This window comes from Erythrolamprus reginae, chromosome 1 (genome assembly GCF_031021105.1).
Source record: "Erythrolamprus reginae isolate rEryReg1 chromosome 1, rEryReg1.hap1, whole genome shotgun sequence".
NCBI lineage: Eukaryota > Metazoa > Chordata > Lepidosauria > Squamata > Dipsadidae > Erythrolamprus > Erythrolamprus reginae.
Genome location: NC_091950.1, coordinates 402,274,015 through 402,418,193, shown reverse-complemented (window position 1 = coordinate 402,418,193; position 144,179 = coordinate 402,274,015). Strand labels below are relative to the sequence as shown.

Below are 144,179 nucleotides of genomic sequence, written 5' to 3'. Positions count from 1 at the left end.
ACTGACAACGAGTCAGTCGAGGTGACTGGGGCACGTACTTGTCCACCTGTCTGGGAAGAGTTTGATCTGGTGACACCTGATGAAGTGGACAAGGCCATCGGAGCTGTGAGTTCCGCCACCTGTTTACTGGATCCGTGTCCCTCCTGGTTGGTTTCGGCCAGCAGGGAGGTGACACGGAGCTGGGCCCAGGAGATTACCAACGCTTCCTTGGGGAGGGGAGTTTTTCCATCACTCTATAAAGAAGCGCTTGTGCGCCCCCTCCTCAAGAAGCCCTCCCTGGACCCAGCCGTACTTAACAACTACCGTCCAGTCTCCAACCTTCCCTTTATGGGGAAGGTTGTCGAGAAGGTGGTGGCACTCCAGCTCCAGCGGTCCTTGGAAGAAGCCGATTATCTAGGTCCCCAGCAGTCGGGTTTCAGGGCCGGTTACAGCACGGAAACCGCTTTGGTCGCGTTGATGGATGATCTCTGGCGGGCCCGGGACAGGGGTTTATCCTCTGTCCTGGTGCTCCTTGACCTCTCAGCGGCTTTCGATACCATCGACCATGGTATCCTTCTGCACCGGCTGGAGGGGCTGGGAGTGGGAGGCACTGTCCTTCAGTGGTTCTCCTCCTACCTCTCTGGCCGGTCGCAGTCGGTGTTAGTGGGGGGCCAGAGGTCGACTCCTGGGTTTCTCCCTTGTGGGGTGCCTCAGGGGTCGGTCCTCTCCCCCCTACTATTCAACATCTACATGAAACCGCTGGGCGAGATCATCCAAGGACATGGGGTGAGGTGTCATCAATATGCTGATGATACCCAGCTTTACATCTCCACCCCATGCCCAGTCAACGAAGCGGCGGAAGTGATGTGCCGGTGCCTGGAGGCTGTTGGGGCCTGGATGGGTGTCAACAGACTCAAGCTCAACCCGGATAAGATGGAGTGGCTGTGGGTTCTGCCTCCCAAGGACAATCCCATCTGTCCGTCCATCTCCCTGGGGGGGGAATTATTGACCCCCTCAGAGAGGGTCCGCAACTTGGGCGTCCTCCTCGATCCACAGCTCACATTAGAACAACATCTTTCAGCTGTGGCGAGGGGGGCGTTTGCCCAGGTTCGCCTGGTGCACCAGTTGCGGCCCTATCTGGACCGGGACTCATTGCTCACAGTCACTCATGCCCTCATCACCTCGAGGTTCGACTACTGTAATGCTCTCTACATGGGGCTACCTTTGAAAAGTGTTCGGAAACTTCAGATCGTGCAAAATGCAGCTGCGAGAGCAGTCATGGGCCTACCTAGGTATGCCCATGTTTCACCATCACTCCGCAGTCTGCATTGGTTGCCGATCAATTTCCGGTCACAATTCAAAGTGTTGGTTATGACCTTTAAAGCCCTTCATGGCATCGGACCAGAATATCTCCGAGACCGCCTCCTGCCGCACGAATCCCAGCGACCGATTAGGTCCCACAGAGTGGGCCTTCTCCGGGTCCCGTCAACTAAACAATGTCGGTTGGCGGGCCCCAGGGGAAGAGCCTTCTCTGTGGCGGCCCCGGCCCTCTGGAACCAACTCCCCCCAGAGATTAGAACTGCCCCTACTCTTCCTGCCTTCCGTAAACTCCTTAAAACCCACCTTTGCCGTCAGGCATGGGGGAACTGAAACATCTCCCCCTGGGCACTTTTAATTTATGCATGGTATGTCTGTGTGTGTGACTGTTAGCATATGGGGTTTTTTAAATATTAAATATTTTAAATTTGTCTGATTGCTTATGATTTGTTTTTACATGTTGTGAGCCGCCCCGAGTCTTCGGAGAGGGGCGGCATACAAATCTAAGTAATAATAATAATAATAATAATAATAATAATAGCAGAGATTATTACAAAAATTCCATATTAAACCATCCTGAACATCCTATGCACAATTTTGCCATATTTATTTGGGCTTATTTATTTATATGGGATTTGTATAAAATTTTGGATTTGTATAAAATCCAGAATTTAAGTGAAGAAAAAATATACAGCAAGTGATCTGATTTTTTTTCCTTTCAAAATTTGCGGAAGAGAAAATGACAAAAGAGATTACAAAGCAAAAAATAGAAATTACACCGGAGTTCTGTTTACTAGGAATTACTAACCAAAATTACAAAAAAGAAATCTTGTACTTAATTATACATATTTTTACAGCGGCAAGGATTATTTACGCGCAAAATTGGAAAGGGGAAAATATCCCCAAAGAAGAGGGAGTTATTACAAAAATATTAGACTGCGCGGAGATGGATATGATGACAAGACGCTTGAATGATCAAGAAGAAACGAAATTTTATGAAACATGGAACAATGTTTATGAATGGATAGATAAGGAAAAAAAACTAATAATAGAAGATTAATAATAGGCATAGATACTTTGGATTAAATTTTTCTCTTCTTTTTATTGAGATTAATATTAGATTTAGTTTATATACATAGAATTGACAAGATTGTTTGATTTTATACGTTATAACTATTTTTCTTTTCTACAATATCACTTTTTCCTTATTAGATATTTTAGTATTAGTAGTATTGAATTACGCATTTAATCATGTATTCCTTTTTCTGTATCTGCATTTATACTTTTAAGAAAAGCAGGGATGATACATCCCCACATTCTATGTTAAATGTTTGTAAGTCTGTATGTTATTTTAAGAAAATTAATAAAAATATTGATAAAACAAAATTTGCCGAATTTTGATTCAGTCCTAAATTAACTATAGAAACCTGCACCATTTCCAAGTCCTTCTCTTTTTAATCCTTTCCTGTAAAATACCATTTTAACTTTCCCCTGGAGCACAACTTAGTAGACGCACTTAACTTTCTATCATAGAGAGGCAAGAAAGAAAGGCAGTTTTTCAAGACAACCTGCCAGCACTAAAGACTTTGAGCTGCCCAGGAAGCACAAAAGCTCCCCCTAGTGCCATATTATATGTATTGCAGTATTCCATCTCAACATACTGTACAGTATTTTATCTGTACAGTGGTACCACTACCTACAAACGCCTCTACTACTTATGAACTTTTCTAGATGAGAACTTTTCAAGATTTTTTTGCCTCTTCTCAAGAACCATTTTCCACTTACAAACCCGAGCCTCCGAAACTGTAACCTGAAAAGGCAGGGAGAAGCCTCTGTGGGGCCTCTCTAGGAATCTCCTGGGAGGAAACATGGCTGGAAAAGGCGGAGAGAAGCCTCTGTGGGACCTCTCTAGGAATCTCCTGGGGGAAACAGGGCCTCCACCCTCCCTGTAGTTTCCCCAATCGCACACATTATTTGCTTTTACATTGAATCCTATGGGAAAATTGCTTCTTCTTACAAACGTTTCTATTAAGAACCTGGTCACGGAATGAATTAAGTTTGTAAGTAGAGGTATGGTTGTTTGTACAGTCTGCCAAACATTTGGTATTTTTTATCCACCAATTGAGTAACTTGCAGTAAGCAGATGTTGTTTGATGGTGTTCAAGGTATTGTCACAGGATGCAACTTGTTCCAGGTAAAGCTGCAATTGACTTGTGGTGACTTTGTCAATGCCGATGGTGTTCAAAGGATGCTCCAGGTGTTGTGGGATTATTGTACCCAAGGCAATACAATACATATCGGTACTACCTTTGCTTTATTTTGTCATGGTTGTTCTACAGTGGAACCCCGACATAAGAGCTGCTCTACTTAAGAGCAACTCGAGATAAGAGCTGGGAGGGGAGAGATATTTTTGTTCTACTTACAAGCCCAAATTCGAGATACAAGCGCCAAGGAGCTGTCTCCTGAAGCCAAACGCTAACTTCCGCGTTCGGTTTCAGGAGACAGCTGCGAAGCGGCGCGCGTGTTTTAAAAGGTTGCAGCCGGCCTGGGGGGCTCGGGGGGGGGTGCTTGCAGCTTTCTTTCTTGCTCTTTTTCTTTCTCTCTTTTACCTTCCCTTCCTCTATTTCTTCTTTTCTTTCTCCTTCCCACCTTCTTCCCTCCCTCCCTCCCTTCACTCATTCCTCTCTTACTCTCCCCTTTCATAAGTTTCCTTGCTTCCTTCCTCTGTTCCTGTCCCTTCCCTCTTTCCTTCCTTCCTTCCCACCCTCCGTCCATTCATTCACCCATTCCTCTCTTGATCGCTTAAAGCCGGTCCCTGGTGCAAAAAGGGTTGGGGACCTCTGTCCTACAGGATTGGGTGGCAGAGAAGTTGAACATATGTAAATTTAAAAGTTTAAGAAAGTTTACAAGTTAAGTGAAAGAAACTTCATTATTCATTTATATGTACATGTACATTTCTTCATTAAAAACATGTCTTTCTGCATAATTTAGACTAACTTTGTGAGTTTTTTGAGGGCTGGAACCAATTAAAATTATTTACATTAATTCCTATGGGGAAAAGTCGTTCGAGATAAGAGCTGCTCGACTTAAGAGCCCAGGTCCGGAACGAATTAAACTCGTATCTCGAGGTACCACTGTATTTCTATTTGCAGGCTTTTGTGTTTTGTGATTCCCCCCCTCCAGTTCTTTCTCTTCTATTCTGCTATCTCTAAATATTTCATTATTCATTATCCAGACTTTTTTTTACCAACAATTGTTAAATTTGGGATAATAATAATAATAATAATAATAATAATAATAATAATAATAATAATAATAATAATTATTATTATTATTATTATTATTATTGGTTTATGGTATGGTTTGATTGGGTTGTGGGATTACTTTATTATAAGGGTTTTTAAATTGTGTTTTTAAATATTGGATTTGTACTTTGTTTATACAAATCTAAATAATAATAATAATAATAATAATAATAATAATAATAACAACAACAACAACAACAACAACAACTGACTGATGATGAAATACAAAATCCAGCATAATTATCTCATTTGCTGTGTTGTACTGACAACAACAACAACAACAACAACAACAACAACAACAACAACAACAATAACAGAGTTGGAAGGGATCTTGGAGGTCTTCTAGTCCAACCCCCTGCTTAGGCAGGAAACCCTACACTATTTCATCCAGGTGGTTATCTAACATCTTCTTAAAAACTTGCAATGTTGGAGCATTCACAACTTCTGGAGGCAAGCTGTTCCACTAATTAAATTGATCTGTCAGGAAATTTCTCCTTAGTTCTAAGTTACTTCGCTCCTTGTTTAGTTTCCACCCATTGCTTCTTGTTCCACACTCAGGTGCTTTGGAGAATAGCCTGACTCCTTCTTCTTTGTGGCAACCCCTGAGATATTGGAACACTGCTATCATGTCTCCCCTGGTCCTTCTTTTCATTAAACTAGCCATGCCCAGTTCCTGCAACCGTTCTTCACATGTCTTAGCCTCCAGTCCCCTAATCATCTTTGTTGCTCTTCTCTGCACTTGTTCTAGAGTTGGACTAGAAGACCTCCCAGGCCCCTTTTCAACTCTGTTATACAAACATAAAAGCCACACTCGAAAAGCTGTTTAATGCCTCTTAAAATTTCCTTAAAAAAAAAAAAAAGCTTGCCAGTGTGTTCACAGAAAACAGTGACAATAAAGGTTATCGTATCTCAAGGCCTCCCGTTCAAGGCATTCTGTTTGCTGTTCCCTCTCCTGCAAATCTCAGCTGTATTTAGAGATCGGGCGGCAAGTAAGCCTAGGGAAGGTTTACACTGTTTTGCTATCTCTCCCACACATCTCTGCAAGATCAAGTGTGCCTGGCCGTTTTTCCTTTGGCAAGGACACGGAGGTTCAGGAGCGAGACTCCGCCAAATGTTATTCTGCACTCTGTATCCCAAGGGTCCTCCTGAACCCTGCAAAGCAGAAACGAAGGAGCCCCTTTGCCAACTCATTTTGTTAAAAGCATGGCAAGAAGCGGTGGGAGCTTCACACGTGAGTGAGTCACTGTTCCCCAGTGCCAAGAAGAAAATCATTTTTCCCAGCAAGAAACAAAACGGGTCATCAGAGGTGAAATCGCAGCCAGAAAAGGTCTCAAATTTGGCATCTTAGACCAAAGTTCTTAAAAAAAAAAAGACTTTATTAAATATATACATTAAAACATATAACAAAAAATGACAAAATAACAATATATACACTACATACACATAAAGAAAGAAAAAAAGGAAAAAGGAAAATAAAATAAAGCATAGATAATAGATATACAAACATAGATATACAAACATAGATAAATAAACATATATCCATCCTAAGATAAAATACAGAAAATAGTATAAGGGCAGACTAGATGGACCAGGAGGTCTTTTTCTGCAGTCAGACTTCTATGTTTCTATGTTTCTATCTTGCTTTATACATAGAATATTTGGTATCATTACTTAGAGTCTGCACCACCTAAAAGGTAGTGTGATTGGCTTGCAGCTTATACATAATACAGAAAGGAATATCTTCCTTTTAATAATTATTACATATTTATTACATATATACAACCTTTTGATTTTCTTGTTATTGTATCAATTTTATGTCATTTTCTCAATGGTATAGTAGTGCTTTGATTTGTTAATATTTCTTCTTGGTATCAATTTAATTTTTCTCTTTAAATTTGGGTTTAGGGTTCCCAATTTTCTTTCATTTTAATTTGTTTTTTGCAATCCAGATATACCATCTGTCCCAGCTTTTATGAAAGTCCTCCATGTCCTTGTCCTGTAGTTCATATGTTAATGTAGTCATTTCTACTACCTCATGTCATTGGGGTGGATTCCTGCTTCCAGGATTGTGCATATATAATTCTTGCCGTTGTTGTTGTATGCAATATTACATGTTTAGACCAAAGTCCTTGTTGAGTTGGCTATACACATTAACAAAAGATACTAGAAGCATCACAGGAATTAAAAAAAATAAAAGAGCATGAAAATGCAAATATGACCATTGCAGAGCAGGGTTTTGTCCAGATACAGTGGTACCTCTACCTAAGAATGCCTCTACTTAAGAACTTTTCTAGACAAGAAACGGGTGTTCAAGATTTCTTTGCCTCTGCTTAAGAACCATTTTCTATTTAAGAACCCGAGCCCAGAAAAATTTCCCAGGGAATTTGAGAGTGACACGAAGGCTCGGCCATTCCCCCTTTCATCCTGGCCATTTCGGGCTTTTATGGGCTGCCAGGGGAGCTTTTGGGAGGCACTTAAGGAGGCTTTGGCAGTCCAGAGTGAACAAAGCATTTTCCTTTCTTGGGCAGCCCACAGCAAACGGAGTGTTTTCCTTTCTCTGGGCGCAAGTTTTGGATTTTTTTGATTCCCCTCCCCTCACCTTCTTCCTTCGGCAGCGACTGTCCTCCTCTTCTTCCTCCTCCTCCTCCCACCCAAATTCCGAGCCTTTATTTCTTTCCTAATAGGTTTGCACACATTATTTGCTTTTACATTGATTCCTATGAGGAATTCCAGCAACTCTGCAGGCATATTTAGCAAAAATGTTAACAGCTACGTCTTTGGAACCGCCTTCTGCTGCATACCTCCCAGCGACCAATAAGAACACATAGAGTCGGTCTTCTCTGTGTCCCGTCAGCCAAACAATGTCGGCTGATGGGCCCCCAGGGAAGAGCCTTCTCTGTGGTGGCTCTGGCCTTATGGAACCAACTGCCTCCAGAGGTTCGTATCCTCCCCACCTAAACCAGCCTTTCGCAAAGCTATAAAGTTTAAATTCATTGGATTTATATGCCTTCCCTCTCCAAGGACTAGGGGTGGCTTACAACATATAAAAAAGACAATATATATCAAAATCCAAATAATTAAAATTCAGTTACAACTAAAAAACCAAAGAACTAATTAAAATACATACATAACCATTCAATCAACAAACACACTATACAATCATTGGCCAGGGAGGAGAATCTAATAATTCCAAGCTTGGCAGCATATGTGAGTTTTTAGACTCTTATGAAAGGCAAGGAGGGTGGGGGCAGTACAAATCTCCAGGGGGAGCTGATTTCAGAGGGCTGGGCCCCCCACAGAGAAGGCTCTTCTCTTCTGGTTGTTCTGACAGGCCTATGGCCATGGATAATTGAAACATCTGGCCATGAATGATGAGTGACTGAGAGAGTATATGAGTTTTAATGGGGTTTTACTCCAGTGATGGGCTACCAAAATTTTTACTGCCACACTGTGAGCGTGGCTTGTTTTGTGGGAGTGGCTTGATGGTCATGTGACCAGGTGGGAGTGGCTTGACAATCAGGTGACTTGGTGGCTTAAAGTCATGTGACTGGGTGGGAGTGGCTTACGGACCAAGATAAGTTTTCAAATAGGTGCTTGGACTCTTTTTCAGTTGATTAAGTCACATTATTTGAATAGCCACAAAAAGGACAAATGATAGACAGCATACAGTAACATTTTAAGGTTTTGTACTGAACCCACAAGGTTCAGTATGATAACAGATTAGGCAAACAGCTGAATTTTCTTTAATTGCTATAAAAATTCAGCTCAATTTAATGATTAAAATGATTAAAGCGTTTATGGGTAAAGCATACTATTCAATTATTTACTATTTTAAAAGTAATTAAGGATCAAACTAAGGGACTAGAGAAGGAAGGACAATAAAAAACGATTAAATATTCAATAAATAGTGCATAAACTTACTACCCCCACTATGCCCCCCCACATAGGGGCAACAGCCCATCACTGGTTTTACTAATGAATGTCTTATATTGTTTTAGAAATTGTTTTTACTTTTTGGAAGCCACCCAGAGTCCTTCGGGAGTTGGGCGGCATATGAATAAATATAATTAATAAATAATAAATCAATAAATCAAGACAGCAATTTTTTTAAAAAAAAAACATGATGGAAATCTGTTTCCATGAGAGCGAATGTGTGTGTACACACACAAATGCTATAGTTACTTTGTGGAGCTATACTAAGCAAACTGTCCAATCCTGAGCTGGCACAACTTCCTGATTGAGTCCATCTGAATCGGTTTCTCTGCCATTTTCCCTTTTCAAGTACTTCCTCCTGCAGCCTGGCAGCCACCCAAGAAAAATAATGAATAACAAACAGGTCAAACCAATATTGGAGTCCTCTTTTTTCACAAAGGTCGAAGACAAGCTCACTTTTGTCATTGGATTGCTTTTTGCTTTTGACTTAGAATTAGTGATGGGCGAACCGAACCTGCACAATTCGGGTCTGCACCGAATTTTGCGGTGTTCGGTATGCCGAACATGAACCTGAAATTTTTTGAAACTTCGGGCAAAGTTCGGGGTCGCGTTTGGCGTTCGGAGCTTTGATGTCACCGGCAGGTTGCTAAGGACGCCAAGGTGATCACTTCCTGGATTCCATGCAATCCAGGAAGTGATCACCTTGGTGTCCTTAGCAACCTGCCGGTGACGTCAAGGCTCCGCCCCCGGAAACTCTTCGTGGGAGGGATTCCCTAGCTCCCTCAAAGGGAGGTCTTCACGTAAAAATAAACATGTTTATTTTTACGTGAAAGGACACCGCAGCGGCGCTGCAAGCAAAGGGCGATCCTTTCATGTAAAAATAAACATGCAGATGAGCTGTATTCAAGGATTGGTCTGGCGAAAGTTTTGTATGCTCTGGTTAGTAATGTGAGATTACCAGAGCAGAAGCTATGTAGGATTAGGTCAACAACTTTTGAAGCCTTTTTGGAGATGTTGTTACAGTGGGCTTTGGCACTTAGGTCATTTGATATGAGCATTCCAAGATCTTTTATGGAGTGAGGGTTGTCTGTAAGGTCTTGTTTAAGCTATGCAAGATTGTTTAAGCTCCAGCTTGCATAGCTGGCTGGAGAATTCTGAGAATTGAAGTCCACAAGTCTTAAAAGTTGCCAAGTTTGGAGACCCCTGCCTTAAAGCTTACAAGAAGCGAAGTGAGCAAAAATTTATGTTACGCTTGTTTCAAAATGGTTTTGGAAAAGAAAATGGCATCAACGAACAGGAAAGGAAGAGAAAGGAGGAAGTCACAGGAGAACAGCTGCTTGCATTCCATGTTAGGAGGCCTTCACCCAAACAGCTGATATGTAGGAGGTGCCTGCAGCAGGCCTTATGTCATAGTTCCTGAAGTTCCCGGAACAGAGCTACCCATTTCTTGGCAGCAGGACATGGTGTTCCTCATATTGTTTGTGTTTCTTGAAGACAAGCCAAGGGACTTGTCAGCAGCAACTGGGCCAATCGAGGATAAGCACCCTGGCTCTTGGCTACCCCAGACCCTGGTAGGTAGAGGAGAGCTCAGCATTAAGAGAGTTAATTTGCAGCAAGAGGTCTCTGGTTCAAATCCCCAACATTTCAGTATTTCTGCCACCAGGCATGTGGGAACTAAGATACACTTTCCCCCAGGCCTTCACAATTTTATGTATGGTATGTTTGTATGTATGATTGGTTTTTATATACAGTAATGGGTTTTTAATTGTTTTTTAGTATTGGATTTTGTTGTACTGTTTTACTGCTGTTGTTAGCCACCCCGACCGAGTCTGTGGAGAGGGGCGGCATACAAATCCAATAAATAATAATAATAATAATAATAATAATAATAATAATAATAATAATAATAATAATTTCAACAGACTTGAAATACTGGGATTAGACAATTTACAACTATGTCACCAGATCTGATCTAAATGGAGTTCTTAAAATCATATACCCAAATGTCCTTCCTGTTAATGACTACTTCATCTTCAACCGCAGCAATACACGAGCACGTAATAGATTCAAGCGAAATGTAAAGCCCACCAAAGTCGACTGCAGAAAATACGACTTCAGCAATAAGAGCCTTGGTGGCGCAGTGGTTAGAGTGCAGTAGTGCAAGCTCCTTCTGCTGACTGATGGCTGCAGTTCGCCAGTTCAAATCTCAACAAGCTCTAAGTTGACTCAGCCTTCCATCCTTCCGAGGTGGGTAAAATGAGGACCCAGATAGTTGGGGGGTGATATGCTGACCCTGTAAACCATTTACAGAGGGCTGTAAAGCATTGTGAAGCGGTGTATAAGTCTACGTGCTAGTGCTATAGTGCTAATAGAGTGATCAATGCCTGGAATGCACTACCTGACTCTGTGGTTTCTTCCCCAAAGCACAAAAACTTTAACCTTAGATTGTCTACAGTTGACCTCTCCCCATTTTTAGAGGTCTATAAGGGGTGTGCATAAGCGCATCACTGTGCCTACCATCCTTGTCCTACTGTCCTATTGTCCTCTTTTATCATTACTTTTTACTTATGTTATGTTTATACAAATTACAGTGATACCTTGTCTTACAAACCCCTCGTTATATAAACTTTTCGAGATACAAACCCGGGGTTTAAGATTTTTTTGCCTCTTCTTCCAAACTATTTTCACCTTACAAACCCAAGCCGCCGCCACTGGGATGCCCCGCCTCCGGACTTCTGTGTTTTTGCGATGCTGCAGGGGAATCCCAGCAGCGCAAAAACAGGTGGTTCCCTGACAACGGAAGTCTGGAGATCGGATTTCCCAGTGAGGGGAGCCTCAGCGAAATTGCATCATCACAAAAACATGGAAGTCCGGAGGTGGGCTTTCGAGGATTTCCGTGGTTTTGGAATGCTGCAATTTCGCTGAGGCTCCCCTCGCTGGGAAACCCCACCTCCGGACTTCCGTTGCCAGTGAAGCACCCGTTTTGCACTGCTGGGATTCCCCTGCTGGGATTCCCCTGCAGCATCACAAAAAAACGGAAGTCTGGAGGTAGGGTTTCCCATGGAGGGGAGACTCAGGGGAATCCCAGCAGCGCAAAAACGGGCACTTTGGCTGGCAAAAGGGTTTTGGCCTTGCACACATTAATCGCTTTTCCATTGATTCCTATGGGAAACATTGTTTCGTCTTACAAACATTTTACCTTACAAACCTCGTCCTGGAACCAATTAAGTTCGTAAGACGAGGTATCACTGTACTACTATCCTATACATGTTTGACAAACAAACAAGCAGAACCGAACCGAACCGAACAGAACAGAAAAAAATTTCAAGGAAGGAATGCTAAAGGTCAAGTCTTCAAACCTCAATGGCTTCTTTCCCAATAAAGACAGTACAGATTTGGATGGACAAGCTGTCTGAATGATTTACGAGGCTTGCTTTCTAGAGCGGAAGAAGGGCCTGTTTGGAAGAAGATGCAACCTTTATAGTCACCAGAAAATTCTTGGCAGGAGACTCAATTCACATACTAGAGGTCTTTTGTTATCTTTTTTAGAGCTGAGTTCTGAAAAACAAAAGGCCAGTAACTTTAAGGCACACGGCAACTGTGCATAGAGCCAATTGGCTAATGCTGCCACCTCCCTAAGACACTTGCTTCAATCTAAAGAGCATTTTAAATGTCTTGTTTAGGACCAGTCCTTTAACACAATGAAACTCAATGATGAAAAAAGTAAGGTTCTACATTGAGGCAAGAAAAACAAAATGCACAGGTACAGTATATGTGGTACATTGCTCAACAGTAGTAACTGTGAGAGGGATCTTGGAGTCCTAGTTGGACAACCATTTAAATACCCTGTTTCCCCAAAAATAAGTCACCCCCTGTTGTGGTTCAGCCTGAGGCTGCTCAGGGACCGGCTGTGTCTCTGCTGGCTCCATGCCCGGAGGAGGATGACAGCGAAGAGGAGGGGGCTGAGCAGTCGGACGGGGGAGAGGAAAGTCAGGAATGGGATGAAGGAGAACAGCATGAGAGCCCCGGGAGGTGGGCCTCTCCCCAGCCAGTAGCTTGGAGTCATTAGGTGATGACGCACAAGCCGTCATTGACATGCGACAGAGACGTTCAGATCAGAGAAAGGAGCAATTAAAGAAGTATTATCAGCACTGAATTAGGAACAGCTGGGCTTGGGTGTGGTCCTCCTTAGCAGGGTTTAGAAGGCAGGCAAGCCCTTGAAGCCATGTGGAGTGTTATCAATTGGAGTTAGGGTGTCCTGCTTTGTTCTCGGCGTCTCTGTTCCTGGCTTGTGGCCCAGCAGTTTGGAAGACCCGTGGGAGGTGTAGGTCTGCTATCTACAGCCTCGTCTTGGCAGCAAGAATCCTGTATTGCTGCATGGACTTTTGCCTTCATGGATATATCTGAAGATACAGCATTTTCCTGTTTGTAAAGACATTTTCTGTTACCTGTGTTTTTTCTTGAATTTTATAAACTGCCTTTGCCTTTTATCGGTGTGTCTGGCTTCTCTTTTTGGGTTGGTATTGGCTTCCGGAGTGACCCAGACAGAACACCCCCGAAAGTAAGACATAGTACGTAAGATGTAGAATTGCCTAATATAAGGCACCCCCAAAAAATAAGACATAGAAGATGTTTCATTTTGCAGCATTCCCGAACAGAACATATATAACACTGCTGTCCATAAATTGCATCCCAAATCGCTGCATCAATCAGATTTAAAACACATCCAACACACATCCAACATGCGGCTGCATGTTTGGATGTGTTTTTGCTGCAGCAGGATCGCACCCTACCGTATACCATCGTTTTAAATACGGTAGGGGGTCTGCTGCATCTTTCGGATCAAGAATTGACATGTCAATTCTTGGAACGGATCAGAAAGATGCATACGGAATAAAACACGTATTGGCGAAACTGTTCCCTCTAAGCTGCATTTTTTCTTCATTGAAAAAAAATAAGACATCCCCTGAAAATAAGAGGTAGCACATCTTTGGGAGCAAAAATTAATATAAGGAAATATTGATATTTCCCTAATAAAATTAGGGAAAGCAAGTAGGATGCTTGGCTGCATAGCTAGAGGTATAACAAGCAGGAAGAGGGGGATTATGATCCCGCTATATAGAATGCTGGTGAGACCACATTTGGAATACTGTGTTCAGTTCTGGAGACCTCACCTACAAAAAGATATTGACAAAATTGAACGGGTCCAAAGACGGGCTACAAGAATGGTGGAAGGTCTTAAGCATAAAACGTATCAGGAAAGACTTAATGAACTCAATCTGTATAGTCTGGAGGACAGAAGGAAAAGGGGGGACATGATCGAAACATTTAAATATATTAAAGGGTTAAATAAGGTCCAGGAGGGAAGTGTTTTTAATAGGAAAGTGAACACAAGAACAAGGGGACACAATCTGAAGTTAGTTGGGAGAAAGATCAAAAGCAACATGAGAAAACATTATTTTACTGAAAGAGTAGTAGATCCTTGGAACAAACTTCCAGCAGACGTGGTAGATAAATCCACAGTAACTGAATTTAAACATGCTTGGGATAAACATATATCCATCCTAAGATAAAATACAGAAAATAGTATAAGGGCAGACTAGATGGACCATGAGGTCTTTTTCTGCCGTCAGACTTCTATGTTTCTATGTTTCTAAGACGCTGTCTTGTTTTCGGGGAAACAGGGTATGAGCCAGCAGTGTGCAGCAGCTGCCAAAAAAGCCAACAGAGTTCTGGACTGCATTAATAGTTGAAAACTTGCTCTGCCCAATTTGTGGAAATCCAGGTGGATCTTTTTTTCCCCCTTCAGATTTCTGAGAAACAAAATAAATACAAGGGTATCAGTAGGTTGCTGTCAGATTTCTGAGAGCTTGTTGCCATGCTAACACCAAAGTGCCATTTAGCAAACACGTTTGGTGTCTTAGCTACGAGATAACCAGCAGCCAATCTCAACCACCGTGACTGGAAAAAGCTACGTTCCTCGCATTGGGAGCGGATCTGATGGTAGTGGGGATAAAGCTGGAAATTAATAATAATGCAATTTGAAGCTACGTTTGGTGCAGAAACCAGATCAAAAGGAGATGGTATGTCGGGTCTGCCAGTGCTCTGCCAGCGAAAACAGGGTCCTGAGCTCGGTTTTCAACTGCGACGGCCTCCTGGAACCCTCTGTCAGTGAAAATGGAGCTTGGGAGGGCCGCACAAAGCCCTCACGAGCTCTATTTTTACTGGCAAGGAGTTTCAGGAGGCTGTCACAGCCGAAAATGGAGCTCAGGGCCTATTTTTGCTGGCAGAGACCCCATGGACCGGTCCTTCACTGTTTCCAGGGCGGCCCCTCAGGCCAGATCTAAGCACCCAGCGGGCCAGATCTGGCACATGGGCCTTTGAGTTTGACATCCGTGGTATTAGATGATGTGGATCTCTGCTTCTTTTCTTTGAGTTGGGGAAGATTGTACGCAGTAGTGGTTGCTACTGGCACGGTAGAGCAGTGTTTCCCAACCTTGGCAACTTGAAGATATCTGGACTTCAACTCCCAGAATTCCCCAGCCAGCATTCGCTGGCTGGGGAATTCTGGGAGTTGAAGTCCAAATATCTTCAAGTTGCTAAGGTTGGGAAACACTGCGGTAGAGGATGGTGCATCGGCACATGGCTTAGGGCTGGACTATTTACGGGACTATCTCCTGCCACAAACCTCCCAGAGACTTATTAAATCGCAGAGAATTGGCCTCCTCCAGGTCCCGTTGACTAAACAATGTGGGTTAGCAGGACCGCAGGGGAGAGCCTTTTCTGTTGCCATCCCGGTTCTATGGAACCCACCCCCACTGGATGTTCACACTGCTCCCACTCTGCTGGCTTTTCAAAAAGCTGTTAAAACCTGGCTTTGTCGACAGGTCTGGGGGCCATGAAGTTTAACATCAGACCTGCCCAAATTATGTTTGTTTGGTATGTATGTTTGTTAGATTGCTTTTGGGGTTTATAATGGCTTGTTAGGGTCATGGAGTTTTATTTGCTGTTTTTTTTTTGGGGGGGGGAGGGTATTAATTTTAATAGTTTTTCCATACCTTACAGAGATTCAAATTCACATACCTCAAATTAGAATACAATACAACATAATATCAAATGCCAAATTCTTAATCCAAATTTCCTAATTATTTATCCAATTTATTCTGCTACATATCATTCATCCTGTGCTACCTCCTTTTCAAATCCTATCATCTGGATTTCAGATACTATTCTGCTTCGCCCTGATTTGAATTTAAAGTGCCTTTAGCTATCTCAGTTTCTCATGGCTATTTGCTGTTTATCTACCAAAACTGTGCCTTCGTGCTACAATCCATTTCTTATATTCTTCCTCCTCCTCCTCCTCCCACCCAAATTTCGAGCTTTTATTTTTTTTCCTAATGGGTTTGCACACTTTATTTGCTTTTACATTGATTCCTATGAGAAAAATTGCTTCTACTTAAGAATGTTTCTACTTAAGAACCTGGTCACAGAACGAATTATGTTGTTAAGTAGAGGTACCATTGTACAAAACACTAATAAGCCAATTAATAGAATAGTTAATTTAAAAATTATCTTAAAACTAATCCTTTAAAATCGAACAATCACATGCATACTGTCATATCCAATACATTCACTGGGCAGAAGCTGGGGTCTACTGACTCCAGGCCTGGCGACATAAGTGTGTTTTCAGGTTCTTATGAAAGGCAAGGAGGGTGGGGGCAGTGTGAATCTCCGGGGGGAGCTGATTCCAGAAGGCTGGGCCCCCCACAGAGAAGGCTCTTCCCCTAGGTCCCACCAGCCGACATTGTCTGGCTAATGGGACCCTGAGGAGACCAACTCTGTGGGACCTGACCAGACGCTGGGATTTGTGTGGCAGAAGGCGGTCTCGGAGGTAATAATCCTTTAAAAAATAATTTTAAAAAAATAATGAACAAACAAAACAAGACATACAAACTTTCAAAAATTAAACAAACACAAAATTAATTAGCTTAATACATTACAATTCTGTTTCCATCAATTCATTCTTTTTCTTAGACGTTAGTTCAATTCTTTTTTCTTTTCTATCCAACTGTATAATTTCCCCCAAACTGTGTAGTAGTCTTTTATTTTGTTTACTCTGTAATTCATATGTTAATTTGCTTAATTTAGCACAATCGCTAGCATTTTCCTAATCACCATTTCTTCATTTGGTATATTTTCCTTTTTCCAAGTTTGTGCAAACACCAACCTTGCTGATGTTAATATATGCGTTATCAAATAGTAATGTTCCTTACTATGCTGTCCTCTAATTATTCCCAACAGATACATTTCTGGTTTTCATTTCCAATAGATAATTTAACATTTCTTTCAACCAGTTTTAAATCCTAGACCAAATTTTTTCTGTTTCCGGACATAACCAACACGCTGGGATTCGTGCGGCAGAAGGCGGTCTCGAAGGTAATAATCCTAACCTTGGCTTCAAGATACGTTTTATAGGCTAAAGCCAATAACTGGATTTGGCTCAACCCACTCTCTCAGCTTCACTGCTTGTTGGTGACCTTGGGTCAGTCGGTTACTCTTTCTGAGAATGCAGTGAAGGGAAAAAAACATCTTAACTACTTTGGACTCCTTGCAGGAAAGCTAATTTGATGAATACTGTGTTCAGTTCTGGAGACCTCACTTACAAAAAGATATTGACAAAATTGAACGGGTCCAAAGACGGGCTACAAGAATGGTGGAAGGTCTTAAGCATAAAACTTACCAGGAAAGACTTAATGAACTCAATCTGTATAGTCTGGAGGACAGAAGGAAAAGGGGGGACATGATCGAAACATTTAAATAGGTTAAAGGGTTAAATAAGGTTCAGGAGGGAAGTGTTTTTAATAGGAAAGTGAACACAAGAACAAGGGGACACAATCTGAAGTTAGTTGGGGGAAAGATCAAAAGCAATGTGAGAAAATATTATTTACTGAAAGAGTAGTAGATCCTTGGAACAAACTTCCAGCAGACGTGGTTGGTAAATCCACAGTAACTGAATTTAAACATGCCTGGGATAAACATATATCCATTGTAAGATAAAATACAGGAAATAGTATAAGGGCAGACTAGATGGACCTTGAGGTCTTTTTCTTCCGTCAGTCTTCTATGTTTCTAATCATACTTTTATGTACTGCTAAATATTTACTTTTGCATAGCCAGTTTCCTTCTCCCCCCCCCTCTCCAAATTGAATTAAATGAAAGAAGGCCTCAAGGAATGAGGTCTTTTAGTCCATTTAAGGTAGGGATAATAAGGACAGCCTTTGGCTTAATGCCACCCAGTCCTCAATCTCATTTTGAAAGCTCTTTTTAAGCCACCAGTTTTAAGATTTCTGGGAAGGAACGTGGGAAGAACGATGTGTCCCTTCCTTGGCAGCCCGATGAAGGGGAAAAGAAACAATTCCATTTCCTTGAAAGGGAAAGCAATCCGAATTTAAGAGAATCCCTGTCAACCAAAGAAGAATGCACACAGAAGATTCACACAAAACCTTGTGTAATACCCAGTCTCTGACCCATGAAATGTTTGTTTGTTTGTTTGTTTATTCATTTATTTATTTATTTATTCATTCACTTATTTATTTATTTATTTATTTAGTTAGTTAGTTAGTTAGTTAGTTAGTTAGTTAGTTAGTTAGTTAGTCCAATAGACAATGAGGGTTTTAGTGGGTATATATCTATATACACATAGTAAAATACATGATGAAGGTTATAGAGGAGATACTCATAGTAAAATATATCTAAGAAATAATAGAAAAGAAGATATAGTAATAGAACCGTTTGTAGCCGTTTGTACATTTTTACCTGCCGGATCAGGAAATGTCGTTTCCCTCCCACACATACACCTTTTCATAGATAACAAAGAAGATACTCAGTGTGTAAAGGCCTTCCTAGCAGTTGCTTCATTTCCATCCACCTTTGGTAATGAGGCTATGTAGGATTGCAAAGCACCACAGAACAAGGTTGTATCACAGCTGCTGTGGCCTAGAGGTGGTGCTCCTGCTTCACAATTGGGAGGTTGTGAATTCGATCTCAGGTAGAGGCAGATATAGGGTCTCCTCAGTGAAGGGCTGCAAAAATGTTTACAACCACACTGTGGGCATGGCTTATTTTGTGGGTGTGGCTTATTATCATTATCATTATCATTATCATTATCATTATCATTATCATTATCATTATCATTATCATTATCATTATCATTATCATTATCATTATCATTATCATTATCATTATCATTATCATTATCATGTCAGTACAACACAGCAAACGAGATCACTATGCTGGATCCCAAGCACCTAGGACTGCGTGATGTAGCGGCGAATTATGTTTGCCGATCCCAGTAAAGCAGCCTTTTGCAATTGACAGATGGAGATTTTGTCAATTCTGATGGTTTTCAAATGTCCGCTGAGATCCTTTGGCATTGCGCCCAGCGTGCCAAGTACCACTGGGACCACTTTCACTGGCTTATGCCAGAGTCGTTGCAGCTCGATTTTTAGATCTTCATATTTCACTAATTTCTCTAGCTGCTTCTCCTCAGTTCTGCTGTACCCTGGGATTGCGATGTCGATGATCCATACTTTCTTTTTCTCCACAATCAGGATGTCTGGTGTGTTATGCTTCAGAATTTGGTCAGTCTGAAGTCGGAAGTCCCACAGTAGTTTTGCCTGCTCATTTTCGACCACTTTTTCAGGCTTATGATCCCACCAGTTCTTTGCCACTGGTAAATGGCAGTTCCCGCATAAGTTCCAGTGGATCATCTGTGCCACAGCATCATGTCTATGCTTGTAGCCAGTCTGTGCGATCTTTTTGCAGCAGCTGAGTATGTGATCGATTGTTTCATCTGTTTCTTTACAGAGTCTGCACTTTGGATCGTCTGTTGATTTTTCAATTCTGGCTTTGACAGCATTTGTTCTAATGGCCTGTTCTTGTGCCGCCAGTATTAGTCCTTCTATCTCCTTTTTGAGTGTTCCACTTGTAAGCCATGACATCATCATCATCATCATCATCATTATTATTATTATTATTATTATTATTATTATTATTATTACAGTATTATTATTATTATTTTATTGTTGTTGTTGTTGTTTAGATTTGTATGCCGCCCCTCTCCGAAGACTCAGGGAAGCTCACAACAACAATAAATACAGTAAACAATGATACAAATCCAATTAATAAAAGTAGAATTTAAACCCCTTAATATTAAAAACAATCAATACTACACAGTCATACCATTCTCAAGTGCTATAGTCAGAAGAGAGGGTGGAGTTAATCTTCTCATGCCTGGTGACATAATTCGAATCTACAGGGGGAGTTGATTCCAGAGGGCTGGGGCCACCACAGTGAAGGCTGTCCCCCTAGGTCCTGCCAGATGATATTGTTTAGTCGATGGGACCCAGAAAAGGCCAACTCTGTGGGACCTTATCGGTCACTGGGATTCGTGCGGCAGAAGGCGGTCCTGTAAGTATTAGGACTTGCAGATCATCTGCTTTTTTCAGCCAATCCATCAGCATAGTACAGGTTACTGATATAACTGATGCTCCATTGCTGGAGGTTTGCATGAAAATATTGTCCAATTATTTGTCAGGGGTGGTATAAGAAAATTTACGGTGAGTAGGGGGTCAGACTAGAAGACCTCCAACGTTCCTTCCAGCCCTATGATTCTGAATCTGGAGATGTTTTGAAAAACTGCATGGCATTGGACCAGAGTACCTCTGGAACCGCCTGCTACCGCACGAATCCCAGTGACCGATAAGGTTCCACAGAGTTGGCTTTCTCCTGGTCCCATCGATCAAACAATGTTGTTTGGCGGGCCCCAGGGGAAGAACCTTCTCTGTGGCAGCCCCGGCCCTCTGGAATCAACTCCCCCCCGGAGATTAGAACTGCCCCCACCCTCCTTGTCTTTCGTAAAATACTCAAGACCTATCTATACCCCCAGGCATGGGGGAGTTGAGACACCTTTCCCCCAGGCTTTTTTATATTTATGTTTGGGTATGTATATGTTGTTTGCTTTTTAAAATATGATAGGGTTTTATGTGCTTTTTAATATTAGATTTGTTTTTGCTGGAATATTGTTTTTATTATTGTTGTGAGCCGCCCTGAGTCTTCGGAGAGGGGCAGCATACAAATCTAATAAATTGAATTGAATTGAATTTTCTGTTGTTGTTTTTTAATCTTTTTAAAATCTTTTTTAAATCTTTGATATCTTTACTGCTTCTTGTCTCCTCTAACAGCTCTCTGAAAATTCTTTGTTTGGTTCCTTCCTGAGATCTTTATCGTTTTTGGCTTTGGCTTCTTCCTTCTTGCACTTTCCACTGTTCTGATAACTTTTCTTTTTTCCTGATCTTTGGCTGACACTTTTTCCTATCTGGTTCCCTATCAATGAGGATCAGGATCTCAAAGTGATTCAGAGTTTCTCTTTGGAAATGATGAACGTAACAATGCTCAAGTTCTTATTGTGGTAACTCACGGGCTTTCCCCCCTTTCGTCTTCAGCTTAATTTTCAACTTGTATTATCAGCAGTTCATTCATTCATTTTCATTTATTCATTTGTCCAATACACAAATACATAGGAAGAAAAATAGACAAGTGATAATATAAAAGAGGGTGAAAGTGAACTTAGAGGAGAGGATATATGAAAGGAAGAGAATATATAAGATAGGTGAAAGAAAGACAATTGGACAGGGGATGAAAGGCACACCAGTGCACTTATGTACGCCCCTTACTGGCCTCTTAGGAACCTGGATTGTGGAGAGTTTAAGGGTTGGGGGTTAGGGGTTGACACAATTGAGTCCGGTAACGAGTTCCATGCTTCAATAACTCGATTGTTGAAATCATATTTTTTACAGTCAAGTTTGGAGTGGTTCGTATTAAGTTTGAATCTGTTGTGTGCTCTTGTGTTATCGCGGTTGAAGCTGAAGTAGTCATTGACTGGTAGGACATTGCAGCATATGATCTTGTGGGCAATAGTTCTAGGCTTTCTAGGCCCAGGATTGTTAGTCTATTTTTGTAGGATATTCTGTTTCGAGGGGAGGAGTGAAGGGCTCTTCTGGTGAAATATCTTTGGACATTTTCAAGGGTGTTGATGTCTGAGATGTGGTATGGGTTCCAGACAGATGAGCAGTAGTCTAGGATGGGTCTGGTGAAAGTTTTGTAGGCTCTTGTGAGTAGAGTGAGATTGCCTGAGCAGAAGCTGCGTAGCATCAGGTTAACAACTCTAGAGGCTTTTTTGGCGATATTGTTGCAGTGGGCTTTAGCACTTAGGTCATTCAACATTAGTATTCCAAGGTCTTTTACAGAATGTGGGTTAGCTGTGAGAGGTTGTTTATTCAGTTCGTATGTGCGGTTAGGATTCTGTTTGCCAACGTGGAGGGTAGAGCATTTGTTGGTTGATATTTGAAGTTGCCAGGTGTTAGACCAGTCTGAGACAAAGTCCAGGTCTTTCTGGAGGGTGAGTGTGTTATCAGTGGTGTTGAAAACTTTCACATTGTCGGCAAAAAGAACACAGTTGCTTTCAATATGGTCACAGAGATCATTGATGTAGAGAATGAAGAGAGTAGGACCTAGTACGCTTCCCTGGGGAACGCCGCTTATGACAGGGGCGGGGATGGGGATGGCGCTACCAATTTTGACAATTTGTTGCCTATTTGACAGGAATGCAGTAATCCAGTTGTGGAGGAGTCCTGAGATGCCATAGGATTTGAGTTTAAGGAGTAGTTTATAAATTTCAAATTACAAATTTCAGATTAAACTTGACTATGGAATTTGTCAGCCTCCTCCTCTTATACATCTGTTGGAGCATAAACTTGGATAGTAATCCTACTGAAACAGAGTTTCTCAGCATTGTGAACTTTATGATGTGTGTCTTCCAAGTCCCAGAATTCTCCTCCCACCCATGCTGGTTGGAGAATTCCGGGAATCGAAGCCCTCTCATGTTAAAAGTTCACAAGGTTGAAAAATGCTGCATTGGAAAGACTGACTGTGAAATCCTAAGTGGTTATCTGCAGATTGACTGCATTGTGTAAGTACTGTTTTTGTTGTAGGAAAACAACACAATTTATGGTTTCTATGTCCTGAGTAAACAGTATGATCTGTTTCCGATTCTAGTCCATTTCAATTTTTCTGACACCCAAGATGTTACTGCGTAGTTGTTTCCTTTAATCTTTCAATGATTTCCCATGTTCATCTTATTTTCCATGTTCCCATGTAAGTCGGCAGCTTTTTTTTTTTTGGCATGGCAACATCACAAAAGGCTTTAATGTAGCTGTGTCATACACGACTACTCTGATTCTCAGTTCTTCCTCAGCAGTAATACTGCCTTGTGACCCGAGAAGTCTTCTCATTGGGCATTTTATTGTCAATGTTTGCCCATCTGCTTAGGTGCAGGAATAGTTTATCGTTGCTTTCTCCCACACAGAATGTCTTTGCTGTTACTAAAACGATCGCCTGCCTTCAGCATCTTACCATAATACGGCTGCCATCAGATATTACGTGCCTATTTCCTTTAACTGGACAGTTGGGATCACCTTCATGCTTTGGGTGATTCTGCTGGAATTGTACACTGTACAACCCCCAATCCCCTACACTTCTCCATTAAACTCTCCACGATTGACCTCTCCCGATTCCTCAGAGGCCAGTAAGGGGCGTATATAAGTGCACTGTTGTGCCTATCGTCCCCTGTCCAATTCTCTTTTCTTGTGCCGCGGCTCAAAAAAGGTTGAAAATCACTGCTCTATCTATGGTAAAAGCCAGCGAGGTATAAGTGATTCAGGTGTTATACTGTCACCAGGAACACCCAGGTCCAAATCCACCCCTAATCACCAAAGCTCCCTAGGTGACTTTGGCCTGCTTGCTCTTTCAGTTCAGTTTACCTCAGATGTTTATTGAGCTGGAGATAAATGGGAGGAGGACAGAGTGCTGGATATCTTACCTTGAGTACTTGAATAATAAAACTGATATACATGATCGAAACATTTAAATATATTAAAGGGTTAAATAAGGTCCAGGAGGGAAGTGTTTTTAATAGGAAAGTGAACACAAGAACAAGGGGACACAATCTGAAGTTAGTTGGGGGAAAGATCAAAAGCAACATGAGAAAATATTATTTTACTGAAAGAGTAGTAGATCCTTGGAACAAACTTCCAGCAGACGTGGTAGATAAATCCACAGTAACTGAATTTAAACATGCCTGGGATAAACATATATCCATCCTAAGATAAAATACAGAAAATAGTATAAGGGCAGACTAGATGGACCATGAGGTCTTTTTCTGCCGTCAGACTTCTATGTTTCTATGTTTCTACCTCTTTTATCTTATATATTCTCTCCTCTATATATATTCTCTTCCTATCCACTTCCCTTCTTTTTACTTCCTATCTTTATATATATATATTCCTAATGTATATTCTCTCTCATATGTATTGCATATTGGACAAAGAATAAATAAATAAATAAATAAATATTCTTGGAATACCTTTGTCAGTACTGTGTACTTCACCGACTGGGTTTTCAATATATGAACTAACCAGCAATGTATTTTTGGAGGAAATAGTATACAGCGTTCCCTCGATTTTCGCGGGTTCGAACTTCGCGAAACGTCTATACCATGGTTTTTCAAAAATATTAATTAAAAAAATACTTTGCGGTTTCCCCCCCTATACCACGGTTTTTCCCGCCCGATGACGTCATATGTCATTGCCAAACTTTCGTCTGCCTTTAAAAAACATTTTTTAAAAAATAAACTTTAATAAATAAACATGGTAATAATCTAAATGGTTGCTAAGGGAATGGGAAATTGTAATTTAGGGGTTTAAAGTATTAAGGGAAGGCTTGGGATACTGTTTATAGCCAAAAATAGTGTATTTACTTCCGCATCTCTACTTCGCGGAAATTCGACTTTCGCGGGCGGTCTCGGAACGCATCCCCCGCGAAAATCGAGGGAACACTGTAATGTTACTTTAAGGGCTAGGGCTGCAATTAGCCATAAAAGGGAGTCAGATGCATTGCTCTTAGTTGTTGTTGGTTATTGCAGTTAGTCTTGCTAATGCTTGCTATTTCTCTTGGTAACACTAATTCCCTGATCTCACTCTGCTAGTTTTGTCTGTGACTGTACTTGCTATGTGCTAAATATTGCTCTATGTAATATTATTAGTTAGCTGTATGTATAGAACTGCATATTCTGATATCTAGTTTGTATATGATTGCTTGACGTGGATATGTATGTAGTTGACCGTTTATTGATTAATCTATTGTATACATTGTAAATAATATTTATACTTATTTATATTAGTCTGAGTTATTGGCTGAACAACCACCACTGCCATATATACTCTGTTTCTAAGTGTAGGATTCTAACATTGGTTATAAGCCCAGTGTAGAATGCTAACAACCTTCACAGTGTTCTTTTATTTATATCTCCCCGGAAGCTCCATCCTCCAACCATGAGGACATGACATAGCAGGACATCAGATCCTGGAATCAAAATAATTCATAAGCCTTGTCTGCTGACCAAAGACGCAGAAATGACTATCAGCCCATTTCATATTACAGAAAGAATATAAATGAAAAGTGGAAAAATGTGCTGGTTGATCATCTTTAGCAGTGCTCCTCAAAACTGGCAGCCCTTTAGGGGTGGGTACTTCAAATCCCAACCTGGAACAGCTGGAAATTCTGGAGGACACTGAAATGGCGGAGCACAATCTACAGGACAAGGACAGGACTTGTCAATGCTGGGAGAAGAGGACAGAATAAAGCAGTTCTCCATAGACTAACCTTTCCAATCCTGATGCCCTCTAAATATGTTGAGATATACTTCCTATCAGATTGGATGGGGAAGATAGGAGCTAATTCAACACACCTAGAAGGCGTCAGGTTTGGAGAAGGATTGCTATATTCAACAGCTCTGGTAGTCCAAAACATTTATTTGAAATTCCTACAATTCAAACACTTTAGTTGATTGTCAACAAATATGTTTACATAATGATAAGTCACATATTTGGTACTTCCATTTTTAATATATTTTTTTACAATATATCTCTTCATTTGTATATATTTATCGCATTTATAACTTCTTTTTAAATACATATTCAGCCAAATGAATAAATCTAAGAAGTTGATTTTAATTATGTTAAAACAAAGACTATTCTCCCCCCCCCCCCAAAAAAAAAAGCATGTAAGAAAATTAATGACTACTAACATTTAAGTTTTATGTTGGGAAAATAAAGTTGCATTAGGATGGTAATGCATTAGGATGGTAATAGTCTCTTGATATGTTGGGTGCAATTTAAGATACACAATAAATCACTTGTAGGCACATTCCTTGTTTTCTTCTCCCACTTCACCCTTCAAATCTCAGGTTTTGAACTCATTTGAAACTACTACAGATAATGAACTGCAATGTTTGCTAACTGTCTTAAATTCAATGTATAATGTGCATCTTTCACGCTAGCTAAAACGAAGGCCATAATTCTTCCCTGTGAGAAAAATAAGAAATGAAGAGAGCAATCAATATAAGGCAATGATTTATGTTCATGCTCAGCGGTGACCCAGTAAATTCTTTGTACAGTGGTTACAAGAAAAGATGAATTCAATCTTTTCTAGCTTCAAAAATTCTTATTGGTCATGGGAAAAGCAATATGCAAGGTATAACAGTTTCTTTCTTTTCAATATTCATATGATTATGTAGAAAGAGACACGTTATAAGCCAAACAGAAACAGGAGGAATTGAAACCATGACGCTGTTGATTAAAAGTCTCGGGGGGTCATGCTATGTCCCATGAATAAAATTTGCAAGTTTGTTTTAGAGGAGAGGGAAAAATAAGCCGACACTCCAGTTGTCATGAGTTCCTTTTCCCTTTCAACAAGCTATCCATCAAAAGATCCTGTTTTTAAAAAATTGTGACCGCCATATTTTTTTTGGAACAGGAGTAAGCAACACTGTCAACATGGATTTTTGGCTTCTTTGGATACAACTATCATTGAAATAAATGGCCTCCTTCAGAAAATGCTTCCCATCTGGCTGCACTAGATTCATAGCTTGTCTCAACATACTGCTCGGAAGACAAGAGATATCTTTGCTACAACAGGGATCATCTCCTGTGATGGAGATAAAATCTGATGGTGTGAGAGAATGCATCCTGGCCAAAAGCTGATTGTGCTGGTTATGGCTTCTGCTCTTGGAGAGAGATGAGAGAGAGGAGAGTTGGAGGGTTTTTTGTTTTTTTTTACATTGATTGACACTTGCCATTGTAAACAGTCAAGCACTCTCCACTTTTCCTATAGTGTATTGCTTAAGCCAGGAAAGCCCCTTGGCACAATCATGAAGACCAATATGCAAGCACCCAGCCTCATCTTCAGCAGGGGTTTTGCAACCTTAACCACTTTTAAAAAATGTGGACTTCAACTCCCAGAATCCCCCAGACAGCCTTGCTCTCCAGGGGATTCTGGGAGTTGAAATCCACACACATTAAAGTTGCTACAATTGAGAAACGATGAATCTCTTTCGCTTTCAAAAGATCGATCACTTTTAAAAAAGATATTTTATAAAGAAAACACTTTTAAAAATGCTTCGGTAGGAGCAATATATTTGATGTGTTTCCCTACACTGATTTGCCATCACAATGTTCAGATCCTCCAGGTACTTTCCCCCCTGGATTCTGAAAATCCTGAAAGACATACCGAAGCACAACTGATGACTGGCAAACTTGATAAGAATATAATGCAGTTGTCCTGGGAGAGGACAAAAAAAAAACCAACAACAGCAACAAAATCTCCCCTACCCTGCACTGCTACTTTCCCTCCCGAGGTGTGAAATTAAAGCCTATGTATTTCAAGTTTGAGATCTCATGTCTTCCCAATTACAAGGAGCCCTGTGGTTATTATTGTGAAAAGCAATGTGAAGAGTTCACTTTCTTTACATCACAGTATTCCTAGGATCTTGCAGAAGGAAAATAAAAACCCTGTTGCACTCCCACCTTTCTTCACAATGTGATCTTATTTGTGTGTGTGGGGGTCCTTCCTTTCTCTTGCCTTCTTATGAGCAAATACTGTAAATTCCAAGCCACGGGAATTTTTATTGTGTGACATTTCTAGGAATTGGGATTCCAACACTATCACTCCGTAAATGCCCACAAAATCTACCCTGCTCTTCCCAGCAAATACGTTCTTTCTTTTTGCTCATATGCAGGAACTGATCTGGATCCTGGAAGCTGCCCCTTTGGTAGGAAAGGAGCTCACATCTCAAAAGGAAAAAAAAAGGTGTGTGTGTGTGTAAGGCAGCAATTCAGTTTTCTGCCATGCTGTAGCCTAAAATCCTCTTAAACGTCTTGCTTCTTCCGTGTCCTCCTTCGGGGATTCACAGGCTGCTACTTGCTAGTTCATTCATTCATGAGCCTTCTGGGGAGAGGGTGTGTCCAGGATGAAGGATGCGATGACTGCCGAGGGATGAGCGCAGTTCTCCTCCTTTGGGGGAACTTCATCCCTCCTTCCCTGCCTTTTTTTCTTCCAAGATTCGGAGGGTGAATACTGTTCCAAAGATATGAAGTGCATACATAACTCTTGATGGCACCAGGAGTGCTCCGGGGAATTCTCCCCATTTCCCCAGGCGTGCGCTTTTGCTCTTACAGGATCTAGGCTGGGGAGGAAGAAAGATTGGCTGGCTGCCGAGTGCACGTACACCGAAGCAGGAGGGGCCTCTGCCTTTCTCCGATTTGTGAACCGAGCGAAAAACGCCTGCGCCAAGGTTCCTCTGGACAAGAACTAAGTTATTCTGAGCAGCAAAGGACATCCCTAGACACTCCAGGGACTTGTTGATTTGTTGGGATAGTTAATGGCAAGACTAATAGCAGCAATGTTTTTCAGGGCCTGTTAAAGTAAACAAAAAACCAACAATTAAATGCAGAAAGATGGTTAAAAGAATAGACTAGACTAGACTTTTATTGGCCAAGTATGATTAGACACACAAGGAATTTGTCTTGGTGCATATGCAAGTACTATGGAGAAATTATTATTTATTAGATTTCTATGCCGCCCTTTTCATCAGACTCAGGGGGACTCACGACCGAAGTAAATACGTCACAAATAGAAATCTGCAATTAAAACTTACTTAAAAATCCCCATTTCTTAAAAAAGTCAACCATTCCCATTCAGCCAATCACCTATATATTCATTCAATGACCAGGCCAAGATGGTAGACTTAATGGCTCCAAGGCTGCTGGCAGAGATAGGTCTTTAAACTCTTGCGGAAGGCAGGGAGGATGGGGACAGTACGAATCTCTGGAGTGGGTTGATTCCAGAGGGACGGGGCCGCCACAGAGAAGGCTCCTCCCCAGACGACATTGTCTAGCTGATGGGACCTGGAGAAGGCCGATTCTGTGGGACCTGGTCAGCTGCTGGGATATATGAGGCAGGAGATGGTCCGGTAAGTAATCTGGTCCGATGCCATGTAGGGCTTTATGGGTCATAATCAACACTTTGAATTGCGTTCGGAAACCTATCTGCAACCAATGCAGCATGCAGAGTGCTGGAGAGACATGGGTGTATCTCGGAAGGCCCATGACTGCTCGCGCAATTGTATTTTGCACCATCTGGAGTTTCCAAACGTTCTTCGAAGGTAGCCCCATGTAGAGAGCATTGCAGTAGTCGAACCTCGAGGTGATAAGGGCCATTGCCATTGGCTGTTAAGTTTCTGTCGGGTTCAATTCAGGATGTTAATTTGAATTTCAAAGCCAGCTTTCCCCAGTAAGAGAAAGCGGATTTCGAACATAATACACACTGGGTTTTATTACAGTATTTGCGCTAATTTTGGGAGCAATGTCTCCGACTTCATTGGCCTGATGCTACTTTAGTTATTCCAAAGGACTTCACACTGTTCCCATTTCAAATTTATTTCAATTCTTCCAGTTACTCCACGGAGGAGCTTTAGAACAGGAGGAACAGGCTGACCTACCTGGGCTGTACAGTGGTAGAGATGGTCTTCCGAATTTAAGGCAAGCAAGTAATCCTGCAGAGACCCAAGTTCCTGCAGACAGAAAAAGTGAGGCTCATGAGCAAAATATTGGAACATACCTTTGTGGTCTGCAAAACAAACGAAAGCAAATGGCTCACCCTAACTCTGCTCTCAGCAACACAGAAAAGTTCAGTGAGTGCCCGGTGGAGTGGGAGAAGGACCCCCGGCTTAGTCACTTCATACTTCATGTTTTTTTCCATGTGGCTGAAAAGATGCCACAGCGGCTTCAGCAAAGTGAGATCACAGTCCCTAGACAGAAAAAAAAAGTGTTAGAATTAGCATGAAAGACAGCACCCCGCAAATGGCATGACTCCTAACTGCCGTTTCATGTACGCATAACAATTTCTCAAGTTACTAATTTGCATGCCATTTTAGCCCTGTAGTTCTTATGAAACCAAGTATTAGCTTTACACACAACCGCACTAAAAAGCAACAGTGTAAAATGTTCATTGTCCACAATGTCGATGGGGCAATTGATGGTAGGCATCTTCCGCCCACTTGTTATGAAGGCAGGGATCAAGACCTCTTCTGGAAGGAAACAGTGTACTTTCGTCAGCGTTAGAATGCGAAGCTAGAAAAAGAGGTGCAGGAGGAATAAGGCACCGAAGTGTGAAAACACAACTGGCTGCACATAGGGATGGACTCCTAAGGTGCCTGCCTATTTTTCTGGCTGGAAGCTCTGGGACATCTGAAAGGCCAAATGATTTTTGAGTGTTTCAAGCCTAGTGATGTCTAGATGTTCCCGAATAGTTGTAAAAACCCTGTCCTGCTTTCTGACTAAGCCTAGTGGACCTGGGAAATAATTGTTGGCCATGATCTTTAACTAAAGATAATTCCACTTCCTCCTTGCTATCTGGTTCTGAATCTGACCAGATGATAGTTGCGATTGTGAATGTAAGCCATCTATTTATTCAGATTTCGAATTTATATGCTGCTCAACTCCCAAAGGACTTCCAAAGAATCCAACTACAGGTGTGGCAGAATGGTGCTTGCCTACTGTGTGTGTGTGTGGGAGGAATCTCAGTCTGAGCTGCGTGATATTTCTCTTTGCCCCCAAAGTCTTTGTGACTTGTGCCAGCTGGCAACCTAAGGCAATGTTTCCTGCTTTCTTCTTTCTTCTTGGAAGAAACGTGGAAAGGAATACCATGGTGAGATTGGAGGGGGGGGGGGGATACTGCTGCACCACTAGACCCAGTCTCCATGCTTGGACTCAGTCACTGCAGTGATCTTTGAGAGAGTAAGTTACATGAGGCTGCTGACCATGGCACCTCTGCTAAGTTAAAAGAAAAAGGAACAGAAGAGAGTTGGAAAGTTTTGACTGTTCTGGTCACATGAATAGCCCATACAGTTCATCGTTGATGCATTATCTCTGTAGCAAGGCAAGGCAACAACTGGGAGATGAGACTATCCCTTTTAGAAAAGGGATGTCCATCCTTACCAACTTTAAGGTTTGTGGACTTCAACTGCCAGAATTCCCCAGCTAGCGAGTTGAAGTCCGTAAGTCTTAAACTTGCTAAGTTGGACACCCCTGCTGTAGAGGCTGCAGAAAAAAATTATGTGCTGCCTTGAGAGAGGTTGGGAGAGTCTTACCATTGTATTCATTGGAATTCGTCAATATTTATGAAGAAAGAAATATGAAAAAAGTTAAGTAACCACTTGTGAGCCAAAACTATTTCTTCCATTTACAATTTGGAACTGAGAGAACTCAATTTTTTACTCTCAATTTCAACTTTACGAAAGAGTTTAAAATGAAAATACACTGCTCAAAAAATAAAGGGAACACTAAAACAACACAATATAACTCCAAGTAAATCAAACTTCTGTGAAATCAAACTGTCCATTTAGGAGGCAACACTGATTGACAATCAATTTCACACGCTGTTGTGCACATTCAACTTTGTACAGAACAAAGTATTCAATGAAAATATTTCATTCATTCTGATCTAGGATGTGTTATTTGAGTGTTCCCTTTATTTTTTTGAGCAGTATACATAGCCTTCAAAATCCTAAAATGAGAAGATATACCAGGGGGTCCCCAAACTTGGCAACTTTAATACTTGTGGATTTCAACTCCCAGAATTCTTCAGCTAGCATAGCTGGAGAATTCTGAGAGTTGAAGTCCACAAGTATTAAAGTTGCCAAGTTTGAAGACCTCTGTGATATGTAGTTAGTAGTGTGGATTATGCATTTTCTGCACCAACACAAGAGATAGCAACTCCCTCGAGAAAAACAAAGGTGGGATCAGAAAATGTACCTGTCACTGCTGCACTGTATGATCTTCAAGAGCAAGTGGATGGCTTTCAATCGTTGGTGTCCAATTTGCCTGCAGGCCACACCCACCTGCCACTCCCAAACTTTCACAAGTGGAATATGAGGAATTACCTTTTCCTCTGACAGCATTTGCTTCAAGATCTCAAAGCCTGAAATTCAATATAAGCACACTTAGATTTTTATGCGTTCCTTTAATTCCCTCTATTCTTCTCTTTTAATTAATCCAACATTCTTATCCGTAGAAAAGTACATGACTAAGGTTCAGAGCTTAAGAAAAGCATACAGTACAATTTAAGAGATTAGAAAAGCAGTTTTATAAAGTTAAAATAATCAAGATAGGTAATACAATTATTGCTATTTGTTTAAGCCAGCACTCTGACTTCCTCTATCTGGATGTGTTGGATGGTCCCTCTCAATGATGTTGGAAGGAGACTGAATTGAATCTTCCTGAGGTTTCAATGTAGATATTTATTATTTTATTTCGTATCCCGACGTCAAGATACCCACTTAGCAATAATGCAAGGTGTGACCTAAGCAGCACTCACCTGTTTGGAATCTCCCCAGATGGCCAGCTGTCACTGTAAACTTGTAACCCCACTCAGTATTGCTCATGTCAGTGGTGAATCGGTAGTGAAGTGTATCTCCTGTCAAATAAAGAAGGAAAGATTCTCTCACACACAGTGAAGTGACCTGTTTGACAAGGCTTCCCTTTTTCTTTCAATTCTTTCTTTCATGCCCCTGCAGGAGGGAGATTCGCCTCTTGAACTATTTTTACGATTTGCAGACTTCATAAGAATTTGTATTAAACAGGCTTTATATAGTTTCTTTTAAAAAAAAGTTCCTTCACTGGATAAACTCTATTTATTTTTCAAAGCACTGAAAGGCAGGAAAAGAAACAATGGATGGAAAATAATTAAGGAGCGACACAAACTGGAACTAAGAAGAAATTTCCTAACAATGAGAAGAATGAACCAGTAAAATCGCTTGCCTCTAGAAGTTGTCAGTGCTCCATTACTGGAGACTTTTAAAAAGACACTGGACAACTACTCGTCTGGAATGGTATGGGCCAGGGTCTCCTACTTGAGTAGGGGGTTGGACTAATAATTAATAATAATAATTTATTAGATTTGTATGCCGCCCCTCTCCGAAGACTCGGGGCGGCTCACAACAATAATAAAAACAATATTATAGTAGAACAAATCTAATATTAAAAAAACAGAAGACCTCCAAGGTGTCTTGCAACTTTGTTATTCTGTTATGCTGTTATTTCTGACAAATAAGGGATTAATTGATTTCCTGAAGAAATTCTTTGTAGTTTACCTGGAAGTTCAAAATCTGTCCACTTGTGTGGAGGCCCACTGAATGTATGACGATCATGGATGAAGCCACAATTACTGGCTATGACCAACTCATCACATCCTTCTTCGGTATTACACTGAGAGTCAAATTTGACTGAGAGGTAGATAGCACCAGGGATATGAACTTTATCCTGTGGATAAAAGAATGTATGAATATTAGTGTTGTTCCACAGTCCCATTCCAACATGAACCAAAATGACTAAAGAAAACCTGCTGGAATCCTACAGCTCAAAAAAGGGGAAAACACTGTGGAGGCTTGATAGTTTCATGCCCCTGATGCAAGGAGAATTAAAAACAAATGTTTCTTATGATAAGGTTGCAAAAGGCATCCTTGCATTGTCCATGAAGAGGAATACACAGCCCAACAAAACCATTTGGCCCTAGGTGAAATTGCATGAGTCTGTCTAACCACCTCGCCAAAAGGTGAAGGTTAAAGCATTTCAATTTCTGCAGAATCGAATGCAGAATCAAACAGTTTTTAATAAATAAAATGAATTATTTTGCCATTCTTTCAATGAGTTTCTGTGTTTTTAACCTCACACCAAAGCTCAGATGCTATTCTGCTCCATTTTCTGACAGTCCTCCTGATTTTCCCCATAAACAAATTGCCTGTACAAATGGAGTTCCCCATGCTCATGTGCATGCCTGATACTCACTCACATCTCTTCTCTCTCTCACCCACCCTCAATACCCACTGGTCCACCAAATTGGAAAGATTGAGGACCACTGGCCTAGAGTCATCTTCTAGGGGAGATGGATGGTATAAAATTTTAATACATATGAAATGGATTTTAAAAAAGTGTTCAGATCTATCAAGACCCTGTTGAACCTAAAACCAGTCTTCTGAGGGATTAGCAATTTCTCTGAATTTTGTGCCATCTGCAAATCTGATGACCATCCCTTCTATCCCCTTGTTGAAGAGCGCTGGGCTAGGACAGACCCCTGACATCCTTTCTTCCTTGTAGATAGAGATGCATTAAGGGCCATGTATTGTACAGTTATTCAACTAACTGTGAGTTCATCTGATAGTGGGGCTACCCATACCTATTGTTTCCTTTTATCAAGGAATGGCTATGATGAACTTTGTCAAATAATTTTAACAACTTATCAATACAAATGACCACTTCCCATGTGCCACCCCTTATGTATAAATAAATCCTTAAAGCCTCATCTTTTCTATCTGGAGGTCAGTAAATTTCCTTTAAGGGTTACCAGAAATAATGTTATTTCTGGCAATCCTTGATCAAAAACACTGTATAGCCCTTGCTTTTTCTCCTAACAATCTTGATCTTTAGTCCTTTCAAATAATGTCCCAGAGCTTGATTTCTTTTCATTTTTTGTCATTTCTCAAAAAATTATTCAAAGCTTTAATGTTTAAAATCAAATATAACAAATTATCCAGGTAATTATTGATTTGTTATTTTGTGTGTATATCCCTTTCGATTATTGATTTCTTTTGAATGTCCAATGTGACATCTTTTTCTATGTCATTCTTGTTGCCTGACATTTTAAAATTTACTTTGAAACCAGTCTCAATATTAGCAGAATCAAATTTAAATGTTTTTTTCCTTAATCTTTATTTCCTTCTAATCTAATTTTTAAAATCTTATTTTATTATAGATGCTTTTAAGAATTTTTAAAAAACCCAATTGTCTACTGGGAAGGATTCCTTACAATCAATATCAAAATCTTATTTCAAGGCAAGATTGAAATATTTTATCTGGACCCTTAACTCATTTGTAACTTTCTAAAATCAAAATTTTAATCATTCTTTTGTTGTTTATTCCAATCAATTTTTAAAAACCCTTAAATGTGTATTTAAAACTTCTTTCCCTAAAGATTAAGGGAAATCCATCTGGTGCTGTAAAACTTGTTGATCCAAAAGTTCTTAATAGCTGAAAAGCAGTTAATAAGTGATTTCTGAAAGTGCTTAGAAACAGAAGCATATAAACCCAGTGTCCTTTTCAAAGGCGCCAACCAGAGTTTGAGCAAAACCTCATCTCCCAGAGCTTTAAACCTGCCATATGCGGCTTCCTCAAAGTCTCCTCATGAGGAACAACAGTCTGCAGCACTTGTGACTGGCCTCATGTCTTCTCCTTGTCTGGAGATGAATGATCAAAGAGCGAACCTATTTGCCAGCTCTTCATTTCACTCCAGTTATCAGCTTTGCTTTTTGCGGAACTGTCTTCAGCCCGCCATTCCTTCTTCGGTAGCCTTGTACCTGGTCTATAGTAAGGCATTTAACTGGGTTGACCATAGCCACCTTTTTGATAAAATGGAACAATCCGAGACGGATGGTCTTTTTCATTTGGAACTGCCAATGCAAGCATGACTGACATTTTGCTCACCTGGCAGCAAGACTACTAAGCATAGTACCTCAAAGTTTGTATTATTGTTGTAAGGATGCTTGGACTCTCGCACTTGGACCGCCATCCCGGGCTCCTCCATGAACTGACAGGCTGTAAGTGCCATCTTTGCTAGCATGGTTCCACTGCATCCCCGGAGCACTTTCAGTAGAATCTGTAAGAAAAATCAATGTGGAGGAATGACCAGAGAAACGTGATTCATAAAATAAAATGTTGGTTAAAGTTAAGTTTACTATCAATAACAAATATAGGTGGGTGTGATGAGTAATGAAGCAAGAAAAGTAAAGAAGAAACAGAGAGACCTTGGATGGAAGGTCTGCTTTTTCCCAACACTCTGAAGTCTAAAAGTACTATTAGATTACTAATACAGATATGCTTGATTTATACTGTTTCTTCTTTGGAATGGATTCATAGATTAAAGTATGAATATGATTAATTTCAGATCATTCTTAACAAGATTAAGCTTTTTTTCCAGTTTAAAGAAGAAAACTAGGAGGAAGGAGATGGTTTCTAAATGAAAGCCAAAATTTAGAGTACAGTACATGGATAAGGACACCTTGCAACTACATTTTTACGGGCCAAAACTCTGATCATGTAAAGGAATTTTCTTTGTTAGTATTAACAGACATTTATTTATTTGTTTGTTTGTTTGGATTTGTATGCCGCCCCTCTCTGAGGACTTGGGGCGGCTTACAACATATAATCAATTATGCTCAACACAGGAAGCATGCTTTCTCCCTGAGAAAATAAGACATCTATCTAGCCCAATTCCATTTACAGGTGACCAGCAGCTATCTAAATGCTCAGGCTTTCCAGGATCACTTTATTTGAGAGTGAATTATTTATTTATTTATTTATTTATTTATTTATTTATTTATTTGTTTGTTTGTTTGTTTGTTTGTTTATTTATTTATTTATTTATTAGATTTGTATGCCGCCCCTCTCCGTAGACTCGGGGCGGCTAACAACAGTAAACAGCATGTAAAAAATCTAATGTTTAAAATAATTAAAAAACCCTTATTAAAACCAAACATACACACAAACATACCATGCATAAATTGTATAGGCCTAGTGGGAAAAGGGTAGTTCAGTTCCCCATGTCTGACGACAGAAGTGGGTTATGATCTTCTACATGCTAAGTAAGAGCTTTACAATTTCTTACACATCCTACACCTAGTCTCTTCTGTCATGAACTTCATGCAGTCTTCCTGGATAATTTGATTGTGCAATTTAGACAGTTGGTTAACAAGGAAAGCAAGGGGAGGGGGGAATGAAACAAGAAAAATGGGAATATTCTGTTTCTCTTTTTCCCTTTTGAAATCCAACTTGAATAGAAGACTAAAATATTGTCTTTTAGCGTATTAAAAAGTTAACTGTCCCAAACAAAACAAAACAAGTGAGTTGCATTTGTTGCTTGGGACTGATTTGTCTGCTACTGTTAAGCTACTGTTCCCAGTTCACTCCCAAATCAGAGATATAAAACAAGTTACCTTTTCACACAGCGGTTTTTCCTCTAGCTGCAACAGCATGTCCAGGATATATGTCATGTGTGCTGGGCCACTGAGATCTAACATCTCCTCGCTTATTGCTACATCATCAGGCCACTCAGCCAACAACAAAGCGAGGACATGCCTGGCATAGAGGACAGCAGTAGCTTCATTGACTCGGTAGAGATAGCCTCGCACAGTTTTCTTGCTTCTGGAGTCCAATTCCTTATGCAGGAGGACAGAGCTTTTGGTGCGTCGTTGCTTGGCGTAGCTGAGTTGGAGGTCACTTTCTGTGTTGGTGATGAGTTTCTGTGTCACTGGGTTGGATTCTTCAGTGGCTTTGCTGCAGGGAGCAGGCTTGGACTGTAACATACAAGGAGTCTCAGTAGATGTGAAATTGTCTCATTTCAAAATCTACCCTGTTTTGGGATGCTGCCCATGTACTGTGTGATTTTCTAAAAAAATAAACAGTCAGTAATAGAAACTGTAACGGGTCTTTATGATTAAGTGGAGTCTGGAACTCAAATCTTGCTTGTCCGTATCTAAAATCCTGAATGATATATCATGCTGAATCAGCTAATCACCTACCCCTAAATGACTGGATGTATGTTGAAGTCATTAGGTTGTAAAGCTCTTCAAAATGGACATTAGTGTTTAAAAATGCATTAACATTCTACAGTACATTCTGAATATAGGGGTTTGATACTGTAGATATGTCATATTTCTTATTTGTGTTTCTAGTTTAATATTCTCTAGATGTATTAAATTTCTGCTTCTGCAAATATCTAACAGCTATGCCAATGAGTGATTGAAGAATAGCAATATTAGTTCAGGGTACATTACAATCAACAAGCATTTCTCAATGCCCTTGTCCTTCTAGTTGCTCAAACTATAATTCTAATCAGTTCCAGCTAATATGGTTAACAATCACATTTGATGGAAGTATATTACTACATAAATGGAATGAAGTAAAAAAGAACGCTTTGCATAAAATGGTACACTCACCAAACATGGCACAATGATCATATCTGTATCCAGAGCTTTGGAATTCTGCTCTTCTGTGCGTAAATGCTTACTGGGCTGCCATTTTTGAGCCAATGTACGAATCCTTTCATCCATGGTAAGTACTTCTCCATCAAACCTTTAAGAATAGACACACAAATATTTCTACTGTCAGAGTTTAAAGACAATACCTTTGAGCTGAGCAATTTCTACATTTAAAACTACTTCCCTGTGTTTCATCCCATCAAGAACTACTTTATATTAGCAGTTATATGGCCACGTGGCTTTCTTTTTTTCTAAGTACCTTGTCCATACAATTTAAATTATTGTTTATCTTACACTTTTAATTTGCAGCATAAGCATGTTTTCAAAAACAATTTATCCTGTGTCTAAGGTCACAAAAATTTGTGGATGTTCTGGGCATGAACTACCATGATTTACAGCAAGAATGCAAGGATAATAGCTTGGAAATGGCTGTTTTATCAAAAGATTATAGCATAAAAGATATCTTACAGAAGTGGTCTGCCTATCACTAGGATTGTGCCATTTCAGCTTGTAAATGAGCAAGACTATGATGGAATGTTTCTTACACAGTAAATACTTCTCCTCACTAAACCTGGCCAACAAGAAAACTGTCTTTGAAATGGTACACTTGTCTTCCTCAAAATTATCAATAGCTCATTTAGAAATACAGGTAGGCCCCCTGCCCCACTGCACAACATGCAATTGTTAAAAATAAACTCTTGGCCATCTGCTAGTTTCCTCTTAGGTATCCTTGATTAATTAAGACACTATGAATACATAACTTTTTCATTCCAAGTTGGGTTTAGAAATTCTCTTACCTCTTCTGAACCTCTAGGAAGAAAGAATCTGTCCTTTTCATATGCAATTCATACATGGCTCGAAGAATGTGTAGAGGTGCATCAAGAGCATCATGTGTCATCTGAAAATAGGTTTAACTCTGATTAGGTGAGAAGAAGCAATGCCTTTTCTTAATAGTGGACAATGTAGCTCAGGGCTGAATTGTTGGGTCCTTGGTTTTGGCTTGGTTGGTTTATTTTTTTTTCATTTGCAAATAATTTTTTTTCTATGCCCCTAAAAACCACTGTGGAAGTATTGTAATTGTAGAGTGAACATCTGAATCTTAATTACTATGTTAGGCTTCCACAAAACACAAATACTCTACTCTCAGCCCCTACACTCATTATACTGGCTGGATAGATAGGTTCTGCTTCTAAAGGGTTGGGTGTCAATGCAATTTCTGTCAATTCATTACATTTACTTTCACAAAAACCAGCAAAGAATTAAAACCATTAAAAACCTAGTATTACTGAAATAAATAGATCTGTTCAAGAAAAAGTGTTATATGGACTAGTGTTCACTTCAGAGGTTACAGTACAACTTCAGGGACACTGTATGGTTGCACTTCTTGACTTCTATATCAGTTAGCCTTCTCCCCTGAGTGAAACTCTAATCTGAAATGTCTGCTTGTATTCTTAGGCCTGCCTTTTGCCTTGATGAGGACCAATCCCTTGTTGTCTCAAGAGAACTTCAAACAACATGCACAGTGCAACACAAGCTTACATGCTGTGCTTTTGAGAACAACTGAAGCACTGTCCCCGCCCCACCTATTGAACATTAAAAAACAGTACCAGGAAGCATATTTTGGTGGTTTCATCCAAGCCCTCCAGTGGGTCAAGCCTAGTCTGCTCAGCTTCGGAAGTGTCAACAGACTCATTTACTGCTTGCTCGTGATCTCGCTCATTGAATTCTAAGTCCTTCTGCTCAGCCATAGAGTTTAACTCCTTTTTTGAAGAATAAAGCATGACCGACAAGATCTGCAAGGACAAAGACAAGGTACAACTTAAATTCCATCGGAAAGCCACTCAGGTTACAAGACAAATTACAGACCAGATTTGCTTCTCTTCTGTAAGGCTGCTTCCTCTTCAACCTTTGGCCATATGCTCAGATTTTACTAGTTGATCAATAAAACATGAACATAATCAATAATAATATATTGGTAAGTGATGAAGTGAACATTCATTTATTGAACTGTACCATGGAACTTGTGAAACCAGATTGCAATGCCTTGGTCTCTTCAGCCTTGAAAGACGGCGTTTAAGGGGTGACTTGATCGAAGTGTATACATGGGATAGAAAAGGTGGATAGAGAAAAATTATTTTTAATAAAATAAAAATTATTTTCTCTATCACACAATACTAGAACGAGAGGGCACTCCCTAAAGCTCATAGTGAGGACAAATAAAGGGAAATATTTCTTCACCCAGAGGGCCGTTGGTTTATGGAATTCACTTACAGAAGAGGTTGTGACAGCTATCAGCCTTGATAGATTCAAGGCAGGATTAGACAGATTCATGGATGCCAAGTGGTTATTGAAACGGATGTCCATGTGCCGCCTCTATGTTGGTTAAGGTAGGTAGGATTCCCTTGAGTACCATTTGTTGGGGGTCAAGGGAAAGGGAGGGTTTTGCCTTCTCTTTCTGTACAAGATCCCCATGGACAATTGGTGGGCCACTGTGATACAGAATGCTGGACTCAATGGGCTTTGGCCTGATTCAGCATGGCTCTTCATATGTTCTTAACTCTTATTCTCAAAAAGGCTGTCTCAAAGTTTTGCTGAATATAATGCCATAATAGACTCACACAGTCTCCAGCACAGCCCCCATCCTCCCAATCAATTTGCATTGTGTTTAGGTATGCTGTGTGTACATCACTCCAATCTGGAGCAAAAAGGCTAGTGACACATCCATTTAACATTCCTTAGTTGAAGCACAATTAGAATGATTGAAATTATGAAGAACACAAAACCGCAAGAATGAGAAGGAACTGCTGATGTGCAGAATAATTCAAATAACTGAGTACATAGGGGAAAACTTGCCCAGCAGCATAAATGCATTGTTATGTTACCTCCAAGTCTTACCTCCAAGTCTCTCAGAAGCCAAGTCTTACTGAAGCCTGTTCCTTTGCTACATTTCTTCACCAATAGCTTAAGCAAACCAGATTGCAGAAAGGCTGTGCGGATTTCTTCAAAAGCATGTGTCTGTTGATCATAGGAAAAAATAGCAACTGTTAACACTTTGACTAAGAATGATTACTTATCGGGTAATCTCAATCTCAGCAAAGTTAAAATGGGTGGACTTCAACTCCTGGAATTCCCTGGGCAGAATGCTGGGGATTTGGGGGAATTCATATGTCTTAATACAGTTGAGTTCACGTATCTTAACAATGTTGAGTTTGAGACATACTGGTTTATATCATAGCTGTCAAATTTGTGGCCCATGGACCGAATGCATAACGCACTGGCCACGCCCACGCCGAGTTTAGCAAAGGGAAAAAAAGTTGCAGGTTGTCACATGATGATGTGAGTTTGACACACTTGGTCTATATGGACTGATTTTTTCAGTCCATATATAAATCTTGTTAAAAGATTTCTTACATGAGAAAGACACTGAACATGTGAAGATCATAGTTTACAGTATTATAGAGCACTGTTCCTTGCCAAAGAAACAAATAATGTGTTATATAGTATTCCTGATCAAGAAAACAATCTTGGATTGCAATGCTTGTGTGCTAAATTATAAAGATTGAAAATAACTTTGTAGAAGGGTGAAAGGGGTTTTGGCTGCTGGCTTTTGTCTTAACTGTAACATGAATCTCAGCAACTGGTTAGGTCTCACAGAGTCGGCCTTCTCCAGGTCCCATCAACTAGACAATGTCGTTTGGCGGGACCTAGGGGAAGAGCCTTCTCTGTGGGGGCCCCGGCCCTCTGAAATCAGCTCTCCATGGAGATTCGTACTACCCCCACCCTCCTCGCCTTTCGTAAGAGCCTTAAGACTCATTTATGTCGTCAGGCATGGGCCGATTAGATCTTAGCCTCTGGCCAACAAATAACTGTATGATGTTGTATGAATGAGTGTGACTGATTTTTAATACAATTAGGGATTTTAGATAGCTATGTAATTTTAGGTTAATTGGATTGATTTTATTGTAATTTGTTTTTTGTATGTTGTAAGCTGCCCCAAGTCTTCGGAGAGGGGCGGCATAGAAATCCAATAAATAAATAAATAAATTTTGATAATTAAACAATAGCAACATTCTTAAGTTGTATTCTGTCACGGCCAAATTGTGTTTGAGTGGCATGCATGTTCAGTATGTTGAGTGGACTGCTTGCTTTGCAGGTTTTTAATTGTTTTTTTTAATTGTTTTAATATTTAATATTTGACTTCTTTTATTATTGTAATGTATTTTTATATTGTTGAAAGCTACCTCGAGTCCCATTGGGATTGGGTGGCATAGAAGTCGAACAAATAAATAATAAATAAACAACATGCCCTCATCACCTCGAGGTTCGACTACTGTAATGCTCTCTACATGGGGCTACCTTTGAAAAGTGTTCGGAAACTTCAGATCGTGCAGAATGCTCCGCAGTTTGCATTGGTTGCCGATCAATTTCCGGTCACAATTCAAAGTGTTGGTTATGACCTATAAAGCCCTTCATGGCATCGGATCAGAATATCTCCGAGACCGCCTTCTGCTGCACGAATCCCAGCGACCGATTAGGTCCCACAGAGTGGGCCTTCTCCGGGTCCCGTCAACTAAACAATGTCAGTTGGCGGGCCCCAGGGGAAGAGCCTTCTCTGTGGCGGCCCCGACTCTCTGGAACCAACTCCCCCCAGAGATTAGAACTACCCCCACCCTCGCCTTTCGTAAACTCCTCAAAACCCACCTTTGCCGTCAGGCATGGGGGAACTGAGATATCTCCCTCGAACCTATAAAATTTATGTATGGTATGTTTGTACGTATGTCTGCTTAATAATGGGGTTTTTAAAATATTTTAAATTGTAAATTATTAGATTTGTTATGAACTGTTTTATTCTGTTGCGAGCTGCCCCAAGTCTACGGAGAGGGGGCGGCATACAAATCCAATCAATCAATCAATCAATCAATCAATCAATCAATAAATGATAGATAGATAGATAGACAGACAAACAAACAAACAAACAAACAAACAAACAACAAAATGGCTTCTTCCGGTTCTGTAATTTTATGTTTCTTTGTCAGAAATCAGCAGTGATCTTTCATCTATGTCCTCCTCCCACACAAAGATTTATGTAATTCTGGGTCATAAGATGCCTTGGGATTCTTTGTCCATTTTTGTACCTTAAGTGTTCTGTAAAGTCCCTTCAGAGCAAGAGATAAAACCCACGTTGCTTCCACTGCCTCTGCAAAGTTACTCTCAATGCTGGTCTGGAGAAGATGGCTAGTTATAAACACAAAATGTTGGAGATACTGGCGGAGCTGGCCCTGAGACTCCGCATCATCTTGCTCACATGGCTTAATCAGCTGGAGATCTTTTACTAGAACAGAAATAGATGAATACACAGGATTTCAGTTGCCAGCTGTCCTGGGTTCAGCTCTGTTTACTTAAGTCTGGCCCTGGCTTTAGCATGATGCAATGTGAAAAAAATACAGTACAAACTTTTTTTTAAAAAATGTTTTCAATCCATCTCAAAAATAAACTCTTTAAAGAATTGTGGTTTTTTTTACATCCACAGAAGGATGAAGTAGCCAGAATATAAATTAAGAATAGGCTTGTAGTAAATAATTTTGTCATATGATGCGCATTCAGCCACTTCTAATATTTTATTTCAATATAGATAGTTCTTCCTTACTGTCTTGTTTAGTGACCATTCAAAGTTACAATGGTGCTGAAAAATAATTTTATAACCAATGTTTGCATTTACAACCTTCACAGCATCCTTGAGTTACATGATCACCATTACAGTCAATGCATATTATCATGTTATTTTTCTCCGCACACATTTGCAGAGCAGAGATTGGAGAGGAAGGGATTTCAAGAGAGTAAGGAAGCACACAATGGACCTACTGGTCCCGGCAGCACTAAGCATGCTATGTAAACAGCTAGTATAGTTTGCTTGCTTACTTTTTGAAATCCCTTCCTCTCTAATAAATGTAAATTACAAATACTAATTCCTTTTTTGTTAATTTCCCCAGTATAGGGTGACCACTGCAATAATGTTTAGGAGGCAAACAAGTCTAGAAGTTATGAAACTAATAATTATGAGTAGCCGCTATATGCCAACTATTCCAGCACTGCATCATGAGAGGGAAAAAGGAAAGCATAATTGTCATCATGTAATTTTTCTATTTAGCCCTCTCTCTCACACACACACACAGACACACAATTTCTACATATAAGATGTAAATAAATATCCAAACATGAGTCACACAAACCTGCTTTCCTCTTTCGGGTTTTAACATCCACAACCACAGCCCTGTTCTTCTCGGTGAAATGCTTGAGGATGATCACATTGTGGGCCTCATTTGCATTATCCATGTACACTGATTTGCTTCCCATGCATAGAACCTGTAGAGTTGGAAAGAGACATTCAGACGACATTGGTTCAGTTAAGGTAGGTTACAGCTAGATTTGCTCTCTATCCAAACAAGCTACAAGTAAAACTATGATTTACTGGACAATTTGAGGGTGAGGATAGCCATTATAATCTAAATCGACATCATTTGCATCTATTTATGATACTGACATAATTACATACACGTGTACATTGACACAAATTGTAGTCCATCGATTTACGTGATTCATTTGGACTATACTGCTGTTTGCCCTGTTATTTTGAAAGAATGCCTGGCTATAACTTGTATCCTTTGCACCTGAAGTCCTCTAAAGTGAAATCAATGAAGTTTAAACTGTATGTCTTGGCTGCATTTTTACTTGCAGCTTCAGAAAGTGGCCTAGAAAAGCACATGCCTTAATATGCTCACCTCTGGAAAGCCAACAAGCACCAGCAATGTGAAAATGTTGGTATGTTTCAACTGGAAGGGAAGCTGCTTGATGCAGTGGTCGGTGAAGGCACCAATCACATCATGCCACTGAGAGGAGTTGTTTAGTGCTCGCAGAATGTCTGCCATGGTGCACGCCCAGTCCAATCCGACACGGCTAGAAATCAAGGGTCAGAATTAATTATTTATCTTCACATGTGCTCCCGCCTGTCTTGCATCAATATTGCTTCAAAAACTGCAAGCAGCCAGTGACTATTTTAGCTTCACTTGTAATTCCCATTTCAGGGCTGCCTTCTATTGGGATAGATCCTGCCAGCTATAAGGGACTTTTCTTGCAGAACATATTGTCTCCCTCATGGATTGTAATGAGCTGCAGAAAATGACTTGGAGAGATCTTTGCTCTAGGCAGGAACGTCTTGCAAAGTTTAAAAGTTAGTTCTATTTTCAAATAAGCTATAATACAGGATTACGGAGTCTACGGAGAGGGGCGGCATACAAATCCAATAAATTATTATTATTATCATCATCATCATCATCATCATCATCATCTTCGGCATTTCTCATTTCTCTTTTTCTTCCGTAAAAAAAAAATATTTACATTAGTACCACTGATAGCAATACCACTGAGACTCATATACTGCTTCACGCTGCTTTACATCATTCTCTAAGTGGTTTACAGAGAGTCAACATATTGCCCCCAACAATCTGGGTCCTCATTTTACTGACCTCGGAAGGATGGAAGGCTGAGTCAACCTTGAACCTGGTGAGATTCGAACTGCCAATGCTGCAGTTGGCAGTCAGCAGTATTAGGCTGTAATACTGCATTTTAATGACTGCACCATCACAGCTCTTACTAATTTCTTGTGAGCCTCAATTTTTTAAAAAATTGAAGGCACTATTTGCTGCCTTTTAGGGTTTTTTGATTATTTGCTTTGTTTTCAGCCGCAGCCATACTTGCATTTTTTTTTTTAATATTCTGCCATTCCATGATAGTTTTATAACAGAAAGCATCACCTGGACATATTAAAAGCTTTTGCAGCTAAGCCAGAGGTGGGTTCCTAATGGTTCTAACCAGTTCTTTAGAACTGTTAGTAAACTGGTGATGACATTACAGAGCCAGTTCTGTGGGTGCCGCCATCTTGGATTTTTCTTCTGCGCATGTGCAACTATTTTTTTATTGCTGCGGGCCCATGCATGCGCATCTGGCACAATCTTGACCGAACCGGCAGCAAAAGGTCCACAACCCACCCCTGGATTAAGCCATCATGAAAACTGACCTGTCCAGGCAGACTGCTCCCAGACTAAAGAGGAGATGGGTTGTTTTCCAGCCTTCTGGCACTATGGAGCCATCACCAGCAGTCACAAGGCTATGCTTGGTGGAGAGGACCTTGTTCACAGCAGCATCCACTTCTGCAGGAGTCAGTCTCCGAATCAACTGTCCCAGGAGCCCCAGGGTTAAGTGGTACGTTTCATTTAAATGGCCAGCATTGGAGATCACAACATCAAACATGAGAGGAAGGATCTGGTCCAAGTTAACTAAAGACATTGTTAAGCCCTACAAAGAGAAAACAGGGAAGAATATGGAAATCAGAAGAGGGGATAATTCAACATATTTTATTTTAACTAACATACTTCAAAAGTTCAATTTTTTAAAGCTAGATAATTTGCAGGAGTTTTTTTAATTTTTGAACCAACTGCAGGTCTACTAGATATCAAACAATTTGAGGAAGGGATTGAATGTGATGTCCTATGAAGCTCCTTCCTACTTTCAAAATCTTTCGTGGAACCATTAATGATTCATATGGATCTTCTGGAGGGATTGCCTTTTTCTTACTTCCTTAATTACCAGGCACTTAAACTCCTTTACTGATTTCTCTAATTTGGATAGTTCCTTACAGATTCCAGGCGTGGCAACATTGCAGCTAGTAACCCGAGAATCCTCTTCTGGGAACATTCAGCAAATATTTCCTCTTGACAAAGCATTACTTTTTCTTCAGTTTGGGTTGGAAGCAAAACATCAGAAGCTTCAACATCTGCAAACCAACAAAAAATTGCTTCCTCAAATTATGCTTAGTAATATTACAATCACTGCAGATTTACAATGCATCAATTCAATCTTCATAATAGTGAACTATTCCTCATTATACAGTATATAACATATTAAAATGGGTTACTGTTATTCCAAAATGAATATTATTTCCATGTTTATAAAAGGTAGTCCTTGGTGAACAGCCTTCATTGAGTCTGGCAACTCTTGTCAATAAACAACCTAGTCATGGGTTGTTAAATGGCACTTTCAGTTACCACTGTTAAGCAAATCCTGCACAGTCATTGAGGAAGGTGACTGTGGAAAGTGAACACAATAGGAAAGTGAACACAAGAACAAGGGGACACAATCTGAAGTTAGTTGGGGGAAAGATCAAAAGCAATGTGAGAAAATATTATTTTACTGAAAGAGTAGTAGATCCTTGGAACAAACTTCCAGCAGATGTGGTTGGTAAATCCACAGTAACTGAATGCCTGGGATAAACATAGATCCATTGTAAGATAAAATAGTATAAGGGCAGACTAGATGGACCATGAGGTCTTTTTCTGCCGTCAGTCTTCTATGTTTCTATGTTTCTATGATGTCACATGATTGCCATTTGTGATTTCCTGCCAGTTTCCACACTGATTTTGCTTGTTAACAACAATGAAGGTAGCAAATGGCGATCATGTGACTGCAGGATGTCAAAGTCATCATAATTGAGAGCCAATTGTTAAATGCTCAAATTTCAGTTATGTGACTGTAAAGATACTATGCAGTCTCCTTATCCAGTAGTAACATTGAACTGTGTGTCACTAAACAAGTAATAATTAATTAAGGACTATCTGTGCAGGGACTGGTAGAAAGGGAGACAGAACATGCTAGGAATTCAAGAATCTCATGCATCTACATCTGGAAGACTGATGATTGTTTTTGGAATTACCAGGATTCAGCATTAAACATATAATATACTAACTACTGTTTGTAAATATAGGGTATTTGGGGAAATCATAGCAATTTTCTGATTAAATGGTAGGCTACACTACACTAGTATCAATTTTCAAAATGTCCTTGTCTATGCAGTTAGGCTCAAAGTTACCAGTTTTCTAAGCTATGAATGAGAAATAAATGAGTGCCGGTCTGTTTGTTGAAGTGAATCAAGGTGTCTCAGTCACAGAATCTCGTTTGAGAAACCTTTGGTCAATTACTCTCTCAGCTCAATTTATGTCACAGGGTTTTTGCTGTAGGAAAAAGTTAAGATTTCTACTGTGGTTAGATAAAAGGGCTAAATAAATATACAAAATATTAAAATACTAAATCAAGGATCCTTTAAATACTCCTAACTACATAATCCAACCCATTTTACCTATGCATTGGCTTGCTAGGAGTTAGTATATATTCAGCATTATATGGAGGATCACATGTTTTCCAGCTTAGCATCAAGTTGCATTTCAGACAATCAGAAATGAGTTAGTGATATGAACATTCTCTTTTTCTTTCCACATGTGCCTTCCCACCCTTTCAACTTGCAGTATTAAATATGGATTACTCTTAAAATTCATTTTAACATTTGATATATTGTGCTTGCTAGCAATTATTCATTTTTCCTTGTAAATTTGCTAGTTAGGGTCAGTTTTTAGAAAATTTTAGGCAATTTAGAAATGGACGTATTTATATTAGCAGTGGACCAATAGTAATACAGTTGGGTGCAAATAATGTACATAAATAAGCCAGAGAATAGAAATTGAAAAGCAATTGCTAATAAAGGAGCTAAAAGGTAGTATTTACCTGGGCTCTCTTTTGCAAGGAAGTCTGAATTAAAAGCAAATGTCTGTTTCTCTTGTGATACAATTTCTTTCTTTGGTGGAAGACCATTGGAAAGTTTGTTCTCAATCTTCATTTTACTCTCTTGTTTAGTATTCATAGAAGTCTGAACTTCAGTAGTGCTTTCATCTCCCTAGGTCACAAAAACAGATTAACTTCACACTTTATTTTTAAGCAGTTACTGACTTTAAGAAATAAGCTATTTTAATTTTACCCATTTTATTTGCATCAAGTTTAACAGCATTGCTCTAATAGAACATACCATAAAACAATATAAAATTCTAATGCTCTTGTTGAAGAAATGCTCCTATCATTAAGCAATAAAGAGGATCACTCCTAATATCTGAACTTGCCATCTCAAGTTAGAGCTCTCCAGATATTGTATGTGGGGTCTGTAATTCTGAGTTAGCAAAGTCGTCAGATTTGGAGAACTGCTGTGGCAGCACATCTTGAGCATTCAGAGTTAAAGAAGGTTGTTTTGAATGAACACCTATTCTCCTAGGTCAAGAGTCCCCAAGGTTTGGCAATTTTAAGATTTGAGTACTTCAACTTCCAGAATCCTCTAGCCAGCATAGCTATCTGGAGAATTCTGGGAATTGGAGTCTACAAGTCTTAAAGTTGCTTACTTGTCCAGTGGTTAAGGAACTAGGCTATAAAACACGAGAACACATATTCTTGTTCCACCCAAGGCATGAAAGTCAGCTGGTGACTTTGGACCAGTCACTTTCTCTCAGCCCAATCCACCTCACAGGGTTGTTGTAGGGAAAATAGAAAGAGGAAAGAACATTAAGTATGTTCTTCTGCCTTAAGTTATTTATATAAACAGGATAAAAAAAATCTAAAACAAAATAATTTACAGAGTCCATCTCCCCTCTGTTTGCATACATCTCTTTAATATCAAGGATCTGCATTAATAAGCAGATCTTAAACTAATCAATATATGTGTGCTTTAAAAAAAACCCCATTTACATTGCTGTGGATGACAGATTTGGGCATCTTGTCATTTTCCATGATTTCCTCACTGGCGTGGTTTTCTACGTTGCTATCTGAGGAAAAATCAACCGAGGGCATCCCATTTTCAGACAAAGATTCTTCTGGCAACATGCTAAGCAGAGTTTGACTTTTCAGACCTGGATGCAAAGAGATAAAGTTTAGATGTTCAAAACAGGTTAAAAACAGCCTGAATTCAGGATTCGCCCCAATCAATAAATTTCCAAAAGACGGCATACATCATGGAACTGGCTCTACCACATATCTACTGTATCCTTACTCTTACTTGTACAGTGATCCCTTGATTATCACGAGGGTTCCGTTCCAAGACCCCTCGCGATAATCAATTTTTCGCGATGTAGGGTTGCGGAAGTAAAAACACCATCTGCACATGCGCGCCCTTTTTTTCATGGCCGCGCATGCGCAGATGGTGGAGTTTGCGTGGGCGGCGGGGAAGACCCAGGGAAGGTTCCTTCGGCCGCCCAGCAGCTGATCTGCTCGGCAACGCAGCGAGGAGCCGAATCGGGGTTTCCCCTTTGCGTGGGCGGCGGGGAAACCCCGATCTTCGTCTGCTCGCTGCTGCTGCGGCCGCCCAGCAGCTGATCTGCTCGGCAGCGCAGCAGCAGCGAGCAGACGAAGATCGGGGTTTCCCCGCCGCCCACGCAAAGGGGAAACCCCGATTCGGCTCCTCGCTGCGCTGCCGAGTGGATCAGCTGCTGGGCGGCCGAAGGAACCTTCCCTGGGTCTTCCTCGCTGATGCCCCCGCTCGCCCGCCGCCCGCCGGCCAGCAAGAGGGGGAGAGATAGAGAAAGAGAGAGAAGGAAAGAAAGAGATGAGAGAGGGAGGAAGAGAGTGTGAGAGAGGAAGAAGCAAGATAGAGAAAGAGAGAGAGAAAGAAAGATGAGAAAGGAAGGAAGAGAGTGACATCATCGGGTGGAAAAATCGCGATATAGCGTTTCGCGAAGAACGAGATCGCGAAAATCGAGGGATCACTGTATATATACTCTGTTCTATTTTATTCAAGCTGACAGGAACGGGTAATGTGAGAGATATATCCTCCTCAAAGTGGAAGTTCCTTTATCCAGCCATCCTGGAAAACTTTTACCTCATCTGGAGTTATTTCAGAGGATCCGGGATGAAGTGGATTGCCTAGTTTCCTTTCAGGCATGAAGCCTGGACCTGGGTCAGAAACTGCATTACTTACTGTTGTGGATGGGATGCAAAAAATGTGAATGGTGGGTGGGAACATGGCTCTCCTCATCCTGCTTGATTCTCAGCAGTATTAAATATAATTGCTCATTAAAAGTTAAAATATGAGTATTAATAGTAGAATTATAAGGATTGAAGGATTGAAAAAGAATTGAAGGATTGAAGGATATGAATAAGAATGTATATATATATATTAAATGCTTGAAGGATTATAATAGGTATTAGAAGTGCATACAGAAATACTGAATAATGAAAAAAGGAAGGATCATGATAAGGGAAGAGGGGGAAAAGGGGGCTAAAATAGAAGTAAGAGGGAAATAATAGTAAAAACAGATACTAAAATGTCACAATGTATGAAGAATCATGAGAAGGTTTGGAACTGAAGGATGATAGCAAAATTTATGTGTCAGTACAATTAAAAATGGAAATGAAATATAATTATTAGGAATAATATTATTATGTTTATTTGTATTGAAATGTATGGTATCCAGGTTATTACACTATTCACGCACTGAGATATATAATAATAATAATAATAATAATAATAATAATAATAATAATAATAACAACAACAATAATAATAAACACAAACAAACAAACAAACAAACAAACAAATATCATTGCTCATGAAGTTTGGACCACCAGTGAGGTCATGCTGAATTTTCTTGCTGAATTCTTGTTGCAAGAATTGGAAAAAATGAACTTACTACAAGAGAATTTTCACGTCAGAAATGGTGGTTAACAGAAATGGAAGGTCAACCATCACTAGCAGCAACTAAAGTTTTCTTAAGGCAAGACAAGCATCCCAGAGTTACGGGTACAACAATAATGGCAAGAGGAGTCAAAACATTTTGTGTCATAAAAGGGAAAAAATGAGCTCCTTTTTGTTCCACAGAGAAACCTCAGCATTTAACGTGATCATTAATCTACCACTTGTGGAATAATTTGAAAGTATCTGTGTGGATAGCATAAATTCCTAATTCCTATTATTTTTATATGACTAAGTTTAACAGAAACCGCTTAAGGAATCAACTCTACAGACTGCAAAGGCTATTCGGGAGGGAGTCAATTCAGATAAGGTTGATCTGGAATGCTGGAAGAAGATATGTGATGAACATATTTCTTGGTGGACAAATACCCTTCATGTCTGTAGACTCTTATGTCTACCAAAGCTGTGCCTGGACACGAATGTTATATATTTTGGATTCCAATAGCCATCATGTCCGTCTACCATTTCAGGCTAGGAAACCATGAGTTCTAACACTGCCTTTATAGTAAGGTTACAGTGACAGAATCTTGCAAGAGTGAAAGCACACCATTCACACCATTCCTTTTATTTTCCAGGCAACTAGGGTGTCAGGCCAAAGCCATATTGTATTGAAGCCTCTGACCTGCCACATTTAAATGCTTTAGAATGTTTCTTACTCTGGGAACTTGGCTGTATGTGGGCTGTAGAATTGTAGCCATAACTCATTCCTTCTAGATTCTCAAGGCCATCCTTTGTTCAGCACCTGGCCGGAAGCTGATGGGAATTGCAAAACATGCTGGCAGAAGATGTATGGTTCATGTAATGGACTTGTGGGTGGAGAAACCCTGGGGTTTCAGATTCGGGTTTCTAACAGACGTGCCAGCATGGCTCTACTAATAAATTGGAACTTTGAGGAATACTTTGCCTTGGACTCTGATTTAGTTTCGTATTTGGAACCCTGATATAGGGAGGATCCCTTCTGAGATGCTTTCCACACCTTTCCCCTATTCCTTTGGTGGGCTGAGATGTCTCATCTCTTACTTTTTGCTCTGGCTGGGGTGCTTCCTCCTCCTCGTTTCTCAAGGATATTCCCACAGAGCATTACAATATTCAACTCACCTTTGCCATGCTGCACTTTCATCAGGCAATCTCCAATCAACTGAATACATTCTTGCTGCAGAGATTTAGCATAAGCAATGATTTCTGGACCGAGTTCTTCCCCATCTGCTTGTTTACCACAAGTTAAGTCTGCGCTGTAGAGAGCCAAGGCAGAAAACAGGAGCCAGGAATAGTTGTGAAGATAAGGCTGGATGAGCCTGTGGCAATCACTGATCCTAAATGTCACCATTGGACACCTAGTGATGCTATGGGCAGGCAGGTGGCTAAAATGACAAAAAGAGTCTTTGTTATAAAAACTGGTTGATATGATCATTAATAAAAATAAGATATTTGCTTCCAGAAGTTGCAAATGCTCCAACACTGGACGTTTTTAAGAAGAGATTGGACAACCATTTTGTCTGAAATGCTACAGGATTTCCTGCCTAAGCAGGGGGTTGGACTAGAAGACCTCCAAGGTGTCTTCCAACTCTGTTATTCTATTATTTTTCCTGCACTCAGTTCAGAGATATCAGAAGCCTACTGTCTGCCATAGTGAAGAATGAAATATGGAGGGTTCAATCATGTGACTCACTTTATGGCAAGGCATCAGCTACCACCCAGTTTGTACCATCCAGTTGAAAATTTATTTATTTATTTATTTATTTATTTATTCATTCATTCATTCATTCATTCATTCATTCATTCATTGGATTTGTATGCCGCCCCTCTCGGAAGACTCGGGGCGGCTAACAGCAATAATAAGACAGCATACAATAATAATCCAATACTAAAAACAATTAAAAACCCATTATTATAAAATGGGTTTTTACATACAGACATACCATGCATAAAATTGTAAAGGCATAGGGGGAAAGAGTATATCAATTCCCCCATGCCTGGCGGCAGAGGTGGGTTTTAAGTAGCTTATGAAAGGCAAGGAGGGTGGGGGCAATTCTAATCTCTGGGGGGAGTTGGTTCCAGAGGGCTGGGGCCGCCACAGAGAAGGCTCTTCCCCTGGGCCCCGCCAAGCGGCATTGTTTAGTTGACGGGACCCGGAGAGGACCCACTCTGTGGGACCTAACTGGTCGCTGGGATTCGTGCAGCAAAATTAATGATTTGATAGATACTAGGTTTTTGCTTAGATCACAGGTCTTCAAACTTGGCAACTTTAAGATTTGTGGACTTCCAACTCCCAGAATTCTCCAGCCAGCTATGGGAGTTGAAATCTACAAGTCTTATAAAGTTGCCAAGTTTGAGGACCCCTACCTTAGACAGAAGTGGCTGTTCTTGATGTATACCAAATACTGTGAACAATGTCAAAGACTATAGTAAAAATGGATGAAAATTATACAAGATTGGGATATACTGGAAGCAAAGATGAATCAATAGATTTTCAATTCTGTAAAGATGGGGAAGCACGGCATTGCAGTACCGGTAGTTCAATGGCCCACTCTGTCATGTGACTGGAATTCAGGCACTTGGCAACTGAGCTGCATTTATGGCTGTTGGTGGCATCTTGTGATTTTGCCAAAATGAATGAAATTTTCTTGGTTGATTTATTGACCACAGCAAAAAAAGGTTATAAAATTTGCTGCATGACCAACATGTTTTATGACCATTACAACTGACTACCTTGATGGGCAAGCTCCACTGTGTCATAAGTTGAAGACTATCAATATTGAAAACCTTTGCTTATGGGGAAAGGATAATTAAACAAAGTAGAAATGGAATAACCAAAGTGGTTTTCTAAGAAATTAAATCTTTTCAATTATCCCTGTTTGTTCTTTTCATCCTCCCCCTAATCATCTTTCTTCATCTAGCAAAGACAGTATAAATACATAGAGAATGTGACCAAGTGATAGGCTGTTATTTAGTAGACGCTGATGGGCCAGTACCTGTCGGAGTGCTTCTTTGCAGAGTAGCATCCATAGCAAAGGTCAAAATCTTCACACGCATTGCAGTTAATCCGATGGCCAACAATAATACCTTGGCAGTTATTGCAAGCATATTCCATGTTAACCATGTCATGACTGGCCTCATGACCTTCAGGTCTCACTCCACCTTTTAGTAGACAAATGCAAAACACATCATTCCATCATTCACATTGCTGTCCTACAAGTCATTCAGCACTGGTGGCTGGGGAATTCTGGGACTTGGAAGTTGCAACATTTGGAAAACACTGGTCTAAGACTCAAGCTGTCATGTAACTGGGAGCCAGCAAATGCATTGCCCTGCTGTCTATTTTCTTCCTACTGAAGTAGCTAAGAAACTACACCACAAAATGCTCTGCTTGCTATATAAATGTTATTCCATATTCTATTCTGATAAATTCTATTCTACTCCAATTACTCCTGAGAAATGAACAGGTTAAGAAACCAGTAGATTGCTTTAAGTCTATTTCACAGAATCTTATTTATTTATTTATTAGATTTGGATGCCACCCCTCTCCGCAGACTCGGGGCGGCTCACAACAATAATAAAACAATGTATGACAAATCTAATATTTAAGTAACTAAAAAACCCTTATTAAAAAGCAAAACATACACACAAACAGACCATGCATAAATTGTATAGACCTGGGGGGAGGGGATATCTTAATTCCCCCATGCCTGACGACAGAAGTGGGTTTTAAGAAGTTTACGAAAGGCAAGGAGGGTGGGAGCAATTCTGATCTCCGGGGGGAACTGGTTCCAGAGGGTCGGGGCCACCACAGAGAAAGCTTTTCCCCTGGGTCCCGCCAAACTACATTGTTTAGTCGACGGGACCCAGAGAAGGCCAACTCTTTAGGACCTAACTGGTCACTGGGATTCGTGCGGCAGAAGGCGGTCCCGGGGGTATTCTGGTCCGATGCCATGAAGGGCTTTATAAGTCATAACCAACACTTTGAATTGTGACCGGAAACTGATCGGCAACCAATGCAGACTGCGGAGTGTTGATGTATCATGGGCATACCTAGGGAAGCCCATGATTGCTCTCGTAGCTGCATTCCGGACGATCTGAAGTTTCCGAACACGTTTCAAAGGTAGCCCCATGTAGAGAGCGTTACAGTAGTCGAGCCTCAAGGTGATGAGGGCATGAGTGACTGTGAGCAGTGTGTCCAGATCCAAATAGGGCCGCAACTGGTGCACCAGGCGAACCTGGGCAAACGCCCCCCTCGCCACAGCTGAAAGATGTTTCTCTAATGTGAGCTGTGGATCGAGGAGGACGCCCAAGTTGCAGACCCTCTCTACTCCACAGGGTAATGGACAGACACATGGAATTGTCCTTGGGAGGCAAAATCCACAGCCACTCTGTCTTATCAGAGTTGAGTTTGAGTCTGTTGACACCCATCCAGACTCTAACAGCCTCCAGGCACCGGCACATCACATCCACTGCTTTGTTGACTGGACATGGGGTGGAGATGTACAACTGGAAATCATAAAGAATTGGTCATGAAACTAAGTCATAATTGGCATTAGACTCTATTGTATTATTGAATAGTTCTATTTAAAAAGAAATCATTTTTTTCAGGGCAATGCCCATTACATCACATCTGTCAGTACTGCCACAGAAATTGAAAAAAGCCCACCTAGACTTAATGAACATAGACATTTGGTTTCAACAAATACTCTTCCACCCTTTATTAAATTGTGGAGTTACTTTGTGAATATATGTGAGTCTATGTGTGCATGTCTATGTGTACGCATATATACCCATATGTCTTCCTCAAACTGAATCTGAGTATAACAGTGAAAGTTAAACTACAGTTCCATTATGAAAAATCAAGCTATGATACATTTTCCATCAATCTACCTTACCCAAAAAACATGTTTTACATAGATCCATATCATTGCATTGCAAACAGCGGTAACGATGCCATGGCGCAATCTCATCACACCCATCGCATGATATATCCACATGTAACAGGTCACAGTAGCGGGCAATGAACATGTGCATCTAGAAAGAAATAGTGATAAAACGCTGATGAACAATAAATAACAGGGATAGAGGGGGAGTTTTGTCATCTTCCCACCCAGTGAACACTGCAGAAAAGCACAGGAGCAATCAGATGGAAATGGGAGTCCAAGAAGAATGGCATCTTCCAAAACCTGAAAGTAATTTCACTGACAGAATTGCTCTGAATTTCAAAGGGAAGAAATGCATATTATATTCTGGTTTTGTTTGGAAAAGTTGTGTAATAGCATATCTAATCTCTCCGAAGCTCAACTGAGGTTTGGATACAGAGGGTTCCCAAAACCATCCTCGACATATGATGGTTTGCTTAGCAACCATCTGAAGCTATAACAAATCCCTCTCCAAAAACCTATAACCTGGTTTCTAAGTTCTGACTGCTATCCTCCCCTGTGGTAATGTGACTGCACTTTGAGCACCTGGCAAAAGGTCAGTAGTGGGTTACAAATCCTGTCACTACTGGTTCCCAGCATCCAGGGCAGGTGGGTGGAGCCTCCCACCACTGAACCAGGAGCAACACACCCCTGCAGCAGATCTATATTTATGGCTGTTTGCAGCTTCCTGTAATCACACAATCATTATTTATATTTCCACTGTAAACTGGCATTTACTTCTGGGTTCTAGGAAAAAGCCGCCCAGAGCAATGTGTGTGTGTGTGTGTGTGTGTGTGTGTGTGTGTGTGTGTGTAGCAACTAGTCATGTGATGATTTGCTTTATCATAACTTACGACCCTAATTGCCAGGCTATTATAGTCATAGGTCGAGGACTACCTGTTCAGAGATTTCTGAACAGATTCTTCCAGTCATACTGGTGTCCAAAACATTTAACATATGTAAGCTACAATACATCACTTTGTTTTAAAATCTCTGTCTGTAAAAAACAACAACAACAACAACAACAACAAACCAACGTTAATATTTTTATCTTTATTACCTTTCTCTGCTTATCAGGGTCTGCTTGGCTTATCTTGTCACACCAGGTTTCAAAAACTCCTTCCTGGCATTCGTCCATCCATTCTGAGTTTTGCTTGTAGTCAGCAAGTTCTTCTTCTTTGTTGCAGGGGCTGAGAACAAAGCATTACATTAAAACTCATTCAGAACAATGGCAAAGCCAGAAAGACCATCTCCAACAAATTTGCAAACAAAACCAAAACAGAAGAAGCTGCAGTTTCTGGTTTGCTAATCACTGTTCCCTACGTTGCTGCTTTTGAAATGTAATGATCTTAGCCTTTAGTATTTTTACCTAGAATGGCCTTCAGGCAGGAATTATATAGTAGCCAAAGTACAATATAGCAGCAGGAAATCCAGTTGCCAAGAGAGATTTTAAAAAAATGAAATACAACTTTTACATATGAAAGACAGACATGTCATCTTAAAATATGCATTACATCTTCTCTCTCACAAAAGATGAAATACCTCTAAGACACTATCAATAGAAAATCTAAATACCCAGAAGAATGAGCTTACCTGTTTGACAATTATTGTTTCATGTTTAATAAAAATGTATAATGAAATTTTATCAGCAGCACTATAATTGAAGCATCCTATATCTAATTAGAAGAGGCTCAGTGGCTTAAAAGACACCGGAGAAGGTCTATATTCTGAAGGTTCAAGTCCTACCACCGCATGACGGAGTGAGCTCCCGTCACTTTCTGCTAAACTCCTGCCAACCTAGTTGTTCAAAAGCATGTACAGGTAATCCTCAAGTTACGAATGTGATACAGCCTGCCAATTACATTTGTAACCCAAGGATGCATGTTAAATTAACGTGCTCCAATTAATGGTGTTACCCAGTGCATTTGCTAATTGAATGCACAGGTTATTAAGTGCATATGAGTATCTCAGGGTGGGGAAGACTTAGTGCTGGAACAGGCCACCCAAGGCCTCCCCGGATGCACTAAGATACATCACGTTCACTTACAATCCTTACTTACTTCTGCGTCATTGCACATGAGGGAATGTATATGTTTGTTTTTCAGAGATGGTTACATAGCTATTGCATTTATACATTTGCAAATGTCAACCATTTGGCTGTGCACGCGCATTCAAACAACAAAGCACAGAAAACACAGACTTATTAACCAATCACCCTGCAGGACGCACATCTTTGCACATCGTGTAGTTGAGATTTGAGAGGTATGCATGTCAACTCATTTGCCATTATCTGCAACTTATGCACATCCATCAACCCCTTTGCAGTGCACTGCATGACTAATAGTGAAGTCATAATTTTTACAATATTAGCACATTCTATAGTCATTTAAAGAATTTTACTTCATTTTAATCGTTCAAGTGGTTGTGGTAAATGACCATGTGGAAAATGTATATTGAGATTAGTATCATATGTGGTGGAGTTGTGACAAAATTAAAAGATACTGGGGGGAAATTCAAACATGGTTAGAAGAAATATTAGAGAAAAAAATAGAAAAGAAACCTGAATTTTTTTGGTTAGGTATAGCCCGTGAAAATCTGGGGAAAAAAATCAATTGTTTCTAATCCTCCATATAACGACAGCAGCGAGAATAGTGCTTGCACAACATCGGAAAAACAGAAATTTGCCTATTGAGGAAGATATAATTGAAAAAATCACAATGAGTACAGAAATGGATAGTTTAACTAAAAAAATAAAAAATATAGATGAGCAAGAGTACACTAACTGTTGGAGCAGGTTTTATCACTAGATGGAAAAAAGTAAAACCGGAGAGTTAATAAATATTAGGTAACATGGGAAGTAAATGTCAGTGAATTGGTCACAAAAGGAAAACCAAAAGATATACCAGAATAAGATTTTTGCCAGAATTCGATGTATATATATAAATAAAATTTATGTAATAGTAAATAAGTACCATTAGACTTGTGCTATAGGCACATCACAAATTGTCCAACTTTTATTTTAATGTTTTTTTTCTTTCTCTGTGTGAGTTTTATTGTTTCTATTTTGTGTGTTTAAATAAAGTTTATTTTTAAAATTAAAAAAAATTAAAAAAATTATTTCATTGACTTCTCTTTCTAATATTACACATTTTCCCGACTTACCAAATTATTTTGTCATGCATACTTATATTTTCTTGTGACATGGTGAGGAGGAGACGTGGTAGCTGAATATCAATGAAGAAGGAAAGATCGTTTGCTTCCCAGCCCATATCCAAAAAGTGAAGGAGACATGTCTGCACACAGGACAAGGCAGGCAGTAATGATCTAAACAAATAATAATAATTCATTGAGATTGAGTGCTGTTATAATGTATAATTTAGCCACCAGGAAGATTGTATAATAGATGCCAACTAAGATGGCTTTTAAGAGCAATTAGACACACTCTTCAGTGAGAGGAACCTAAATTTTGAAGCACAGGAACAGCCAGAAGCTGGCAGGTGAACAGCCTGAAAACTATTCTGTTTTAAGAATTATTCAGATGTAAGAAAATGGGGCTCTTCCACTGGTTTAATGGGGCAATGTTTATGATTTTGTTGATTCAGACTCTTCCCATTTAGTGCCTTTTAGTTGTATGCAAAATATAGCTTTCATTCTTTCTATATCAAGGTAATGATAGTTCACCATCTCCATTAGTGGAATAGTTGCCCTCAATCATATCAGTAAAGGTATACAAAAAAATGAAATGTCACCTAATGGCTACTAACATTTTAAAAATTTCTGAATCTTACTCCACATCATGATAAATTTCTCACAATAAATTGAAATACAGCAAAGTAACAAAAAAGACGCCACTGCATGGAAATCAGCAAATTTTTACATACTTATATTGAACATAACCACTCAGTCTGCCTAAGGCTTGATTAGTCAAATTTAATGCGACATGAAAATGTACTTCTGCAGCTTCGTCCATCTGAAATGTACCAGAAATAAACCATAGTTTGGTTGTAGTTTAATAGCTTATTTAAAATTTCTTCTAAAAGACAATACCACTCTCTTTCTTAACTGTATCAGTCTATGTCAGTGATGGCGAACCTATGGCACAGGTGCTATAGGTGGCACATGGAGCCATATCTGATGGCACGCAAGCCGTTGCCCTAGCTCAGCTCCAACGTGCATGTGTGTGCTAGCCAGCTGATTTTTGGCTCACACAGAGGCTCTGGGAGGGTGTTTTTGGCTTCCAGAGAGCCTCCGACGGATGGGGGAGGGTCTTTTTACCCTCCTTCGGCTCCATGGAAACCTTTGGAGCCTGGGGAAGGTGAAACATGAGCCTACTGGGCTTACCAGAAGTTGGGAAACAGGCTGTTTCTGGCTTCCAGGTTTCCAGGAAGTGGGGGAAGCTGTTTTCACTCTCTCCAGGCATTGAATTATGGTTTGGACACTCACGCATGCACAATATGCTTTTTTGGCAGCCGAGGAAAAAAAGGTTTGCCATCACTGGTCTATGTAGTTCTTAACTAAATACTGTATATCACTAAATATATCCAATGCTATCACTAAATATATCACTAAATCAAGTTTATGTAGTATAGAAATTGATCTAGATATTAACTGAACTGTGAAACAACCAAATCCTGCTTAATTAAGACCTGCTTTAATGCTTGCAATGCAGCTTTCTGAAAGGAACATCGAATTTTCAGGAACTCTCTAGGACAAAATTTAATCTGATAGACCAAGACAGTCCAGCTGATTTTATAATAACTCACTGATTGAAATAGTTTCCATGAATAATATAATCAAAAGATGCAGATGACTGGCCCTGTGAATTAACAGTCTTACAGCAACTGAAAAAAAAAATATTCCCAGAGAAAACAGTATTAACGTTCTCAGAGAAACGGATCCCTTTTTTCTCATCCAATACAAACAATACATGGTGATTTTATTTATACATTTTTTTTTTAGTATTCATTCAAGATAGCTCTGAGAGGCTAACGATCAGATACATCATTTTTAAAAAGTTGAATAAAAATTCATATAAAAATAATAAATATCTCAAAAAGTTTCAGAAGAATATATGTACAGTGATCCCTCGATTTTCGCGATCTCGATCTTCGCGAAACGCTATATCGCGATTTTTCAGAAAATATTAATTAAAAAATACTCCACGGTTTTTTTGCTATTTTTCCCACCCGATGATGTCACTCTCTTCCTTCCTTTCTCATCTTTCTTTCTCTCTCTCTTTCTCTATCTTGCTTCTTCTTCTCTCACACTCTCTTCCTCCCTCTCTCATCTCTTTCTTTCCTTCTCTCTCTTTCTCTATCTCTCCCCCTCTTGCTCTCGAGCGGCGAGTGAGCGGCCGGGCGAAGGGCGGGCGAAGGGCGGGCGAGCGGCGAGCGAGCTGACATTCTTCATCAGCGGGGGCAGAATTGCACAAGCGTTTTGTTGAGGAAAATTGCCTCAGTTTTAAACGCGAGGCTGCAAAAGAGGGAAGCCTCCGGCGCGCCGTTTCCTAAACCGCGCACACACAGAGGCGCCGGAACACCCGGGTGGCTCCGAAGCCGAGGCGCCCGGGAAGCCTCCCATCAACCCAGAGGGCCCAAGAAACCCGGCCCGCTTAGGCCGCTCAGCGGAGAGGCCAGCGCAGCCGAGGCGCTGCGGGGAGCCGCCTCCACCTCCGCTACTACTACTACTCCCGCCGCCGTCCCCTCCCAGCCAGGCAACACGAAGCAGCAATGCGGCTCCCCAGGCTCGGTCCCTCTGGCACTCGCCAGGGGACGCCTGAGGGGGCTCCCTGAGGAAAGCGCGGAGAGAGAGAGAGAGAGAGAGAGAGAGAAGCGGGCGCGCTTTCAGCTGCCACCCCCTTAAAATCTCTTCTGCAAGGAACGACCCTCCTCTGAGAGGAGGAGGCGCAACTCTTTCCCTGCCAGCGACACCCCCGTTTCCCCGAGGCGGCTCCCCTCTTCTTTCTCCCACCCCCTTCGAGCCGAACGGCCGAGACGCCCCCTTCTTCTAGTTTAAAGAGAAAGCATAAGACATTATTAAAGCCCAACTTCGGATCAGTTCTTCGCTGCCCCCTTCCCATTCTTCCTTCCCCTGCTCTAGGGAACCGCACGCCCCTCATTGAAGGAGCAGCAGACAACCAGACAGACGCCTGTCTCCCTCCCTTTTCGGGTGCCTGTCTCCCTCCCTTTTCGGGTGCGGAGCCCCTCAAGTTGCCTCACGGGGAGGCGGCGGGAGAAGGAGAACTCCGGCTAAGCCAGGCTGTCTCTCTCTCTCTCCCCCGTTTCGGTCTTCCCGGCATCAGTGCCTTCGCCTTCCTCCCCCGACAGCGCCGCGCGCAAGCTCGGGTTATCCGACAGCCGGGAGCGTCCCTCTTGCTACCCACCTCTGAAATAAAAGTGAGCGAGCGGCTGGGCGAACGGCGGGTGGGCGGGTGCCTACGGGGAACGTAGTGGATCGGGCGGGCGGTAGCAGCGAGGGCGCCGGAGGCGCTGGGGGGCCGGGGGCAGCCAAAAATGGTGTTTTTACTTCCGCGCCGCTACATCGCGAAAAATCGATTATTGCAAGGGGTCTTGGAACGTAACCCTTGTGATACTCGAGGGATGACTGTATGTACCCTATTTTTCGGTACTCTGAAAAATGCTCCCCCCCCCCCCTTGAAAGAGGGTGGAAATGTTGGTGCGTCTTATACACCGAATACATTCATTTTTGGCCTCCCAAAGTCCTGCCCCCACATCCTATTTTTGCGAAAAATTGACCCATTTGTCTCAAAAACAGGGTGCATAGAGAGTTTGGGAGGCCTGCAGAATGCTCCTGGGGGCTGGGGGAAGGCAAAAGCACCCCCATTTTTGTGAAAAAGTGTGCAGAAGTTTTGGGAGGCCTGCAGAGTGCTCCTGGGGGCCAGGGAGGACAAAAACCTTTTTTCTTACTTACCTCTTTGAAATCTTGGTGCATCTTATATGCATCTTATAGTCCGAAAAATGGTGCGTCTTATAGTCCAAAAATACAGTATACAAAATGAGCAAATAACATTTTATAAACTCTCCATCATAGAAGGACCAATGGCTACAAAGAAGATCAATTACCAAGATAAGCAATAAGATTAGAGAGTAATTTAGCATGCTTTATAATAATGCTCATACTTGTCACTGTAGTTGTTAAATCCTTCCAAAGCATTGACCAAGAAATGAAGCAGCTGGTAGAAGGATTCCCGTATTTCTCGGTGTAATTCAGCCCCACAGCCTTCTAAGTGTCCAAAATAGCTGAAAACAAACAAACAAGCATACAAACAAATTAAGGCTGGCTGGTGAACTACATCATAAGCCTTTCACTGGGTGATACCTACATTCCATACATTTATATGGATATGGGGTTAAGACATTCCATGGACAAGTGGACATTCCAAAGCACACCAGCTTAATTATGTGTGGTCTAAGTTGATCAAATGTCAGGAAAATGGTTTTTTCACCATGTCTTACTTTGTGAAGTCTTTCTGGCAAGCTAAAAGCTCCAGCAGGAAAATTATGCAAGGGGGAACAAAACAGTGAGGTTGGCTGAGCGATTTTAGGCACTGGAGGATCATCTTCAGCACTTCCAAAATATTTTTGGCTTGGGCTTTCCTCAAAGCAAGGATTTTCAGGACACTGTGAAGAAAGCACACACATATATCCAAATGTGATGACAGAATACCACCACCACTATCACAATTAGATGTTGGATGCATGGAACATAACTCAGAATTTACAGAATCTTGGTATGGAAAAAGCTACATTGAGTCTTGTCTCATGTTGTGGATTAAACTTCAGATTAAACACACATCTTTCTTCCAAATTAGTATAGGATAGAATGGCATAAATTGCTTATTCTGGATCCTGGAACACCTAAATGGTTGCCTTCCACTATTCAGTCAGGTCCCAAGTCCTGAGCAGCCAGTTGGAACCACTATCATTTTCACAACAATGCTCTTACACTGGGACTGTTGGAAACATAGCTTTCAGTTTGTTTGCCATATGTCAAAGATCAACACTACCTGAAGGAGGGCAATTTCAAGTGCAATTATGCAATTTCAAAAAGAAGTTTAAGATCCCTATTTGCTTTGTTCTGACATTAATTGGGGCTATTGTTGAATTTTCAAAGTTAATTGCCTGCATTTCTCTTCTATAGAGTAATCCACTTGAAACTATAAACAATTATTTTCTTGACTAAAACAGGGGCTTGCTTACTTACTTACTTACTAAGTTATTTATCTATGCAATTTATAGGCCACCCAACTCCTTATTTATTATTATTATTATTATTATTATTATTATTATTATTATTATTATTTATTGGATTTGTATGCCGCCCCTCTCCGCAGACTCTGGGTGGCTAACAGCAATATAAAAACAGCAATGTAAAAAAACAATGAGGCAATTTTAAGAACCCTTAATTAAAACATTCATCCATTCAGTCAGGACAAGTTGAAACCATTCACTATGTTTGAATATTAAAATAACTAGGAGAATATCTTCCTTTCATTTGCTCCTTCCCTGTTTAATATCAGGGGTTTGCTTGCTATACCATCTTTTGAATTCTTTCTTGACTATAACTTATAGGTGTAAACAACATATCCACTCCTGGAACTCTAAACAAAGAACAAACAATCAAATCTTTGCACAGATTGGCATCCAGGGTACATTTTGGCTCACCTTTCATGGGAAAGAGACCGATCTTTAATGAAATCCAAGATGTCTTTCAAGATGGGATATTTCTCCTTTATGCTGGGTGCAGGTTTAGAGTCTTCCATTGAACGGAAGGAGAGGAGTCTTAGCCGTCCACGGTTGAAAGGAGGCTTGCGGGTTGGGGTAGAAGGGGGGGACAAGGTTTCTTCTGGCTCAGAGTTCTTTTCCAGAGAACTACTTTGGGATGCTGAAGCCAGTTCCCTCTGTGGGGAATCAGGCCCTTGTTTTTTCTTGAGTTCAGAGTTCTGACCTCCCTCTGGGAAAGGAAAACCAGTAGCTTCACAAGCAGATGATGGATGCGAGGCTTGGAAATCTGCTTCTATTACAGAATTTGTCCTATGACGTTTACCATTCAGGCCTTGCCCGTGGTCCTCCAGGTGATCAGAGTTAAGACCTTCAGTCTTGGCCCGTACAGGCAAAAAATTCAGCAACAGAAGACTTTTCTGGATACACTGCTGGGCTACAATGGAAGGCAATATATGCTTTGTAACAATAATATAAGCAACTCTGGACCCTAGAATCTCAGACTATTCTTGTGATTTTTATTTACAAAACTGGAACACCCACCTTTAGAATAAGGCATTTCCAAGTGATATGGATGGATGGATGGATGGAAGAATGAATGAATGAATGAATGAATGAATGAATGAATGAACGATGCAGGCTATAAAAAGCAATACAAATTTCACACACATTAAAGTATCTATTACAAAAAGTAATTGGGTGAGTTCTGCAAATTTCAGGGTTGGCCTCAAGCATATCAGTGCATTGTTTTATCAATCCAAGCAATGGTTAACTGATGGTGAGCCTGGATGGTGTAATTCGAATACAGCCCCAGTGGCCAACAAGACCTTGGGACTACCAAGAGATAGAAAAGCTAGTCAATTGGTAAAATTAGCAATAGGGAGACAGGATCCTTCCTCAAGTTCGCACCCCAATTTATGGATACTAGAACGTACTTTTCTCATTTCTAATGCAATTTTTGGATTATCATTTCTTGTTTGGTTAAAGAGATATTTCCTATACAGAAAAGTATTTCTCTTTGGTGAGTTTTATTATTTCTGCAGTTATAATCTATCAAAGTGTGTTTTTGGCTATTTTTTACTGGATTTTTGCTGATTAATAAGGACAGATGAAGATATAGAGATGGATTTATAGAAAAGAGGGCAAAGCACACAATTAAGAGTTATCTGGTTGTGTTTTAAAAGAGAGTGGTAAGTTGATAATGAAGCTGCTTTTGGACTTTTTATGAGAAAGACAAATGTTTTTCAAAAAGTTCTTTGGGAAATGGACATATTATTAATAACTAATAGGATTGCAAAAAGAAGCACATGCAGAAAGAGACTTACCAAGACATTCTGGGTTTACCTCGCTCATCTCATCGGCCTGTTCCTCCTCCCCATTACTTCTCTGGCCCATGAGAGACTTCTGCTTCATTTCCAGCTGCAGAAAAGAGGTTTTTTAAAAAGAATTTCACATTTGCCTTTCTCAGACAATATCTCCACAAACACATTTCTTCACAATGAGTGGAGATCACAGATTAATGGGATTGTATTATAAATCCACATCTTAAAAAATATCCTATAAGAATGGGCTAAGTTTAAAAATGATCAGTTCAGATTTTGGCAAAGCACTTGATCTTTGGAAGTCAGATTGCATCAGGAAGTATATGACCTTTAGTTGGATAAATGGGTTAACAACATAATTTTCATGTCATTTCCTGCACAAGAAAGGAAATCAGTAACATTAGGAAAACCAATTGATAAATGAAAGATATGCTTGCCTCAGGTACATTTAAATGGATTTCTTCTCCTGGAAAGTTAGTATGCTTGTTGGGGGGATAGCACCCGTTAAACATGCTCCCTGACATGTAGAGCAGCAGTCCTCAACCCTTCTGGCTCTGCGGAAGGGAAGGGGTGGAAGGGGGGATTTGGGCACACCCGCCACTTCCACAAATAGCATCGTGCACTCATGTGCTTGCCCACTGCTTGCATAGCCTAGTTCCCAATGGATCGTGGACTGGTACAAGACTGCAGACTGGGATTGGGAACCTCTGATGTCAACTAGCAAGATTTTACGCTATTTTTAAATGAAGGTTATTTGGAAGCCCTCACCTCCTTTTTAATGGTACAATCTGCATATACAGTATGCAATTCCATGAGAAATGAATTTTGCAGGAGTAACTGCCCCATTAAAGTTGATTAATGCTCAAACAAAACATTAGGGATACTCAAGCATTTAAGCAACATCTGACCAATTCTGAAGAGCTCCAAAAGCTGTGACCACGTAATAAGGAATGTATGATAACATTTAGCAGGCCACTTACCATCCATATTCTAATCCCATCTGCCAGCAAATATACTTGTGCAAAGTCTTCACTTAAGGGAGTTTTGCCACCACTATTCACTGCAAGGACAAAAAGAAGGAGATAAGAAGAGAGATCCTTTTAGCCTAAATCTTCATACATGGTGCAAATTTTTTCTAGATATTTCTTAAAGTGTTGGGAAAGCTTTGCTGAGAAGATAGTGAATTGACCTTTCTACCAACTGTCTTGGTCTATGATTTTATAGTATATCCAGAATGTATGTCTTTCCCTTTCATCTGATTACATAAGTATCAGAATGATGTGTTATAACCCAACACCCCTGCCTTCTAAGAAGATCAGGACAATCAGGATCACCCAAGGTATCAAAGGGTTTGCCATCTTGTGAGGTAGAAGAATCACAAAGTAACCTTGCAAATGCACCCTAACCAAATATGATAACCCCATTATAGTGTCTTGGAAACTGAATATATCTCAAAACATTCATAGGAGAATGTTCAATGGTTTACTATACTAAGCTTCCTAGAAAAAATGAATTTTTGTACTCCTTCCCTGCTGGTAACACTGCTGATTCTTGAAGCCATGTGCTTCAGGTTTTCCTTGTATATAAAGTGATGCATGTCAAGATGAAATAGTATTTTAAGAAACATGCAAGCTGTACTTTGCTGGTGAATACAATTTTCCCTACAGTTCTCATAATCCTTCAGCTGCCACAACCTCTGAATGTTCACTGTCATCCAGCACACGTGGAGGACATCATGCCACAAAAGGCTGCTATGTAATAAGAGCAGCAGTCTTTGTTATGAGTATATATTCACTAATGTAGAAGTTACCATATTTTTGCAGCTTCCCATATAAATCTGGAGAGAGATACACCAAAGCAGCAAATGTAGACTGGACAGCTTGATCGATAGTGGAACCAGCAACTATATCTGTCTTTGGGGCCTGTTTATTACATGCCTGTAAGAGTCCTTTGAAAAGTTCAGAATTTGACCCACTGAACTCCTGGGTAGGATCTGACTTTGAGAACTCAAGGAGAAAATTATGGCAGCAGTTGGCATCTGAGTTGAATGCCTAAGAAAGAACATCAGAAAAGATATTGGCATTAACTTCTACTTCAACCCAACTCCAAGCCTCTAAAGATTAATTCTATAAGCATTATAAGATCCAACATAAAAATTCTATAAGCATTATAAGATCCAACATGAACATTAAAACAAATAATATAATAAAAACTTTTAATCAGATTGAATAAAAACTCAGATGCAATTACAATTATTTTTAAATAAAAAGAAAGAAAAAAGAAACTATCTTATTTAGACTTTAAAAAGCAGGACTATTAATCCTAAAAATTAATTTTCTACTTCCCTAACTGAAATGGAATCAAACAAAAAGAGAAAGCTACAGTCTTCTGTCCTGGTTATGGGGGTCTGCTGATGGTTGGCTTTACCATGAGAAGGAAAAATCAGCAAACTAGCCAAGATTTCAACTTGGTTATTCAAATATCAGTAACAATGCCACAATTGACTAAAGAAAACAAATCACTGAGAGATAAATCTGTATGATCTCAGCACTCTTTGTGTTGCAGATTTGCAATTTTTTTATAAAAATCCTATAACTTTGCATTCTTTTCTAAAAGCAGATATTGTATGAATAAATCTTTGGTTTTATTTATAGTTGAGCGCTCTACTGTATTAGCCTACTATTCCAGGCAAGGAAATAAAAGAATGTCCGCAGAAACAAAAATTACATGACAACTGAACATGAACTCTGAAGATATTCTAAAATTAGCGTAGAAAAAAAAGAGGAAATTCCTCCCACTGTCATAAATGAAATCTAGATTAATTACAGCCTTCTCCCAGACAGATGTTAAACATGCTTTTAATCCAAACTGTTATCTGATCCCATCTTTAATCTTGATTACTTCTTTCTGATACAAAATTGTGATTTACTGCAAAATGTAGTAAATAATCAAAAGGCTCTCTCAATTGGTGTTACTCACTGTAAGCCGTCAATCTTAATACCTTTTTATTTTCCTGTTGAGTTTGACTTTGTTTTCTGTCCAGTGATTTTTGCTCAGAACGCATCCGATGCCTGAAGACAGGTTTCCATAAAGGAGAGTTAAGAACAGCTGTTGCTTCTGTAGGAGACAATTCTATTTCACTTCCTACTCCTGAAGAGAATAAACACTAAGTTAAAATAGCAGAGGCTTTATCAAATTTAATATATTTTAATATTATAGATCGTAGTCTACATTTACAAAGATTTCTACAAAATAGAAAACAGAAAGAAAATTCACTATAAAAGCCAGCCGATACATATAAAATTTTAGAAATTTGCACTCTTTGCACCCTTGCTCCCATTCCTTCTGAGACTCCCACTATATGCATTCAGTGTTGCCATAGGTTCACCTTAATGGCAAACCTGTGGCATGCAGAGCCGTCTGTAGGCACGTGAGCTGTTGCCACAGCTCAGTTCCACTATGCATCAGTGCGCGCCTTTGTGTGTGCCTCCCGCCGGTCAGCTGCTTTTTAGGCCTCTCCCACACATGTGTAGGGCACATGTGTGAGACACATGTACATGCATGGGTCACAAGTGCATAGGTCACACATGCATGCATGGGGGCTGGGGGAGAACGGGAGGTCACATGCATGCACATGGGGGTGGGAGGCACGCATGCACGGGGTGTTGGGGTGCGCAGGGGGAGTGTGCACATTGCATTATGAGTGCATGCGCACATGCATGTTTTTGGCACGCAATGACAAAAAGGTTAGCTATCACTGGATTATGGTGCTCTTAAGAACTTAATTCGTTCCGTGATCAGGTTCTTAAGTAGAAGCAATTTTTCCCATAGGAATCAATGTAAAAGCAAATAATATGTGCAAACCCAATAGGAAAGAAATAAAAGCTCGCAATTTGGGTGGGAGGAGGAGGATGAAGAGGAGAAGGAGAGTCGCTGCTGAAGGAAGAAGGTAAGGTGAGGGGAATCAAAAAATCCAAAACTTTAAGGCTTTAAAAAAAAAAAAGAGGGACTCTGAGACAGTGAGGAGGAGCATACGCCTCCCATACACCAGGCGTGAGGCTGCCTCCCATACACTGCGCCAGAGAGAGAAACCCAGGGGGAATGGCAGGAAACTGGCCGGGCCTTCGTGCCACTCTCAAATTTCCTGGGAAATTTTTCCGGGCTCGGGTTCTTAAGTAGAAAATGGTTCCTAAGAAGAGGCAAAAAAATCTTGAACACCCGCTTCTTATCTAGAAAGGTTCTTAAGTAGAGGCGTTCTTAAGTAGAGGTGCCACTGTACTTCTTTGGGGAAGTATAGTGGGGAAAGTAAAGCAAAGCACCAGAGGATAGCTATCCCTATTCTAAGCCACTTTCTAGCAAAATTATTATTTGTTCATTTTTTGTCAGGATGAAGTGTCCCCCAGCAAGGCTTACAACTCAAAGAAAGGGGAGGGAGGGAGTGAAGGAGAGAGAGAGAGAGAGAGATGCACATAACTTCAGACAAGATCATCCTTTGAGGATAAATGATTGGGTGGGATATGGAAACACAGAAGTTCTAAACAAATTTAGACAAACGACAAATTCAGCTCTGATGTTATTTGTTTCAAAGCTAAACGTATAGGCCAGTGGTGGTGAATCTTTTTTTCCTCGGGTGCCGAAAATGTGTGTGCGTGTGCCCACACCCATAATTCAATGCCTGTGGACGGCGAAAATAGCCTACCCCGCCTCCCAGAGGCCCTCTGGAGGCAAGTGGCCTGATTCCCAACTTATGGTGGGCCCAGTAGACTCGTGTTTCGCCCTCCCCAGGCTCCAAAGGCTTCTCTGGAGCTGCGGGAGGGTAAAAACGCTCTCCCCCATCCCCCTGGAGGCTCTCTGGAAGCCAAAAACGCCCTCCCAGATCCTCTCCGAGCCAAAAATCAACTGGCTGGCACACATATGAACATTGGAGCTGAGCTGGGGCAATAGCTCATATGCCAGCAGATATGGCTCTGCGTGCCACCTGTGGCACCCGTGCCATAGGTTCGCCATCACTGGTATAGGCATTTTAAAAATAAACATTGAAAATAAAAATTGCAACTCAGCAATAGTTTTCCGCTGTTTCATATCTCATCCGTCTCCTATCTATAAAAGCATCAAGAGTTTGAAAATGAAGAAATTTAAACTAATCATTACTCACCTTGTGAAGATTTTAACACCATACTCTGTGAGGCGAGGCGTCCCATTAACTTGGCCACAAGAAGATGCAAATCCAGGACCCAAGAAATGTCAACATCGGGCAATCCAGAGGCCGTGACAGAGAACTTGTACCCCCACTCATTATTACTGCTGTCAGAGTGAAAGAGAAACTGCAGCCGAGGACCAGTTTTGAAGGTCACTTTCTACAGAACAATAAAACAGTCCAATTTTTGTAGGTGCTAACACAAGTTAAGAAGAACAAATTAAGGTCAGACCTCAGGGATATGAATTTCTAGTTTAGAATCTGGAGATTACTCACCTTAGGCCACTTATCTGTGCCGACTTTGGTATCATAGCGAGTTTTGCCGCCTTTGGCATCAGTAAATTCCAGATAATCATACCTACAATTTTTTTGAGCAGAATAAAAGAACAAATCTTAAATGGGCTAATCTTGGCACCCTGTGTTTAATCTTGAAAACAATACATGCAACTGAGCCACATTTTTAAAAAAATTATGGATGCTGGCCATCAATGCTGCTGAAGAGGCCCATTATGATGTTGAGGGAAAACAAAAATTTGATTTGGAGAAAGTTGATATGTCCACCAGCAGGACAGCAGAAAGCCTACTCTCCCCAAGAATGTTGCTGAAAAGTTGCCAAGTGAGTTCTGCACACACACACCCCTCCAAATTAGATAGTTATCTTGGAGATAAGAGGACACTTGTCTGAGATATTTCCTCATGTCTCTTGGCCTGGACTCAGGCCCCTTTTATTTGACAATTGTCCTGGTAGTCCCAAAGATGCTTTTCAAAAGCAACGGGACTTCCTTGGTTTTTTCCCCCCCCTTGAAAACATTATTGCTTCTTGGAGAAGATAAATGTTTTCAAGGAAAAAACCAAGAAAGCTCAGTTGCCTTTTGAAAAAGCACCTTTGGGACAACCATGACTTGAGATGACTGAGAACCTCCATAGACATTTCATGGTAGCATCTCCTCCTGCTGTTCTTCAAGGCCATTCCCTTGTCCCTCTACAAGCACCCTAGTCAATATACCTCACAGTTTTTAACTAGATTAAATTGAAGATGCCACTTAGTGACAACCCGAATGGAATAAACTGCAATTCCTACAAAAAACTGACTACCACAATATATTTCTTTGGGTGACAAACATTAGAAGTAAAGGATTTAATGAGAGAAGTTGTAACTAGCGTTGGGTGAACCCGCTGGAGGGGGGGGTGTCAGGCTCCATCAAAAGGGCAATGGCCGGGAGCCGCTGAATATCCCTGCCCCTAGCTCTCTCATTTCGGTGCTCCCAGCCATCGCCCGCTTGATGGAGCCTGACACCTCCGCCCCAGCACTTCGCCTCCCGCCGGGCAAGAGGGCATGGGAAGCAGGTTCTGCCGGGCCGGCTTTTGAGGATCCTGGCAGGCAGCTTCAAGCGGGCAATGGCCGGGAGCCGACGAAATGAGAGAGAACTAGGGGCAGGGATTTTTGGTGGCTCCCGGCCATGGCCCGCTTGAAGCTGCCTGCCAGGATCCTCAAAAGCCGGCCCGGCAGAACCTGCCTCCCGAGCCTTCTTGCCCGGCGGGAGGCAAAGCGCTTGAGGGGGTGGGTGTCAGGCTCCATCAAATGGGCGATAGCCGGGAGCCGCCAAAATCCCTGCTCTTAGTTCTCTGTCATTTCGGCGGCTCCTGGCCATCACCTGCTTGATGGAGCTTGACACCGCCCTCCAGCGCTTCACCTCCTACCAGGCAAGAGGGCTCAGACGACAGGTTCTGCCAGGCCGGCTTTTGAGGATCCTGGCAGGCAGCTTCAAACGGGCGATGACCGGGAGCCGCCAAAAATCCCTGCCCCTAGTTCTCTCTCATTTCGGCGGCTATCGGCCATCGTCCGCTTGATGGAGCCTGACACCTCCCCTCCAGCGCGTCATGAATCCGGCCAGCAGCTTCAAGCGGGCGGTGGGCGGGAGGGGGAGGCAGGAAGGGCTCTGAGTCAGAGGCCTCCCCGCCTCCCCCTCCTGCCCACCGTCTGCTTGAAGCTGCCGGCCGGGAACCTGCCTCCCCCCCCCCCGGCCCGGTGTGAGGCAAAGCGCTGGGGGAGGGGGGAAGTCAAACTCCGGGAGTCGCCCCTCCTGCCCCCCCGGCGGCTTGAGCCTCAGAGCAAACGCCGAACCTGAACACGGACTTCTGAAAAAGTCTGGGTTCAGTATGCCGAACCCCCAAATTTGGCACAGACCTGAACTATGTAAGTTCAGTTCGCCCAACACTAGTTGTAACATTTGAGACAAAGTTGTACACCGCCCCAAGTTTTTGGATGCTGATGCTGATGCTGATATTGATGCTGATAATGATAATGATAATAATAATAATAATAATAATAATAATAATATGTTATCAGTCAAAACCATCCATTTGTCTTCTTACATTTGGTTCTAGATTTAAAATTTCTCACTCTTGAGAAAGCAGAGTCCTAGAACTGGTCCAACCTAAACAATCTAAGAACCATCTCCTTTTTTTCAGTAGCTTCCAGAATGCAGCCAATAAGACCAAAAGGAAATGTTAACAAAAAAAAAGCATTAATACAGGATTGATCAACTTGCCTCCGCTCCGTTTCACATCTTTCATCAAACTCTACTTCAAAGCAAGTTGCTCCTGGGCACAAGAAGACAGTGACATCATGGCAGTTGTTATTATAGTTATGGGGAGATTCTGCTGTCCATGTTCGTAGTACCACTGGCTGCTCCTGCTGCCAGCTTTCTATACCCATCTGACACAAATAAAACCACAAAGGAGGAGCAGATATCAGTTAACTCTCTGAAGCTTTTATCTAGGAAAACAATTGGGGCCACTTATGCAGTGGGCACATGAAAAATTAATCTAGACCCTCACTTTAGATCCTGACTTGTCTGATAGCTATGGGCTGCTCACTCAGTGATCCGTTTCTCTAATTTAAAAGCTGTATCTGACTTTCAAAATTGGATTTTCCTATGCTGATTGTCAACAGATCTTCATATGTCAGATAAATCTATAATTCAAGTGAAGCTTCTGTAATATTTTACAGATTTTGGCACATGCTTTAAGCAGGTCAGAGAAATATCAGCCACAAGTAGCATAGTTGGAAAAATGGAGCAGTACAGAGCTAAGACTCAATTAATGACTGAATAAAAACAAATTTTTTGGATACATCTTTTCATTCAGAGCTTGGTAAAGTTTACAAAGTACTTGCTCTTCCTATTTTTCCCCAATATAATATTAGCACGAGATAGTTGAACTAGGGGGAAAAAAACCCTGACTGGCCTACGAAGATTCTATGATTCAGAATAAACTAGGAACTGGGTCTATCACTCCTTATTTAACAAGCGAGCCACTACCCCAGAATCTCAGGTTCTCTCTCTAAACTCCCAGGAATGTACTCCACATATTTTCCTAGTCCTAAAATCTTTCAACAGCCTATCAGCATTTTGCAACAGATCCTGGAATGGAACAGGTAACCAAAAAGCTGAGATACCAGAAGAATATGTTCCAACTGAAGATATGAATTTCCTAAGTGCCCAGGAGTCTGTAATCTACTTAAGGACTTCACTATGAGTTCTTATCCACAGTGTATTAGCATTTAATCAAAAAAATGAAATATTGTTAAGCATTTGTATTTTTTTCTCTCAGGTTACCTTATTTGAACAAATTTCCGACTCTGCAGAAAGATCATTCAATAATTTTGTCAATGTGCCAATATCCTGCAGGAGGCTCCTATGGGGGATGTCTAAAACGCAGAAATCCTGCAGAAAGATCATCTAAGAGAACACACAATGTATCTGATGTTAACACTTACAAAAAGAGGCACCAAACTGAAAATAGGCAACTGCTGTAGGAACCCATTCAGCTCACTCACCAGCTGACGAACTACCATGGCAAAAACAGAGTTGCTTAATTTTTCCACAGTGGTTTTCACACTGTATTGAGAGAGGAGAGACTCTAAAATTGTCTTAATGTTTGACAGGAACTCTTGCACATCTAGACCAAAAAAAAAAAAAAAGAGCAAGTTAAATATCAGCAACAAGATTCTGTCACTGGGTGCCCACTAAATATACAGTGGTGCCTACTGCCTTTACTTATGAACTTAATTTGTTCCGTGACCAGGTTCTTAAGTAGAAAAGTTTGTAAGAAGAAGCAATTTTTCCCATAGGAATCAATATAAAAGCAAATAATGTGTGTGATTAGGGAAACCACAGGGAGAGTGGAGGCCCTGTTTCCTCCCAGGAGATTCCAAGACAGACCCCAAGGAGGCTTCTCCCTCCCTTTTCCAGTTACAGTTTCGGAGGCTCAGGTTTGTAAGTTGAAAATGGTTCTTCAGAACAGGCAAAAAAATCTTGAATATTAGTGTTCTTAGGTAGAGGTACCACTGTATTGAATTACATCTCTTTTCATTTTAAAACAGACTGACACATACATCACTTTAGAGAAGGGTAGCCTAAATTGTTGGTGAGCACTTATGATTATGTCAGATACATTACTCACATTTTGTAAGGATTTCTTTGGCAAGATGTTTAGATGATGCATCGCTGCCTTTAAGTTGCAAGTAACACCAAGACAGGAGACTACCCTGTACTGACCAGAATAAGGATGAGAGAACAGGGCCAGTATCTTGCAAGACAACGTCCTTCATCAACATTTCACACTGGGGAAAAATTGGTTAAGTTCAAAGCTGTTAGAAATCAAAATTAAAAATTAAGCAACTAGAATAATATACACACTGTTTTCTTGGCTGTATTGAAAAATTCCAGCCCCATTTTCTCAAAGAGTATGCCAGGTACAAATGAAGGCTTAGGGGTTATTTACCTCTGAGATGCCACTCTTGAATTAGAACAACTAACTAACTGGGGGAACGGGTATTCAACATCACATTTTCCCCATTTATTATTTTTAAATGCATCAACATAACAGAAATTGCACTTTTAAGTCTAAATAATTAATTAAAGAATAATTAAGTAGGGCAGACATTCGTTTGGTAGTCAATAGCCACTGAGATGAACGGATAAAGGATCATAAAGTGAGTGGGATAACATCATATAAGTAGTCTGAAAATGGCTATTTGGTTTTTCTAAACAAAATAAAAATTTGTGAAGCAGCATTGGATCAAGTTTAACCACATATTATCAGAAATCAAAATGAAAACAGTTTGCTGACTATCTAACATTTTAACTTGATCATAGTTCTTTCAAATATGTGTAATTATGATTAAATATAATTTAAATGAAACCAAATCAGTTTTCTGCTGGTTCTTTCTCCTGTTTGGGAAGGGCAATGATTAATTCAGATCTCAAATGTCAAATGTGACACTTCACCCAGAAAAATTAGGCATCCTTACTACACCATTACTTTACAATCTAAAATAGATTAATTTTAAAATGGTGTAAAATAGTGCTATGGTGAAGTCAAAGCCATCATTTGGAGTTGTAAACTTTGGACTGCCACAGGAGAATAGTATAATGGTCATTTTGAGGGGTTGTTGCATAAGAGGGAAAGTTATTAGCCACAACAAATTCCTTTCTTGAAGTCCAAGGTCATCCTTTGTTCTGCACCAGTGAATGTAAGGAGGAGGTCGATGGAATCCCTGCAACCAGACTGGTTCTTGTGATGAACTTGTAGGTGTGGGGACGAGGGATGAACCTTAACCTGGGCAGGATACTGGAAGGATGTTAGTATCGGGATGGCAATAATGTAACCAACATGGCTCTGTTAATAAATCGAACCTTGGATGAGAGATTTGGACTGGAATCTGATTTATTTCTCAGATGCTATTTGGGGTACTAACAGCTACTATATCAAGCAGAGGTTAATACTAAATACATATAAAGTTTCTGTTTAGTTTTAGTTATGCAGCTCTATTGGTAATTAAATGTGTCAGTAATTTTCTGCAAATTCAGTCAATATTGTCATCTCAAGAATATTTATTGCGGGGGGGGGGGGGCGGACCTGATACACCTATTCTGTAACTATTCTGTAACTATTGGAACATATTGTCAGAAGTAGACTTCCCAGAAACAATGTACAGTGTTTCCTCAATTTTCACGGGTCTGAACTTTGCGAATAGCCTATACCACGGTTTTTCAAAAATTATTAATTAAAAAATACTTCACAATTTTTTTCTATACCAGTTTTTCCCGCCCGATATCATACGTCATCGCCAAACTAATCATTTTTGCAAATAAATAACAAACAAAAAAATTATTGTTAATAAATAATTATGTTTATAAATATCAGGATCACTAAGTGTCTTATTCAATGGTGAGTACCAGTAATAATGGTGAGTAAATGGTTGATAAGGGAATGGGAAATGGTAATTTAGGGGTTTAAAGTGTTAAGGGAAGGCTTGTGATACTGTTCATAGCCAAAAATAGTGTATTTACTTCTGCATCTCTACTTTCGGAAATTCGACTTTCGGAAATTCGACTGCATCTCTACTTTCGGAAATTCGACTTTCGCGGGCGGTCTCAGAACGCATCCCCCACAAAAATCAAGGGAACACTGTATATAGGAATTATCACATCTATATGGAAAAAAACATTTTTAAAAACTACAACCTCTTTTGACATCACCATCAGGAGGGTCTTCATCACTGTTAGCACTTGAGTGACATCAACATCTGCCGAAGTTCCTTTATCTGGTAATAGCAGAAGTCCACCTGGATCCTGATCACTGACAAAGAACATTTCCATAATCATGTATTGTTAATTACCAAGTTCTCTAGAACAGGGATGTTGAACTCAAGGGCTGAGGGCTAGATCAGGGCCATAGGGTCTTTAGATCTGGACCACGGGTCACCCTGGAAACAATGAAGGACAGGCCCACAGTACCTCTGCTAACAAAAGTGGAACTTTCCAAACGCAGCCCTCCCAACTGCGTTTTTCCTGGCAGAGCACCTGGGCCTTTGCAGGCATACCTGAAACAAGTGATGTTGAGATGGCCATGCCCCGCCTGGCTATTTTTTTTAAATTTATTTATTTCGTCTAGCATGTATTAGATAACAGATATGAGTACAAGCATAACTATGAATACATGAAATGGATACAAATAAAAGATAACATTAGGACAGGGATGGCAGGGATGCTATGCCCACCTGCCCCTCCCCCGAGCAAACTCAACCTGGATAAGACGGAGTGGCTGTGGGTTCTGCCTCCCAAGGACAATCCCATCTGTCCATCCATAACCCTGGGGGGGGATTATTGACCCCCTCAGAGAGGGCCCGCAACTTGGGCGTCCTCCTCGATCCACAGTTCACATTAGAGAACCATCTTTCAGCTGTGGCGAGGGGGACTTTTGCCCAGGTTCGCCTGGTGCACCAGTTGCGGCCCTATCTGGACCGGGACTCACTGCTCACAGTCACTCACGCCCTCATCACCTCGAGATTCAACTACTGTAACGCTCTCTACATGGGGCTACCTTTGAAAAGTGTTCGGAAACTTCAGATCGTGCAGAATGCAGCTGCGAGAGCAATCATGGGCTTCCCTAGGTATGCCCATGTCACATCAACACTCCGCAGTCTGCATTGGTTGCCGATCAATTTCCGGTCACAATTCAAAGTGTTGGTTATGACCTATAAAGCCCTTCATGGCATTGGACCAGAATATATCCGGGACCGCCTTCTGCCGCACGAATCCCAGCGACCGATTAGGTCCCACAGAGTTGGCCTTCTCCGGGTCCTGTCAACTAAACAATGTCGTTTGGCGGGTCCCAGGGGAAGAGCCTTCTCTGTGGCGGCTCCGACTCTCTGGAACCAGCTCCCCCCGGAGATTAGAACTGCCCCCACCCTCCTTGCCTTCCATAAACTCCTTGAAACCCACCTTTGCCCCCAGGCATGGGGGAATTGAGATATCTCCCCCGGGCCTATACAATTTATGCATGGTATGTTTGTATATATGTCTGATTAATAATGGGTTTTTTAAAATGTTTTTAAATTATTAGATTTGTTATGAATTGTTCTATTGCTGTTGTGATCCACCCCGAGTCTATGGAGAGGGGCGGCATACAAATCAAACAAACAAACAAACAAACAAACACAACTTTGATGCGGCCCTCAATGAAATCAGGTTTGATACCTCTGCTCTAGAACATCCATTTTCAAACAACTAGAACTTGCAACTAGTTAATCTTCAGATCAGTGCTTCCCAACCATGGCCACTTCCAGGCATATGTATTTCAATGGGCAGAATTCTTACCAATGGCCATGCTGGCTGTGGATTTCTGAGAGTTGAAGTGCGCATGCCTGGAAATTGCCAAGGTAAAAAAAACCCCACCCTACTCCAGATAATGCAAAATTCAATGTCAGTCACCCCAGCCAGTGTGAGCAATAAAAAGGGGTGCTAGGATTATCATTCAGCCAATTTGATCTAGTGGTTATCACACTAAGCTAGAAAGGAAGAAAATGTGAGTCTTCGGAGAGGGGCGGCATACAAATCTAATAAATGAATGAATGAATGAATGAATGAATGAATGAATGAATAAAGTCTCACTTTAGCCATGAAAGTCAGCTCAGTGACCATGGGCTAGTCAACCCAACCTAAATCATAAGCTTATTGTGGGGACAATAGGAGGAGGAAGGCGTGCTGAATATTGTAAAAATTATAAAAGTGGGATAGAAACAAGAAAAAAAATATAACAAACATATGAATGGTTCAGGTTCTAAAATAGAGCCATGTATTTTTCAATCCTTATGGCCAAAGTTTATCTTTTTAAGTAATTCAAATGAAATTCTTATATTAATCATCTCTCTCTCTCTCTTTGTTTCTTGAATCAGGAATTTCATTCTGATGATCTGCAAGTTCATAGCACAAAATGACAGATTTGAAAATGTTAAAAAAATATGCCAATGAGATAATTCAGTCAAGAAATGTAAAGATTAACTTGCTTACCTAAAATAAGCACAAAGTGATTTGAAAGTAAGTTGCGCAGATGGCTTGTGTTTCTGCTCTGTAATATTATTCTGTAGAATAGAAAAGGCTCTTTTAAAAATAAACAAACTTTTGGCAACAGAAAAAATAAACCTCAAAGGATTTGTTGAGTAGATGCAAAATGGCACTGACGGAATTTACTTAACTAGATAGCGTTATTTACAACGAACATGTGCAAGATAAAATAAAGTTAATAAATATTACAACTAATAAAAATGTGTTGCTGGTAGGAAGGTTGAGGTAGATTGGACAGAAGTTGCATGTATAGAAATAATCTAATCTTTAAAATTACTTTTAAGTAACAGATACAACAAAAGCTACGTTTCACCGACCTACACAACATACCAGCATTGCAAAGAGTTGCTCCCGCCTGTTATGTCGATGGGGGAAAAAGATGGCCGCTCCATTGAGTAACGTGTTAGTCACTTCCTGCTTCAGAGTCTTCAGCGGTGTGGACTCACTGTCACTGTTAACAACTGTGTGTTAAAAAAGATAAAAATATGCTGACCTAATAAACCATTCTTAATTTCAATTCCTTTTTCTCCTGTTTCTATTATAACTTCGTGCAATCTCCTCTCATACTGGTCCTCCTCAGTTTACAACAACCACTGAGCCCAAAATTTCCACACAGTTCCCATAGTTGTTGAGTGAAGTTGTTAAGTTAGTAACGCACAGCTGATATCTGAATCTGAATTTCCCCATGAACTTTGCTTGTCAAAAGGTTGCAAAAGAGGATTGTATGATCCCAGGACATTACCACCATCATAAATATGATCCAGTTGCCAAGTGTTTGAATTTTGATCACATGACCATGGGGATGCTACAATGGTAATGAATGTGAAAACAGTCTTAAGTCACCTTTTTCAGTACCATTGTAACTTCAGTTATTAAACAAATTATTTTAAGTCAAGGACTATCTGTATTTCCTCTTTAAGACCCAAAAAGAAGATACCAATTAAAGGAATCTTTGTTTTGTAAGGATAAATTACAGTCCACTAGGTGTGCAACAATTTCAGCAGCTGTATCAATTTGTGATGTCTGCAAAAGGCTGGGAGATGTTATGACAACACCCAGCCCAACAGAAATCACCCAATATGAAGTGGCTTAGGATTCAAACTGGATGAATGGGCTCTAGCAAATGAGAGATTAAGTAGATATTACAGATATTCTTATACACAAGGTCTTTGACTTCTTTTATTCTGTGAGTTAGAAGGAACTGACCACAGTAAGAAGCTAGTAGGGAGACTATAAATGGGTGAACTTTGGATATAGTTAGTTTTTCTCCTTCCCTAGCAGAAAGTAAACTCAACTTCAACTGTCAGTCATCTTGGGATCTGAGATTAGGTATCTGCCACAGAAGCAAGGATCAGTACAGGATCCTTGTTCCCAGAAATTTCATAGCACGTGCATTCCCTTTCCCATAGCTCCTCAAAGAATTGCCAGCTACCCTGTTCTATAAATGCCTCACACTATTATATTAAGGGAAGGAGTTGCAACTACATGGAATCCATGGACTGCAGTGAAAGATGAGAAGAATCACCTTCACACAAATGTCTATAAAGCTCCTCGGCTGCTTCTGTACTTTCAAGGGTTGTTTTCTGAGCAGCTTTCTCAGTCTTTGCAGCCTTGGCATCTGATGTAAGCATTGAGAAACAACTCTGGAGAAGCTGTAAGAGCATGGCCTGGGCATCGATGCATTCTTCTCTTAGGCTACAAGGAGAAGCCACAAAATAATTGCTATGAAACTATGGTTAAGACAGTAATTCAGTGTTTAAAAAGCTTTCCCTAAACATAATCAAGCCTAGAACCTTATGTTGTGTAACTTCCTACAGGCCAATCAGCAGAAAGTCTGTATAACACTTGGTTGTGGGAGTTAAACACCTCTGGAAGGCCCTGTGTTAGATTCTGAAAAATCTGGAAAATCCAATACAGTGGTACCTCGTGATACGAACCCCTCTTCATACAAACTTTTTGAGATATGAACCAGGGTTCGGAATTTTTTTGCCTCTTACGAACTTTTTTTCACCTCACGAACCTGCCGCCGCCGCTGGGAGGCCCCGCCTTCAGACTTTCGTTGCAAGCCAAGCGCCAGTTTTTGCGATCCTGGGATCCCCCGAGGCTCCCCACCATGGGAAACCCCACCTCCTGACTTCCGCAAAAACGCGATGCTGTAGGGAAATCCCAGGAAGGGAATCCCAGGATCGTAAAAATGGGCAGAGTGGGGGGGACAAAAACAGGAAGAAAAGACTCATGGAGCTCAAGGGAGGAGAAAGGTGTGGGGGAGATGAGCAGAGTGGGGTGGGAAAAACGGGAAGAAAAGACTCATGGAGCTCAAGAGGGGAGAAAGGTGTGGGGGAGATGAGCAGAGTGGGAGAAACGGGAAGAAAAGACTCATGGAGCTCAAGAGGGGAGAAAGGTGTGGGGGAGATGAGCAGAGTGGGAGAAACGGGAAGAAAAGACTCATGGAGCTCAAGAGGGGAGAAAGGTGTGGGGGAGATGAGCAGAGTGGGAGAAACGGGAAGAAAAGACTCATGGAGCTCAAGAGAGGAGAAAGGTGTGGAGGAGATGAGCAAAGTGGCTGGGCAAAAACGGGAAGAAAAGACTCATGGAGCTCAAGAGAGGAAAAAGGTGTGGGGGAGATAAGGAGAGTGGGGTGGGAAAAAACGGGAAGAAAAGACTCATGGAGCTCAAGAGGGGAGAAAGGTGTGGGGGAGATGAGCAGAGTGGGAGAAACGGGAAGAAAAGACTCATGGAGCTCAAGAGGGGAGAAAGGTGTGGGGGAGATGAGCAGAGTGGGAGAAACGGGAAGAAAAGACTCATGGAGCTCAAGAGGGGAGAAAGGTGTGGGGGAGATGAGCAGAGTGGGAGAAACGGGAAGAAAAGACTCATGGAGCTCAAGAGGGGAGAAAGGTGTGGGGGAGATGAGCAGAGTGGGAGAAACGGGAAGAAAAGACTCATGGAGCTCAAGAGGGGAGAAAGGTGTGGAGGAGATGAGCAGAGTGGGAGAAACGGGAAGAAAAGACTCATGGAGCTCAAGAGAGGAGAAAGGTGTGGAGGAGATGAGCAGAGTGGGAGAAACGGGAAGAAAAGACTCATGGAGCTCAAGAGAGGAGAAAGGTGTGGAGGAGATGAGCAGAGTGGGAGAAACGGGAAGAAAAGACTCATGGAGCTCAAGAGAGGAGAAAGGTGTGGAGGAGATGAGCAGAGTGGGAGAAACGGGAAGAAAAGACTCATGGAGCTCAAGAGAGGAGAAAGGTGTGGAGGAGATGAGCAGAGTGGGAGAAACGGGAAGAAAAGACTCATGGAGCTCAAGAGAGGAGAAAGGTGTGGGGGAGATGAGCAGAGTGGGAGAAACGGGAAGAAAAGACTCATGGAGCTCAAGAGAGGAGAAAGGTGTGGGGGAGATGAGCAGAGTGGGAGAAACGGGAAGAAAAGACTCATGGAGCTCAAGAGGGGAGAAAGGTGTGGGGGAGATGAGCAGAGTGGGAGAAACGGGAAGAAAAGACTCATGGAGCTCAAGAGGGGAGAAAGGTGTGGGGGAGATGAGCAGAGTGGGAGAAACGGGAAGAAAAGACTCATGGAGCTCAAGAGGGGAGAAAGGTGTGGGGGAGATGAGCAGAGTGGGAGAAACGGGAAGAAAAGACTCATGGAGCTCAAGAGGGGAGAAAGGTGTGGAGGAGATGAGCAGAGTGGGAGAAACGGGAAGAAAAGACTCATGGAGCTCAAGAGAGGAGAAAGGTGTGGAGGAGATGAGCAAAGTGGCTGGGCAAAAACAGGAAGAAAAGACTCATGGAGCTCAAGAGAGGAAAAAGGTGTGGGGGAGATAAGGAGAGTGGGGTGGGAAAAAACGGGAAGAAAAGACTCATGGAGCTCAAGAGAGGAGAAAGGTGTGGGGGAGATGAGCAGAGTGGGGTGGGAAAAAACGGGAAGAAAAGACTCATGGAGCTCAAGAGAGGAGAAAGGTGTGGGGGAGATGAGCAGAGTGGGGTGGGAAAAAATGGGAAGAAAAGACTCATGGAGCTCAATAGAGGAGAAAGGTGTGGGGGAGATGAGCAGAGTGGGGTGGGAAAAAACGGGAAGAAAAGACTCATGGAGCTCAAGAGAGGAGAAAGGTGTGGGGAAAATGAGCAGAACAGGGTGGGCAAAAACAGGAGGGAAAGACCCATGGAGCTCAAGAGAGGCTCTTTTCGCCTTGCTTTGTTGGGACTGCCACCTCTCGATGTCACTCCCCCCACTCCTTCGCCTCAGCTTCGTCTGCCAGCAGCTTTTTTTAAAAAAAAAAAGCCTTAATGTTTTGGATTTTCCTAATGGGCTTGCACGCATTATTGGCTTTTCCATTGATTCCTATGGGAAACATTATTTCATCTTACGAACTTTTCACCTTACGGACCTCGTCCTGGAACCAATTAAGTTCGTAAGACGAGGTATTACTGTACTTATTTTAAGATTTTTTATTTTTCTCAACTGTACATTGATTTCCTTTTAACAGCAGCATTATGCCTGCTGATAATTGCAAATGTGGTTTATCATTTATTATAACATACCAATTTCACGTCTTCCAATCTGCTGATTTGATACACCCAACAGGGCACTGTGATTCTACTCACATATTTGACAATAGACCAAAACTGAAGATTTTGTTTACTATTAATAACCACCACAATGATAATCCAACATTCACCCAACTACACTGATTTTGTTTAGTATAATGGAAAAGGACCTACTTTTGGTGAAGTTTACTATAAAAATTCCAGAATAGCTTTAAATCCAGGCCTGTGAAGTCCAGATACGATTTATACCGCTGACCACTTTCCTTCTTCTGAACCTATAAAAGGAATTACTAAATAATAAAATGGAAACAATTTTGATATGGAATAGATTTTGCTGGGACAGAAAGCGCAGCTTTTAAATAGAATGAGCGGGAACTGATTTTGCATCATGCATTTGATGACCTGCTATTTGCTGAAATGGAATCCAATCCCTGAAAGCTGCATAATGCATCCAAAAGTCTGAAATGGATCATATAATTATGCACTTGTCATTATCTAGGTTATACCATATAGTTATTGAGTACTTCTGAAGGATATTCAAATGTTAGGGAAATCGAGTCTAAACATCATTAGGAGCTGTATTATCATTCTAGATAATCTCTTTCTAACCAGACCCCACTGCTGTTCCCAACGATGATGGAAAAAACTCAGAGCTTTAAATGCAACAGACCAAATAAAAATGCTTCAAATTGCAAATCTGCATTTTGAAGAGAGTGCAATCTCACTCTGGTTAATAGCAATAGCATTTTGACTTATATACCGTTTCACAGTGCTTTACAGCCCTAAGTGGTTTACTGAGCCAGCATATTGCCCACAACAATCTGAGTCCTTATTTTACCGACCTTGGAAGGATGGAAAGCTAAATCAATTTTGAGCCTGGTGAGATTTGAACTTCCAAATTGCAGGCAGCTAGCAGATATATACTGCAGTACTGCATTCTAACTACTACACAGCGACAAAGCTCCTTTAATAATTCTTTGATAATTCCTCTGCATACAGAATGGGTTTTATTGAAAATCTGCACCATTTTATATTGTCTTTCTGACAAGATCCTTTGTTTATATGAGCTTATTAAAACTTGTTGTCAATGTGTCTTTACAAAATGCTCTACAGAAGTTACAGTGAACAGAATTCCACATACCAAGTCTTGCGCAAGTTGTTGTATGAAGGACAGAGTTTTTAGAAGAAGAGTCATCCCACAAACGGTATCGCCATTTAGTCTGTCACATTCCCTACAGATTTTGTTTCTGCTGGGTTCTTCAGATGCTGACCGAATATAACCAAAGACACTTAAGCCTTGTACTCCGAGCCGTTCAGCTTTCTCTTGCCTGGTGCATAAGAACTTTATCATCAAGTACTAGGAAAGAACAGAAAATAATCATGAATCTAAACAATTTTCATTTAAAAAGACTAATTAATTTCACACTAAGATTTACAAACACAATCCTACTATGAAATATGCTTAGCTATGTTGTTTGATCCACTTTCAGTATGGTCCTTCCTGGCAATGTCTAACAAAGTTGAGATATAGACCACATTGATTTAATATGGATAGACAAAGCTACCCAGGATTTTGGCTTAGCTAGGAACAAGGAATGAACTGCAGCATTGACCCAATTGGCTCCTTCTGACAATGGAAGTAGCCAACCACAGACATATATCCGGTGGTTTGTTTATTAAACCATGTGAATAAGGAAACCAAGATTACACATGCTGAGGTGGCCAAAGATCTTCCTGGAATGTGCCTGTCAATCTCTGTGCTCTCCCTGCCCCCAAATTAAGACCAAACAGCACATTAATACATTAATATCTACAGCCCAGGACAACACACCATACCATACCATCAGTGGTGGGCTACTGTCCAGACGGGGGAGTGGGGGACAGAGTGGGGTAGCAAAAATGAGCATGCAATTGGCACTGAAAGATGTTGAAAGAAAAAGCAGGGTGTCCTGCATAAGCCATACCCATAGTGTGGTAGTAAAAATTGTGGTAGCCCTTCGCTGTATACCATACCAGACACCGGTCTTTCATGCTAAAAGGTAGGATTAAGTTTCCTGTTATAAGACAGGAAACATTGGAGATATTTAATAATATCCAAACCAGTATGTTTTTCTGTTTGCTTGACCTCCAGGACTTTTGGTTTGGCTAATAAGTCCAACCAAGAAGTTGAGAGACAGTATGGTACAGTGTACTTTTCTTTAAAGCACCAGGGTATTTGGGGTCAATTACTCTCAGCTCACTTCCTGTTGTGAAAATAAAATTAAAAGGAATATCCTCACACAAGCTATCTTGAGCTTTCAGAGGAAAGATGCCATACACACACACACACACACACACACACACACTCAGAGACAGTTTGTTTTACCTTGGATGTTCTACACTGTTGCATTTTGACTTCTACTTCATCCCATTCGTCTTCCATTTCAAACCATCCAACAGGATCTTCTTCTCCAAGTTCATCACATACAGTGCTACTTCTGGAAAACAGGCAGTATTAAAAAAAAATCAACTTTATAACTATGTACCTCCAGAGGGCTAGAATAAAGGGTTCCCAGTACTGAACACCTTTTTCTATGGAAGATTCAAAGGAATGGAAAGACTGACTGAATAATCAAAAAGCATTACTGCGCTAAGGATAGACAGGCGTGCCCAACCTTCTACTAGACGTGGAAATCCAAACTAAATCATCTACAACTCATTTCTATTTTGTCTTGAACACATTCTGTGTTCTCTGCGTAACTGAATCATCTACAACTCATTTCTATTTTGTCTTGAACACATTCTGTGTTCTCTGCGTAATGCGTTCCGCTGTCACACTGCTTTTACTGTTAGCAAGAATTTTCTAATACTCAGTTGCAGTAATAACTAAAATCCATTATTCCAGAGCCAGCATTTTGGGATTATTCAAACAGGTTCTGTCCCAAAGGTGCTTTTTCAAGAAGCAACTGGACTTTGTTTTATTTTCTTTGAAGATGTTTCGCTTCTCATCCAAGAAGCTTTTTCAGCTCTGAGTGGATGGTGGGGAATGGAAGCCAGCCAGTCAGAACTGAAGAAGCTTCTTGGATGGGAAGCGAAATGTTTCTTCAAAGGGAAAACAAAACAAAACCAGAAAGTCCAGTTGCCTCTTGAAAAAGCACCTTTGGGATAGCCATGGCCTGGATGACTGAGAATCTCCATATACATAAACAGGTCCTGATCCTTTCACACTATAAGATTCACAACTGTCTGTTTAGTGACCAAAGTTACAAGAACATTAAAAGAAAGAAGACTTACAACTGGTCCTTGAACTTATGACTACTGCAGCATCTCCACGATTGCATGATTAAAATTTGGCCACGTGACAACCAGCACATATTCATGATGGTTGCAGCATTCTGGGTTCACGTGATCATCACCATTTGCAGCCTTCCCAGACAGCTCCCAATAAATGCTGACAATGTGGGGAAGCCAGATTCAGCTAACAGCCTTGTGGTTCATTTAACTACTACCACTCCGAGTCCTCAGAGTGGGGCGGCATACAAATCTAATAAATTATTATTATTACAGTGATTCACTTAGAAATCATGGCAAAAAAAGTCATAAAAATCAGGCACAACTCACTTAACAACCCCCTTGTTTTATCAATGGAAATTCAGGTTCAAAGTGGGGTTGTAAATCAAGGACTACCTGTATTTTTTAAAGGCAAAGATATTCATTCTTATCATTCCTTTTTAGCATGATTTGTGCAACGTGACATGACAAGAAGCACAGGCTAGAACTGATCTTGTGGATCAGTTGGTCAGATGTGACACTTGAAGCTGGAATTGGCTGTTAGGATGGTGTCTTCTGTCTCAACAGAGTGCCAATGTTTAGTTTTCAGGGAAACTTCCTCAAGAGTCAAAAAGTCTGCATAGAAAGCCCCAGAATCAGTTGTTGGATCTTTTCAGTTAAAAAGAACAAGTAACCAGTGATAGACAGAGCTTTTGTTTACTGAGCTCCCGGGGAGTTACTGTCAATAAAAGAAGCTTATAGGCTAATTTAGTAAAAGGCAACTTAACATAATGTGTTAATGAGGCACATTTGCTTTAATGTTTTACCTTGTTTTTAAGAAGTGTCGAAAATCCTCTAGTTTCCATTTGTCATAGACCTCAAATCTTTTGAAATGCTCATCTGCATGAAATTTATCTGAAGAGGAATTGTAAGCAAATACCAGTCCACATCGAGCTCCAATTGCACCTCTCCGCACCTATCAGGGGGGAAAAAAAGGATGTTTAGCATTGCACAAACCAAGAGGAGAAAAACGAAAAAATATCTTCTGATATTTGCTCATAAAAACTTCATATAACTGTACTCTATGTAAATAATACTCTTCTGAACTTTCTAATTGATTTGAGAGATTATTGAACCCATTCATAAAAGTAGAGGATACACATGTTCACTACTTATTAATTTCATAATCCTCCTCCTCCTTTTAGCCCTTGTCTATCCACTGCAGGATGAAGGCCTCTTCCGCATGGTTCCAACCAATACAGTCCTGAGCTTTCCTTTGCCAATTGGACCTGCAACACTTGCCGATGTTGTCAATGCGTCTTGTTTTAAGTCTCCTTCACGGACACTTTTTAATCAAGTGGGATGTATTCTATGACTGCCTTGATCCATCCGCCATCAGTTCTTCTATGTGACCAGCCCATTTCCATTTCAATTCTTAAATAAAATATTATTATTACTGTATTATTATCGTTATTATGGATTCCCTACTCCAAAAAACCCCTATTCCTATTGTTAATATTTTATTGTTTTATTTAGAGATCTTCGAACTTGTCAGCTTTAACACTTATGGACTTCAACTCCAAGAATTCTCCAGCCAGGATAGCTGGCTGGAGAATTCTGGGAATTGAAGTCCATAAGTCTTAAAGCTGCCAAGTTTGGGGACCCCTGTTTTAAAGCTTACAAGAAACGAAGTGAGCTGAAAAAATATTTTACTGATATTCATGCAATTAAAAACAAAACAGAGATTCGCACAGAATATTTAAGAAGTGCATTCAGACCTTTATTCTGATTTGTGTGACCTGGAAGGCTGATTCTGTCCCAGATGAGAGAATGATGCTGGCCTGTCTTTTTCCGGTCTCTGTCAGGAAGCCTTTGGATAAAGCGGAATATGCAATAACTTATCTGGAATGTTCAGAGCAAACTTTTCCACCTTGAGACCATGCAATTGGTGTGCACATTAATTAAAACTTAACTGTTTCTAAGAATTAAGTTCGAAATTTGAATGTGCTCTTGCCGCACGAATCCCAGCGACCGATTATGTCCCACAGAGTTGGCCTTCTCCGGGTCCTGTCGACGAAACAATGTCGTCTGGTGGGTCCCAGGGGAAGAGCCTTCTCTGTGGCGGCCCCAACCCTCTGGAATCAACTCCCCCCCGGAGATCAGGACTGCCCCCATCCTCCTTGCCTTTCGCAAACTCCTTAAAACCCACCTCTGCCATCAGGCATGGGGAAATTGATTCCCCGGGCCGTTCCATTTTATGCATGGTTTGTCTGGGATGTATGACTGTTTTTATTTTAAGAGTTTTAAACTGTTCTTAATTCTTTGGATTTGTACTGTGTTTTGTTGTTGTCAGCCGCTCCGAGTCTCCGGAGAGGGGCGGCATACAAATCTAATAAATAAATAAATAAATAAATAAATAAATAAATAATAAATAAACTTGCTTTACTCCTCATAGCTGGCTAGTGTATAAAATGCAAAGATGATTCTCACTTAATGTCCACTCATTCAGTCCCTATTCAAACTTACAACAGCACCAAACAAGTGATACTTAGGATTGGTCCCCAAAGTTCTGGGCGGATGTATGTTATGTGATCATAATCTCGGTGCTCGGTGACTGGCTCCCATTTACAACATCACCAGTATTTCATGGTCATGTGATCATTGTTTGTGATCATGATTGCTGGCTTCCAACAAGCAAAATTAATGGGGGAAACCAGGAGGAGGCTGCAAATGGCAGCTATATGATGTTGCAGGAATTGCCTAACAGCAGCAACCATAAGTTGTGTCATTGCTGTCACTAAGCAGCATGGTCATGTGCAGTTGTGCTTTATGATTGTGCCACTTAGTGATGGAAATTCCAGTCCCAATTGCTGTTGTTGAGCGAGGATTAGTTGTATTTCAAGCCACTGTTATACATCCCCAGTTCTACTGCAATATGCTGAATATGGAGTTGGCACTGAAGGACATCTAAAAGCTTTCAGTTGATCATAACATGTCTGAGAAAATGTTTAAAAATGCCTGTTACTTGGCATATTACTTTTGTTTCCAGCCTCAATTTAAATTGTTGGCTTTTACCACTATCATATTAAATAGTGTATGATCAAACCACTTTCTACCGTGATGATGGCTGTCTTGTTAAATCATACATGTCATACATTTCAGTATTGGGCTGCCCCAGGGATTGCCGATCCGGTAGCGGAAACGGCAATGCATGCGCATCTGTGCCTGCCCGCTGCGCCCCAGCACAATAATTTATTTATTTATTTAATTTATTAGATTTGTATGCTGCCCCTCTCCGAAGACAGAAGCAAAAAATCACTGAAAATTTCTGAAATCTCACGAGGACGCTTGTACGTGCGAGAATTTGGTGATTTTTGGCCTTTCTTTGCTTCTGCACATGCGCGGAAGCAAATTCTTGCATGGGGTGCACATGCCCACCACCACCAGGACTGATCCGGTAGGGAAAGGTAAGTGCGGCCCTTCAGTGACGTATTTGTATTGTTGTTTGACATTCTTGCTCTTTTCTACCTATTGGGTTTTTAATATTCTAAATTACTGTTTTATTGTATGGCTCTTTGATATTTCTGTCGGAGAAAAAAGGCAAGATATGTTTTTTACTGAGTTGAAAAATAGAATCAAAGGAGGACCTTACCATCTCCTGTCCATGGTTCCACAAGCATATTTTCAGGTCCTGATTTGTCTTCCTTCCCTTTGACATCACAAGCTTGCAGAGTTAGCTGCAGGGCGGTTCCTGGAAAAAGCAGAGAATCTTTATGAAGAGACACAGGGTGCCCAATTGAGTCTCACTGAACAGAGATGAGATTAGAATGACTCAGAGTAACCTCTACTCTTTTGGTTTAAGGTGACATGGATGACTCCAGGTCCAACATTTACAGCGGAAGTATGTGGTTGAAAGAAAAACTTAAATGTATTATCTTTCCAATACACGTCCAACAGTACACGTGTTGCATTACACTAACTGTTCAAGAAACACTTATGCAGGTTATTTTATTTATTTTATTTTGTTTTGTTTTGTCAAGTACATATTGGAGGTATGTAAAGATATAATAATATTCGTATACATAGTAAAAAATAGAAAGAAACATTAGATATAAATAGAAAGAAACATTAGATATAAGAATATTCATATTCATGATACCAGTACAAAATAAAACATTAGGACAGGGGACGGAACGCACGTTGGTGCACTTATGCATGCCCCTTACTGACCTCTTAGGAATCGGGAGAGGTGAACAATAGATAGTCTAAGAATAAAGTTTTGGGAGTTAGGAGATGATACTACAGAGTCTGGTAGTGAGTTCCAGGCATCAACTACTTGGTTACTAAAGACGTATTTCCTGCAGTCGAGTTTGGAGTGGTTTAACCTTAAGTTTGTATCTGTTGTGTGCTCATGTGTTGTTGTGGTTGAAGCTGAAGTAGTCGTTGACAGGAAGGACATTGTAGCATATGATTTTATGGCTTTCATGGTTGCAGGAAATGGGACTATTAAATATGGGAATAGAAATGACTCGACTTTCAGAGGCCTCCCACATTCATTCCCCCCTTTAATTTGCTCCCAGATATTGCACCATACAGTATAAAGTGGGCCATCTTGTCATCAGATGTTGTCAGTATAATCTTAGAGGTGTCTGGGATACTGGAAAACTTCAGGTGGCCTGTAGGCTGCCTCTCTGTGTTGTGGTTTGTGGACTGTGGAAGGCTAGCGGAGAAACAAAGCAAAACTCCTGGTAGCAACAATAGGTTAGCTGCCAAAGTCTGGCACAGATCGCCACAGAGAAGACTGAACATCCCCAAGCCCAAAATTTCCAGCAATGTTTACCATATTTGTAGAGCAGGTTCTGCCTGACTGTAGCCATGGAAGTAATTAGAGAAGCAGCTTTATAAGTAGTTTCCAAGTGCCCAGCAATCGTGCAAAGTGAATTCAATACTTTGGTCAGGCTCCCTCTGGCCAGAGAAAAAGCTAGCAGTGTAAGTTCAACTTCTGGAGAGGCACAGTAACTGGAAAGGAAAAATAAAGTTTAATTAAAAAAACCTTGCAATTTATTCTACTTTGCCACCGTCCTCCCCTTTTTTATATTCTAGCTTAACCCTTATCATACCTGGTAATTCCCAGGAGAAAATTGTCCACTTCTTCCAAAACATTGGAAGATAAGAAACTTGAAATGTCTGTGGAGCCTGGAGATAGAGACAGAGGTGGCATATGTTGCAATGCCTTCCTAGAAGGGAAGAGAAAGAAAAAGAAGGCCATTAATAATTGCGTCAAGTCCATCACAAAAAGACAGCCACAATGGGTAATATTTGCCCAAGAATCTGGCAACAGAGGAACGAGGGACTTAATTACATTTGCCTTTACTTTGTGTTTTAGAGATCTCTGCTTGTTTTTAGCCATTCAGGTTCCTGAGAGCAGATTGTTAATTAATACTTGAATACCTGCCTTGTAACAGGCTCAATCAGGAGAGCTTATTCTACAGAGAATTCAAGGAAATTAATTTCTTACGAGAAACAAAAACATCCCAGCTTGCAATCAAATTGGCTTAATTCATGCCATCTAGTCCTGTGATGCACTTCTAAGTATTTCTCTGAAGAACAGAATTCTTTATTGGCCAAATGTCATTGGACACACAAGGAATTTGCCTTTGGTGCATATGCTCTCAGTGTACATAAAAGAAAAGATACATTTATCAAGAATCATGAGGTATAACAATGATTGTCATAGGGTACAAATAAGCAATCATGAAAAAATCAATATTAATTGTAGGGATATAAACAGCAAGTTAGTCATACAGTCATAAGTGGAAGGAGATGGGTGATAGGAACGATGAGAAGACTAGTAGTAATAATAATGCAGCCTTAGTGAATAGTTTGACAGTGGTGAGGGAATTATTTGTTTAGCAGAGTTCATGAAAAAACTGTTCCTTTGTCTAGTTGCCCTGGTGTGCAGTGCTCTACAGCGTCGCTTTGAGGGTAGGAGTTGAAACAATTTATGTCCAGGATGCGAGGGGTCTGTAAATATTTTCATGGCCCTCTTTTTGACTCATAACGTATACAGATACTCAATGGAAAGCAGGTTGGCAGTAACTGATTTTTTCTGCATTTAAAAACCGGCTGATCATCAACGTGGTTATCTATAAAGTAGCATTTACAGTTTATGGACCTTGAAATCTTTTGGCCACTAGGCTAGAATATCTGTAGGTTGCCTACAGCTTTTACTTCACTCTATGAAGGCAGGGGAAAAGGTAGTTAGTGACTAAGTTAATTGCATAACTTTATACAATTTTATTTTTGAAAATAATACCTTACAGTTTTTAAACTGTTTTGGATTTTTAACTTTCGTTATGATGCATAAAATAACATTTTTTTATTTTTGTATTTTAAAATCACTTACTTAAAATATCATCAATCTAAATGGAGATTTATTTCATGAGTTGCATTGCAGACAAATCAGCAAAGGATAAAGCATCTGGTTTTTCTATTCTGTATTCTGTACAAGAACAGTTAGATATTGCCTGCTTCATTTTGAAGCAGGTTTATATTACATTAATAAAAATGAAGCATGTATTTATAACACTTATAGGCTGTAGGACAATGGGCAGCATAAATAAAGGAAATTGTTCCAAACCAACAAAGTTTTTAAAATTGTTTTAATATTTTATTTTATTATATTTTTATATATCAAAGATTTTAAATCTTTGTTTTTTGCATTCTTGGATTAAATATATTTATATGCTATTGTTCAAAGTTCCAAATATAAGCTGCAGAGCAATCTTTTTCACCTGAATGCCGTCTAAATGGGTGAACCAATTCCCATATTTTCTCAGCCAGCATGATTACTGCTGAGAGTTAGTCAGGAAGGTGGCAAATTTGGGAAAGGCTGACCTGGTTGAATACCTAGGTTAAATGTGAATATGGATTAATAGTGTTCTTTAATGCAATAAAGGAATATAGAAGAAGATATGTTCACACTACAAACAGAAAAGTGATTTAAGGAGAATTAACATGAAGAAAGAGGGAAAAACCTACTGGGTATTTTGTAGAATGGCATGAACAATCGCAGGGTTGGTTTCCATGGATGCTGTGACCAGAGAGGTCAAAAGTGACCAGTACCAGATTGCTGAAGCATCACATACAGAGACACAGTCTTTTTTCACTTTTTGGTACCCAATAGCCCTGAGGCCATGAATTCTTGTGTCACATCCATCACTAAGGCAACGTTTGATGTTAATCTGTACATCTGTCAAGAATATCAAACAAAGAAAAAAAGGTAATTTCTTCCAGTCAAGGGCCAAACTGAAAATTTCAGAAGTCAATCAGTTCTTGATATACCATTTAACAACATTTCTGAAGACCCCTAGCTACACAGTTGAATTGATCTTTAAAAGATACAATTGCATCTAGGTATAATCTCAATTGTTTCAGGGAATACTAATATGTCTTCCTAGTCAGCAAATCTAACCAAAGGTAGGGTCATTTGAGTCTTGGAGTCTTTTGAGGCAGGACTACTTTCTGATGGGGAATGTGAAAGGTAAGAGTGTGGTCATGAAGCAGTGGGAAAATTGCTAATTTAGAAAAAGTAAATCTCTAGCCATTTTCACAATCAGGTTACAATGGGAAAACTACACCTCTTTGTTGTAGTAATAATAGTTTTGTTTTTCTTTCTCAGAAGTCATTCTAAATATTGATTTCTAATAATTTCTTGTGCCAAGAGTAATGAATAGATGCTTTCATAGGAAGCATCAGAGAAATAAATACTGTAACCTCTTGCCAGTTCAAAGAGTTATTAATTGAAAACTATACTAGACTTTTAGAACCATGACCTTGAAATGATTAGACTATGAATATTTTAACAGTGGGAAAGCAAGCAAGTTAAATGCAAGCAAACATTGCAACATCATCTCCAACAGGGTACATTTGTATCTGTACATGCACTGATCACAAACACCTAACATCCTCCTGTGAATTTAAATGGAAAGATACAGATGATTTAAGAGCAAAAATGGAAACCTACGTAGTTCCCATATCTGTCAAATGTAAGAGCTTTAAATGGCCAGCAATACTCCTGTGGTAGTGACAGTTCTGGTTTAAGGGAATTGGCTTTGGAGAATTGCAAAATGACATACAATAACCTAACTGGATTAATACAAATTCAGTCATCTTGTATATATATCCTTCTGTATGAGTCTATTGAAATAAAAAGCATAACACCCGACAATTTCCACAAATGAATGTACCAACACTATGAGAACAACTCCTATGATACCATGATAACTTAATAGGAACTAAGTCTGCCACTTGTGGCTGATATGTCTTATGTTTACAAATTCAATTCTTGGAGTTCTATTAAAAACAAAAGAGAGTAGAATTTCATTTGGATCGGGATACAAGTCAACTTGTACTATTTTTTCTGATTCAATTACCTTCCCTCAAAATGTTAATCACAGAGGAAAGTATGCACTGAGCAATAATGCATTGGGATGGGGAGATAATAGTATAGGTTTTTTTAAAAAATGGCAGAAGGGAACGCAATGGATTGGCCTCCATTATTCCTATAATATCACTGTTTAATTATTCTGAAGCAGGGCTCCATTACCACCACAACTGTTTTACATTTCTTAGGCAAACCCAAGAAACATTTCACATAATGTAATTCTTTCAGCCCTATCATATCTACTCTAATGGGGCTTCTCTTGTGTTGGATCTCACAGATTGATTCTGAACATTGCCTAGGCAACAACTTCATGATTTTTTTAAAAAAAGGATTTTGTTTTGATTGTCACTTCCAGCATATATATTTAAGAGTTAGTTATAATTCCTGAAATGTTATAGGAATATTCACACAACCAAGAATTGAGACAAATAACTGAGATCTGCAATCAAGTGTCCCAATATAGCTCTATATCTAATATTGGTCCTGTTTGGAGCTGATTGACCTTGAAAATCTAAAAGTTCAGAGTTCAAAGGAGGGAGATTTAAAAAAAACAAAAACAGGAGAAAGTATGTCATCCTCTTCCTACGTTATGAAACAAACGAGAGTAACCCAAACATATTTAAATGCAGGAAATTATCTTCCTTACAACAAACTAATACATCAACATTTTGTACATACTGGAAAGTTCCAAATAATTTTTTAGTTCTTTTCTTATTTTTAGACATGTGTACATATGTATGGATATGGAGTCCTGGGTATAACCTTATTTGGATATTATAAAACCCAGAGTAGCTCTTGTGTTAGTCCTCCCAATAATCTATGCCCTGTCTCCACTGAAATCATTTATTACTATTAAAGTGCCTGCTTATGTAAAAGTCACTATCTTATTTTTAGGTGGCTCTGTTCCATTTCTACATAAATAAACAGCCAAAGATACAAGGCTGCTGTTTGCGCAGATAATGATGGTTGCAATGGACCAAACTACAATCTCAGGACAGAATTCTGAGAAATAATTTCACTTCTGCAAGCATTTTTGTAAGTTTATAGGTGCTAAGAATGGATGAAGGTTCTGCTAGGAGAAAACATATTTGTAATTAAAGTATCTGATGGAAGAGATGGTGAACACATTGTTATCTCTCGATTTAAGAGATGAGCCTCTTTTACATCTGTATCTATCTCCTACTTGTGAGAAGCTCCTTCCCCTTTCCTCTTGGGTTCTTTAGAAAAGAAACCATTTTCTATTTTACAGGCTCCTTTTTAAAAGAAATCAATACACATCTACAGTATTTCCTGAAAAAAACCAACATGACCACAGAGAAAGAAGATTTTGAGGACTGTCTCTTTTTTGTTCTAAAAAGCCAACAGGAGATGGTGGTTGCAATTTCTTTAAAAGTCCAATTTGCAGAAAGATTCATCTACCACCAACTTCCTTCTCAACGAACAGAAAGATGATTTTTCTCTATCAACACAGTTAACAAAATATCTGTTCGACCTCATTGCTCTTGCTTGCAAAACTCTAAAATGGAAAGCGAGAAAACGCACCCATAGCTCCCTACCTTCTACATATGAAACAGAATGGCAGATTGGCACAGCTGATGCTTCTGAAAAGGCTAACTTTATAGGGATAAAACCATCCCTTTTCTCCATGGAGAAGCGTTCTCAGGTTCCACATTTGCAGAGAGCTAGAGCAGTGCCTTGCTGCTTCTTTCTTCTTCAAACTTTTAAGAAAAAAGAATTCTGTTCTTTCTCATAGAGTAAGCCAGGGTGAAGAAAAGAGTGAGCTTTCCCATTCAACTTTATTAAATATCAGCAATGGCTGCTTGCACCTTCTTTAAAAGCACATCAAACATAACCATGTTCCTCAAGTTCCCTACATATTCCTATTTAGGGATATGAAGAATAAGCCACAACACAAATCATTTTTGTATAATTCGGTGGAAAAAGCAACATTTTAAAACCTTGTTTGTAAAATTCTCCCTTTAGCTTCCAAGCCATTCAGTAATTTACTTTAAAAAAAAACAGCAAAAAAAGCCAATTGTATTGTTATTGACTCACACATCTGACAAATGTTAGCGTTTTCCAACAATGTCACGTATCCAGTAACATTGCTGGGAATGTGAACATCTCGGACCTCCTGGAGATTGTTGGGAGTCCTTCCAACTGCTACTGTAACTTGCTGGGGCATGTAACTCTGGTCATTTGCCGCGACAGCAATGGAGAGGTGCCTCAGAATGACATCCGACTTCATCTTTAAACTGCAAGGCAGAAAGAAAAGAGTTTATTTATCTATTGCAACCACAGGGGCCTAGTGGCTGAAAAAATAAAAATAAATGCAGTGAAATATAAAAACACAAACATAGGACAATTAAGGTGTAATGAGGCATCACTGTTATGGAACCTTTTAATGCAAGCAGTATAATAATAATAATAATAATAATAATAATAATAATAATAATAATAATAATAATAATAATTACATCTCCACCCCATGTCCGAGTCTTCGGAGAGGGGCGGCATACAAATCTAAGTAATAAAATAATAAATAATAAATAAATAAATAAATAATAAATAAATGTCCAGTCAACAAAGCAGTGGAAGTGATGTGCCGGTGTCTGGAGGCTGTTGGGGCCTGGATGTGTATCAACAGACTCAAACTCAACCCTGATAAGACAGAGTGGCTGTGGGTTTTGCCTCCCAAGGACAATTCCATCTGTCCGTCCATCACCCTGGGGGGGGGAATTATTGATCCCCTCGGAGAGGGTCCGCAACTTGGGCGTCCTCCTTGATCCACAGCTCACATTAGAGAAACATCTTTCAGCTGTGGCGAGGGGGGCGTTTGCCCAGTTTCGCCTGGTGCACCAGTTGCGGCCTTATTTGGACCGCGAGTCACTGCTCATAGTCACTCATGCCCTCATCACCTCGAGGTTCGACTACTATAGTGCTCTCCACACAGGGCTACCTTTGAAAAGTGTTCGGAAACTTCAGATCGTGCAAAATGCAGCTGCGAGAGCTATCATGGGCTTTCCCAAAAATACCCATGTAACACCAACACTCCGCAGTCTGCATTGGTTGCCGATCAGTTTCCGGTCACAATTCAAAGTGTTGGTCATCACCTATAAAGCCCTTCATGGCACCAGACCAGGGTATCTACGAGACCGCCTTCTGCCGCATGAATCCCAACGACCGGTTAGGTCCTACAGAGTGGGCCTTCTCTGGGTCCCGTCAACAAAACAATGTCATTTGGTGGGGCCCAGGGGAAAAGCCTTCTCTGTAGTGGCCCCGGCCCTCTAGAACCAACTCCCCCCGGAGATTAGAATTGCCCCCACCCTCCTTGCCTTTCGTAAGCTCCTTAAAACCCACCTCTGCCGTCAGGCATGGGGGAACTGAGATATTCTTTCCCCCTAGGCCTTTACAATTTATGCATGCTATGTTTGTTTGTAGGGATGTTTGGTTTTACAAAAAGGGTTTTTTAGTTGTTTTAGTATTGGATTTATATGATGTTTTTTATTACTGTTGTTAGCCGTCTTGAGTCTACGGAGAGGGGCGGCATACAAATCCAAGAAATAAATAAATAAATAAATAAATAAATATAATAATAATAATAATAATAATAATAATAATAATAATAGTGGTAGTAGTAGTAGTAGTAGTAATAATAATAAAAAAATAATTATAATTACAATTGTTACAATAATTATAAACTGAAGGAACAAATACACACTTAACAAGAAATAAAATTCCATTTACCTAAAACAGGTTATCAAAGATGAATAGAATTGTATTGTAAATTGATAAAAGTTACATGTTTAAGGAATCTTTTAAAAATTCTAAATGTATATTAGCCATATCCAGTCATTAACCCTGGTCTTTCAATGCACTGCTTTTATCCAGGCATTTTTCCTACTTTAATTTTAAAATATTTTTTTCATTGTACTCTGCAATTAAATTATTTGTAATAAATAGCATATATATTATATGTGTGCACATAATATATATCTAGCTAAACTCTATCTAAAAGTGCTATTTTCTCTGATACAAGAAGGCATGATTCTGAAGACTGTGAAAAGAGAAAATATTGTTCCCATTAGAAAAAATGTTTCTCGTATGCAAATTTAACATTTAAACATTTATCATTAAATATTTAACTTATAATAATATTGAACATATCAACCAATCAACTAGTAGTCCTGAAAGATAATCATAGTATGCTACAGAGGTGAACTGCTGCTGGTTTGCTTGTACCTGTCGGTCGGAGAGCCAGTCACAAAGGCAGTACGAGGCTCCGCCCACCTGCCTGGATGCTTCCACTTGGTTTTTTTTACTCTTTGCGCATGTGCAAAGCATTCTGTGTATGCGCAGAGGGTAAAAGAACCCAAATAACAGCATCCGGACTAGTGGGCAGAGCCTTGCGTTGCTTTCGCAACCAGTTCCCGGATGACCGACAGGCACGAGTGAACCGGGAGCATTTCACCCCTGGTATGCTATTTCAGATCCATCAATTGGTATGAGAAAAAACGTTTTTGGGTTTTTTTGGCTGGGTCATATTTTTATCTGATCAGAGTTCACATATTTTAAGTATATGCCAGCATTAGGCTCAGGCCTAAAGAGTATTATTAATGAGTACAGTAATACCTCATGATACGAACTTAATTGGTGCAAGGAGGAGGTTCGTAAGATGAAACATTGTTTCCCATAGGAAACAATGTAAAGTCAATTAATCCGTGCAACCAAAAAAACCCCCGCAAAAAAACAGCTTTCGGCGACTGCTGGGAAGCCACGCGGCTGTTTTAAAAGGTCGCAGCCGGCCTGGGGGGCTTCCCAGCACCCCCCCGAACCCCGAACCCGGGTTTGGGGGGGTGCTGGGAAGCCCCCCAGGCCGTCTGCGACCTTTTAAAACAGACGCGCGGCTTCCCAGCTGTCTCCTGAAGCCGAACGCCAAAGCCGAACTTCCGCGTTCGGCTTCTGGAGACAGCTGGGAAGCCGCGCGGCTGTTTTAAAAGGTGACAGCCGGGCTGGGGGGCTTCCCAGCAACCTCCCGAACCGAACCCGGGGTTCAGAAAAATTTTGCCTCTTCTTACGAACTTTGTTCAAGTTACGAACCGGCGTTCAGGAGGCTCCTGGGAAGCCCCGCCGCCCGGCTGTCACCTTTTAAAACAGCCGCGCGGCTTCCCAGCAGTCTCCGAACGCCAGTTCGTAACTCGAAAAAAGTTCGTAAGAAGAGGCAAAATTTTTCTGAATCCCAGGTTCGTATCACGAGTTGTTCGTAAGACGAGGGGTTCGTATCTTGAGGTACCACTGTATTATACAAACTTGGCTGGTTAAATAAGAACTCTTCAAACTTGGAAACTTTAAGATTTATTTATTTATTATTTATTTATTTATATTTATTTATTTATTAGATTTGTATGCCGCCCCTCTCCGTAGCCTCGGGGCGGCTCACAACAATAACAAGAACAATGTAAAAACAAATCTAATAATTTAAAAAACACTAAAAACCCCATTATTAAAAGCAAACACACACACAAACATTCCATGTATAAACTGTATAGGCCCGGGGGAGATGTGTCAGTTCCCCCATGCCTGACGGCAGAGATGGGTCTTAAGAACTTTACGAAAGGCAAGGAGGGTGGGGGCAATTCTAATCTCCGGGGGGAGCTGGTTCCAGAGGGTCGGGGCCGCCACAGAGAAGGCTCTTCTCCTGGGTCCCGCCAAACGACATTGTTTAGTCGACGGGACCCGGAGAAGGCCAACTCTGTGGGACCTAACCGGTCGCTGGGATTCGTGCGGACTTGTGGACTTCAACTGCCAGAATTCTCCAGTCAAACATAGCTGGCTGGAGAATTCTCGGAGTTGAAGTCCACATGTCTTAAGGATGCCATGTTTTGGGACCACTGGGTTAAATGAACACAATCCGGTTGTACCACCCCTAACACCTGGGAGTCTTGTATTAACAGAATTATAAATCAATTTCCATGAAAGTCAGATTTTATTTTAGTCATCTGAGGCAGTTTACTAATATTTAGCAAGAAAGTCTCACCGTATCCAGTGTGATCGAGCACTCCCATCTGATTGCCAGAAGGAGGAAGTTTCTCCATTTGTCATTTTGTCTATATCGGATGATTTAGAGGAAGTTTCTATATGGGTGTAGCACTTGGAAACTGATTTGAGTTTGTCCAATTCCTGGTTTCCATTTAAATCACTGGGACTCTCTGTAAAATGATCAGATATAGGGACAAACAGGATAATCAGAAGCACTCATTATCAAGAGATGTCATCATCAATTTGTATACTGTTTAACTTTCGATTGTTAACTTGCTAGAGACATATGTTTGAGATAGATAGATCTGTTCACCTTTCTTTGTGAATGTCTCCTCTCTACTGTAATAGTGGTTACCCTCAAAATGTGGCACCGCAAACTCAGAATAGTTTGCAAGCCATATTCTAAAGTGTTTAGATAAAAACTTATAAAATCTGCATTCTCACAATTCATAACATTCACCTCATCCCATAATGAATAGAACTAAAATCTGAAGAATTTCACCACCACCCCTGGTATGGCAATTACCGAGCCTGCTACAACTACATTAATTTTTAATATTTTTCTTGCTTGTGGTTTTTGACATCTCTAACTGTCTCTGTTCAGTTTGATTAAAAAGAAAAGAGGGAAGCACTTCTTTCCCAGTTTTGCTGACTAATATGCACTTGTTTGAATAACGAAACAAAAAATCCAAATGAAACTGTTGACTGATTTGCACAAATCAAATTATCACACTATTTATGGGCAAAGGAATGTATGGAATAATTTTACTTCAGTTTTTCAGAGTGTGAGAAACATTCCTCAGTGGTTTCTCAGGAATGGGTCTCTGTAGTAAAGAAAGAGCAATTAATTCTTTTCTAAAGTTTTTCAAAAAGGGAAGGAGCAAAGGATAGCACTAGCTATGGTCCTGAAACAGTTGCTGATTTATAGTTTCCTTCATGCTTCAGCCCTAGCATTGTTCTAGATTATTTTAAATAGAGAAGAGAGATGGCCACTTCCAAAATGCTGCAAAACACTTAAGGAAAATTCTGCAAACTGGCCTTTTACTTAGAAGAGAAATGAGAAAGAAACACCTAGAACACTAAGTGGTTTTGGCTCCGCTCCACGTAAAAGCATTGAAATCCACTTTCCCAAATTAACAATTACACAATGCTGCAGCTTGCTTCTTTAGCTGCACAATCTTTCCAGGATAAGAAGAACATCAGGGAGAAATAATTACACAAGTATGTTGTAAATCAGGGATCCCCAAATTCTTCAGCTCATCAACCTTTTAATTAATGTTGAGATTGTTCTTTGACTTCCCCACAAACATTTATTATATGAAAAGAATTTAATACATACTACTTTAATAATATAAATAATAATGGTATCATTAACCACTTTTGATTAACCCCCATTGACTCTTAAGGGTTGATACTGACCACTATGGGAGCATCCTGCTTTAAATTATTGTCTTTGTAAATGTTAGGGGAATTGAAGAAAAGCACATAGAGCAACACACCATTAAAACCAAATATAAAAGACAGATTACTATAAATCCCAACTGTCAGCTTGATGTTTACTTTGATTACAGGAGAATTTCTAAACAAATTCACTTTCTCGTGTAAATCTTTTTTGTAATATCAGCATTGGAAGCCCTATTTAGAATGCCACCATGAGATGAAGGACATAAGAGAGAGAATAGGTGTGTGTACGTGTGTTTAAGTGGTGCATTCTAAATGTAAACCAATTGCAATTGAAATAGATATTTTTCTGATGGTCAGTTCAGTATAAACTGCATTGGTACCCAATTTTGAAAAATATCATGGCTTAGAAACTGAAAAACAGGATATAAATATTTAAAATAATCAAGCCCAAAGTAAATCTATTAAAATTAATTTTTAATACCCTTTTCTTTTAGGAGTAGTCGATCTAAAGAATCCTTTAGTACAGAAGATCGCATAGTGCAAATATTGTTAAAGTATTCCAAGACGGGATATGGGATAACAGTGCTGATGATACGATGTCGGTGCAGGAATCTAAGAATCATAGTAGCATGAAGACTAAGGCGCTCATTTGAGTCTGAAAATATATCTATAAAACCTGCAAGAAAAAGAAAAAAACCTTAGGGAAAGCATATAAAAGTTCATTTTATTCTACCATGTCCTTTCCTATATATATTCACTCTGAGAAGACAAACCAAACCACAGTTCTCATTCAAAGCACAAATGGCCAGATTCAAATGTGTTTCTCCCAGCAGTAATGCGGAAAGTAAATTGTATAAAACTATTCCAACACTGTGGACACATTATGCAAAGACCTAACTCTTTGGTGAAAACTTTAATGTAGAGAAAGATAGAAAGGAAGAAGAGGAGGATGACTAGTAGTCAAACAGATGGACTCGGTTATAGTGGTTTTGAGTGCATCATTATTGTTGTTAGCCGCCCCGAATCTTTGGAGAGGGGCAGCATACAAATCTAATAAATAAATAAATAAATGAATGAATGAATGAATAAACAAACAAACAAACAAACAAACAAACAAATAAATAACTGGATGACCTGAAAAACCTAGTTATGGACAGATTGTAAAAATCTATCTATGTGATATCTGAGTTGACAACTTTTGGTATATAATCAATCAATCAAATCAATCCAATCAATCAATCAAATAGAGCTGGAAAAAGAGAGAAAATGTTTTCTGGTAAAACTCATGAAAAGGTTATTATAAGCATAAATGCATTAATTTTGATTGTGTGGAATCTCATATTATTGCTTAGCAGAAACTTATATCATGATTTAAATGCTATCCATGATTTTATTATGTATCTACATACAGTAGAACCTCTAGTCATGAATGCTTCTGACCATGACCCAATCAGGTTCCATCCAAAAAATCCACTTTTTTTTTGCAGCCTACTTCTTTTTTTTTTTTGCGCCAATTATTTTTAAGTGCCAAATTTCCAAAATTAGGTTCGGGTCACAATCAAATCGGTTTGCGACCAAAATTATGGAACAAATTATGGCCATGACCAGAGATTCTGCTGCAAAAAGTAATCAATGGTTCCATTGCAGTAATATCTTAAGTTGACAATGCCTGGTTTGTTTAATTTATCTTAGGAGGACATATGAACACGATTTCATATTAAACTGAATTGTAGGCATTTTAATAGGTGTCCAGTTCTAAATTGTAAGGTTCAGTTAGATTTTTTTTAAAAAACTGGAGATAAAATAAGCACACTGAAGATATAATTTTGTTTCACTCTTCTCTCTAGAAATTTGGAAGAGCTCCATGAACCTTAAAAATATTTAATTTCAGGTAGTAGGTACACAATTTGAAACATCACGTTTCTTAAAAACTGTATCCATCTAAACCAGGACTCTCCAAGTTCTCAGTGAGAAGATTTCTCCAATGCATAAATCAAAGATAATTTAAGTGAAAATGACGGGAACACGTTCCTTCCTTCTTTCTCACCTGGAATAAGTGAACAACTCTGCATCTGCCGGATTACATGATTAAGCTCTCCTTGCAAATTTGCACCACTAGAATTCTTGAGAACTTCCAGCATATTTTCCACATCCACTGTGCCATCATCCTCAGGATCAAACTGAGCAAAAGCCTAGTGGGGGAAAAAAATAGAAAAGCCTCTCAGTACTTATCATACCCATCAGCTGTTGGAAACCAACAAATTCTTGATTAGAAGCTGGTCAGCATAAAGACCATCTTGCTCAAACACCTTCCTGAGATTCTAAAGAAATAATAATAACAGTAATCACAATACACAGTTATAAAAAATAAAAGTTCTCTCTCAGGAAAATTCAAGAACTTCAGTCATTACAAATAAATGGCACTTGGTTTTCCTGGGATAGTACGCAAAGCAAAACACAACATACACCAACTTGAGTGACAGGCTTTCAGTATGCCCGGCCTGAAGAAACAAATGCTCAGATTTCTCCTGGCAACTATTCCCTATTTTCACTTACCACAGTCCAACCACAGAAAGGATTGATATTTAATGGTGGTGAAGGCCTCAGATTTTCTGATCTCTGCAGTTAAGGTAACTGCAAACCACAATTTTAGATTACAGTATCTTTACTGACTACAAATATTTGATGACAAGAAACAAAGTATTCAAAGACCTTTCTCTGAAACATGTTAAGTTGCTTTCCAAAAAGCATAAATAAAATGTTGGTTGTCAAGACACAGGGATCAACAGTGCAAACTGATGCATGCAGAATGCTGTTGTATCTGAACTTTAAAAATATAATCTATATGAAACAATATATTAACTGATATCACAATGGTCTAAGAACATATTTTGCTATCTTTAATACGACAGTTTCAGCTCAATCAGTAAGCCCTGCCTCTTTGAGAGGATCTCATATTTATTTAAGATTCTATCCTCAATGAAAGTAGATACATTGCTGAGCTTTATCTGATGAAAGCAAACAATCTTGGAGAACATTTATAGCCTATTCATTCCCGCATTAGATGATATCCACTTAAAATAAAATGGTGCTCTCCAAATACAAGTAAAGCTTTAAACCTAAGAACTGATAGTGAGAGCGGTAGCCATAATGGATTGCAATTATGGGAATCCAAGTCCACTGGAGGTCACAAGACTTGAAAGTTTGGATAATTTCTGATGAATCCACAAAAATGACCGTGAAGGGATATTGTGAAGAAACAAAGTAGAAATATACACTGCTCTGGGCACATTTAGTGGCAGTGTCATTAAAACTATACAGTATACTGTACATTTGTTTCACTTGTATTCAGCACCTACCACACCTTTAGCAGCAATTTTCTGAGGTCAATGATAAGTAAACAGAGTAGGCAGTAAAATTATTCAGAGCACTCTGTTCAGGTACTGGTAGATTTTACCTAAGTATACGTAATCATCAATAATTTTGATTTTGTCTGCTATAATGCTGCTTTGACTATGTCTATTTGCAAGCATTTATGATATGTCTTAATATTTTATATACCATGTATTGTGAAATTATTTAAAATTTATAATGTTTAATTAACTAAATATACATATTTCTTTTAAAAGATCATACTTCATTTCAATATATTTCATAGCATGATTGGATTTACAGAAATAGACTCAAGAAATATAAGCAAAATAACTTTGCCATTTGCTGCAGCTTGAAGGCATGTAAATGAACCAGCTTTCCTATCTGAATAACTTGTTTTTTAACAGGGTGTAGTCCACTGAACCTTTGCCCAGAAGCAATGCTGTACTTCTCTTGACATTATCTTTTATTACATTATTTATTTTCCACACCCTTCCCGCAAAAGCAACAAAATATTTTGCAGATTCAATTTTACTAGATTTAATCTAGCCTTTAGGTGCTTTTGTCATTTTTCTTGATTATGATCATTTAAAACCAAGGGATCTTTAGCATCCATCCCAGTCATCAGAATTAGTTCCTTTCTAATTGGGAAAGGAGATGTCTTACATATGAGGCACCAACCCAAAAGGAACTTTAATGACCAATAACTTAAGGTGCACTCAGAAAAAACATGCCAAACACATACAAATCAATGTAGCTCTCAGAACAGTAGTGTAACTTTGCAGTGTGTACATTTCTCAGTAAGTTTAATGGATTCAGGACCAGCTGCAGTTCCTGGGTGGTCTTTGAGAGCAATTCCATTAAGAAAAAATTACAGTAATCCAATCTACAATTTGTGCATTGACTGGAGCTGAACAAAAGGCAATATAGGCTACAGCTTCCATCTGCTTTTGTAGCAAGTACTATGAATCCAAAAGAAATCTGTAGTAGTAAACCTGTGCTGAGTAAGCATAACCCTACTAAGAGTTATATTTGATATTGTTCTGTCTGGGTTCCCTCAGACCTCAACACCAACGGGAAAAAACAGCCAGACACTCTGGTAAAAGCCAAAAGTATTTTATAGCTGGAAAAAATAAACACAGAGGAAAACCTGTTCTTCCCAACAGACAGGCTATAATACGTTACAGCAGAGTCCTGATGTCCAGACAATACAGCAAGCTTCTTGCTGGCACACCCCCCCCCCCCCCCCCCCAAGGTTTCAATAGTCAAAGGCACAAACCAGGATTCCAAGATGCCAAAGTTCACAGTCAGGTCCCACGACTCTCAAAGATAAAACTCCACAAGCCAGGAAGGGTGGGTCTGCCTTTTAGCCTTTCCAAAGAGCACCACACCCAAACCCAGCTGTTGCCTCTTTAATGCTGAAAGTACTTAGCCAATTGATTCCTTCTCTGAGTAGCTCTTCTCTGTCGCAGATCAATTATGGCTTGTGCATTTTCCTCTAAGGAATCCAGGCTGCTTGCTGGGGAGAGCTCCCCCTGGTGGAACTCTGGCTGTCCTCCCTCTTCTTCAGCCTGGGATTCCTCCTCCTCGTCTGCCTGCACCTCCTGTTCCTCAGCCTCTCCCTCTGAGCTGGAAACCGACAGAAGATCAGCCGTTCCCTGAGGGGCCTCAGACGGAACCACAACAGATATTAACCTGGATTCAGCTAGCTTCTGACTTAACATCCACTGCATTTTGGTATAAACCATCTTTCCTGTCAAGGGTCTATCAGACTTCAAGCATAAGGCCAGGGTTGTTGTTGTTGTTGTTTTGGGAGGGGTCAGGGTCAAATTGGCCCATTCAAATAGAACTGTAATCAATGCAAAAAATGCCTCCAACTCCCAATCCTCACAGCTAGTCCAGTGTTCGACAGTATTTGTCACTGAGAGGATAAGGACAGTCATGACAACCATGAGGACAATCAGTGCAGTTTTTCTCCTTACTAGGGCCTGTTTCCCAACTGCCAGATATTACATGTCTTCCAGAGCTTTAATTATTGCCCCAACATTTTTTCAACGATTTCCTCACTTCCTCAAGTGCCACAGACTCAAAGCCCACTTGGGTAAATATGTCATTTCTGCCTATTTTGAGATACTTGGGATACTTGGTGCTCTCTGAGCTTGGTTGTTTTCATGCAAATGTTTCATTACCCTACTACTACATATAACATCATTGGAGCTATCAAGATACTGTCCACCCAACTTCAAAGAGAAATATGAGCAACCTTATCCCTGAAATGCTTAGCCAGGTAATTGCAGTTCCCAGCAGCGGCTTCTAGAAGTAATCTTATAGAGGAGCTTAGGATACTGTGAATGGCCAAATATTCTGCAGACAAAACCAGAGTGAGAAGTTATTTATTGAATCATTTTTATATGCTGCCTATCTCACAGAAATGTAATCTTGCTTATTGCCCTTATTGCATGAGATAGGTTCAAATTTATGCTCATGCCTATTTTCAGCTGCATTTACACCTCGTTTTGCCCAAGGTTACTCCGAGTATCTCTTAATTTCCCCAAACTCTTAAGAAAACTCAGACACTCTAAAAGAAGCAGCCTTATATAGTATACTTATCACCTTTGTATTCAAGAGGCTATCAATACATTCCATAGAGCTGCCTTAAATGTTGAATTCCTCAAACTCTTCTGTAAACCCTGTATGTTCATCCAGCATTTCAGCAGGTCATCTTTAATCAATGCTTTCTCCCTGTGGAGGTTAGCAACCCCCATTAAACTTTTTGTTGTGAGAAATGATCTGTCTGTGACAAGAACTACTGCAAAAAGTCTCATGTTTATCAGATAATTTCTCCATGATAAAGAGAACATATATCAAGTATGGCCAATAGCTATTTGGTGTGAGTCATTGATTACATAAACAGGTTTGTACTTTTTATATGCAACAATAAAGTTGTTGGCTAAGAACATAAAGAAGTTGTCATAAGTACTGCATTATATGATGCAACAAGCAATATGGATCTACAATAATATTACAAAAATGTGTTGGACAAAGAAAATGCATTAGTAAACAATTGCCGGCTTTAGAGATAAATTACAAAAAATAGAATAAGTAGATGAAGTTTGCCTGATTTGGTAGAAAATTTATTAAACTTGAGAAAATGGATAGAAATTTTAAGAAAAATTGAAAGGCAAATAAATATTTAGTGTGTGAAAGAATGTTTGCCAGAAGAAGAAAAATAAATCCATATAAAAACATGCTTCCAACCAGGTTGTTATAAAGATGAGTTAGTCACAAAATAAAAAAAGAAAAGTTGAATACAATGGGGTTAAAGAACAAATGGTATGAGACAGTGTACAGACATCGTAGAAAAATCATAGGTAAGGCAGGGAAGATATGAACTTTATCTAAACATTAGATTTCACTTATCTTTTTCACTTATCTCTTGCCATCATTACTTAATCTAAATTTTACTATTAGCCAACTCCAGTAGATTTTAATTTATTTTGCTTACTATTTTTTTCTGCATAACTCTGATGCCCCAAAAGGAAATATTAAGATTAATACTCTGTATTTATCTAGAAATAAACATGCTGAAAAGACTCCATTAAAATCATACTGACAATTGATCTTCATTTCTCTATGGTTCAACTATACATGGTTTAAAATATGTTTGTAGGCATTCCGTATCTCATTATTTCAAATGTATTCCCTAATGGCATCCTTGGTGAAAACTGCACATGCTTGAAGCCTGCTAATTGGCTCAGGAGAAAACCAAAGATGAAATTCCAATAATACATTTAGTACTAAATGTAACCCAGAGTTTATGAGTCACTCCATGCATCTTTGGGGGGGGACGGGGGGGGGGAGACAATGTCCTACACCAAAAAAAGGCAGATTTTTTAAAAGTGAGTTCATTCTGTTATTTTGAACACTGTTCCTTAGGCCTGAGCATGGTAGAACCTGGCAGGAGGTGAACTCTAGATAGAACTGCAGTTCAGTAACAATAATGGAGTTGGAAGGGATCTTGGACGCCATCTAGTTCAACTCCCTGCTCTCACAGGAGATCTATATTATTCCTGATAAATGGCTGTCCAGTCTCTTCTTAAAAGCTTCCAGTGTCGGGGCACCCACAACTTCTGAATGCAAACTATTCCACTAGTTGGCTGCTATTCCATTGGAAGAACAATGGAATGAACCAGGGGAAACATGATAGCAGTATTCCAATATTTGAGGGGCTGCCACAGAGAGGAAGGGGTCAAACCATTTTCCAAAGCACCTGAAAGCCAGACAAGGAATAATGGATGGAAACTGAACAAGGAGAGATTCACCCTGGAAATAAGGAGAAATTTTCTAAGGGTGAGAGCAATCAACCAGTGGAACAGAAGTTGCCTTTGAAAGTTGTGAGAGCTTCTTCATTGGAGACTTTCAAGAAGAGACTGGACTGCCATCTGTCAGAAATGGTGTAGGGCAGTAGTTCTCAACATGGGAGTTGCCTAAGACCATGAGAAAAGATAAATTTCCCATGGTGTTAAGAACTAAAGCTTCTATTCTGGCACCTTGGAACATATTTTTACAATCCGACCAATTAGCCCTTTACAGTGGGGGTGTCCCTCTGACCTTCCTGTCAATCAGCTTAAAGCTCTATTGGGAGAACTGGTGCTAGACTTAGGGTTGGAGGTCACCACAATATGAGCAACTGTATTAAGGAGTCGCGGCACTAGAAAGGCTGAAAAGAACCACTCGTGTAGGATCTCCTGCTTGGGTGGGGAGTGGGGGTTAGAATAGATGACCTACAAGCAGGGGTGGGATGCTGCCTGGAGGGGGGGGACTGGACACAGTGGGGTAGCAAAAATGGAGCTCCACCCCAGAGTACCCAATTAAAGATGTTGAAAGAAAATGCAGGGCGTTCCCACCCTCCTTGCCTTTCGCAAACTCCTAAAAACCCAACTCTGCTGCCAGGCATTGGGAAATTGATTCCCACTGGCCGTTCAGTTTTATTTATTTATTTATTATTTAGATTTGTATGCCGCCCCTCTCCGCAGACTCGGGGCGGCATACAATGTATGGTATGTATGGTTTGTTTGGGATAAGTCACGCCCACAGTGTTATAGTAAAAAAAATTGGTAGCCCTTCACTGCTTGCAAGCTCCCTTCCATCTCTGTTATTCTGATCGCTCAATGATTCCCGTATCATATACATCAAACATCAGAAAGATGCCCTGAAAGCTTTCGCTGGGAGCAACAAGTCTTTTTTTTTGCCAGCCTCGGAAACAGAAGCGTTAAACGGTATCAGCCCTTTTCGCCCTACAGGTGCAGCTCAACCCCGGCCGACCAGCCGCCCTGAGCTTTTCCGTTCTCCCACCACCATCACGGCCGGTGGCCCTTCCCGCGCTCACCTCTTCGCTCCTGACCCGCTCCTCGGCCGCAGTGGCGGCGGGGTCCCCTGCAGCCCCGGCTGCGGCGGTGGTGGCCGCCCCCGGCGCGGAGGGTCCGGTGCGGATCTCCAAGGCTTCGCAGAGCTGCTCGAGGCTGATGGCGTGCTCCCCGCGGCCCAGGCGCTCCTCCAGCCAGCGCACCAGGGCGGCGTGGTGGCGAGAGAGCAGCGGCTCGGCCGAGGGCACCTCGCGCAGCCGAGCGGCGGCTTCCTCGCGCAGCCGGGCCTGTCCGAGCAACACCGCCGGCGGCGGGAGGGCCCAAGCGGCCGAGGAAGACGACGACGAAGAAGAAGCCGGCGGCGGCGAGGAAGCTAGGCCCGGGAAGGCGCCCTCCATAGCCGCCGGCGGAGGTGACTCGCCGGTGGCAGCGGCCCAGTTGCCGTTACTATTGCTCCAGGTGACGATGCTCGCCGTTCCTCCTCCTCCCCCTCCTCCTTCCGCTGCCGCCTCCTCCTCTTCTTCCTCGCCCTCGCTGTGGCTCCCCACGTTCCCCATGAAGCCCCCGGCCCGCCTTTTCTCCCCTCGGCACTCCTTCCTTTCGGGCGAAACTCCTGTCACAGATCAAGGAAGGGCCGTCTCGCTCTCGTCTATCTCGCGTCTTCTTCCCTCAGGACACGCTTCCGCCCGAACGTCGCAAAGTTCGCTCGCCCGGTGGCGATTTTACGACCTTGCCGTACAGCAGAACTGGAGAGAACGGGGGGGGGGGGATGAGTGTCCAAGGCCCGAGCGACACGGGGAAAGATGACCTCCCCGTCGTCTAATATCGCTTTCCGGCAATGCCGCAAAGCTGAGCACGGGAAGGCGGGGATCTCTACAGCAACCGTACATGTATATAAACATTGTATATCTTTGAATAGTACTACCAATAGGTACTTGGTTAAATAAAAACATAAATAATAAATAAAACAAGAGAGCTGGCCTCATTTTGTGGCAGAGTCGGGAAAAAACACAGCCGCCAACCTTGGCCACTTTACAGACTTGTGGACTTCAACTCCCAGAATTCCTCAGCCAGTGCTGAGGAAACCACTATATCGAAGTTGCCTGAGGAACTCTGGGAGTTGAAGTCCACAAGTCTTAAAATCGCCAAGGTTGGACACCCCGGTCTAGAACTAAGAGCATACTACAGTACAATCTAACGGGCGCGAGGCGTCTCAGAATGTTGCAAAAGGCGATGGGGACTCGTCTTTTGAGTCAAGAAAGTTGTCTGTAGTGTTAATTTCGGCTGAGGGAAATTTGCGGCATAGAGATAAGAAAAGAGAAGAGTCGCCTGTTTTTTTTCAAAACGTTTTTTTTCTCATCACTTCATACGTAAATCAATATACCTGATAAAATTGCAATATTACAATGAAGTCCATAGTTAACTTTTAATCATTCATAAATTCTTTATATATAACACTTTATTCTGCCTGTTTTTTAGAAAGGGCACCAATAATACGGAAAATATCTGTAGCTCAGGGTTGAAATGAGGGCTCTTTGGTGCTCTCTGTACTTCCTTAGGGTTTTTTTTTTTGGAGATGCTTGATTTGATATCTATCATAAAAAGATGTGCTGGTGGCTCATCTCATGCAGCAGGAGTTAATTTTCTATGGAGTAGAAGATTAAATCGCTATGCAGGACCGAAAGTTGATAGCATTGGGGTGTTGTGACAGGTGGAATGCTTTTGAAAATGGAGGTTCTTATTATCTAAACCAGTGTTTCCCAACCTTGGCAACTTGAAGATATCTGGACTTCAACTCCCAGAATTCCCCAGCCGGCACTGGCTGGGGAATTCTGGGAGTTGAAGTCCAAATGTCTTCAAGTTGCCAAGGTTGAGAAACACTGATCTAAACCAGCAATTCCCTTAGAGACTGCTTGGGTAATGTGTTTTGTAATATAGGTTTGCCACCTGCATGCTTCCAGCTGGATTGGAAAACAATAGCAGTAAGATATTTACCTCTTTGTGTAATTATGTTGCCTACTGCACTGATTGTCAATAGATATATTGCTTCTGGCATCCAATGTTGAGAACTGCCTGCCCAAGATAAACAACAAGTGGTTAAACACTCTGCATCCATTATCGTGTTGGATAAGGATGGTGTACCGGTAGCAAAAATACAGCTGTGTGCACATTTTTTTTGCTTTTGAGCATGCGCAGGAAACAAAATCTCATGAGGTGTGCGAGAGATTTTGGCAATTTTTTGCTTCTGCACAGAAGCAAGAAAATCACCGAAATGCTACCTGCACACATGCGTCCCCTCGTGAGATTTTGTTTCCTGCACATGCGCAGAAGCAAAATCTCACTGAGATGTGTATGCGCGCCCGCAGAAGAAGCAAATCTGTGCGCACAGCACACTGGGAATCTGCCCCTGCCTGCATCCCACACCACCACACCACCACCACCATTTCAAGATTTTTCAGGCAAACCAAATTCAGTGGTACCCTCTACCTAAGAATGCCTCTACTTACGAACTTTTCTAGATAAGAACCGGGTGTTCAAGATTTTTTTTGCCTCTTCTCAAGAACCATTTTCCACTTACAAACCTGAGTCTCCGAAACTGTAACCAGAAAAGGTAGGGGGAAGCCTCTGTAGGGCCTCTCTAGGAATCTCCTGGGAGGAAACAGGGCCGGAAAAGGCGGAGAGAAGCCTCCGTGGGGCCTCTCTAGGAATCTCCTGGGAGAAAACAGGGCTGGAGAAGGTGGGGAGAAGCCTCCGTGGGGCCTCTCTAGGAATCTTCCTACACTGCACAAAAATGCATCCTTATAAATTGCCTCCCTACATTTCAAAGCTGCTTTTTTATTTTGCAACAGCTGCTGTTTGGCAAATAAAGATAGGAAAGTGCTTACGAAAACAAAATTTTGATATCGAAGATAACTCCTTTTTCCTTATGCCAGCCAGGGTGGCGCAGTGGTTAGAGTGCAGCACTGCAGGCTACCACAGCTAACTAGCTGTAATTCAGCAGTTCAAATCTCACCACTGGCTCAAGGTTGGCTCAGCCTTCCATCCTTCCGAGGTGGGTAAAAATGAGGACCCAGATTGTTGGGGGCAATGTGCTGATTCTGTAAACTGCTTAGAGACAGTATATAACTCTAAATGCCATTGTTGTTGCTATTCTACTCTTATAAGGCCATGGCACGCATGTCCATTGCAGTTTAAAAAAATCACACCCTCTCTTAAATTGTGTATCAGCACATTGATATATTGTGCAAGTGCAGCTTGTTTAATTAGTCTGTGATTCATGGCCCAGATAATAGGTTAATTCAGCAGCGTCTTTAAATGTGTTTCTTGAATACAGCTGTTAATTTACTCAGCATTGTCATTAGATGTTTGTGTAACATGGAAAATCTTACTATATTATTATTATTTTATACTTTTTGTATATAACTCAAGGAAGTGAACATACGGTATCTGATACTTCTGCCTCCATTTTCCTTGCAACAACAACAACAGCCCTTTCAAAGGGGTTGGACTGAGAGGGAACGAATGGCCCAAAGTCACCCAGCCAGCTTTTATATCTAAGGGGATTTTGTAATTCAAGGCACTCAGAGTCGCAATGGCGCAATGGTTAGAGTGCAGTACTGTAAGCTGCTTCTGCTGATCACCAGCTGCTAGCAGTCTGTCAGATTGAATCTCAGTAGGCTCAAGGTTGATTCATCCATTCATCCTTCCAAGGTTGGTAAAATGAGAGGACCCAGATTGTTGGGGGCAATATGCTTACTCTCTGTAAACCGCTTAGAGAGGGCGGTAAACACTGTGAAGTGGTATATAAGTCTAAATGCTATTGCTATTGAACCACAAGATGCATAGCAAATACATTTGAGAAAGAAAGAAAGAAAGAAGGAAAGAAAGAAAGAAAGAAAGAAAGAAAGAAAGAAAAACTACTGTTTCTATCCCAGCTCCTTAACCACTGCATCAAACTGGCTCTCTGTAAGATTGATTGCGTGTTGCCTATTATGCCTGCTTCTACAGGCAATCTAGCAAGAATTATTTGTACTGCGGAATCATCTGTAAAGATTTCATGCTTTTCATTTAGTACAATTACTGGGCAATGGGAAAGTGTATATTTTTAGTAAGAGTTGATTTGGCCACCAGATGTGTTTCTGCAATATATTGCGCCTGCTCTTGAAGGCCAAACTAAAAATTCAGCTAGCAGCTGAACGGTGACTAGACTGAGAAACTGTAGTTTCAGCCTTGGCCACCATAGGGGTGGCACTGCAGCACAACAAATGGATATTGTCTTGGTAAGGTCTAGTAAGACAGCTATCCTGGGGCAAAAGAGCACCTTCAGGAAGTGAATTCTGTTGTCTTATATACCCTGGCTACAGTGTTTATTCCATAAGGTCCATGCTTCTAAATCACAAGAGTTGGTAGTGTGGAGACATACGATATGAGAGTTATCTGGAAAGTAAGGTTACAGGGCATGTAGCTCTTGCAGGGAATGTTCGTAGGGGAAGTTGGTACTACTACTACTACTACTACTACTATTATTATTATTATTATTATTATTATTATTATTATTATTAATTAGCTTTGTATGCCGCCCCTCTCCGAAAACTCGGGGCGGCTCACAGACTAAATATAGAAACAAAGCATCCAAAACAAATCTAGTACATTAAAAAAACCTACAGCTAAAAACCCTATATATTACGCAATCAGACAATCCAATCACACCATGCATCACATTTATTGGTCAATGGGGGCAAGATCTAATTGCCCCAGGCCTGGTGACATAGGTGAGTCTTAAGACTCTTGCGGAAGGTGAGGAGGGTGGGGGCAGTACGAATCTCTGGGGGGAGCTTGTGTAGCGGAAAGCCAGCGGAAGAGAACGAGTAGTGCCAGTGGTCAGTAGATCATCGGCTAGTGTTGTGTTCCGCTTCCCTCCAAGTGTGAAGTGCACACTGTAATATGCTACCTGAATTCAATTCAATTTATTAGATTTGTATGCTGCTCCTCTCCGAAGACTCGGGGCGGCTCACAACAATAATAAAAACAGTATAACAATGGAACAAATCTAATAATAAAATTATATTTAAAAAAACCAACAATTTAAAAACCATACAGCACATACATACCAAATATAAAATATAAGAAAGCCTGGGGGAGATGTCTTAATTCCCCCATGCCTGGCGATATAGGTGGGTCTTGAGTAATTTGCGAAAGACAAGGAGGGTGGGGGCCGTTCTAATCTCTGGGGGGAGTTGATTCCAGAGGGCCAGGGCTGCCACAGAGAAGGCTCTTCCCCTGGGGCCTGCTAAACGACATTATTTGGTCGACGGGACCTGGAGAAGGCCAACTCTGTGGGACCTTATCGGCCGCTGGGATTCGTGCGGTAGAAGGCGGTTCCGGAGGTATTCTGGTCCAATGCCATGAAGGGCCTTAAAGGTCATTACCAACACTTTGAATTGTGACTGGAAACCGATCGGCAGTCAGTGCAGGCCACGGAGTGTTGTAGAAACGTGGGCGAATCTAGGAAGCCCCACGATAGCTCTTGCGGCCGCATTCTGCATGATCTGAAGTTTCCGAACACTTTTCAAAGGTAGCCCCATGTAGAGAGCGTTGCAGTAGTCGAACCTTGAGGTGATAAGGGCATGAGTGACTGTGAGCAATGACTCCCTGTTCAAATGCTAAGGACATGAACGCTGCTGCGATGGGTGTCCAAGATGGAAGTGCACAAAATTGACAGAGTCAGTACCACCCAAGAATTTCTTGACCATTTCAAGATTGAAGGCGAGGCTTTTCTCAACTGTATAGTGACAGGAGATGAAATTAGGACTTATCACCATACTCCAGAGAGTAAACGTCAATCAATGCAGTGGTGCCATACTCATTCTCCTTTAGCCAAAAAAATTCAAAACTCAGCAATCTTGGACACCCATTGCACACAAATCTTGGTCATCCATTGCAGCAGCGTTCATGCCCTTAGCATTCAGGTAGCGTATTACAGCGTGCACTTTGCACTTGGAGGGAAACAGAATGAGGACACCCATCTCTAACCTTCACCGCAATGTCAGTCAATGATCTACAGACCACTGGCACTGCTCATTCTCTTCTGCTGGCTTCCTACTACACAATAGTAATACCAACTTCCTCTGCAAACATTCCTGGTGAGAGCTACATGCCTTGTAACCTTACTTTCCGGATAACCCTTGTATTTTAATAGAAAATCTACAGAATAACAGAGTTGGAAGAGACCTTGGAGGTCTTCTACTCCAACCCCATACTCAGGCAGGAAACCTAATACTATTTCAGGTTGTCCAATCTCTTCTTAAAAACTTCCAGCGTTGGATCATCTAGAGCAGGGGTTGGCAACTTTAAACACTCAAGGAGCCATTTGGACCCGTTTCCCACAGAAAAGAAAACACCAGGAGCCACAAAACCCTTCTCACCTCTAAAATGAAGATAACACAGCATACAGCGTTTTTCAGCTTTATGCTATGTATAAAAAAACTATAATGTGTTGCATTTATAAAATCAATGACCTGCTGCAGAGAAAATACATTTTTATTTCTGCATGCAACAAAAGCATTTTGAACGCCGATTTTTTAAAAAAGATGAGTCGAAAAGCTCAATAAATCATGTGCCAGCGAGTGTTGCACATTGGCGGTTGTGACACATATTTTGAGTGATGGAGTCTCAGCAGAGGGATGAAAGAAACACATGTGGCTCCAGAACTGCAGATTGCAGACCCCTGACCTAGAGTAAGAATTTCCGCAAGCTAGTGAGAACTCTGTTTTCTCTGTGTACTTGGCTGAAGTACAGTAATCAAAATATTTTTTACCCAATGACCAAATTTAGTTTTGCTGCTCCACTAATTTAAACTCACAAGAACTGGAAAGCAGAGATCATTGTACATAAGAAAATGGATTATACATTTTCTAATGTACAACCCAGAAGGTATAAACGTTGCATTCTGTCACTGCATGGTTTACCCGTTGAAATGTTTATGCTACTTCTTATGGAAAATATCAAATCAAATCAAATTTATTATTACAGTCATAGACCAAAACAAATAAAAACACTTAGGGAATACACAATCAAGTGTTGTAGGATAAAATGATAAATAGCAGATAAAATCCATGATAAAATCCAGTCTATCAATTATGCATTGTCAATACTACTAAAATTACAACCCATAAGCTGTGAGGTCTATATTCAGTTTGATACTATTAGAGAAAGGAATAAATAAGGTTGCCACATTTGTCGTATAAATTAGGCACTTAAAAGCTGGCCACAAATAGTATACATTTTGGGTCCAAAGACGGGCTACAAGAATGGTGGAAGGTCTTAAGCCTAAAACGTATCAGGAAAGACTTAATGAACTCAATCTGTATAGTCTGGAGGACAGAAGGAAAAGGGGGGACATGATCGAAACATTTAAATATGTTAAAGGGTTAAATAAGGTTCAGGAGGGAAGTGTTTTTAATAGGAAAGTGAACACAAGAACAAGGGGACACAATCTGAAGTTAGTTGGGGGAAAGATCAAAAGCAACGTGAGAAAATACTATTTTACTGAAAGAGTAGTAGATCCTTGGAATAAACTTCCAGCAGACATGGTTGGTAAATCCACAGTAACTGAATTTAAACATGCCTGGGATAAACATATATCCATTGTAAGATAAAATACAAGAAATAGTATAAGGGCAGACTAGATGGACCATGAGGTCTTTTTCTGCCATCAGTCTTCTATGTTTCTATGTTTCTACATACATACATACATACATACATACATACATACATACATACATACACACATACAAACATACATACACATATACACACACACATATATACATACACACACACACATCATGGGAAATAAATGATAGAAAGCATCAGAAGATATTACAAAGACAATACCAGGAGAAATATCCCAGGATATAATAGGACAAACAACATTTGCAGGTGGACGGCCTTATGTCTCAGAGTTTTGAAACAATTATATGTATTTATATCCTCCCTCTCCTCCCAGGGGCATTGAATTATCTACTTTCTCATTAGGACAAGACATAGGTAAATAATTGTTCGAGCGTTATTAATGCCTGAAATGTTTTGAAAAAAGTAGCGGTGAGAAATGTCTGCTGCTTATGTGTGAAGATCATTTGAGTGTATAATAAGGACACTTATTATTTATTTATTATGTCATTCCATTTAACACTGCCTGACTCTAAACAGCCCTGGGCAGCTCACAATACACCAAAACAATATAAAAGCCATATAATAAAGATAAAGAACAATAAAATCAAACGTAGACAAAAAAGTGGAGGAAACTGTGAACCCAGCAAGCTCCAGAAGATCCCCCTAGCAGTTGAAAAAGGAGCAGAAGTCATGCTAGCCCAGAGCCTGGGAAAACAGCTTGGACTTTATGGCTCTTCAAAGCAAGGGTCTCCAACTTTGGCAACTTTAAGCCTGGTGGACTTCAACTCCCAGAATTCCCCAACCAGCAAAACTGAGAGTTGAAGTTGAAGTCCTTCAGTTGTCAAGATCCCTGCTTCCAAGTGCCAACAGGGTGGTACCAATCAGAACTCAGGGGGAACTGCAACGTTTGCCTGTTGGTGACTACTTCAGCTTCAACCACAACAACACAAGAGCACACGACAGATTTAAACTTAATATTAACCGCTCCAAACTTGACTGTAAAAAAAATGACTTCAGTAACCGAGTTGTCGAAGCATGGAACTCATTACCGGACTCCATAGTGTCATCCCCAAACCCCCAACACTTTACCCTTAGATTATCTACGGTTGACCTATCCAGATTCCTAAAAGGTCAGTAAGGGGCGAGTATAAGTGCACTAGAGTGCCTTCCGTCCCCTGTCCTATTGCTCTCCTATACCTTTCTTCTATTCCTATATCTCTTCTTCTATTCTTTCATTGATATGTTCTATTACTATATCTTCTTTTCTATTCTTTCATAGATATATTTTACTATAAGTATCTCCTCTATAACCTTCATCATGTATTTTACCATGTGTGTATAGTTGTCGGCTATGAATAAATTAACTGCCTTGAAATGGTCCTGGGTTGGGCCTAGAGGCAAAAAGGAGCTGTGATGTTCCTTCAATATACCAGGGTGATCCGACATAAAAAAAAACATATATAGCCCCTCCCTGGTACAGAGCTGGAAGGGATCAGGTCTGATGGCTCAACTGCTAATTCTCTGCCTTACAAGGCAGAGGCTACCAGATCAAATCCCAGTAAGGAAGGGTGTGGCTAGCTGATGAGGCCAGAACAAGGCCGAAATGGGACCATCCTAGTCTCCCTTAATTTTAAAATTCCAGCTAAAAACATTTGACACACACACACACACACACACACACACACACATATATCTCCACTAAAACTCTCACTGTGTATTGGACAAAATAAATAAATAAATAAAAATAAAATAAATAAACTGACCCCTCCCTACTTTGCTGATTATAGCACTTGAGAATGGTATGATTGTGTAGTATTGATTGTTTTTTAATATTAAGAGATATTAAACTTCAGTTTTACTAATATTAGATTTGTACCACTGTTTATTGTATTTTATCATTGTTGTGAGCCGCACCAAGTCCTTGGAGAGGGGTGGCATACAAATCTAATACATTATTATTAATTATTATTATTAACTTTGATCCAGGAGGAAGGTGCTGCATCAGAGAATGCATACTTTCTGGTTCCTGATAGAGAGCATTATTTAACAGAAGGAACATGTCAATCAGCAAAGGACTACCATATTCAGCACTACCTGTGCTCCCTCCGAGGCTGTTGTGGGCATGCACCCGCCGGCATGGGATTTGGCTTCTGCGCATGCACAGCAAGTGAAATCTCATGTGACAATACGCATGTGAGCGAGATTTTGGTGATTTTTGCCGATATTTTTTGCTAGCGCACATGCGCAGAAGCAAGAAATCGGCAAGATCTCGCTCGCACAAGCATCTTCGTGTGAGGTATTGCTTGCTGTGCATGCGCAGAAGCCAAATCTCACACGGCACATGCAGGCACGTGTTGGGGACGCGCAGCTGTGGGCGCATCCTGACAATCGCCACTGGAACGTAGCACCTTACTGTTCGGGTAGCAGGCCATCCGTGATATCAGCCCTGTGAGATCGAGTCATCTGGTGGAAACAGCATTATTAAATATTTCTGGAGCTTCAGTAATGTGATTATGTTGTTTTATGTACTTTCTCCTTTTTCTCTTAAAAAACAAACAAATAGAAAGTAACATTGACTAGCCTATGGGCTTGGACTTGTTTTCTTTAAAACCGGAAATAATTAAGAAAAGCTTCAGTCAAGGGCACATCATCATGTTCATGATATTATTCTTTCCCAGGCCTAAACACATTACAGTGGTACCCACACCTAAGAACGACTCTACTTAAGAACTTTTCTAGATAAGAACCGGGTGTTCAAGATTTTTTTGCCTCTTCTTAAGAACCCGAGCCCGGAAAAGGAAATTTGAGAGCGGCACGAAGGCCTGGCCAGTTTCCTGCCATTCCCCCTGGGTTTTTCTCTCTGGCGCAGTGTATGGGAGGCAGGCTCACACCAGGTGTATGGGAGGTGTGTGCTCCTCCTCGCCGCCTCAGAGTCCCTCTTTTTTTTTTAAGCCTTAAAGTTTTGGACTTTTTTGATTCCCCTCACCTCACCTTCTTCCTTCGGTAGTGACTGTCCTCCTCCTCTTCTTCCTCCTCCTGCCCCCACCCAAATTCCGAGCTTTTATTTCTTTCCTAATGGATTTGCACACATTATTTGCTTTTATGTTGATTCCTATGGGAAAAATTGCTTCTACTTACAAACTTTTCTACTTAAGAATCTGGTCACGGAATTAAGTTCTTAAGTAGAGGTACCACTGTATCTTTGCAAGGGCCTTTATTCTAATTTGGCCCCGTTGCACCTTGATTTTTAAAAAGTCATTTCCATATATTTTAATTATACCACCGATGCCTTCTCTCTTGAGTTGCCAATAATAATAATAATAATAATAATAATAATAATAATAATAATAATAACAACAATAATAATAATAGTAATAATAATAATAATAACAACAATAACAATAGTAATAATAATAATAATAATAATAATAATAATAATAATAAAAATAAAAATAAAAATAAAAATAAAAATAAAAATAATTTATTAGACTTGTTTGCCGCCCCTCTCAGAAGACTTTAACCCCGAGCATGCCTGGGGGGGGGGGGGATAAAATAATATACAAGAGACCTCTCCTTCGAGCCTTTTGATTGGCTGGTTGTTTAGAAGCCAGCTGTGCCCGGTTCTGATTGGTTGCCCTCACCTCACCTTCCCTTTCCAAACCTTCACAACTTGTACACTTTTAAACGTATGTGCAGCTGCCTTAAAATGGACAGAGTCAATAAATGGGCTGAAAAAATATGAGCCTTGAAAACGATCATTATGTAAGCTGTGCCTCTTAGAAGAAAGCCGTGGGATCAGTGAACTGCTCAGTCAGTGGATTTATCTGCCCTCTCCAGGTCCAGGTTTCAGATTATCATCACACCAAAACAGCAGCCCGACATAAAGCTGTAGCATTTGTTAAAGCAGGCTGCCTTTTCTCTTCGGGGCATCCATCACTGTGACTGGACGCTAGAAAACAGGAGAGGAGGCGCATCGGGCAGGCAACACTATAGCAGAGTCTCCAAGCAACAGCAGCAGTAGCTCTCCTGGAAAGGGAATGGGGGAATGGCAGATGAAAGAAGCAGCCTTCAGCAGACGCCTGTAAATCACCACCTCTTTTCTCCCTTCCCACCCTCAGGATCTCCGAGCTGCACAATCGCACAGTCCCTGTGCTGCTCAGACCCACCACCTTTTGTTTGGCTCCCTCCCTGAACAAGTCGCCCGGCCGGCCCCCATTGTTGCACAGCAGAGCAGAACGGATCGCTTGCAGCTAGCTAGAGGACCTGCTTAATTGCCAACAGGGAAGATTTGGGGAAAAAACGGCAGAGATGGGAGGGCGGTTTTCCAAAGGCGAGATCTGAAGGAGAAGATCTTTTTTGGATGCAAGGCGGCCGAAAGTTCAGGAGCAAGCGGAGGTAAGCGAAAGGCTGGGACGTTAATGAAAGACCTCTCGTCAGGTTTCCTCTTCAGAGGGTCTTGTCTCGTGTGTTATTTTGGATTGTCCAATTTGTGCAGGTCAAGGGGCCTTTCGAGATACCGAGGCTTCCAAATCCATCTTTCCTATTGAACTCCGTTTACCTGGGCAGAGCCAAACTTAAAAGGAAAACGGAAGGAGGCATCTAGGATCCAGATGGACCCTTCCTGTCCAGATGCGGTGTATTTTTAGATATTGTTTGCTAGGAAGCAACCGTGAGAAAGGGACATCTCCTTAATTTCCTGGTTGTGGGCTTTCCTAGCGGACTGAATGGACCATTGTTAGAAGCAGCCTATCTGTTCTCATACCAATTATGCCGTAACCTGACCCCATGTAATTGAAAGGAGGGTATGTTGGCAATGCACTGTTTCTTTGTGCTTATTTAACTTTTTAAAGGTGCAATGCAATGGTAGGCTGGAGAAGAAGGACCCACAGTCTCCAAATAGATGACTGTACAAGCTTCCCAGAATGGTATGGTTGGGGCACCATCAGGAAAGCCACCGTACCGAATCACCAGATAGATTTCATGCCTACTTTCTGTACCTGTTAATTACATGTGATTGTTATTACTCGGAGTTTACTAGATTTTATATGCAATTGAATGCTGATATTTACCATGAATAAAAACAAAGATGCACGTTAAAAACTGTTGGCTAATGGAGATGAAAATAAAAGTGTGCAATCTGGGAATGGCCTTTCCAGTGGTAGTCACTTATTTATTTTATTTTATTTATTTATTTATTTATTTATTTATTTATATTTATTTATTTATTTATTTATTTATTTATTTTGTCCAATACACAATGAGAGTTTTAGTGGGTATATATATATATATATATATATATATATATATATATATATATATATATATATATATATATATATTCACATAGTAAAATACATGATGAAGGTTATAGAGGAGATACTCATAGTAAAATATATCTATGAACCTCTGGAATCTCGTGGTTGGAAGGAGTAATCTTGCCATGTTTCTCAATCTCGGCAACTTAAAGGTGTGTAGCCTTCAAGTCCCAGAATTCCCCAGCAAGCATGCCGAGTTGAAGTCCTCATATCGTCAAGTTGGCAAGGCTGAGAAGTATTTATCTAGGGCAGGGGTAGGCAAACTTGGGCCTTCTATGACTTGTGGACTTCCCCTTCCAGAATTCCTGAGCCAATCATGCTAGCTCAGGAATTCTGGGAGTTGAAGTCCACATGTCATAGAAGAGCCAACTTTGCCTACCCCTGATCTAGGACATCAAGCCCAACCATCAACTCATGCAGGAATCCATGTTAAAACATTGCAAATAGATGGTCAGGAGAACCCCTGTAATAAAAGAGATCCCACCTCCTATCTTGATTGACAGAGCCTTGGTGGTGCAGTGGTTAGAGTGCAGTACTGCAAGCTACTTCTGCTGATCACCGGCTGCCAGCAGTTTGGCAGATCGAATCTCAGTAGGCTCAAGGTTGACTCAGCCCTTCATCCTTCCAAGGTGGGTAAAATGAGGACCCAGATTGTTGGGGGCAATATGCTTATTCCCTAAACTGCTTAGAGAAGGATGTAAAGCACTGTGAAGTGGTATATAAATCTAAATGTGATTGCTGATGCTATTGCTGTTGTTGTTTCCATGGTCAAAACTGCTATGATATTTTTAATGCTTATCTAGTATTGCACCATAATCCTTTTACTTAAATCCATTATTTTGTACTGGAATGATGAAAAACAGGTCTTGATCATCTAGTTGCCATCCTTCTAGTAGCATGAAGATTGCTAGCATATTGCCATTTATTTTTATTTTATTTATTTATTAAATTTATATAGAAACATAGAAGACTGACGGCAGAAAAAGACCTCATGGTCCATCTAGTCTGCCCTTATACTATTTCCTGTATTTTATCTTACAATGGATATATGTTTATCCCAGGCATGTTTAAATTCAGTTACTGTGGATTTACCAACCACGTCTGCTGGAAGTTTGTTCCAAGGATCTACTACTCTTTCAGTAAAATAATATTTTCTCATGTTGCTTTTGATCTTTCCCCCAACTAACTTCAGATTGTGTCCCCTTGTTCTTGTGTTCACTTTCCTATTAAAAACACTTCCCTCCTGAACCTTATTTAACCCTTTGACATATTTAAATGTTTCGATCATGTCCCCCCTTTTCCTTCTGTCCTCCAGACTATACAGATTGAGTTCATTGTCTTTCCTGATACGTTTTATGCTTAAGACCTTCCACCATTCTTGTAGCCCGTCTTTGGACCCGTTCAATTTTGTCAATATCTTTTTGTAGGTGAGGTCTCCAGAACTGAACACAGTATTCCAAATGTGGTCTCACCAGCACTCTATATAGCGGGATCACAATCTCCCTCTTCCTGCTTGTTATACCTCTAGCTATGCAGCCACTCATCTCCCCAATAAAGTGACTCTGGATGGCTTAGTGTCCAGAGCTATTCAGATCTAGCTGTCTTTTTTTACAGCCAGACATACCCAGCAGTTCTGGCAATTTCTCTTTAGAGAACATCTTCTCCAGATCGCTCTCATTGCCCTTACCCCAAACCTGTTCTGATTTCCCTGATTTTTTTTTTTTTTAAGTAGGCTGCCCGGAACTGAAGTAATCAAGGTGGTGGTGATGGTGTTGTACAAAGCAATTCTATTTCTGATGTTTGGAAACAATATTCCTGCCTCCAATTGTATCTACCTGTCGTTGGGGTTTTTTTGCAACTGCCTCATATTGCTAGCTCACACCCAGTTTGCAATAGATTCTGGTTTTGACAAGTCTCATTATCAGCCAAGCCTTGTGTACCTGTGCATCTGATTTTTGTTCCCTAAATGAAAAAAAACCCACTCACCTTTCAGTTGTCTCTGATAAATTTCATTCCATCAAACCATTTTCCTTATATATCAAAAAGAATAAAGGCATTTTTAATTCAGAATAGAATAGAATTCTTTACTGTGATCGAACATACAAGGAATTTGTCATTGGTGCATATGCTCTCAGTATACATAAAACTCTTTTTCTATTGTTCTATTAAACATTTTAATACAATGAAATCACCACTTACATTTCTATCCTGCTATTTATGCTTTCTTGGTTTCATTTTCAACAGCTTAATCTTTTTTTTTAACTTACTGTGTTGTAAACAATGCTGGGAATGATTTGTTTGAAAGAAGAGAAAGAAAAGTTCACATCTGTATGAGGCAGTCATTTCATTAGAACAACTCAAAGCCCAAACAAATGCTTGACTGGGTGAAATAGTGAATAGTATGAAAAGGGTGGCATTCAAGACATAACACATTTAAATATAGTTATGACAAGCTTCCAGACAGTCAAACTGTGCATTATCTGTGTAAAATTTATATACTGGATTGCTAGTGTCATCCAATAAATATCTACAGTATATCTGAGGCCTCAACAAAGAAAGTGAACATTTCTTATATGTATAATAATTAGGCTGTAATTTGATGCGCAAAAATGATTTCAAGGGACATCAAAATTCTCCTAAAGGTTTCAGAAATAAAGAACCAAACTGTAGTTAATCCTCAACCCACCCCACTCCACCCCATTTTAAATAAAAAATCAACCTAGCAGTCTATCTGCTGCACAAATCCCAGCGACCAGTTAGGTCCCACATAGTGGGTCTTCTCCGGGTCCCATCAACCAATGTCGCTTGGCGGGACCCAGAGGAAGAGCCTTCTCTGGGGTGGCCCCGGCCCTCTGGAACCAACTCCCCCCAGAGATTAGAATTGCCCCCACCCTCCTTGCTTTTCGAAAGCTTCTTAAAACCCACCTCTGCCGCCAGGCATGGTGGAACTGAGATACACTTCCCCCTAGGCCTTTACAATTTTATGCATGGTATGTCTGTATGTATGATTGGTTTTTATATAATGGTTTTAACTGTTTTTAGTATTGGATTTTGTTATATACTGTTTTATTGCTGTTGTTAGCCGCCCCGAGTCTGCGGAGAGGGGCGGCATACAAATCCAATAAATAAATGAATGAATGAATGAATGAATGAATGAATGAATGCCTACTAAAACTCTCATATCTGTAACCTGAAATGATGCACCATAGGGCAGGAATTTTTTTTCAACCAAGGTGCCTAAAATTACAGAGCTAAATTAGAGCTAAATTACAGAATGCATCCAAAATCTGGGGCACAAGACTCCCATGAAGTTGAAATTTGGCAAATGTTATAAAATGTCACCAAACATTTTCCGTGGTTATTTCCTGGTTTTTGACTGTGCTATACAGTTCAACATGATCTATAGTTCAACATGTTCTATTTTCAAGGCAGAAACATCTCTGAATAGCTCCCTGAATTTTTAACAACTTTTCCAGTACATTAGATAAGTCTGCCATTGTTGAGGGTGTTGAAGAATCTGATAATCATATCTCTGAAACAGTAGCCCAAGGGGTCATGTATTCTCTAGCACAGGGGTCTCCAACCTTGGCAACTTTACGACTTGTGGACTTCAACTTCCAGAATTCGTTGGCTGAGGATTTCTGGGAGTTGAAGTCCAAAAGTCGTAGAGTTGCCAAGGCTGGAGGCCCCTGCTCTAGTGAACAGCAGGGGTGAAATGCTTCCGGTTCGCTCATGGCTGTCGTTTGTCAGAGAGCCAATCGCAAAGGAAGCGTGAGGCTCTGCCCACCTGCCTGGATGCCGCCATTTGGATTCTTAATTATTTATTTATTTAATTTATAAGCCGCCCAACTCATTCCGGATTTTGGGGGGCATACAACATCTAAAACCAACTTAAAAACAGTAGAAAAAACACATAGAGAAAAGAGAATAAAAGTCATTCATGTCTTTTGGCCATGGCGAGGTGGTATCATATTGCTTAATGGCCCCAGGTCTGCCAGCAGAGAGCCAGGTTTTCACAGCTTTTTGGAAGGCCAGTAGGGTGGGGGCAGCACGGACCTCTGGAGACAGCTGGTTCCAGAGAGCCGGTGCCACCACAGAGAAGGTTCTCCCATGTGGCCCTGCCAGTCGACACTATCTAGCCAACAGGACCCAGAGGAGTCTACGGAGAGGGGAGGCATACAAATTTAATTAATTAAATAATAATAATAATAATAATAATAATAATAATAATAATAATAACAACAACAACAACAACAACAACAACCCTGTGGGCCCTTATCGATCCTGTAAATAGTCTGGCCCTAAACCATATAGGGCTTTATAGGTAATAATCAATACCTTAAATTGTGTCTGGAGACCGATTGGAAGCCAGTGCAGCTCACGGAGTGTTGGTGTAATGTGGGTGTACCTATGTGTGCCCACAATAGCTTGTGCGGCTATTGTGAGTGCACCTATTGTGTTCTGGACCAATTGTAGTCTCCGAACGCTTTTCAAGAGTAGCCCCTCTGCATATATTCAAGGATAGCTCACTTTTACCCTCTGCACATGCCCAGAATGCTTTGCGCATGCGCAGCGGGTAAAAGAACACAAATGATGGTGTCTGGGCAGGTGGGCGGAGCCTCACACTCCCTTCACGATTGGCTCTCCGACAACCGACAGCCACAAGTGAACCGGGAACAAGTTGATGTCAGCCATCCCTCATAAGTGGAAGTCAGAGGGGAGAATCTGGAGACTCAATTTCTGGATACCAGAACTATCTTAGTTATGGGAATAGACAATGGAATTTCAATTTAAATAAGAGATTCAGATTTTCCCAACCTTTGCCATGCAGATAAATTTAGATTATGTGTTTAATATTCTTATGGAGCAAGGAGCTTTTGAACATGGTTTGCTTTCACTTATTTCAGATTGTAGAAAACCTATACATGGACTGATATATCCGCTTTCTCTTTTATCGGACGCTCATATTTCCTTTTTTTTAAAAACTGCCAATTTTTTTATATTATGAAAAATATTGAGAAAGTTGAGAAGTGGTGTTTTTTTAAAAAAAGAAGGCAATCGTATTCTGTCACTTATTCTTATAATACAAAAAGTAGGGGGCACAATCTGAGATTAGTTGGGGGAAAGATCAGAAGCAACATGAGAAAATATTATTTTACTTAAAGAGTAGTAGATGCTTGGAAAAAACTTCCAGCAGGCATGGTTGGTAAATCCACAGTAACTGAATTTAAACATGCCTGGGATAAACATATATCCATTCTAAGATAAAATACAGGAAATAGTATAAGGGCAGACTAGATGGACCACATACTGCTGAAAAAAATAAAGGGAACACTCAAATAACACATCCTAGATATGAATAAATGAAATATTCTCATTGAATACTTTGTTCTGTACAAAGTTGAATGTGCACAGCAGCAGGTGAAATTGATTGTCAATCAGTGCTGCTTCCTAGGTGGACAGTTTGATTTCACAGAAGTTTGATTTACTTGGACTTATATTGTGTTCTATGTGTTGCTTAAGTCTTCCCTTTATTTTTTTGAACAGTGTATGTTTCTTCCATATTGTCTGCTCACCATTCTGGAGAAGACAGAAGGGCTGAAATAAAACATCAATATTATTATTATTGTTGTTGTTGTTTGTTTGTTGTTGTTTTGTTGTTGTTGTTGTTATTGTTTTGTTGTTGTTTTGTTGTTGTTTTGTTGTTGTTGTTTGTTGTTGTTGTTTTGTTGTTTTGTTGTTGTTGTTATTATTATTATTATTATTATTATTATTATTATTATTATTATTATTATTATTATTTGTGTGCATGCAGGAAGATCCCACGCAGAGACGATGGAAACTGAGTGAAGGCAAAGCATGGCCTCTGGCTTCCTGTGACCTCAAAATTCATCCCTCGACCCTCCTGCCACGGACACCTGAAGTTCTGCAAACTCCACAGCTCCTTGGAGGTATCTTCCCCAAGAGACATGTCTGGGAAGAAGAAGCTCACAAGGCTGGTGGCTGACATTCTTCAAGAACTCCAAAGAGCTTTGGCTTATTTCTTAATTGTCTACACTTTACTGTTAGGAGGCTTCATCTGTGCCAGTCTGATATACCAGATCTTAGCTTCTGAGTGAGGGCTGTGCCCAAAGTATGTCGCGCTTAAATGGGGACGAAAATGAAGAAAGTGTGCAGCCTTCTTTCCCGCTTGTAATGAAAACAAGCATATCGGTAACTTTATTTTATTTTATTTATTGTTAGAGTTGGAAAGGACCATGCGGATCATCAAGTCCAACCCCCTGCCTAAGCAGGAACCCTATAGCATCCCAGCCAAATGGCAGTCCAATTTCCTCTTAAAAATGTCCAGAGTATTGGAGTTCACAACGTCCGCTGGTAGGTTGTTCCACTGGTTGATCATTTGGGATGCTTTCAGATGAAAGTCCAGATCCCTGATGAGCGAATGACACCACAGCTGGACAGTTGCCATTCCAGTGTTTCCCACCACATCCCTGTGACTGTTATCATCTCTGCTCCCAACAAGAGAAGCCCACTTAGGTGGGGTAATGTTTTGCTGCCAGGAGTTCCCATGGACAGTGTGCGCTGTTAAAGAAGATGGGGTGGGAGAGAGTTACACATACCCTGCCTCTTTCTTGCACTTAGCCCCACGGTGACAATTTAAAGGCTCTGGCACTTTGCCACCGTCCCCAGCAAAAAATATTAGGGATTCATTGTGCTCTGTTTCGTTTAAGGGGAAAAAGCAACAGAGAGTGATGGTGGGCAATCCGTTCCTGGGTAGTAGGTAAGGCCTGGCGTTCTCTTGGTTCAGCTGGCAGGGAGAGAGCTCCTTTGCTGCCTGTCAAGTCCATTCAGGTCCATCCCAGTGAAGAGCTGCCCATCACTGGCGCTACTCAGGGGTGGGCAGCAGGCAGGACGGGGTGGAACGCAGTTCCACCGGCGGAAGTGAAGCTGTGTGCCCAGCTCTAGCTGACCATCCCTTCCTCCCATCCCCCTCCTTGGAAAGCGGCAGGGAGACAAGCACCAATAGGTCTAGCAGTGGGCCCATTTCCTCCCCCCTCTTTTCTCAACAGCTGATCGGCACCCGTTCGCCTAGCTATCCAGCCTGAGGTGGAGGGGCCACCCAGGAAGGAGAGTGGGGGAAACAGGAAGCAAGTTGTCACCCCAGAGAGCGACACTGGTGAGGTTGTAAATTGAGGACTTAACAGTTCACTTGAACGATGATGATCATTCAAGCCACTCCCACCTGGTCACATGGCCGGCAAGCCACTCCTACCCAGTCACATGACCATCAAGCCACACCCACAAAATAAGCCACACCCACAGTGTGGCAGTAAAAATGTTGGCTGCCCATTACTGGCGCTACTGGTGTGCTCCTGGCAGTGTACGCGCATATGGCGTGCACAGGCGCATGCATTGGGGTGAGATTCAGCTCCCTGCGCATGCGCAGAAGCTGAATCTTGCACGAGGACACTCATATCACCGATTTCCGGAGATCTCTTTGCTTCGGCGCATGCGCTGAAGCAAAAAAATGCTGAAAATCGGTGAAATCTCGTGCGTGGGAATGTCCTTGTGCATACACAGAATCTGACTATTATATGGATGCATGCATACATGCATCGGGGACGTGGGGTTGCGTGCGCATCTCTATTTTTCCAACTGGGACTGCGCACCTGACCGTACCAGCTGCAGTCCACTATTGGTCCATCCTGACCATTTTCAGGTGGAATTGTAAGGGATGGGGGCAGGGGTAGATTCTAACTTACCTCGCTGCCGGTTCACTTCCTCCCACACTGTATGGAGGCACCTTGTGGGTGCGCATGCGCAGTGCCAAAAACAAACAAAAAGCCAAAAACAAGATGGCGACGTATGCACTGGGCCAGAAACTTGGCTTTTGCGCATGCAGAAAAAAATTCCCCTGAAAAAATAATTCCAAACAAATTCCAAAAAAAGATGGCAGCATCCATGGACCAGCACTGACGGAACCGGTTCTGTGATGTCATTGTAATGGCACCAACAGGTTGCTACCAGTTCGAAGCGGTCCAATCCAGGAGAAACCCACCTGTGACTGGGGGGACAGAAACGGGGACCCCTTGGACGTTCTCAGAGAAGCAATGAATGAAATGACAAAATGAAAGTTAATTACAAAACCAATTTACTCAACTGTTGTTCTGTTTCAGAACATTAGATCAGTGTTTCCCAACCTTGGCCACTTGAAGATATTTGGACTTCAACTCCCAGAATTCCCCAGCCAGCGAATGCTGGCTGGGGAATTCTGGGAGTTGAAGTCCAGATATCTCCAAGTGGCCAAGGTTGGGAAACACTGCATTAGGGAGGGTTTTAGGGCCAGGATGTGCCCTGGACTTCCAAATTAATCCCACCCCAGGGAGGCCTTTCTCTCTAATAACCAACCATTTGATTTCTAATGACAAGGGACTCCACCACAAAACTGGACTCAAAGTCTTGCCTCTAGGGAAAAGTTATATGAGACAATCTCTTTCCCTTAGCTGCCTCCTTTTTACTAACAATCATGTGGTACTGTTTAGAACACTGTTTCTCAAACTTGACAGCTTGCACATGTGTGGACAGCCAGCGTGGGGAATTTTGGGAGTTGAAGTTCGCATATGTACAAGCCGCCAAGTTTGAGAATCGTAATAGTAATAGCACTTGGACTTATATACCACTTTACAGTGTTTTACAGCCCTCTCTAAGCGGTTTATAGAGTCAGCATATTGTCCTCAAGAATTTGGATCCTCATTTTACCCACCTCAGAAGGATGGAAGGCTGAGTTAACCTTGAGCGTGGTGAGATTTGAAATGACCAAATTGCAGTTAACCGGCAGTCAGCAGAAGTAGCCTGCAGTACTGCATTCTAACCACTGCACCGTCATGGCTCATACAGCTGAAAAAACACTGCACAGGAATTTAATTTGCCCTGTAAGATTACTGACCACATCACCTGGTTTCCACCCATTGCTTCTTGTTCTGCCCTCAGGTGCTTTGGAGGGTAGCTTGACTCCCTCTTCTTTGTGGCAATCCCTGAGATATCAAAACCCTGCTATCATGTCACCTCTAGTCCTTCTTTTTATAAGACAAGACATATCCAGTTCCCAGCAATCGTTCTTTATATGTTTTATCCTCCAGTCCCCTAATCATCTTTGTTGCTCTTCTCTGCACTCTTTCTAGAGTCTCAACATCCTTTTTGCATTGTGGCGGCCAAAACTGAGTGCAGTATTCCAATCCAAGTGTGGCCTTAGCAAGGCATTATAAAGTAGTATTAACACTTCAGGTGATCTTGATTCTATCCAGTAATGGGTTACTCCCCCACGGGCAGGGGACACAGTGGGGGATAATTATGCACTATTTATTGAATACTTAATAGTTTTTTTATTGTTCTTCCTTCTCTAGTACCTTACTATAATCCTTAATTACTTTTAAAATAGGAAATAATTAAATTGTATGTTTTTACCCATAAACCTTTAATCATTTTAATCATTATCTAGAACTGAACTTTTATAGCAATTAAAGAAAATTGAGCTGCTTGCCTAATCTGTTATCATACTGAACCATGTCGGTTCAGTGCAAAACCTTAAAATGTTACTGTGCTCCTCAACAAATAATGCTGTCTATCATTTGTCGTTTTTGTGGGTATTCAAATAATGTGACTTAATCAACTGAAAAAGAGTCCAAGCACCTATTTGAAAACTTATCTTGGTTGGTAAGCCACTCCCACAGTCACATAACCCTTAAGCCACCCCGGTCACATGATTGTCAAGTCACCCCCATCTGGTCACATGCCAGCAAGTCACTCCTACCTGGTCATGTGACCATCAAGCCACACCTACAAAATAAGCCACACCCATAGCGTGGCAGTAAAAATTTTGGAAGTCCATCACTGGATTGTACTTATGAAATATTTCCAGTTCAAAATACATTTAAGTCACTCAGTGGTAGAAAAGAGAGAAATAAAGGATTCCTAATACATGCTTCAGATACATAACTCCTTAATATTTGTCTGTTTGAAATTCCTTTCCACACAAAATCACAGAGGTGCTGAAACTTTTTAATATAATTTTCAGCAAATTCTCCAGCTGTATCTGTTATCTACCATATTTTCTGATCACTCTGTACGTTAGGCAACATTAGCAAAAATTGCCAGAAGTCATTTTATGCTATCATTCAATTGTTTTAGGGTTTTTTCCTTCAGGTTGTTATTTAAAAACATGTGGATAGTGCCTTATCCATAATGACTATGAAGCCCATTTTAGGATTTCTCCTGTTTTGTTTGGTATGGGACCCAGTGTAACTATTTTGCATTCTATAAATTGGACCCAGTTAGAATTTAGATAAGAGTTGACTAGAAAATTACTAAACCCCAAAAAATATTTAGAAGGAAGAAAAATTTACAAGTCAATTTTATTATCAAGAAACCAATGTATCCATTGGCTCAAGTGACTTTATCCACGATATGATAATTATTAATGCTCTACAAAAAGCATTATGCTAAAATTATGAAAAGGCAAATGGTAAATAAATATTGAACACCCAAGCTCCATCTCTTGATTTCCCCTAATTTTATCCAAATCTGGTCACCAAAGGTAAGGGGCTACACTTCCTCCTTAATAGAATAGAATTCTTTATTCTTTATTGGCCAAGTGTGATTAGACACACAAGGAATTTGTCTTGGTGTATATGCTCTCAGTGTACATAAAGGAAAAAGATACCTTTGCCAAGAATGATGTGGTACAACACTTAATGATTGTCACAGGGGTCAAATAAGCAATGGAGAAACAATTGATATTAATAAAAAACTTAGGAAACAAGCAACAAGTTATAGTCATATCTCTGTGCTATCTTCTGTTTCCCCTGCCACCACAATAATGTGAATAAACTGGAGAGAAGATCTACTCTCTATTCACTCATTCATGCATTTATGCATTCATTCATTCATTCATTCATTCATGCATTCATTCATTCATGCATGCATTCATTCATTCATTCATCAACCTGATGACTAAAAAAGGTTTTCTCGAATGAGTTTTAAAGATCTATAATAACTGGAAGATACTAGATGGCAACATACCAATTATTTGGATCGAGATTTGAGTGGGGAAAAACCCCTCATCTTGTACAAAATCACCAGCTAAAGGTTAGAAATATCACTTGAGGTGGGGAGGTGTCTCGAAAATCTCTAAAAATACACTGTGTCCCCTTGAGGGAACTGATGCGGTTCTAAAGACCAGAACTGACTACCTACATGCTGTGTTATGTACATTTATAAATAAAGCGCTAATACAAAGTTACTCAAGCCTGCAGTTCTTTCCTCTCACCAAACCTCCCTTCTTCTGTAATGAAAATGCAACCCTCCAGCAGAGGAAGTAGCCATTCTGATGGTCCGTTACCTGTGGCTGGGTGGTTTCAAAGCAGATGCTAGTACTATTTTAGTATTACTACTGGGAGATCTGATCTGCATGTATTTTCCCAAACAATTTAGTGCATTCTTGAATCAGCCTGAAGCAAAGAAAAATAAGTTGATTCTGAATACCAGCTCCTGTAAAACAGCAGGAGAGCTTATTATCTTGGCTGGGCTTCCCGGAGATACTTGTTGGCTAATCATGGGAAGGAAAGGTTATTCTTATTCATGCATCCAGGTGTATTGGACTAACAGTGAGAAAGAAAGCTTATTCTCCTTATTCATTTATTCAGGCGTATTTCCATTTCCCTGCAGCAGAGTTTGGTATTAGAAACATAGAAGACTGACGGCAGAAAAAGACCTCATGGTCCATCTAGTCTGCCCTTATACTATTTCCTGTATTTCATCTTACAATGGATGTATGTTTATTCCAGGCATGTTTAAATTCAGTTACTGTGGATTTACCAACCACGTCTGCTGGAAGTTTGTTCCAAGGATCTACTACTCTTTCAGTGAAATAATATTTTCTCACGTTGCTTTTGATCTCTCCCTCAACTAACCTCAGATTGTGCCCTCTTGTTCTTGTGTTCACTTTCCTATTAAAAACACTTCCCTCCTGAACCTTATTTAACCCTTTCACATATTTAAATGTTTCGATCATGTCCCCCCTTTCCTTTCTGTCCTCCAGACTATACAGATTGAGTTCATTAAGTCTTTCCTGATACGTTTTATGCTTAAGACCTTCCACCATTCTTGTAGCCCGTCTTTGGACCTGTTCAATTTTGTCAATATCTTTTTGTAGGTGAGGTCTCCAGAACTGAACACAGTATTCCAAATGGGGTCTCACCAGCGCTCTATATAAGGGGATCACAACCTCCCTCTTCCTGCTTGTTATACCTCTAGCTATGCAGCCAAGCATCCTACTTTCTTTTCCTACTGCCCGACCACACTGCTCACCCATTTTGAGACTGTCAGAAATCACTACCCCTAAATCCTTCTCTTCTGAAGTTTTTGCTAACACAGAACTAGTATACAGTACACAGTATTATTTTAGGAGGGTGGGTAATAATATTTTAAGCAAGGGCCATGCTCATGGTTAGGCCTGGCTTGATGTCTATGGACATTCTCAATCATCCAGATGAGTGATGGAGAATGGGAGGATTTATATTTATATGCATGTTGACAGGTTAGTTTAATATGGCTTTTAATTAAGGTTTTATAGTTTAGATTCTATATTTGACTTCTTTTTATTGTTTTTGTAATTTATACAGGTGGTAGGTGGTAGGGAAAGCATGTAGGATGCTTGGCTGCATAGCTAGAGGTATAACAAGCAGGAAGAGGGAGATTGTGATCCCACTACATAGAGTGCTGGTGAGACCACATTTGGAGTACTGTGTTCAGTTCTGGAGACCTCACCTACAAAAAAGATATTGACAAAATTGAACGGGTCCAAAGACAGGCTACAAAATGGTGGAAGGTCTTAAGCATAAAACGTATCAGGAAAGACTTAATGAACTCAATCTGTATAGTCTGGAGGACAGAAAGAAAGGGGGGGACATGATGGAAACATTTAAATATGTTAAAGGGTTAAATAAGGTTCAGGAGGGAAGTGTTTTTAATAGGAAAGTGAACACAAGAACAAGGGGGCACAATCTGAGGTTAGTTGGGGGAAAGGTCAGAAGCAATGTGAGAAAATATTATGTTACTGAAAGAGTGGTAGATGCTTGGAACAAACTTCCAGCAGACGTGATTGGTCAATCCACAGTAAATGAATTTAAACATGCTTGGGATAAACATAGATCCATCCTGAGATAAAATACAGGAAATAGTATAAGGGCAGACTAGATGGACCGTGAGATCTTTTTCTGCCGTCAATCTTCTATGTTTCTATGTTTCTATACTGTTGTAAGCCACCCTGAGTCCTTCGGGATTGGATGGTATAGAAGTCGAAGCAAGGAAGCAAGCAAGGAAGGAAGGAAGGAAACAAGGAAACAAGTAAGGAAGGAAGGAAGGAAGGAAGGAAACAAGTAAGGAAGGAAGCAAGCAAGCAAGGAAACAAGGAAACAAGGAAGGAAGGAAACAAGGAAGGAAGGAAGGAAACAAGGAAGCAAGGAAGCAAGCAAGCAAGCAAGCAAGCAAGCAAGCAAGCAAGCAAGCAAGCAAGCAAGCAAGCAAGCAAGCAAGCAAGCAAGCAAGCAAGCAAGCAAGCAAGCAAGCAAATAAATATTCCTTGCAGTCATCTGGTCCTTAGTATTTTTTCGGAGAATCATTGAGGCCAATTGACGGTTTATCTGAGTCACCTCACAGCTGTGGAAGGTTCCAGAAGGTTCCACAGCCATTTGCACTATGCAGGTGACACTCAGGGCTCAGGTGATCCTGAGGGCATGAATAAAACTCCAAGCGATCTCAACCACTCTCGGAAGAGTCATTATGTATAATTATTATTATGTAATAATAATGACTAGTTAACTACAAGGAATATAAATCCTTCCATTCCTCACATGTCAGTCAAAACTGAAGAAGCTTCTTGGATGAGAAGTGAAACATCTTCAAGGAGAAACATAGCCCGTCTGCCTTTTCAAAAAGCACCTTTGGGACAAGGACTGGATTCTTCCTCTAAATCATTGGTTCTCAACCTTTCTAATGCCGCGACCCCTTAATACACTTCCGCATGTTGTGGTGACCCCCAACCATAAGTCTAGCACCATATTCTCCCAACAGAGCTTTTAGCTGATTGGCAGGAAGGTCAGAGGGACACCCCCACTGTAAACGGTCAGATTGGTCAGATTGTAAAAATATCTTCCAAGGCGCCAGAATAGAAGCTTTAGGTCCTAGCACCGTGGGAAATTTGTCTTTTCCCATGGCCTTAGGCGACTCCTGTGAAACGGTCATTCGATTCCCAAAGGGATCCCAACCCCCAGGTGGAGAACCACTGCTCTAAATAGTCTGTGGAGAAGTGCTGGATCTTGGCTTATTTCTAGGGACAAGAGAGACCTGACAAGAGAGGAAGAAGAGAGAACAGAAATTCTTTGGAAAGTTAAATCAGTGCTCAGACATTATGATCCTAAAGGCAAGCAGAATGATGGCAGATTTGTTTATTTGTCAAAGCGACTCAGGGCGGCGTACAACATTGTAAATACAAACAATATATGTGAGAAATCTATTTTAAAAGGGCATATACAAAATTAATAAAAACGCCTTATGCAATCATCTGCATTCATCCAATTCAATCTTTCATATCAGCCTATCATACTAAGTAATTGCCGTATTTGTTGGAATATAAGACACATCGGAGTATAAGATGCACCTTAGTTTTTGGGGAGGAAAATGGGGAAAAAATAATCTACCTACCAGTTTGCCTCTAGCTGGTCCTAAGTCTGGTCAGCTTCAGCACATTAGTTGGTTGGTTTTGAGTGCACGTGCTTGCTTTTTATCCCTTGGTTGGGGATTAAAAATAACAATTTCTAAAATACTTCTCTCTCTCTCTTCGGAGAGAGAAACAATTAAAGCCCTACATGGCATTGGACCAGAGTACCTCCGGAACCGCCTACTATTGCACGAATCCCAGCGGCCGATAAGGTCCCACGGAGTTGGACTTCTCCGGGTCCCGCCGACTAAACAATGTCGTTTGGCGGGCCCCAGGGGAAGAGCCTTCTCTGTGGCGGCCCCGGCCCTCTGGAATCAATTTCCCCCGGAGATTAGAACTGCCCCCACCCTCCTTGTCTTTCGTAAATTACTCAAGACTCACTTATGCCGCCAGGCATGGGGGAGTTGAGACACCTTTCTCCCAGGCTTCTTTATATTTTGTTTCATGTTTGGTATGAATGTGCTGTTTGGTTTTTAAATATATGATAGGGTTTTATATGCTTCTTTTAATATTAGATTTGTTTTGCTATAATATTGTTTTTATTGTTGTGAGCTGCCCCGAGTCTTCGGAGAGGGGCGGCATACAAATCTAATAAATAATAATAATAAATAATAATAATAATAATAATAATAATAATAATAATAATAATAATGAGGAAAGCAGGCAAAGGGGAGATCTTTTCATAAAGATCATTTTGCCCATTAGCACCTTGTTAGGACTGAAAAAAAAGGGGGGGAAGTTCGCTTGCCAGCAAAGCAGGGAAGAAAAATGTTGGGGAACAAAAGCTTAGTAAAAGCCACATTTAGAGTAAAAGACACACCCAAATTTTCAGCCTCTTTTAGGGGGGGGGATGGTCTAATGCTCTGAAAAATATGGTAAGTAATAGAAGACCCCATTTAAAAACATCTTCGAACTGCAGTTGGTTTGGATGAAGAGCAGCTGTACTGTCAGAGCCATTCTGGAGCATCTGTTTTTGAGCTGTAGGGCAACATATTCAAGTAAACAAAGGAGTTCCACCAGTGTTCTCTCTAAATTTTTTTTGGGGTGGGCGGAAAAGTATAGTGTCTGAGCGGCAGTCCCTTCGGGACTGGGCGGCACAGAAATAATAATAAAATTTCCCTCTCGGCTTCTGGGCAGGTTTGGAAAACTCTGAGTTGATGATGATTTTTAAGTGAGCGATTGCTCACTGCTCAGCTTAGAGGGAACTATGAGTTCCACAATTGGTTAAAATCCCCAGCCTCGAATGAGCGGAAAAGTGGATGAAAATATATCTGTTTATTTAGAAGGTTAATGTTAAATCAGTAACATGCCGATACTGCTGTAGTTCAAGTATTTATTAGAACAGGAACTGTAACAGGGTCTAACACCAACCAACTCAAAAACCCAACGACGGCAACGGTCCAACCGTTGCCCTATTTATACTGTAGACCAGTGTTTCCCAATCTTGGCAACTTGAAGATATCTGGACTTCAACTCCGAGAATTCTGGGAGTTGAAGTCCAGATATCTTCAAGTTGCCAAGGTTGGGAAACACTGCTCTAGACCATGCAATGGTTTCCACAGACTCTGGGTCGACTAAAGTCTGGGCGAGGCTGTAAATAGCGGAGCCACAATAGTTTACGAAAATAGTTCTTTTCCAATCATCAGACGCATCATGTAGGTTGCTCGCTTGCAGGAAGATCCTAAATTGGGCATGTATGTTGTCCAGGTTTCTTGTTCGTGGTTGAAAAATTCAAGTGCTTGAGTCATCGATGACAGCATGTTGCTGGTTCATGCGAAGGTTCACTCACCCTCGTCGCCATTGTTAAATCACTAACACGCCGATACTGCTGTAGTTCAAGTATTTGTTAGAACAGGAACTGTAACAGGATCTAACACCAACCAACACGAAAACCCAACAACGGCAACAGTTATAACAATCTCAGTCCTATAAACATACAGGTAGTCCTTCACTTACAACAGTTTGTTCAAAGTTACAACAGCACTGAAAACAGTAACTCATGACCATTTTTCACAGCTATGACCTTTGCAGCATCCCCTTGATCATGTGATTAAAGTCCAGATGTTTGGCAACTGTTTCATAATTACAGCCGTTGCTGTGTCCCAAGGTCATGTGATCTTTTGTAACCTTTTGACGAGCAAAGACAATGGGGAAGCCAAATTCACATAACGTTGGGGTTATTATCATTTAGCATTAGCATTTAGACTTGTATACCGCTTCACAGTCCTTTGCAGCCCTCTCAAAGCGGTTTACAGAGTTAGCATATATTGCCCCCAACAATCTGGGTCCTCATTTTACCGACCTTGGAAGGATGGAAGGCTGAGTCAACCCTGAGCCTACTGAGATTCGATCTGCAGAAGTAGCCTGCAGTACTGCACTCTAACCACTGAGCCACCGAGGCTCTTAACTTTTCATTATTAATTAATTATAGTAACTTATCAACTGTAGTGATTCATTTAACAACTTCAGCAAGAAAGGTCGTAAAATAGGGCAAAACTCACTTAGCAAATGTCTCACTTAACAACAGAAATTTGGGGCTCAATTATGGTCGTAAGACGAGGACAACCTGTATTACAATATCCTGATGGCCCGGCTGGATAATTTTAGATTCTGGATATAATCATTGTACTGTGGTCTATTTTAGGAAGCCATATCTATAACTCAGAAGACAGACGAACAAATCCCATTTCTTTCATCTCTCCCTCCACTTTTGAGATGCCGTTTCTCAATTTTTAATACTATAGAAGGGAGACATTATGAATAACAATTAATTATTCATAGCTATAAATAATGCAGACGCAAAGGAAATAAATGCACATATAGTTTTGGTCTCATTCTTCCTCTTCCAAGACCAGACGACTTTACTTGTGGAATGCAACACTTGGTCAAGGACAGCACTCCTACTATGACCATTCCAGGGGTGAAATGCTATCGGTTCAACCCAGTTCAGGCATAACGGTAGCGGGGAGGGTGCCACTAGTTTGGAGAACCCATAGTGATGGCAGTGCGATGCTCTGCCCACCTTCCTGGATGTCCCCATTTTCTTTTTTTAACCCCTCTGTGCATGCGCAAAGTATTCTGAGCATGCTCAGAGAGTGAAGAAACACGCACTTCTGAACCAGTAAGGAAGGTAAGTAGATTTCACTGCTGGACCATTCCTACATTCTTGTAGGAAATAAGATATTCTGATTATTTACTTACTTACTTACTTACTTACTTACTTACTTACTTACTTA

At 40.6% G+C, this 144,179-nt stretch overlaps 1 protein-coding gene across 1 annotated transcript; it reads right to left on the bottom strand.

Annotated features, from left to right (window-relative positions):
* Positions 1-25,535: 25,535 nt before the first annotated feature.
* ZZEF1 (zinc finger ZZ-type and EF-hand domain containing 1) lies at positions 25,536-113,774 on the bottom strand. Its single transcript, XM_070735165.1, has 55 exons — positions 113,202-113,774; positions 106,488-106,632; positions 104,922-105,116; positions 103,035-103,206; positions 99,053-99,252; positions 95,593-95,803; positions 93,672-93,788; positions 93,392-93,570; positions 92,204-92,302; positions 90,330-90,421; positions 89,379-89,527; positions 87,668-87,779; positions 86,444-86,659; positions 85,477-85,577; positions 82,293-82,462; positions 81,098-81,228; positions 80,714-80,784; positions 78,386-78,500; positions 76,320-76,479; positions 75,694-75,815; positions 75,473-75,595; positions 74,405-74,571; positions 72,129-72,210; positions 71,811-72,012; positions 69,657-69,805; positions 68,466-68,706; positions 67,636-67,715; positions 66,659-66,752; positions 65,277-65,769; positions 64,068-64,232; positions 63,732-63,851; positions 59,755-59,916; positions 57,653-57,782; positions 56,566-56,704; positions 54,664-54,829; positions 52,790-53,052; positions 49,693-49,853; positions 48,688-48,856; positions 46,770-46,906; positions 46,151-46,428; positions 44,856-45,030; positions 44,307-44,439; positions 43,212-43,408; positions 40,972-41,091; positions 39,684-39,869; positions 38,874-38,974; positions 38,035-38,170; positions 37,033-37,392; positions 35,553-35,696; positions 33,139-33,307; positions 32,364-32,462; positions 31,802-31,967; positions 29,646-29,796; positions 29,488-29,559; positions 25,536-28,403 (listed from the first exon to the last, which is right to left on the bottom strand). The coding sequence occupies exons 1-55, from the start codon at positions 113,733-113,735 to the stop codon at positions 28,329-28,331; spliced, it is 9,096 nt and encodes a 3,031-aa protein (XP_070591266.1). The 5' UTR covers positions 113,736-113,774; the 3' UTR covers positions 25,536-28,328.
* Positions 113,775-144,179: the final 30,405 nt, after the last annotated feature.

Coding starts and splice junctions, on each gene's coding strand:
- ZZEF1 (XM_070735165.1), bottom strand. CDS start 113,735: ATGGGGAACGTGGGGAGCCACAGCGAGGGCGAGGAAGAAGAGGAGGAG. Junction 82,463..85,476: donor TATAGTAAACTTCACCAAAA/GTAGGTCCTTTT, acceptor TTCTCCTTGTAG/CCTAAGAGAAGAATGCATCG. Junction 74,572..75,472: donor CGGAAATTTGTTCAAATAAG/GTAACCTGAGAG, acceptor TATTTGTGTCAG/ATGGGTATAGAAAGCTGGCA.